The 117,630-nt window shown below is 45.8% G+C and overlaps 1 protein-coding gene across 3 annotated transcripts; it reads left to right on the top strand.

The window, feature by feature from the left end:
- The first annotated feature begins 14,642 nt into the window (after window positions 1-14,642).
- On the top strand, window positions 14,643-114,284 carry NIM1K (NIM1 serine/threonine protein kinase). Of its 3 annotated transcripts, none has more exons than XM_075588986.1 (4): window positions 14,643-14,956; window positions 95,540-96,459; window positions 110,302-110,570; window positions 113,496-114,284. In XM_075588986.1, the coding sequence occupies exons 2-4, from the start codon at window positions 96,159-96,161 to the stop codon at window positions 114,243-114,245; spliced, it is 1,320 nt and encodes a 439-aa protein (XP_075445101.1). In that variant the 5' UTR covers window positions 14,643-14,956; window positions 95,540-96,158; the 3' UTR covers window positions 114,246-114,284. The 3 variants fall into 3 exon arrangements, with proteins under 3 accessions (XP_075445101.1, XP_075445112.1, XP_075445107.1); XM_075588997.1 differs by lacking the exon at window positions 14,643-14,956 and adding an exon at window positions 48,607-48,740; XM_075588992.1 differs by lacking the exon at window positions 14,643-14,956 and adding an exon at window positions 66,750-66,842.
- The last annotated feature ends 3,346 nt before the right edge of the window (window positions 114,285-117,630 follow it).

Raw genomic sequence — 117,630 nt, 5'->3', positions numbered from 1 at the left:
CTTATTTACACGTTTTTGTTTAAAATTCCTGTGCATAAAATGTACATAAGAACAATCATGCTCCTGTGTTGTGGAGAAAGTGTTATTTTTTTACGTCCCTTTATGTAACTTTCTTGTGTTACAGAGACTTCAAGCCATAAAATATAGCAGGGCTAAAGAGTGAGTTTAAAAGTACAAATGTAAATATTTGAATCCATAAAACTGGATAATAAAATGATCACCCTGCATCATTTTATCTGTAATTATTTATCCACAGAGCCAAGTATCAAACAAGTTTACTGGAAGAATAAACAAATACAATATTGGCAGTGTTTTTGTATAATAAAAATGGCCTATTTAATCATTTACAATGTTGTAAATTAGAACAGTAGTATATTCAGCATACTAGGGTGGTGCAATAAAAGGGGTGTCCGCATGCATGAGACAGAAGGCATACACTACAAATGTAGAAATATTTCTTCATAGAAAATAGTGTATACACAAAATTTAAATCATCCTTTATTTTAGTTTTGCTGTTCAGCTTTAGCATTCATCAATGCTGCCTCCCCCCCACCCCCATGGATGCTTTTTCAAAAGAAAGGTTAAATATATTTGTTCTGTTTGATATCGCAGAGTAAATGAGTACTTCGATATTAGGAGATACCTTTTTTATTTGGACTAACAGTAGATATTCGAAGACAAGCTTTCGAGAGTTCTTGAGAGAAGAACTCTCGAAAGCTGAAGTACTCCTTTACTCTGCACTATTGCAACTGAGCTAGCACAGCTATTTCTACTTAATTCTATTTGATACAAATGTTTCTGTCAGGGTGGTGTACATCAACATAGCCTGTGAGATTTTTACTGCATGAAAAAGGGAAATGAAAAGTAAGGATTCATACAGTGGCAAATTATGCTATCTTCACTCCCATCCATCCATACCCTGTTTTATACAAAATAATATCCTACTAGCTTTTGCAGCTACTGCCTGACATTGAGCACTGTTGCAATCCCTGCTGTGTAATAAGCACTCCTCAATCCTTCTGCGTCAAGGATTTAGCTCATTTTGTCCCCTTTATTTTGTATGTAGCCTGCTTATTCATTCTTCTCGCATGCATAACCTTGCATGTATCGGTATTGTACCTCATCTGCCATTTACCTGCCCAGGTTTCCAGTTTATCCAAGTCTTTTTGTAGAAAAATTAAATCCTGCTCCGATTTGACTACGTTACATAATTTCATGCCATTACCAAGATAGAGACTTTTCTCTGTGTGCTAATCTCAAGATAATAAACAAGTAAAAAAAGTGTGTGTGTGCCGAGCACGCACATTTTAAGTGAAACTTCGTTGTCTTTTGTCACTGTTTTGCCATAGAAATTGTTTTTGTAATGGTGATGTTTTTAATTAAAAATCAAAACAATTTCAGTGCCAAAACGCAATGAAGATTGACTTAGAACGTGTGTTTTAGCTATTTACACTTCTATATTTGTCAGTCAGTCAGTGTTATTCTCTGTGTCCTGCTGCTGGTACATTCTGCGCAGGCGTGCCAAGACACCCCCCCCCCTCCCCTCTCTCTCTTTTCCCCTGGTGGAGCTGCGAACACGGAAGGGGTCTGTCGGAGTCCACGGCCCAGAGCAGCCCCCACTTTACCCCCCCCCGGCAGAGGTACAGAGACACGGGGGGGGGTCTAAGTCCCCCGGCCTGGAGCAGCCCCCACTCTACCCTTTCCTCCCCCTGACAGGTGTGTATGTCTGTGTGGGTCCAGCGCTGCCTTCCTCTTCTCCGTGATGACTCCTGGTGAAAGCTGGCAACACTGACGGCCTCTTCTGCCAGCAGTGATGTCACTTCCGTCTCCATCAACTCCATTCACTGCCAGGGAATTTTACTGATGTGGTAGGTGCCACTAAAGAAGCTTCACTTCAAAAAGCAGTGGCACTAGTCCTGAACCATGAGGTACTACACATCTGTAGCCCAAGCTGAAAAGGTTCAATTTATGACAACTCTGCTGTCTATCTCTCAACCAGTTTTCAATCTATGTCCAAATATTTTTCCATGTTCATTTTCATTTATGTTATGCACTCACCTCAATAAAGTTTCAAGTAGCATCCCAATGTCAGGCTTACAGGTCTATACGTCTCTGGTTGTGATCTAGCTCCCTTTTTAAATATAGGGGCTACATATGCATTATGCCAATATTGTTCTGAGCCTGTATTAATGGAGTACTTGAATGTTGGCTATTACTTAACCTAGCTCCTTAAGAACACAGGTGCATGCAATTGGGGACAAGTGCTTTATTTGCCTTCATTTTATCAAGCCACTTATGCACTTCTTCCTGTGTTAACAAAATATTAATGTTGAGGTTGTGGCTTCTTCCTGCATTTTTTTGGCAATTGACTCCTACTTGGTATAATAATTTGTTTTATACTTCCTCCTTCATTGCCCCAATAATTTATCTGCCCCTCCTCACATTGAAAGGGTCCTATATTCTATTTCCTAATCTTGTTATTAATGTACTTTGTAGAGATTTATTTTTTACGGATGATCTTACTTTCCATTGCAATCTATTTATACCAACTCAGACAATACCAAAAATACTGTAGACCATTATCTGCATAGAATGTTTTACGTACAATGTATATTCTTATACATTGTATTGATATTGTACAGAAAGATCTTCAGCTCCAGTATAACAGGAGATGGAACATAGTGGTATAAAAAAAAAAAACTTATAAGAAGCAGATCGAATTATTATCTTGTAAATTAGCTAAAGCGTGTCCTCAGAGTTTAATATCTAAAGCAGTGGTGCTCAAGACCCCCCCCCCCCCCCAATAGGTCCTGTTTTAAGGATATCCCAACTTCAGTACAGGTGTCTCAGTCTCTGACCTGTGCTAAAGCAGGGATATCCTTAAAACCTGATCTTTGGGGGAGTCTTGAGCACTGGAGTTGAGCACCCATGCTCTATAAGTATATATTTAAAAAATAATAATTTGGTACATTTAATGTGATATACTTACTTGACTTTTGGTATGGCTCCCATCAACTTGAGAAAATGTATTCTTGAGCAAATTAAAAAATAAACAATGTCCTTTTAGGGATGACTTTGCTGTTCCCTAAAGGAGTCTTGCAACATATTCACCATTTAGATGCCAGAATAATAATACTAGCATGTTCTTGTATAGCGCTGCTAATTTTACGCAGCGCTTTACAGAGACATTTTGCAGGCACAGGTCCCTGCCCCGTGGAGCTTACAATCTATGTTTTTGGTGCCTGAGGCGCAGGGAGATAAAGTGACTTGCCCAAGGTCACAAGGAGCCGACACCGGGAATTGAGCCAGGCTCCCCTGCAGCAATCTCAGTGTCAGTCGGTGTCCTTACTCACTGAGCCGCTCCTCCCCTAACACAGAAAGTGAGAAAACATCAACATATTTTACTACTTCCAAATACAACTTGTATTTTTTTTTTTTTTTTTTTACTTTCACAAAACAAAGATTCTATTATCTGAATCCTTACAAAACACACAATGCAAAATGTCAGGATCTGGCATAGGACCATCTTGTTCCTGAAAGCACGTATGCAAATACAAGAGGCTGCTTTCGGAAACTCCAAAAATTACGTTTTTTTTTTTTACTTGCCTTCTGTAAATTGTAAAATGTCTAATGATCTGTACAAGATTCCATGTTAGGAAAATTACAAATATATTTTAATTTCCTAAAAAATAAATAAAAATGACTGCCTTCATGCTCCGTCTCCATTCTCACTACCGGGTGCTCACCAGATCTAAGATAGCACTTGCAGCCAAATGGACAATTGTAAATGCAGCAAATGGGAGCTGTGTGGTGCACCTGCACGCATACAAAGGATTGCATCTGAAATCATAGTCTTCTATTCACAAGATCAAACATAATGTAAGCAGCAAAGTCTTTTATTAAGCGTACTAGAGAAATACATACTTGATTGATTTTATATTCATGAAAACATCATACAGCACATTTCATTGTTTCACACCTGGAGGGAATGCAAATGTGAGTAAACAGTTCATCTCTCTTTGGGACCAATTCATTATGGTCTTGTAAAGCAGCTTAGTTATTGCAAACATAATATACTGCTTTCCTCAAAAAAGTCTATTGACGATGTCAGGGATATATTGATAGCAAGACTTACCAGACATTATAGAGAACGTTTTTATTTATTACCTTCTTAGTAACCACAGTGGTGATAAATGTTCATAATGACAACCAAGTGGTTACTAGCCCTAACTACCTAACACTACATTAACTAGACACCTACTGCACGCCAAAAAGTAACTGCTATGGTGTATAAGGGGTTAATACCCTCCAAATATACATGAATAAAGCAATGTCAATTAAGGTTATTATTAATTCCCTCCGTGCCAGTAAGGGCTGCCCATGTCTCATTGGCACAGATGCTATTATTGACAAAGAGGAAACGTGCACCATTCACAGAGGATTTCCTGGGGCTTCAGGGTCTGGGACTCATTGAATTACCTCATCAGCTGATGCCAAAACCATAGTAATGCCTTACTCACCTCTTTGGCATGTAATGGGTGGGTAGTTAGTTTAGTGTAAGGTGATCAGGAGTGTCACGGTAGGGGGAATTATGGCTGCTGTTTATTAAGATTAAGTCTGCCATTACCCCTACCTGTCAGTAATACATTGGTATTGTATTGTATGTTATGGTATTAGTCCTGGTCTCCCAGGCTATTTTCTGGTGGGATCGCCAGGCTCAGCACCGATATTCTTCAGGGAATATCTGTCCTGAGTATGGTCTCCATTTTGAAGACCACAGAACTCAGAGTTACAACTGTACAATACTCAGACACACACACTTACCAGTCCCTGTAGTTTAGTCAACGTACAGACAAGAGTACAAGGATGCCAGCCAAGTATCGGTCCTGGACGAAGGACCGGATCGTTCTCCGGTGTGAGGAGTGCGGAATACCTACCAGAAACCACAACAAGATGTAGCTGATTGCCGACTTGCTAGCGTATGAGGCGCAGCGCTCGGGTTAGAGCCGAAGCACCGGCCAGCCCTGAGGCAGTTCTGGGCCCCTCTGGACTTCAGGAATCACCAGTCAACTCCGGTGAGGAGTCAGAGGAGGATTCGACGGAGCCGCCTGCAGTGGAGGTGGGCATGCCAGTATACATCTGGCGTGCGGCACCTAGGCCACCACTGCTGAGCGAGTCGCCCTGCTCTAGCTCCTGACGGCTCACGCACCCACCCGCTCATCATTGGGAAGTAGGAGGTCCCGTGCCAGTCGGGCACCCCGAATCAAGTATAGCAGCTTTGCCATGTTTTGCGAGGACACGGATGACATTGATGGATATCTGCGGTCCTTTGAGAATTATTGTGACATGCACGACCTACCTGAGGAGGACTGGGTCAAATACCTGGCCCCTCAGCTGTGTGGCAAAGCAGCTGTGGCACACCTTTGATGGATCGGGAAGATGCAAAGGACTACCCACTTGTGAAGGAGGTGCTACTGGCGCTGTATGCTATTACCCCAGAGACCTACCGGATCCAGTTCAGAGCCCTGAACAAGGGGTCCCAAGACACGCACCTCGAGTTCATGTCCCGGCTAGAGCACAATTCTAAAAGATGGATTGCCGGGTGTGAGGTAACAACCTTTAAGGCACTCCAGGGCCTGATGGTCAAAGAACAGTTCATGCTAAAATGCTTGCCTGAGATACGAGAGTGGGTCACCGACCGCAAACCGGCCAGCGGCGGCCCTAGCCGATGACTTTGTAGCCGCACGTCCTTATCTCCGGAGGCGGCCCACGGTACCCCTTAAACCGACAGTACCATTACAGCCTCAACAGCCTGATGCCGCCTGAACCAGAATGAGCTCTTAGCGGCCAGCCACAGTGCCTAACAGCACCTGGCCGGCTCCTACCGATTTCGTCCATGAACGGCGATGCTTCAGATGCAACCAGACGGGGCACATGAAACGCGACGGTCCCAAGCTTCTCCAGCCCCAGGGTGCAGGGGCTGGGCAACGTACCCAAGCGGCCCGGGCTGTCGCCTGAATAGGCAACCCAGATGATCCAGCACCCTCCCCTATGTTCCCGATGCCAGTCGCAGCGACCCAAGCGACCAACCTCTTTGTTCCAGTCGAACCAGCTTCCCAGGTTGCCACGGTCGGTCTTGGTCCAACGGATGTCCGGATCAAGCACCTTCGACCGGTGACCATTGGGGACCGGATGACCGCCGGTATGCTGGATTCAGGTGCTGCTGTTACTCTGGTTCAGCCAGATATGGTCGGGCCAGAGCATCTTTTACTTGGGGAGGGGATGAGGGGGACTCTGGCGGATAGGGGCAGCAAATCTCTCCAAGTGGCCCATGTGTTCTTGGACTGGGGCGCGGGCAAAGGCATCCGCGATGTCGGCATTCTGCCCGGCTTAGATGCTCCTATACTGTTGGGCAATGACTTAGGTCGACTCCGATGCAGCTACGAGGAGGATGATGCCGTAGCTGTAGCTGAGGTGACTCGGAGCCAGAGTCGCCGTGGTCCCATCCCAGACTCAGCTGCGGTTCAGGGTCCCAATTCTGAAACTAACTTCCGAGGCCTTGGAACCCCCAGTCGTGGACGTTCCGGAGAAGATATCCCAGACAGTGTGACTAGATCCAGTGAGCTGGAGCAGAGCCAGACATTCCGGGATGCTGTACGGACGGACCTGAGCTTGGAGGACATGAGGCAGCGTGCTGCTGAACCGCCCTCTGAGTCCGGATCAGAGCGGATCCTGTGGCGTCAGGGACTCTTATACCGGGAAAAAGCCCCAACAGCTACGGACAGACCATGGACAGCCAAAAGTCAGTTGGTGATACCTACTAAGTACCGCGCACAGTTGTTGCACTTAGCGCATGCGATACCGCTGGCCGGGCATCAGGGGGTTACCCGTACGAGGGCCAGGCTGACCAAGAGTTTCAGAGGGTGGAGAGGAGCGCACGATTTGACGAGAGCAAGGAGAGGACCCAAATCAAAAACCTTGGCGGTTCGCGCATGCGTGGGTTGGCGCGCACGGGGATCATGACGTCGTTACGCTGTTCTTTTGGAGCGAACGGGTCGCAGGTCAGAGGGGTATATATTTGTATGGTTTTTACTGTGTATGTTATCCTTGATAAAGAACGCACAAGCATTCGAAACGCGTTGGATTTTAGGTCTTATGACACATTAAAGTTTATATTTTTGATTTGGGGTCTCCTTGCTCCCGTCGGATCGTGTGCTCCTCTCCACCCTCTGCACCCTCTATTACTGGAAGCTGCACATCCTGCCAGCCACACAGAGGAACTGTGAGTACATTATTGCTACAGGGGTACTTCCAATGAGACCGATCATGGGGGGTCATTCCTACCCATTACCTGTCTTCAGGAGGTTCGTTAACCCATTATTGCTAGCTACTACTTCAACTCATCATTATTGTTTCTGGATTATCCTTGGATACTGGCATTGGCTATTATTGGTTATTATACCTTGCATTTGAGCGCTTCTTCATCTCTTTCTACCTGACCCAGAGTTTCTACTGGCCGGGGGTATCACGGGAGGCATCGGCGTTCTGCCGCACCTGTGATACCTGCCAGCGAGTGGGGAGGCAAGGCGGTCGTGCGAAGGCCCCCCTGAGGCCGCGACCGGTGATAGTGGAATCCATTGTGGGGTGGCCAGTTCCCAGAACTAAGAAGCAGGTGCTAGCCTTTTTGGGGACCGCTGGGTATTACCGCAAATTTGTACCCAATTACAGTGCTGTGGCCAAACCCTTGACTGACCTGACTAAAAAGAGGCTCCCTCGCACAGTAACCTGGTCACCGGAGTGTGAGGGTGTTTCTCGGCTCTGAAGGCTGCCCTGGCAAGCTCTCCAATCCTAGCAGCTTCCGACTATGATAAGCGGTTCCAGATTCAAACTGATGCCTCTAATTTTGGCATTGGTGCAGTGTTGAGTCAGGTGGGTGCTGATGGGGTTGAACACCCAATCGTGTACCTGAGCCGCAAGTTATTAGATCGGGAGGCTGCTTATGCTGCGGTTGAGAAAGAGTGCCTGGCTATAGTATGGGCCCTCCGGAAGCTTCAACCATATGTGTATGGCCGCCCGTTTACGGTCATTACTGACCACAACCCCCTGAGCTGGTTGCAGCGGGTGTCAGGGGATAACGCCAAGCTGCTGCGGTGGAGTCTGACCCTCCAAGAATATGACTTTACCGTTCAGCACAAAAAAGGGAGTGAGCACGGCAATGCCGATGGACTTTCCCGGCAGGATGATTCCGGGCCGGCTTAGCTCTGACCTTCAGGCGTCACGCTTGGGGATGAACCCGTTGGGGTCGCTACCCCAGAGCTTTCCGCTTAAGGGGGGAGGTGTGACGGTAGGGGGAATTATGGCTGCTGTTTATAAAGGTTAAGTCTGCCATTACCCCTACCTGTCAGTAATACATTGGTATTGTATTGTATGTTATGTGTATATATATATATGTATGTCTTTGCTTGGTTCCAGCACCTCAGGAATCAGGGGTTAATAGGTTTGCATAGAATTGTTGCAAATGTTATGCTGCAGTCCTGCCCACCAATCAGGGCCGGGCATGTAGGCAGCTCCTGGCCCTGAGTGTTGCAATGTTAGGGTTTACATATATAAAAAGGTGGGTGGGAGACCCCTAGCAGACAGAGCCTGCAGAGAGTTACAGAGGTGTTGCTGTGACAGGAAGAAACTGCAGTGTCCAATCCAGTGCTGGTCTCAGGCCTGAAAACCAGTCCTGTAGGCACTGGACAAAGAGAGAACGGGAAATCTCTGCAAATAGGTCCCTGCGACTAGTTAGGCAGGGTATCCCCCAGTTGGGTATGTGTGATGTTTGTGTGTTTTGTATAGTTGTGGATATGTTTTCCCAATAAATTAATTTGATAAACTCTTGTGTTCTGCCTGGCGATATTGATCCCTGGTATTAGTCCTGGTCTCCCGTGACAAGGACCATTAACCTCTTGGTTGCTATTGTGGTTTTGAAGTACCACTGTAGTTAATATTAGTTAATGCAGCGGTGCGCAAACTGCGGGGCGCGACCCCCAGGGGGGGCGCGAGACTGCCGGCGGGGGGGCGCGGGGTTTACAGAGGCCCCGCGCGCTTCCCGCAGGCACTTAAATTAAGTGCCGGGGGAGCTGCAGGGCCTCTGTAAACCTTTACTTACCTAGGCTCCGGCGGCTTCCTTCCTGCGTCGCCATGGCAACGCGGCGGCAAAATGACGCCGCGAGGTCATGTGACGTCACGTTGCTATGGCAACGTGACGTCATGATGCCGGAGCGCAGGTAAGTGGGGGTTAAGGGGGGCGCGGGAGTGAGGGACCGCCGGCAGGGGGGCGCAGGGAAAAAAGTTTGCGCCCCCCTGAGTTAATGCATTGTTAAATGTATGTTGTGTACTTCCAACCCCCCACCCTACTGCATGCTGGCATTGTGGCCAGTCCAGCATGTGAATAGTGGCCTTCATATAGATAACCAGGTCAGCCAGTACCGCAGCTCTCCAGAGTGTGTGCTTATTTATATGTCTGCCGAATAAATATTTGCAGATGATCTCCTCTGCTGCCTCAGCTGCCTCTTCACCCATTAATGCGTCGTTGGGTAGACACGGAAGCAGGGTTATTTTTTAATTTCCGGTGCAAAGGAAGACAGCTTCATGCCAATAAAATGTAAATAGAAAGGGTTGCAGATTCCAATTCTGTAAAAGCATATACAGCCGCGGCCCCTTTTATTCTCCAACATCTCCAAATTTTTTCGGGGATTTTTTCCCAATGCCACGCACTTCACCGCACTTCACCGCGTTCATGCCGCATTCATACCGCATTCACGTTCATGCATTCAATATTACGAGCGCTACAATACCGGAACATATTCCGGAAAAAAAATACTGCATCTGCCCGCGATTATCAGAGTTGCGCCGACACGGCCGCATTAGGATAAAGGCGGCCGCAGCTGTATCAACGTGTTATGTTAAAACTATGACAGAACACTCTGTACACTGAACATCCCTGATGGGTGATTTTAAAACAAAACACTGGCTTTGTCATTCTTCAATGTCTCTGCCAGGTTGTTCCTTTTATTCTGTGTAACCTGGAAAGTTCAGGAGTTGAAGCGATTGAAATACCCCAGCGCATGGTCCCGAATGCAGTACGCTGTTATTGTGCTATCTCTGCTCATGCAATGAGGAATTATACCGACACCTCTTATGTGTCAGTAAAGACTGTTTTTAACCACTAAAGTGGGTAAACTGCACACCACATAATTCAGGTTGTGAAGTTTTCTACACTAGAACAGAAACAGCATGCACCCCAACAGGGCCTTTATCATGGGCCAGAGCATTTAAATCAGCAATACTACATTCAACACCCGCCCCCCCCCCCCCCCCACCACCACCACACACCCTTTTTTTCTTTATTTTTTCCTTATTTGTATATGTCAAGCATGTGACAATGTATAATGCAACATCTTTACCTAAGCTGCGAAACGTTTGGTGCTCCTGTAAAAATCCTGATTCTGTGCCTAACAAAATGGCTGCCTTTCAGTTCCAATCAATCTTTCAGTCAGTGTAATTCAGCAGCTACAATGTATCCTTACATTACTAAGGTAACATTATCTATTGTTACAGTTTTCAGCTGCTGGGAATATTCGCAACAAATTATCACAAACAGGAAAGTGTTACAAAGATCTTGCACTGCTGGAGAGGTGGGCTAAAACCTGCTATAGAAATCAAAGGGTGCTTTAAGACTCATTAAACATGGCATTAAGAGTGGAATAAAAGAACAACAACAAAAACACAGTCACAATTATCTAATACTACAGAACCGATTTACAAAACAAAACCCATCAGATTTCATGTTTTGCTGCTTTAATACGTGTTTTCTGCATTTTGTAGAGTGCCTGCTATTAACATTCTGATGATGTACTAAATACTACTTATTATGGAGTGAGTTACAGAGCGCCTCATCTTACACACTCATTGGTTTGGTCTTTGCGGCTTTTTTTTTATTTCTAACAGTTTGTTTTTTTTACTTGGCTATGGTTTGAAAGCTTTCTGTGACATGGTGTTCACGATATAAGAGCAAAAACATACATTCATAAATGGAAAGTTATTCTTTTTAATACAAGCCCTAGCAGAAATAATTTACCTTCAATACTAAAAAGCCGACGTGACCATTCCATATTACTATGTATTTTCCCCTTTAATAGGTGTGAGTGTGTATTATTGCACAGCTGGCCAACACCAACAGCACAGGCTTTAATGATATCCCTGCTTCAGCACAGGTGGCTCAGTGAACAAACTGACTGAGCCACCTGAGCAGGGATATCCTTAAAACCTGACCTGTTGGTAGCCCATGAGGACTGAGTTTGCCCCTCTGCCCCCCTGTACCATTGCATGGGACATATGTCTGCGCTTTTCCATGTAGATACAGTACACTATACCCCAGATGCCTTCATGGTTTATTGTTTCTTTATTCTTATGTAGAATTAATAGTGGACTCATGGCTTCACAATGCTAAATCCAAACATTTGTTATATATGGATAGACATTATGAATAGTGAGGGTTAAGCGCTTCAGACATTAACACACACTGCATGAATCCCTGCTCAGAATCTTAGCAGCATTGTGGGAGACAAATAGGATTACATGTAAGTGCATTAGGTGTTAGTGCAAGTGCCTGTGAGGCAGCAGAGATGGGAACAGCAGTAAGAGTAGCAACAGTTGTTATTCAGTGAGAGTAAAGGGAGCAGTATAAATGAAACCGTGTGTGGAAGAGTTCAGGGGGAAGAAAGATGCCAAAAACTCAATACTGTGCATTCCTCCGTGGGGACACGGCTCTTCCATTAGAGGCTTGAGCACCGTGAGAATGGGCACCTATGGGAATAGAAGTGGGATAGGGTTAGTGGTAATGTCACTGCCTTCGAAGCGGGTTAAATACGTTTGAATTCCAGTGTCGGCTCTCCTTGTGACCTTGGGCAGGTTAAGCTCTTCCGAACAGGGACTTGTGCCGGCAAAATTCTGTGTAAGGGGCAATGTACATAATCAGTGCTATGTACAAAAAATATATTATTATAAAGGTAGCACCCTTGGGGTATGCTAGAATTTTCTTAGTAAATCCTGGTCCCTACAGGGAGGTAAGGGGTTACATCCTCTTACAGTCTCTAGTTAGGTAAACAATTCTATGTAGCTTATTCCGTGTTACTTATTTCATGGTGCAAATGATCTAGATGTTGATTGGCTAGTTCATGCTTTCCAGAAGGTACAGGAAAGGTCAACCCTTTAGGGCAGGGGTGGGGAACCTTTTTTCTGCCAAGGGCCATTTTGTGCTTCATGCGTCATGACGTCCGACGCGTTTCGGCACGTGAGTGACTTCTTCAAGATCCCTTGAAGAAGTCACTCACGTGTCGGAAACAGAGTGAGAGGAGAGAGGCAGTTTTAACTGCATTGCTGGGGTGGCGCTCCAACATTGTGTTGTGTGGACATTCTTTCTGTGACGCTGAGGGTTCCATCCAAGCGCCACGAGTGCAAGTCCCTTGGATTCAGCTATACCCCCACTGAAGTGGAGAACATCATCCCTCCCCTCTTACAGTGCTGGGGGGGGGGGTTATCACCTGTAGGTATTGTTCCAAAACAAATTGTTTGAGAATCGCCTCCTTAGTGCGCTGCTCGGGCTGTGTCCACCGTGTACACAAGTCCAGTAAGCGCTGAGCTATGACCCGGGGTCTCACCTTAGAACTAAATTTCAAGTTCTGGAACTGCTGCCGGTAGACCTCTGGGGTCAGGCCTAAGCGATCCAGTATGGTTGCTTTTACTTGCTTATAGTCCATAGCATGATCCAGGTAGACCCTGATATGAGGCCTGGGTTTCCCCTATGAGAAACGGGGCCAAAGCGGTTGCCCAGCGATCTGAGTACCAGCCCTGGGCCTCAGCAACCCTTTTCAAAGTTTAACAGGAAAGCTTCTGAGTCCTCAGCCGGATTTATTTTCCTCATGTGAACCGGGGTTTTTTTTTTAGAAGTTCTGGTCCGGCAGCAGAAGGGGACCGAACCAGTAGTTTGACCATTTCACGGTTTTGCTTGGCCTGGTTTTCCTCCAGGGCTGCCTGCAGCTGGGCAAGGAGCTGGGCTTGCTGCTGCAGCAGTAATCTGGTTTGCCTGGCCTTCTTTCCCTCCTGTGCTGCCTGCTGCTGGGATAAGAGCTGGGCTTGCTGCTGCATTAGGCCTAGGACATAGTAAAATCAGCGTCGCTGAGGCGGGCTGAGCCGCGCTGAACAGATGCACAAAGCCCCTGCATCTGTAATCAGCGCGGCTATAGTTTCTCCCTCCGCATGCGTGCTGATGCGTGCGGAGGCTGAGAAAATCAGAAGAGACAGGCAAGTTTGAAATTTTACCGTTTGGGGGAGCGGAGGAGCGGTCACGTGACCGCTCCCATTCAATGGGGCTGCAGCCGGCATTTTACCTACTGTGTCGGTGTTCTGAGATAGCAGAGCCACCAGACCAGACAGAGTAGAGGCAGCACAGAGGTGTGTGTGTGTGTGTGTGTGTGTGTGTGTGTGTGTGTGTTGTATGTGTGTGAATATATTTATCAAAGTTGCACAATGTTAATAAATAATTTATCCTCACTTAGTCTTTTTTTTTAATTTTTAAAATATATAATATACACACACACATATATACACACACAGGTTCCCCAGTGACACACAAACACACAGACCACTTCAAAGTGACACACACACACACACACACTGACAGCTACCAAGTGACACACACATACAGTGATACCCGCCTCCCAAGCGCGCTTGCTGTCTCCTCTGCCAGGACAGCAAAAAGCTCCTGGTAGAGCGAGCGGCAGCAAGCAACAGCACAAAAGTGTTTACTATGTCCCAGGCCTTAGTAATTGGTTCTGCTTGGCCTGCTCCTGCATTAATAGTCCATTTTGTTTGGCCTGTTTTTCATCTCGCTCTGCCTGCTGCTGCAGTAGTAGTTGGTTTTGCCTGGCCTATTCGCACAGAAACGCCTTTAAAAATGGTTTCATTTTTTTGTGTGTGGCCCTTCAGCTGCTGCAGGGACAATGCAACGACACGTGAGTTTACTGAGTATAGGCTTTTTATTTTGTCCAAAAAGGTGACACAAAACAGCGCTTATCTGCAGCATATAAAGGGTTAACAAAAACATAAGTCCTTGATGAGGGCTTCGCCCTTTTCCCAACAGGGATTTCTCAAGTCCATGATTACAGAAGAGCTAGAGTTCCAATATAAACAGCCCTTATTGCAGGCTTTCTGCATTCAGAGCTTCAGCGTGCGTTTCTCTGCTTCAGTCAGGAAGAACACTTTACAAGTCAAGAGTCGGTATTTTTCAAGCCCCTTAACGAGGCAGCTGGGACCTGGTTGATTAACCCAGCCTTTTCAAAGCTGTGATTGACCAGGTCACGGCTGGACTGCAGACCTATACATAGGTCTCCCAGGCATACTGAATTCACCCTGCCACACGTGTTGTACCATCAAAAGGCTCAACTGGCAGTAAAGGGGATTACAATTAGAGGAAGGATGATACTTCTCTAGAACCTTAAATCCACATGACTTTCTACCTGAAATAGCCACTGTGGCATTACATCGTCTAATTCCTTCTTCTTGCTGCTATAGAAACCAAGCCACATTCCCAGCTCCCCCAGTTACCTCCCACTACAAGCCCATTTGCTTCCCCAGCCTCAGGGGGAAGAGGTCTGTTGTCAGCCACCACCCTCTTTCTTGCTGTCACACCATTCCCATTCAGATAGATGGTCCCTTATTTTTTCTAGAATGAATGGCTTTGCAAATGGGAAAGCAGCTGCCCTAGTACAAATCATTGGGAGCAGCATCAGCAACACATGACACCAGTGCACACAGCTGCGTGATCGCCTGTGAAAAAGCACTGACTGATCTCAGAGACCTGAGCATCACCGGAGACCACCAGAGCATCTCTCGCATGTACAAGCACCAGGTAAGGATCATGTGGATGCTTTTCATCCATATTGCTGTAGATACAGTATGTTACTGTTAACCTCCTACACGGCTACATTCACTAAGCTCTAAAAGCCTGTTTAAGGTGATACTTGTGTTAATGTCTGTTAATCATAAAACAGTGTTTACTAAAGCAAGTACTGTGACGTTAACCAGGATTTACTCTTGCAAAAAAAAGCATGGCGTTCTCTGTAACAGACCTTATTGTAAATTACATGTAAATTAGCTTGTCATAGTCTTAATTGTTTTTTCATAGAATATTCACCAAGCTCTGTAAATGGCGACGCCAATAAATACCGCTACATTATTGAAGTTGTACCTAACTCTGGCGTTGCTCAAATCCACACCCTGAAATACCTGGGAAAACATGGTATCTCAGGTATGCTTACAAGTACCTCCGATCAGTCTCCTTCTATATTGGTCCCTGTCTCTCTCAAGCCCTGGGTGGGAGAAACACCAGAGTTAGGTATGTCTGAAATAACACAGCATTATTTCCATTATTATATTATCCCTCTGTTGAAACATATTGATTATCTACTGGTAATTTTGCATCCTCATTAAGACCTCTTGATCATCACTTTGCTCTGTGGAAATATAGGAGTTAAAATGTGAGCCCTTTGGCAAGTTGTGGATTATGCCTGCAGTGACTGGGATGCCTCCAAGCCTCATTGATTATCCCCTGGAGGCTATTGACCAGCCATTGGGAGGAGTTTGGTTATTGGTGCTTGAGGGCTACACAAATGGGCGTCCCTCTGCCACGTTTTAAAGCCACTCCATATTTAACTTGTAAAAAGGTGATACATATTTGTGTTGAGTCAGAATACTGTAACAGAAAAAAAAGAAGACATTTTTGGAAATGTATTTGTAATTTGTAGTATATTATGGGGAATATGAATCTAGTATTACAAACATCTGCCATTAAATGAATGCTGAGCCAATATAATGCTGCATCTGTTCGTATATAAAGGTGTTTTTTAGCAACTTTCGAGAAGGGGCTTTAAGAGGCAGTAGACACGTGGAACCCTGGTGCAGTATTTAAATGAGAGCAGCACAGTGCATGAAAAGTAAAATCCTTCCAGAGTGTTATTGTTGTAATTAGCTTCATTGTGTAAAGTGCTATGGTGACCATGGCTACATTTCTGAGTGAAATCAGAGTTCCCATACCATTTTCTTTTTTAGAGATCAAAAAAAAACTCCATGTTGTAATAATTACATAATTTGGAAAAGAGTTGGAATACTAACTGTTATGGGATACGTATTTTTTCTACTATGTTTCTTTATTGAAAACAGAATGATTTCTTGTAGTACAGTTTAGCTATAAATACATTGGTCTTTGCTTAGTGTTTCAGCACCGTTTTCCTTCAAAAAACATAATTGACCACGAAATTGTAAAAAAAAATAGAAAGAAAATAGGTAAACAGAGTGAGGCCCAGCTTGTGTGAGATTCCCCAGCAGATAGAAACATAGTTACTACCAAGCTCCTGTTCTTGAAGCTAAAGGGCCATGTTTACAAAACAGTAGTAGTCCATTAGACACCTTTAAGTTAATATGGCCCTTTATGGCTCATTCCCATGGGACTGTAAGCTGTCCTCCAGCATGGTCGGCATCTTATGGTCTAGCACCTATACCTATTGGTACATTTGGTACATTTGCCTCAAAGTTTCTTGTTATTTGGAAGGGAAGAAGAAAGGGTAACAATAAATATGGGGTGCAAAATTCTACCCACTCCTTCCTACAGTAGGTGGGCGTCAGAACTTTATACTGCTTTGCCTCTCCCAATTTCCCTTTCTACCGTCCATCCTTTCACTCCCAATCATCTTATTTTCTAGTGAAGTCCCATAGATAATAAACATATCTCCCATCTCCCGCTAGCACCAGGGTAATGAGACAATGATAAGAAGGTTCTGCAGTGTTCTAAAGAGAAACACACCTTGTAGAGATACTGTAGGGCATATTTCACCAAAGTGAGGCTATGTGGTCGGACAAACTAAGTGACGGAACCCGTTTTTAAAAGCTATGCCGAACAATACCTGTTTTGGGACCTGTTTATTCTTTCAGTTTCTCTGTCCTCTGAATATATGGTGTCACTGGTTTCACTAGATTCCACTGTTGAACATATCTACATTCGAGTGATAATGTATTAAAGTATCCTATATTGCCCTAACCTTATCAGAAAAAAGGTGGGTGTAGATGGCATTTCTTTTCTTCGAGAACTCTGATGCTGCGTTTGTAATCGTGTTACGCTGGGAAAACTTCAACTCTTTGAGGGTCAAGGCAAATTTGGAGTAAAATTGACATATTCTCTCCATTTGTGTCAAGGTCTTTGCTCCATGTTCTGCGTAAGTTTGCTATTTATAGTGTGCCAATAGGAAGAGCAACTTGGGAGAAGTTACATGACAAATGATAATGAAATGTGTCAATTTATTAATCATGTTATTACTTGTAATTACATTTAAACATTTCACACAAATGCAATCAGAACATGGAGCAATGCATCAAAACAAACTTCTGTTTGCACCATCTTTGCATTGATACATCATCCACTCTAGGAGAGTAACGTAATGAATATCAGCAGTGTGACAAAATTACATTGTTACGTACTGTAGATGGGGTTGAAAAAAGACGTACGCCCATCAAGTTCAACCTATGCTAAATTTAGACCGCAGATACTTTATCCTTTATTTGTACTGACAGCCTATTGATCCAAAGGAAGGCAAACAAACAACCCCAGTCAAATATCATCTAATGATATCGCATAAGGGGAAAAATAAAGTTGGCAATCAGATTACTCACTGGAGCAACATTCTTCCCATGTTTACTTATTTGGTATATCCCTGGATACCTTTCCTTTCTAAAAAGATGGCCAACCTTTTTCTGAAGGTATCTATTGTATCTGCCATCACACTCTTCATACATCCACATTTTCACTGTAAAGAACCCTTTCCTTTGTTGCTGGTGAAATCTCCTTTCGTCAAATCTTAAGGGATGCCCCCGAGTCCTTTGTACTGCCCGTGGGATGTATAGTTATTTTGAAAGCTCCTCATATTGTCCCTCAATATAGTTGTATATAGTTATCATATCCCCTCTTAGACGCCTCTTTTCTAATGTAAACAAATCTAATTTAGCTAGCCTCTCCTCATAAATCAGATTATCCATCCCCTTTATTAATGTGGTGGCTTATCTCTGCATGTTCTCTAGTTTCATAATGTCTTTTCTAAGGAGTGGTCCCCAAAATTGTACTCCATATTCAAGGTGTGGTCTTACTAATGCTTTATAAAGGGACATAATTATGTTTACTTCCCTTCCATCCATTGCCTGTTTAATGCAAGATAAAATCTTGTTTGCCTTTGCAGCTACTGCATGCCATCCTGCTCTGATTATCTACACAATTTAGGGGCCTATGCACTAAGCTCTGATAAGTCACTTATCACCGCCTTATCGCCAAAAAAAACTACTGCTATTCAGTAATCTCTGATAAGTCGGCAATAAGAGACCTTTTCGGCAATTTTTTTTGGAGAGAAAAAAAATAAATCACCAAACATGCAGCGATAAATCACTTATCACTAGTGCTCGACAAACCCGGTCGCCCACTCGCCAGGCGCGAACGGAAATTGGCCGGTGGCCAGCTACTTTTTTCCCCTGCTCTGCGCAAATTTTTAAAAAATAAAAAATTAATAAATAAAAAAAAAATATCCTCCTGGCTGGTGGGCCAATTGGTCGTGACGCAGAATGGAGCCCTTCTCTGCAGGGGTAAGTAATGGCTGCTCCTAGCGGGCGCGGTCCCTGTCTCCTGCCTGAGCTTCCCCCCCTCATCCCCTCCAGTCTACGCTCCTGTCCCCGTGGCTGCTCGCGCGGGGCAGGAGATGACAGCGGGGGATGTTCCCCCCGGACCTGCTTCCCCTCTGGTCTCTGCTCCTGTCCCCGTGGCTGCTCGCGCGGGGCAGGATATGTCCCGCTTGTCCTACGGTCCCCGCTTTCACCCGGTGCCCGTGGCTGCTCGCGCGTGGCGGGAGATGCCAGCAGGTGTGTTCCCCTCGGTCCCCGTGGCTGTCTCCACTTCCCCCCCTCTCTGCTCCCCCCCCAACAGAGTGTGTGTGTGTGTAAGAGAGAGACAGAGAGAACGTGTAGGACACCAGAGGTACCCCCCACCCAGTCAGTCATACCCCCCCCCCCTCCACCCAGTCAGTCATACCCCCCCACCCAGTCAGTCATGCCCCCCCACCCAGTCAGTCATGCCCCCCCACCCAGTCAGTCATACCCCCCCACCCAGTCAGTCATAACCCCCCACCCAGTCAGTCATAACCCCCCACCCAGTCAGTCAAAAGTCAGTCATACCAACCCCCGCCCCCTGTCCAGTCGCCCAGTCACCCCACCCAGTCAGACACCCCGTCACCCCCCCCCAATCACCCAGTCATTCACCCTACCCCCCCAATCACCCAGTCAGTCACCCCACCCCCCAATCACCCCACCCCCCAGTCACCCCATCCCCCCACAGTCACCCTCTCTCCGTCTCTCACCCTCTCTCCGTCTTTCACCCTCTCTCCGTCTTTCACCCTCTCTCCGTCTTTCACCCTCTCTCCGTCTCTCACCCTCTCTCCGTCTCTCACCCTCTCACCGTCTCTCACCCTCTCTCCGTCTCTCACCCTCTCTCCGTCTCTCACCCTCTCTCCGTCTCTCACCCTCTCTCGGTCTCTCACCCTCTCTCCGTCTCTCACCCTCTCTCCGTCTCTCACCCTCTCTCCGTCTCTCACCCTCTCTCAGTCTCTCATCCTCTCTCGGTCTCTCACCCTCTCTCGGTCTCTCACCCTCTCTCCGTCTCTCACCCTCTCTCCGTCTCACAATCTGGATCTGGATATTTTATTTACCCTGTATATCTTAACTGCCCTATACTACACCGAAATAACCTATACTGCTTTCTTCCATATCTAACTCTCGAGCTTCACACGGAAGACATCGGAACCCCCCCCCCTAACCCAGAAGACAGGTAGGGAACACATCCCCTCCAATGTATAACATTGCGGGAATGAGGTACCTGGACATTGAGGGTCTGCGGATCAGGTAAGATCCCAGGCGGGATTGCTGCTTTAGATATTGTGAAGCGGGGACGTCCAGACACTGGTTAAGGGGTTCAGGAAACTAGTCATTCACATCCTGGCTTTTTTTTCTAGATTCGACATTTATACACACACATACACACACACACACACACACACACACAACAAGGACTAATTGTAGTATAATGTAATACAATAAATAAACTTATGTCAAAAACGAATGTTCTTATTAGGAATTTATTCCATTTATTTCATTTATGGGTTTTTTTAAATGCGGGGCTGGGGGCGGGATTAGATGCAGGTTGGGGGCGGGACTAGGTGGCGGGTAGATTTTTTGGTTCGGCGAGTAGATTTTTGGGTGATTTGTCAAGCACTGCTTATCACCACTTATCGCCAGGTTTTCAAACTCATGCTATTCTAGTAGCCCTGATTAGCTTATCAAGGCTAATCACGGCTCTAAAATTGAGATTTCCTCTCAAAATCGCCAGGAAAAGTTGGCAAGAGGGTGGTGAGAAGCTGCCGATGAGTGGCGATACGGGACTTAGGAAAAAAATGCATTGCGGGGGCAACGTGCGGGCGGTGAGGAGAAGATGCGGTAGCAGGTGAGGGTTTGCAGAATGCCGGGGGGGTTGGACTTTTGGAGAATGCTGGCTGGGCCGCAGGGCATTGGTTGAAGGTTGCCGTTGGCGGGTCTTTGTAGGATGCCGGGCCGCAGGGGATTGGTTGGAGGTCGGAGGATGCGGGGGCGGGGCTTTGCAGGATGCCGGGCCACAGGGGACTGGTTGGAGGACAGAGCACACTGAGCTGCTTCCTTCTCAGAGCAGGTAGAGGGGGGTGTGTGTGGCTCTGTGTGTGAGTGTGTGTGTGGCTCTTTGACTGTGTGGCTCTGTGAGTGTGTGTGGGTCAGTGGCTCTGTGTGTGGGTCAGTGGCTCTGTGTGTGGCTCTTTGTGTGTGGGTCAGTGGCTCTGTGTGTGTGGGTCAGTGGCTGTGTGTGTGGGGGTCAGTGGCTCTGTGTGTGTGGGGGTCAGTGGCTCTGTGTGTGTGTGTGGGGGGGGTCAGTGGCTCTGTGTGTGTAGGGGGGTCAGTGGCTCTGTGTGTGTGGGGGTCAGTGGCTCTGTGTGTGTGGGGGGGGGTCAGTGGCTCTGTGTGTGGGGGGGTCAGTGGCTCTGTGTGGGGGTCAGTGGCTCTGTGTGTGTGTGGGGGGGGGGGTCAGTGGTTCTGTGTGGGGGTCAGTGGCTCTGTGTGTGTGTGTGTGGGGGGTGTCAGTGGCTGTGTGTGTGTGTGTGTGTGTGTGTGTGTGTGTGTGTGTGTGTGTGTGTGTGTGTGTGTGTGTGTGTGTGTGTGTGTGTGTGTGTGTGTGTGTGGTTCTGTGTGTGTGTGTGTGTGTGTGTGTGTGTGGTTCACTGAAAATCTGGTCACCCTATGCATAGGCCCCTTAGTAGCATCAGCAAAGATGGAGACTTTGCTCTCTATGCTAACCTTAAGGTCATTAATAAAAGAGTTAAAAAGAAGGGGTTCTAGTACCGATCCCTGAGGTACTCCACTCACAACTTTAGCCCAACCTGTAAAAGTTCCATTTATGACAACCCTTTGTTCTCTATCCGTCACTGTTGTCTGTCCTTCAACCAGTTTTCAATCGAATCCAATTTGCTTTATTTTGTACACTAACCTCTAGTGCGGAACTATATCAAAAGCCTTTGCAAAATCTACGTAGACCACATCAACTGCATTACCCTGGTCTAAATTCCTACTTACCTCCTCAAAGAAACTAATAAGGTTAGTTTGGCAAGATCTATCCTTCATAAATCCATGCTGACTATTACTAATAATTTCGTTTTCCATTAGGTATTCCTGAATATTATCCCGTATTAAGCCTTCAAGTAGTTTCCCCACTATTGAAGTCAGGCTTACAGGTCTGTAAATCCCCGGTTGTGATCTAGCTCCCTTTTTAAATATAGGCACCACATCTGCTTTACACCAATCTTGTGGTACTGAGCCTGTGGAAATGGAGTCCTTGAATATTAAATGTAATGGTTTGGCTATTACTGAACTTAATTCCTTAAGAACGCTTGGATGTATGCGATCGGGGCCAGGTGCCTTATTTACTTTAATTTTATCAAGCCACCTATAGACTTCTTCCTCAGTTAACCAATTGTTCGTTAATATAGAGGTTGTGGCTTCCTCCTGCGGCACAACTATTGCAATTGATTCTTCCCTGGTAAACACAGAGGCAAAGCATTTGTTTAATACCTCTGCTTTTCCCTTATCTCCAATAATCTGCCTGCCCATCTCCCACTTAAAGGGCCTATATTTTCTTTTCTTATTTTTTGTTATTAAGGTACTTAAAGAACCTTTTAGGGTTGTTCTTACTTTCTATTGCAATCCTATTTTCATTATCCATTTTTGCTAATTTGATTGCCCTTTTGCAACTTTTGTTACATTCCTTATCATTCTGATACGATGTCTCTGTCCCTTCTGACTTAAAGAATCTAAACGCCTTCCTCTTCTTGTCCATTTCCTCCCTACCTGTTTATTTAGCCACATTGGTTTAGACTTGTTTCTTTTATATTTATTACCCAACATTCTAACAATGTTTTAAAGACTGCCCATTTATCTTCCACATTTTTCCCTGCAAAAACATCATCCTAATGTATTACATGTAGATTAGTCCTCAGTTTATTAAAAATCTGCCTGATTGATTCAGTATTCTATTCTAGGACAAGTATATTGCCCAATATCTGCCAGTATGATCCCGCTACATACATTTGCTACTGCTTACATAACGGGTGCAGCATACAGTAAATGTGCCTGTGCTAAGGATAGCTCGCGCTTACTGCTGCAGAGAGACAGATCTTTTCAGAGGATTAGCAGGTTACATTGCTGATTTGTTGTCCTGACGACTGTGACTTTGTGCATCTGTAGAGCAGCATGTTAATCTGTGCAATATAATCATGTTTAAAGGCAATTAGTTCATCAACACCAGTAAGGTGAATTATGCTTCAGTTTAATGTTTTTATAAGACACAAGAATGTTACCCCCTTCTGTTCTGGAGGATCTTGTTTGTATTTCATATTTTGGATGAAATATATAATCCCCTGTTTTTTTTTCTTTATTTTTTAATTGGATCGAATTTTGAAGGTGAAACAAATCAAAGTTAATGAATCCGACCTTTTGGATCAAAACACATTTATTTCGGCAAACCAAATAAAGTGAAATTCGCATGTGAAAATTTGCACATCTCTGAGACTCCAGTTGATGTTTCACTGCTGACAAACAAGCTTCGCAAAATCTATCCAAAAAACATGATGTTCATTTGTCCGTTGCTGGGAGAGATTTGTTGCAAGGAAAGTTACCTACAAGTGCTGTGTTTGTTACACTGTATGCCAGTCACACCAACATCCAGTGCAACAACACCAATATCGGTTAGATCTAGTCACTACGGAGCATCTAGGGCAGTGGGAGGCAGCATGATATACCGCAAGGGATGCATGTGCGCAAGGGATGCATGTGCTTCCCTTTAGCGCTCAAAAGGGTCACCCATTACACACACGTACGTATATATATATATATATGAGAAAGAGAAGAGAGAGCGCATGCCCCATAGCGTAAAAAAGTACATTTATTTGTGGAAAAGGAAGGGAGTGGGAGGAAAATCACTCACAAGGGTAGATTTAACATAGGCAATTTGTGAATAATATCACCGCCAATCTGGTCACTCTGCGTCTGGAATCCACAATTCGATTCTCCCTCAGTGCTGCAGAAGGGTGGTGGCTGATGCAGAGATCCAGAGGCACCATCAAACAATCAAAAACAGTCCATTTGGAGTCCCCTATAGTAGCTGGCCGCAGTTGTATTCCGCGCTCGATGCGGCCTCGTCGTGCGCATGTGTGATGACATATATATACATACATGTATATATACATATATGTATGTAATCAAGAGTGGTCTAGAAGTGCTGATTTTTCTACAAATATCTTATATATAAACAGGGCCACCTATAGGGGGGGAGAGCTAGGGCAAGTGTCCCAGGCCTTGCCGGTGCTGGAAGTTCAGTCCAGCTAAAGGTTGGGGCCAACTTCCGAGTTTGGCTTCAAGGGCCTCAGCTCTCCTCAGCTGCTAGGGCCCTCTGAGCAAATCTCACCCACCCGGTGCACCAAATCGGAGCCCACATTCCATATCCGCCTGCGGGCCTCAACTGCCTTCAACCAAAGACCTCCACGAGGGGGAGGGGATTACATGAAAAAGAGAGGGGATTAAGTGAATGAAGACAAGGGGGGGGGATTAAGTAAAATAAGAGGTAGCAATCTTTTTTTAAAAGAGTGCTGCAGACAATTTTATTATATATATATATATAGTATGTATGTGTGTGTGTGTGTGTGTGTGTGTGTTCCAGTTGTCTAAGGAACTATAACGATCTAGCCGGCACCCATCAAAAGATAAGTGAAATATTTCCTTGATCTACACATATACTGTACTCTAGGAGTGCTTGCTACTGTTTATTTATTTGCATATGTAGCACTGCTTCCACCCCCCTCTGGGAAATTTACTCTGGCTACCGGTGTCATTGTGCTGGTTAAGCTTCTGCGATAAGGGGAAACGGGACTGGATTTTGGTGATCCTCAGAGTCTCCGTTTGGTGTCATCAGTGCCTCCAGTCGCAGTAGGCATCCAGGGTTCCTGGAGACAGTCCCCACCACGACAGATATCTCTCATACTCCTACCCAATAGACTGTTACTTAGGCAGGAGTATATAAAAAGGGATCTTTATTCAGGCAGCCACTGCAGGATGTCATTACAGCGTATACCTTGTAGTTAGGTATGGATCTCAGATTTCTGGAGGGTACTGGCCTTCTGATAATGGTGAGGCCTGGAGCTTTATTCAGATCTTGGGCTGCAAATAGCCCCAAGAGGGACTGCAGGCGTGGTCTCTACCCCAGGAGGGGCAGAGCTGAACTCCTCTCTCTTTCCTGGCTGGGAAGGACTCTCTCTATAATTTGGAGTGCTTCCTCCCTAATGCAGAAAGGGGAGGGCACAAGGTCTGCACCATGATTGGCTGCACACAGACCCAGTGTCACCTCCACTCCTGCCACGCAGGGAGGCTGCAAGAGGGGGTAAACCCCACAGGGTTGTCTGTCACTGTCTGTAGCTATCTGAACTTACGTGTCAGGAAGGCAGAAAGTTAGTCTGTACCAGCGATGGATATATATATATATATATTGCACAGACAGAAGGGACATTTCAGCCATTGATGGCATCTTTTCCCCGCCTCTTACAGCTACATAATGCTGGTGAATATGGTCTTGCTCCTCTTCTTACACTGCGAAGGAACTAGTGATTAGCATAGGGGAGGAGCCGGACAGTATTTATTGGTCATTAGGCTGCAGTCCCAGTGCGTTATACAGCGCACGGCTCGGCGTGCGCTGTACGAATAAGTGACGCCCCCCAATGGGGCTGGGCCCACTAGGTACCACGCTCTATGACGGGGTTTTCCAAATACAACAAAATTGTATTTGCAATTTGCGATGGAGGCGTTTCAGCCAATGAGGGCGAACCAGCCACGTGAGGTCATGGCCACACCCCTGCAAAAACCCCACCACGCCCCCCCGTCGCAATCTCTGCCTCTCTCCACAGATTGCGGTGAAGCGCTGTGCACGTGCCGCCGACCCCACGCGCCACGTGGTGCTACAGTGCACACTGGGACCACAGCCTGAGGCAGTTGAGGGAGGGGGAAGAAGTGACTATCTTCAGACCAACATCTCTGCTCCTTCTGCACTGGTGGAGAAAGGAGGAGTGTGCGGCTGGGGCAGCCAGCAGGTGGAGGCCGCAGGTGAAACCCCCGAGGGCCACATGCAGTCAATGGTCTAGGCGGGGTCTGTATTCTGTATGCCAAAGGCAAAAAATAAATGTATTTGTTAAATATGACTGAGGTATTTTATATTTTGATTAGCATCAATGTACTTGCACCTATTTTGCCCCAAAAATGTCATATTGTGATATAGAGACTGGTTAAAGTAGAGTTACACAAAGAACATAATATTCTAGTGTATTCTAGTAACCTTATTGGCTTGGGAGAAGTGGGTGTTTATTGTAACGTGGCATGATACATTGTAATTGATAAACATAAGTTCTTTAGAAACGTACAGTAGTTGCACAAAAGCTTTTAAGTCTCTTCTTTGGTATTTATCCTTGGTACACGTGTCCTGATATATTCTGACCCTTATCTGCTCCTGTCATGATTTATTGAATCTCGTGTTAATAAAATTGAGAACGTTTTCTATCACAGAGTCAATCCTCTGTTTCAGTAATACAGTGCTCTGTAAGAAAGGGGTGCGTGGGAAAGGGATGTACATTTTTTTGCAACGAAAATCTCATGTAACAACTTTTTTTCTTTACTCCAAAAACTCGAGCTGCACGGGTTGCAGCTTTAATTTAAATGTATTTTTTTTTTTAATACCGCTTGCTTTTCTACAAAGTATGCTATTACTTGCATAGGGTGCACAGTGCTCTCCTGTAGCTTGTAAAGAATCTCAATCATAAACAAATTGTTAGGCCGATCTGTTCATTGTGGAATCCTAGTGCTGTTGCCAACATAAACAGAACTAAGCCACGCAGTTTTGATAACCAACACATAAGGGTGAGTAGAAACAATAACAAGCAACACAATGCCACTGTATAAACAATATGCAGAACACGACCCAACAATTCTACAAGGTCAGTCACCTCAGGTAACTATAAGCTGAGCTAGTTCTGTAGCTGGCCTTTCAGAATTAAAGAGCCCCACAAATTAGTCATTGATCTTTTATCTGATCTAGTATTGATTAGTGCTGTACGAAGGGTGCCCCATATACTTTGACCTCTGTCAACTGTTTCCTTTTTGAGTCATTCTAACGTTTATCTTCAGGTGCTACTAATCCTCATTCTTGCTGACCTTACGTCATCACATATGCTGTTGTTTCTTGTTGCTGAATACTGTTGGTACGTCATTTCTGCCACTTTAAAGGGATGGATGAGGTTGAAGGGCAGGCTGCATATTTCTCTTTTACAAAAACCTTAAATATTCCAGTTCCCAGGAACGAAAAAATGACAGCATACCAAAGTTTTAATAAAAGACATTAACCATGTATGATTTTGTGTTGATGCTAAACAATGCGAAGTACAAGTCTTGCATACACAAGCTGCAGCTACTGGGGAAAGACCACTACATCCATGTTGAGATCCTCCAAGGTCTTCTGGGGAAAAGACCTCCTGAAACAATTCCAATGTTGTAGTCCATTAAAAAAAAAATCAATCAATGTATAAAAATAATCCTTTCTTCTCCAGTTGACGATCCAAAGGATAAATAATGGGGGGAAAAACTCTGCATTCCTAAAAAAAACTACAATCTGCAATGCCTCAAATAAAGCCTAATCCAGGGCCAATGGCCTGCAGAAATCCAAAGGCACCTGTCTTCGACAACCTACCCCTAAATTGATTAAAGCACATGATCCTTTGTTGATTGAGGTGTAATCTGTCAAAATGGGGTAAATCTTAAAAAAAATTCTTAATCTTCTTTCTACTTATCGAGTGCCAGCCTCGTGTGTCTTCTCTCGTTATATAGGGCCTATTGCTGTCACCAAACGTGTAAAATCAACCAATCATATGGATTGATTTACCACATGCTAACAGCTCTTACTAATGACGTCAGATATTGGTGGGCTTTTTTTCCACCTGTGACGTCATCGGTAACAGGTTAATATGTGGTAAATGCTAAACTTAGGTCAAACTTTATCTTTAAACTTCTTTGTACTATATAAAACGTTATGGGGATCAGGGGACAATGGTTTCCATAATCCTGTTCTTATAGCATGTTCTTGGAAAATCTGATACCAACTTGTCCTTCCCTTACACATTCCTCATTTGAAGCATACACTATCCATATATCCTTTCTTGCCTCTCTTTGTTGTGGTATCTACAACCCTAGTTCCCAGTTTATGGACCATTGTTCTGCCTGGTTTCAACGTTTCATCTCCTCTCATCTTTTTCACGGGTACTTTAATATTTCTATTGATAAACCTAATGCTCCTGCTGCCTCTCTCCAAACTTCAACCTTCTCCAGGGCCGCCAACAGAAATCTTGGGGCCCAGGACAAATGCCAGGGGCCGCCCCGCCCCCCCCCCCCCCCCCATAGCACACCTACCATGAACATTTTTTTTAGGGTGCAACTTTTACTTAAAATGCAGTGTTGTGAGCTCTATTTCACATCTCGCGAGCCCCCTCTATTTCCCTCCATTTTCCCATGTATTTCTCTCCCCTCCGTCTCAGCTCTCACTCTCCCCCCTCTATTAATTACCCCACTCGCCCTCAATCCCTGCCCCGCCTCATGTGTATTTTTCTCCACTAGTCCCTCTTTTCCTCGCTCCCTCTCCCCCCCTCCTTCCGTCAGTTACACCACTCTCACTCAATTCCCTCCCCCCTCACATAATCCCCCCTCACAAAATATATACCAAAAAAACACCCCAATGCAAAAAAACTTCCAACCCCCAAATATATACAACCCCCCCAAATACATACAAAAAAAAACCCCACCTCCCCAATACATATAAAAAAGACCGCCAATACACATATACAAAAAAACAATACATATAAATACATATATAAAAAAAACAATGCATATAAAACAACCCTAATGCATATAAAAAAAAACAATTCATATATATAAAAAAAAAACCAATGCATATAAAACCCCCTCGAACGCATATGCCTTGGAAAATCTGGGACTATCACCAACAAGACCCAGGTACATGCTGGGTACATGCTGCAACATTTCAGTGACATTTCTGCAGAAAGACTAATGGTCCATCGGATTAACACAGCAGGGGTGGGACTGCCGGGGACCCCCGCTGTTAATCCGATGGGCCATTAGTCTTTCTGCAGAAATGTCAGTGAAATGTTGCAGCATGTACCCAGCATGTACTTGGGTCTTGTTGGTGATAGCCCCAGATTTTCCAAGGCAAGTTTTAGAATACTCGTCAGCGCACCTGTATGTATGTATGTATGTATGTATATGAACAGTATGGATGTATAATTGTATTTGTATAGCACCAACAGTGTATGCAGTGCTCTACAAAATTACAAAACTGTACAAGGTAAATAAAGTGCAAACAAGGGGGATACGCGCAACATGTAAAATATCTTGTAATCTAAGTATTTATACATATTCTTACAGCCACTTCCACTAATTACAGTAAGTGCAGGAGAAGTAAAGATTTAAACTTAGTATGTCAACCTATTAGTTACTATAAAGATGGCTAATGGATATTGAATGTAATGTGATGGGGGGGGAAAGGGGAGCGCATAGTAATTTTCCCATCACATTTGATCACAGGAACATAGAGGTTGTTCACATATTGGGTTAGAGCTGCACTATTTTGCTATTTTTATTTAAGTCACTTTATTCACTAGCGCTGGGTTATTTTTTTCCCCCATCACTTGGATATGAAATCTAACATGGTAGTGACCAATATACAATATCTCCATCAGCCTCACCACTTCATTATTATTTACTGGCCTCTGCTAGAGCCTAAAGGATTTGATCGAACCCGTAGCTTCTGTAAGGGTTGCCTCACCCTTTTATAAACAGTGGACTAAATTCCACCAATAACTACTATCCATTGTACTGCAGGGAGCAGCTTAAATCTAGGCCGAGGAATACATACAGAACCACCAGAGATGACACGCAGGGAAATTGTCACGTTTGCAGTGTAATCTTATTTCAAAGTTCTCACCCCTGCATTTACACCACTTAATCCTTTGCACTGGGAGTGTGTATATTTTTTTTTTTCAAGAAATTCATTCTATTAATTATTTTCAATTTTAATCACCAGTTATCTGTAGGGAATGATGTTGCATTCCCTCTTGAACAGCACAGTGCTGATTCATTAGCTTGGGTTGCCAGTGTTGTCACTAATGTGCACATAATCATGCATTAGGGACTGCGATTTGCCATCTGGACATGTTAAAACAACGGAATGTACGGTTAAGGGAAATCTAAGTATTTTTTAATGAGGATGTTCTTGAACTGGGCTATATATCATTATCCTGACTCATTAACCTTAACATTCTAAAAATTATACCTTTTTTAGAGTAGTACCTGAGATACTGGGAAATTCTAGTTTATCTGGATTCTCTTATTTATACATTACTTATATACTTATACATTACTTATGTATTACTTATCTAACGGTGTTTCCCCCACCGGTCGCTGACAGGTGCCATTACAGGGTGTGTGGTGCATATACCTGCTGGCAACAGGAGGGCTGAGTCGTCCGCCGGTGGTAGTGGGGACACAGGATCAGGCTTCTGGGGTTCATAACCCACATATCTCCTTAGCAGTGCAGCGCCTCCATCTGCCGTAGGCTCCAGGAACTGAAGGTGATCTCCCACGGTAGAACTTATTACCTCTCCTCCCAGTAAGGTCACGCACCAGGCAGGAGGTATATTGCAAAACAGTTACGGGTTTATTACTACACTCTTTTTGTGTTACATAGTTGCATAGTAGATGTGGTTGAGAAAAAATGTATGTCCATCAAATTCAACCCATGCTAAATGTATCCTATATTGTATTTACAATATCCCGATCCAGAGGAAGGCAAACAAAAAACCCCAGTGAAATATCATCCAATGATGTCTGATAAAGGGGTAGCCAGGTTAATCCCCCCCCCCCCCCTCTGAGATTGTGCTCCCTTATTGTGTTACCTCCACGCGATTGGGAGAGTTGCAGTTGGTTGTCGGGGCGTGCGGGTGCGCGTGCACGCGTGTCAGGAGCTCCGCGAGAGTGGGTGTGCAGTGAGAGGATGCCGGTGTGCACCGGGACGGCTCGCGTCGCCAGGGGCTCTTGTTGTTGCGGAGGGAACCGCCATCTTGTGGAAGCTTGCGCATGCGCAGTTGAGCGGCGGCTATTCTATATCACGCATGCGCAGTGGAAAAGCGAGCAAACGCTAGACAATCAGGGAAGGCTCTTGGAAGGGACTACAAGTCCCATGAGCCTTAGAAGTGTCCCACCTGACACCAGGGAGCCAACAGGAGCTGGGGAAGTTGTGCAAACAGGATAAGGAAGTGTGACACAGAGAGCATGCAGGCAGTGTGTGACAGGCAGAGGTAGGGGACAGAGGGTCTGTGCAGAGAGGCAAGTAGCCTCTGCACTAGGCCAGCAAATACCCCCTAGGCCCAAGATAGGCCCTGAGTCCAACTTGATTGTGGATGCTACAGGGATAGGCCCTAGCATAGGGAATGGATCCCTGTAGTATATGAATATAGTTAGGGACACAGCGGACGCGGAATTCCCTGAGCAGATGTCTGGGACCAGGCTTTGCCCAAGCTACTACAGAGACACTACTCGGGTGGGATCACCCTGACGACGTCGTGGAGAAAAGGGGATCGGCGTATCCTTTGTGAAGTCTCATCAGACCGGGTGCTGGCGCGCCCGGCAGGTAAAATCTACAAGTGCACCAACATACCGGTATTAACCCAGGCACTAATCACGCCTATAAGGGTTTTTTTTGGGGGGGACACTGTGAGGCTAGTGACCAAGGGACTAAACATTACTGTGGGACTCTTTGGGACTCTGTGTGAGGTACACAGTATTGTGGACACGGTGTGGGACATGGTGGTGGCTAACATTTCTGGGAAGTAAACCCTGCGAGGTGTGGGGCAGTTGTGCCCATATAGCTTAACCATAAGGGAGATTCATCCTTTGGCATATGCCATTTGTTAATACAGCAAAGGTTTTGTTATTTTATACTGTGTGTGTGTTTATTATTGTGTACTGTGAGGGGCTGCTTCCGCTCTGCTGGCATCCCTCACAGTTGGAGGCGCTGCACCAGAGTAAGTACACACCCCAGGCTCTCCGTGGCAGAGGCTCAGGCTCCTGGAGCCAACAGGTATAAGTGCAGTACTGGTAGCTTCCTGTGTTCTGGGGAAACAGGGCTACAAAGGGGAAAAATAAATAACTTCCTGGCTTCAAATATTGGCAATCAGATTACTCACTGGATCAACATCCATCCCATGTTTACTTATTTGGTATATCCCTGTATACCTTTCCTTTCTAAAAAGATGTCCAACCTTTTTTAAAGCTATCTATTATATCTTCCATCACAATCTCCATGGGTAATGAATTCCACAGTTTAACTGCCCTTACTGTAAAGAACCCTTTCCTTTGTTGCTGTTGAAATCTCCTTTCTCCCAACAGTAAGGGATGACCCTGTGTCCTTTGTACTGCCCGTGGGATGAATAGTTCTTTTTTAAAGCGCCTTGTAGTGTCCCCGAATATATTTGTATATAGTTATCATATCCCCTCTTACACACCTCTTTTCTAATGTGAACAAACCTAAATTAGCTAGCCTCTCCTCATAAGTTAGAGTTTGGCATTACAACGCCCTGTTTGTTTTCAGACTGTTTAATAAACTTGTATTCATTTTTATAATAGTCCCTGGTGCCTATTTTTAAACCCCTTCACTGACAGCCCTACCCTGCATAGGGTTGACAGGTGTCCAGTATTGAACCTGGGCTATCCTGCATTTGGAAACTCTGTGCAGTAAAAAATGAGAGGTAATACTAGACGTGTGTCCAGTATTGCCTCTCTGGGACATAGCGACCTGACCGGCTTGGGGGGGCAGTGCCGTATTCCTTTTTATTAACTATTCCGGGTACTGTCCCTACCTACAACATAATATATGGGGGGCCTGGTGTATGCTATTACTTTATAAACATACTTATCTACTCTCCTCGAGGTTCCTATCCTCTTGACCTCTTGGAATCTAACTTTCTAGAATAGTCCCTGTCACGATGACATCAACTTTTATCAACACATTTATATTTCTCGGTACTTGATTGAACAGAACAAGTTGCAAAATAAATTGTGATTTATTTCCTTAATAGACAAACACACGACATCTGTAGAATACACTTAAAACAACACTCACTGGGATAAGGAAATGAAAGAAATTGTCCTCTGCTTGCAAGCGTCAGAAATGCAGCCTTGGTTTTAAAAGTCCTGTGGTTATGTGATTATTAACCCCTTCACTCCTGGACTGGTTGCTGCTGTACTGGAACAAAGTCTTGCATCTTTACATCATGGATTAAAATTCAAGAATCACCCTGAGAATAACTGGGAAGCCACATTTATAGACTGCCCAAAGCTATCTTTAACATGTGGATCCAATCCCCTCGTGGGAACAAAAAAACCCACGAATAGCCAAGTGACCCATAGTTCATAAGACCGGTCAAAAGGACTGTCCGGTGGGCAGGGTGCATGGGTCAGGTTGACGCCCATGCCACTTAGCATACCTGGGCTACACCCATAACTTGGGGCCACTAAGTCTGATTTTTGACCCGGAGGGGTCACTAGCCTGACATCTGCTGTGCATCAGTATGTCAGTTTTGTATACATTATGGGTCTACTGGGTCTTTTCATAACTGACACTCTTTTAGACAGGAAGATGCTAATCAGATCGATCTCTTTGAGGCTCCATCATAAAAATACCGAAGCTCATTCACCCATATTACAGCTGGATGTCCAAGTAATTCCTGCTTGGACTTACAAAAAAATACCTCCTGCCTTACATTTAAGATCTGCTATCATGTGTTGGTTAGAGGGTATGGCAAGCAATGCATCTTGTCTTTTACCCTCGCAGACAGGGAATGGCCTGCAAATGGGGAATAAAAATGGCGGGGACAGGGCAACAACAGTAATGCATGGCAAATCAGGTATTAACCCTTTCCTCCCCGTCACAGTCCCTCCTCCTTAAATACCCCTGCATGATGTCTAGGTCCCCATAGCAACCCAGTGTGGGGCCCAGCATATGACAACCATAATTGTAACCCTTTGGGGGGGAGGGGGGTACACTTATAGTCTGTTTAGTTCTCTGTTTCTGCTTTTGGGATATCTGTTCTGTTAGTAAAACAAATACATTAGATGGTTGGAAGAATTGAACTGAAGACGGCTTTGGGTGATTGTCACACCATCACAGTACATCATATAATTAAACCTTTTTTAAGAAATGAAAAACATTTTGGAATGACTGTAAAAAGATTCGGGGCGTAATGCAGTTTACAAGAGATTTATTTCAATAAAACACAACGGACCCTCTTCATTTGCTCTTTTGAACAGGTTTAATTTATTACACATTACTTTGCCACCACTGTCTTGTTAGGGAGAAGGAGTGGCTCAGTGAGTAAAGACACTGACTGGCACTGGCTTTCGAGCAGGGGAGCCTGGTTCAATTCCCAGTGTCGGCTCCTTGTGACCTTGGGCAAGTCACTTTATCTCCCTGTGCCTCAGGCAGCAAAAACATAGATTGTAAGCTCCATGGGGCAGGGACCAGTGCCTGCAAAATTTCTCTGTAAAGCTATGTAAAACCAGGGCCGTCTTGACAGCATTATATGCCCCCGGGCAAAGCAGTGCACTGGGCCCTGTCAACTCTATGCTACAAGTCATAATTTTTCTACTTCTACCACGTTAGCGGGAGATTTGAATGTTGAGGCGGGTGATCAGAAAATTAGTGTTAAATTCTGGTCTGTGCATAGATTAGCATGGGGCCCCCGGCGTGTGCCCATGCGTTAAGATGGCACTGCGTAAAACTAGCAGCGCTATACAAGAACATGCTATTATTATTTTTGTGGTAAATACACAGTCTCATGTCTCTACAATGCGGAACCCCTTAAGTATACTGTCTGTATTTGGTCTTTGCTCTTTGTTGTGTATCCCGTACGTATCATGTTTTATTGTACTGCTCATACTTCCATTCTACGTGCCACAATCAATAAAAGCTATACATGAAATAAAAAAACACACTGCTTACACCAGGAGTGGCCAGTCCTCAAGGGCCACCACCAGACCAGGTATGTGAGCCACGTGTGCTGAAGCAGGGATAGCTCTATCAGTGGCTCAGTATGGATGACTCAACCACCTGTGCTGAAGCAGGGATATCCTGAAAACCTGACCAATTGGTGGCCCTTGAGGACTGGAGTTGGCCACCCCTGGCTTACACTATCTTATGCCGGGGACTGCACTTGTTATTTTACTGCTCCTTTCTCCTGGAAAATGAATCCTGTTTGTTTTATAATTTGCAGCTTCCTTATGAAATAGCCGTCAACAGGAGATCTAATCGCGTGTGTTTGTTTTTTTGAAGCAGCTTTTGCAGCAGCTGTTTGGTGGGAACATTTGTCAGAGGACTGTGTGTATGTTGTTTAAAACATGGCTTGTTGCTACATGACGAGCTCCTGGGCTTGTTGGTTAATTTGGATACTGCGCCCATAGTCTTTTTCGGCAGTCTTCCGACTCTCTTGCTTTGACAAACAGCTGTGTTTGTGTGTTGGCAGATCACTAAGAGGAGGAATCGTGCAGAGGAAATCCTGGATAGTATTAGATTATCAGTCAGGGAGAAATAGCTCTCGCTATTTTATAGCGAAGCCGACTATACCAAGCAGCAAAATGACCCTTTTATTTTATATTACGCCTCAGTTTGTATTTGGCTTGATTACACTATTCTGTGTGTTTTCAAAGGTTTATCTACAATAGGGTCACTATAGTTAAACGAGGACTCTACACAAGGCGGGAGGATATTTGCACTAGTAACTCGCGTTGTATAAATGTGTTATTTATGCTGTGCACTGCATGTCGCCTATATTGAGCATCTATAAGAAATAGTGATATGGCCTCAAAAGCGAAGTTTGATTATTTTAATTTTACTGAACCTCTTTATATGTAGCGAGTCCTTTCCTTTCAGCAGTTCTTCAGTTATCTTTCTCCTCGTGTGCCCACGCATGCTACTGTGTAGATCGCACCTATGGTAACCCTAGAGAGAGCAAATATTGCTGAGGCAGCCGGTTCATTCTGCATTTAACCATTGCACTGCAGGGACTGACGGCAGGTTGGAGTGTCGGCTCACTGGGTCGGATATGCTATCCCTGTCATTTACTTGCAGCCAGGGTCCCTCCGGCCCCCCTGTCTGCCGGTTTCTTTCCCCCTTGCTTGTGTGCTGCTGCGGGGGCGAGCGCGTTCCCGGGGGCTCCCGGTGGCAGCTGCGGCAGGACGCCGCCATGTTTAATGTGTTCGCGCATGTGCGGAGGCTTGCGGGTAAGCAGAGCAGTCGCGGTGGCCATGTTGAGGTTGGTGCGGGAGTTCGCGTCTGTGCAGTGCAATGCACAGAGGTTGGCAAGCATAGAGGTGGCCATTACATGTGTGCAAGAGCTCTTGGAAGTTGCACATGCTCAGTTAAGAGTAGCGGCGGCCATTACAGGTTCAGACATGCACAGTAAAGATGGTGCATGCGGTCCCCATAGGAAAGAGCTGTACCAAGGACTACAATTCCCAGCAGCCTCTGGGGACTGCACTTTCACCCTGCTCAGAGGCAGCCAGACAGCCAATAGAGCTGGAAGCTTCTCCTGTTGGAAAAGATACAATGTTGTGTGCAGACAGGGATTGTCAGTTAGGAGCTGGGACTACAGAGAGGGGAGGGTGTGTTTGTGCAGGGAGGAAAGTAGCCTCCTGCACTAGGCCAGAAACCTCCCCTTAGGCTCAGCTAGACCCCACTCCCCTTCAGCTTGTGAGTGCTTTAGGGAAGGCCCCTTAGGTAGGGACTTTGCCCTGTTAGCAGTCAGTTCAGTCAGTGACACAGCTGCAGTGCTGTGTGCTCTGACAAGAAGGGTCGTGTATAAAGAATTATCTCTGCGGCTGCAGAGATAAGAGACTTTCCAAAGGTGGATCACTCCATGCGGGAGTCACCCATCGCCAGGCAGACTTGCAGGACGTCACAGAGGAGATCGCAGAGCGGTGGATCCTTTGTGAAGAATCTGCAGCCTCAGGTGCTGGAGCACTGGGCAGGTACAGTCAGTCATCAAGTGCACCAACTTTACCAACAGTCACACACTTGGGGTATTGTGGGACATTTGGGACTATTGATATAACGTGTGGGTAGTTGTGCCTATTAGTGTTATAGAGGGACACTGTCAATGTCATATTGTTGAAGTATGTTGTGTTGTGTTATTTGCCATATAGTAAACCCTTTTAGCCATAACCTTTGGTGTGGGCTGGTTACTTTATGGATGTTCCTATGTGAGGACCACTCTACACTCCTAGAATCTCACATAGGTGGAGGCGCTGACAAGAAACGTTCCAGAGAAGCACCCCAGGTTCCCATCAGCGGAGGCTCGGGCCTCCTGTGAACCTGCAGGTATACGACCACACCTGGTAACATATAGGTTCCCCCTCACATACACTCTATATGCGATTGGGTGGGGGAATACCCGTTACATACTCATGTTATTTTATTTAACAGCACACATGGTCTCCCCCCACGTCTGATCCCTGTAGATCCCCACCTCTGATCCCTTAGATCCCCACCTCTGATCCCTGTAGATGCCCCCCACTCTTCCCCCCTTGTAGATGCCTCCACACCTTACTCTCCTCCTGGGGATGCCCCAACTCCATACTCTCCCCCTGGAGATACCCCCACTCCCCCTGTGGATAACTCCCCCTCCTATTGTCCACCTGTGGCTACCGCCCCACACTCTCCTCTCCCGCCCCCCCCCCCCCGGTACCTTGTTGAACAGAGCCGAGTGTGACACAATCACCCGCAGGTGGAAGTGCACGGGGAGGTGACCCCGCTCTTCTCTTCAGCACAAAGTTGCCGAACTTCCGGGCCTGGACACGGTGCAGGAGCATGGCCATATCCCGCAGGGGCACAACGATGAGACACGTGCGACAGGCAGCGCAGGGAGATGATGTCAGACAGGAGGCGGGGCCCGGCAGTGATACAATGTGTCCCCTGGCACACGCTGTGCAGAGTCTCATACAATGAACTCATGTCTGTGACAGGAGGGTCTGACGCCCAGAATCCCGCACATTTTTAGATATTTAAACATTAATCCCGGACGGCGAGTTAAGTTTATACTGAGATGTCATGTCTGACACCAATATACACACCAACGTGCAAGGGAAAGAAAATAGCAATATTATTATCAGATTACTGCTTAGTAAATGGAGATAGAGGGAATTCAGTGATTTGCCTAAGAAAATATACAATTTCACAGGCTGAGGCCAAGATTATACCCATTGCAAATAAGTATTAGCACCATTGCATAGAGTAACATTTTCTATTGGAAGACCAAACATTGGGGTTTGATGATCCTCTGGCACTGGAGGAGTACAAAGTATTTTTTGCGCATTCCTTTTCACTTGCTAAATTATTTCAGTTTTGGTTTCATGGCCCATTCCCACATGTCATCTATTTAACCCTTTTGCTACCAGAGGGACGTGAAATAAAGAGGCCCCTGACCCTGAGTTAGGTCTTGGACCCAGTAACATTGTATGATCACATTATACTGTCTGTAATAAAATCATTGTTTGTGTTGTTCCCTTTCTGGGCATGCCATCAAGTAGGGATTGCTAGGGTATGAGCTTAAAGGGGGGTTTTGTGGAGGAACCGTTGACAGAAAGTACCTAGGAGGTTGGGGTCTGGAGTTGCCGGTTCCCCCATAAATGTACCCGGAAATCATGCCCGATTCTCATATACATGGAGGCACATTTCCCTGGCAATATCTCCCCGTGAAAACGCAAGCGCAACTCACCACTAGGGTTCCCTGCCTCAGCACAGCCAAGAAAGGAGAGTAAGGCACAGGGATAAACATGTATTCCTGTAGCTGAGGGAATCCCTAGGTTATGGGGGGTGCCCCAGCTAGTGCCAAGGTGACCCACAACCAGTATAGGGTTTGTGGGTGCCCCAACCGTATATAAGGTTGGAGGGGGGGGGACTCAGAGTCCAAACTGAGTCACAGGGTAAGTGTGTGAGGAAATAAGGCAGGCAGAAATAACAAGACAACATTTTATCAATTTCTGTTCCCTGTACCCCAAGACTCAGAGTGTATGACAATATATACTTTAATGTAGTGTTTTATGTTTCTACATTCGGAACCGATGTCCAAACAGGCAGCCCGTGCAAACCCATAGGCGCCGGTAAGTCTGCTGGACATTGGAGTTCAAAGCAGCAAGAGGATGCTCAGAAGTGTGAACAGCATTTGGTCAGCGGGGAAAGATGGAGTACTAAATCCGGAGATTAATGCAGTCCTCCGGGAGGTCACTTGTTCTGCCAGACCTAGTGGTGCCTGCCCAGCGGGTGGCATTGGGGTGGCTGGGGAGGGGAGGGGGGGTATGTGGTAGGCTTGCGCATGCCCCTTAGCTGTTTCGAATTTCCCGCTGACCCGGCTTTTCTAGCCGTCTCGGCTCCGATTGATTGTTTTGGGAAAGTTCCCACGCGCTGATTGGCTGTCCGCTCTGCTTCTATTTTATGAATGAAGCAGAGAATACTATAAAAAGCCCTGAGCCAATCAGACGGTGTGCTCCCCTGGAGTCTAAGCTGAGAGAGCGCAGGCGGTCTTTTCAAGGATGCTTTGTTTGTAACAGCAAAGCAACCAGCTTCGATTTCAAGCCTGAAAAGCCTGCCCGCCAGAGACTAAGTCACGACTTTTGCACCCAAGTTCTCAGAAACTAACGTAGCAGACGCGGCTGGGATTTTATGCCGATTTGAGTACCAGGAGATTTGGGCTGACTTGCGGTCAGGAGGGACCAAGTTCTCAGAAGAGAACTTAGCGGTGGCGTTTGGAATTTTATGCTGATTTGGGTTCCAGAAGATTCCGGGCTAAGTCCCGGTCAGGGTAAAACTCTCCCAAAGAGTTCCATGCACCTAGGAAAGTCCAGTTTTCAACCCAAGCCCCAAAGTAAGTGTGTCTTTTCATATGTATTTTGTGTTTCATTGTGTGTAAGCGAATTTATGCCAAATAAATTACAATTTATTTCACTACCTTGTTTTGCTCAATGAATGATCCTGGTAAAAAGGTGTGAATAACCTGGTCTCCCATGACACTCATACCTGCCCCTTCCCTGCTCTACCTGGAGGGTTTTCCCTACCTCCCTTTGCTGGTGGTTTGGCACATTGGGAATTGTTGTAATATTTCGTCTGTATGCTTATAAAATAAGACAATTTAAAAAAATGTTGGTAGGTACTGTTTTAATTTTGTTATAGTTGCGTTCTCAGTGGGGAGTTGGGGGGGGGGGGGTGGGGGGTTGCCAGGCAGGCCTGTAAAGCCTAATTATACTCAGGGGTTCCCAGCTGAGGGGTTGACGATCTGGGGAAGGACTCTGGGTTTGGCTGGGGCGACTGGCCTGAAGGGTTCCTCACCCTATTGCGGTTTGTCACTAGTGGTGGGTTTGATGTTGCCCCTGGCTGGGTCGGCAGATGACGATCAGGTGGGGGCCACCATATTCGTGGGGCTCGGTTTAAGTCTGACTTTGCCTGGTAACCCCCTCCCCATTTTTGTTGGTATTGTTAAAAATGGTTATTAATACAGTTGTGCTATGGCCTGTTTCCCCTACAATTCAGGCGTGTGTTATTGGGCAGGGAAATTGGGTCAGATTGGGGGGGGGGGGGTTATTTCAGTTCCCATAGCCCTTAGGAGGTTCAGAGTCATGCCTTGCAGCAACGCGGTTAAAGAACGGAGCTCGGGATGCGCATGCGCGACGGCGGACTGAATGGCTGCTTGAACCTTCAGCTCCGCTCCCAGCCGGCACTAAAAAATCAATAAATGCGCTAAAACCTCACCAAAACTAAAGAAAGTTACCCACATAGCCCGCTGATACCCCCAAGATGTCAAAGGGAACAAGATCAAAGCGCCCCTCCACAGTGATGACAGACTACTATAGCAAGGGAGATCAGCCACGCGCCCGCAGCCAAGAGGGCCTCCCGCTAAGCGGCTCCGACTCGGAGGGAGAGGGGGAGAATGATAACGGCAACAGAATTATGCGGAGACGCGACATGCAGGAATTCTGCACGGACATTAAGAGATGCTTGCAAGCCGAGGTGGCGTCCCTAAGAGCAGACATAAGCAACATAGGGTCCAGAACTGACTCCTTGGAAAGGAAACTGGACACTACGGTGAAAGCACTCCATAGAACAGATAAACAATTGGCCCAAGTAAAGGACACTATCCAGGACATTCTAGATAAGCAGGAGGACGCCGAAAATCGGGAGAGAAGAAATAATATGAGGATACGGGGGGTCCCAGAAGAGGAGTCCGACCCAGAAGATTTCATGGCCCGGTGGCTGACCCAGCTGATGCCGGACAAAACGTCCCAGGAGCTGCATTTGGATCGCTGCCACAGGGCCCTGAGATCCAGGCCACAACCGGGAGACCCCCCGCGGGATATCATCGCCCGCTTCCACTTCTTCAGAATAAAAGAACAGTTTGCCCAGCTGACCCGTAATAACCCGTCCTTTGAGTCACACAAGATCCAAGTTTTCCAGGACATTTCCCCCACCACGTTGCTGAAAAGAAAGCAACTTACCCCAATCACCAGGATCCTCAGGGACGAAGGGGTTAAATACCGCTGGATCTTCCCTTTCGGGCTCCTGGTGTCCAAAAATGGGGCATCCACCACAATAAAGAAGGCTGAGGATGGAGGAGCCTTTCTTACAAAACTGGGCTTGCAAGATAAAATCACGGAGGAAGTGGCGGGAAACAGAGCAGCCCCAGATCCAACATGGCGGGAGGTAGGAAGCACCAACAAACACAACAAAAACAACCAAGCCCGCAGCCCACGGTAAAGGGCCAAATAAAGAATTAATGTTTCTCCACAGTTACAGTTGACCCTACCTCTTAGTTGGCCAAAGACGCCCACGAAAACCCCACCAGGAGCCCTCTCATGGCTGCACCCCCCCCCCCCCCCCCACGGCACTCGCATCGCAACCCGACAGAGACAAGGTCCTGATCTCCCACAGCATCACTGCACCACTTACCTGTACCCCCGACGGCAGCAGAAGAGGAATAGCGGCCATCTTGGACCAGCTCCGGAGCCCAACTGAGAAGGGGAGGCAGCAGATGACGTCAACGGGGAGGAGGCAGCGCCTCACGCGAGAGGTACGCGATCGAGGCGCCACATCCAAGATGGCGGCGGTCGTACCAAACCGGAAGAGGCGGGAGCAAGAACAAGATCCCGGAAGCGGCCCAGCAATCCAATATCACAAGGCACCGAAGGGAGGCTGTGGACAACAGTAGCACAACATACACCAGCAGCGCGGCGCAGGGGGATTAGGACACAGATACATTCCCCACAAGGGAAAGCAGGGAGATAGAGCGGAGGGCAGCAGAAAGTGGAAGGAGCCTGCTGAGGGGAGGAGAAGGAGGGAGGAGGGAGCAGGAAGGGAGAGAGGTAAAAGCTGGAGGGCATACAGAAGCAACAAATAACAAAGGCATACCTGTAAGCTAGGAAGGGGAGATGCCAAGGTAGAAGCCTGCAAAGAGAGCGACGCCATGGGCACGGGAGGGGAGATGGGGAGGTGCAGAGATAGGTCCAGACGGACAGATACCTCTGGGGGGCAATTAAGCTAAGAGCAGCTAATACGAACTAAATTAAAGCTTTGAACTAAAAGGGAAGAGATTATACCTACAGGATGCAGCAGATAGCTTAAACTCAGCAGGCAATAGAAGGGGCGTCACAAATATAGAGGAAAAGGGGCCAAGTTGTGGAAAGTTATGATTACATGGTCAGTTTTGGGTTTGTGCTCACAGTAGAGGTTTTACGCAGACTATCTCATATGCGAGCTTTAACGAGATCCAAGTTAAGACTAATAAAGTTGATATTTAGACGGCTGGGACGGCGGTCCTATTGTCGCCGTGTGTGTCTACCCTCGGGCTGGGGCAGCTGCCCTAGAACCTGAGGAAGCCCTGGGGAAGAGGTGGGGTGACACGGCCCTCTGGAGAAAGACGGAGTCGGAGGGCGTGCTCCAGAGACCCACCGACCCACAGGCAAGGGAGAGAAAGTGGTACTATGCCGCTGACCACTCTCCCAAGTTGATATGTGTTTTATATGTGTTCTTTTTCTTCCCTCATGTACCCCGCGTACCTAATGTGCCTACCCTCCCCCACACTGTCTCCTACACAAGTGGTCCACCGCCGAAGCCCCGCACAGAGCTGAGTACTGCAGAGGTACAGAAGCAGCACCGTAGCGGCTCGATACACCCAAAAGCAACACTAAGAATACAAGGTCAGTACCCCGCACCAACATGCCTCTAACATTTATATCCCACAACACCAAGGGACTAAACTCCCCATGCAAACGAAGGATAGCTCTTACTGATTACAAAAAAAAGGGAGCAGACTTCATCCTTCTACAGGAAACACACTTCAGTACCACTAGTGCTCCCAAATACTTCGATAAACAATATACCCAAGTATTCCTATCCTCCGCCCTAGAAAAGAAGCGGGGTGTAGCAATCCTAGTGCATAATAAAGTAGGCCTAATAGTAAATAAAGTAAAGAAGGACCGAGAGGGCAGGTTTCTGATGCTCGTAGGAGCCATAAATGCAGTACCCATAACAATAGCCACGCTGTATGCCCCTAATACCCATGAGGCAGAATTCTTTAAGAAGACATTCGGCGTCATAAAAAAATTCAGTGAAGGAGCCTTAATCCTAGGGGGGGACTTCAACGTGGCTATGAATATAACTCTGGATCGCTCCGGGCCTCACAACCACAAAGCCAATCCCAGATCTGCCGCGTTAGAGCAAGAATTAAAAGACCTCCAGCTAGTGGACGCATGGCGAGAAACCCACCCGCTAGAAAAACTTTACACCTTCTACTCACACCCACACGACTCATTTAGCAGAATCGATTACTTCTTTGTGTCTAGTAGACTGGTCTCCGCGGTCACCCATACGGAGATCCATGATATTTCATGGTCAGACCACGCACCGATCGAGCTAAGGTGCACACAGATAGGGCTGGAAAGGCCAAGAGCAAACTGGAAACTAAATGACTCCCTACTAAAGATCCCGGACCTCGAGAGAAAGATCAAGGAGGAGATTAAAAACTTCTTCAGGGAGAATAAAGATAGCGTTGACTCACATATAACCCTCTGGGAGGCACATAAAGCAACACTGAGGGGGGTTTTGATTAGCATGGGAGCCCGCAAGAAAAAAGAGCGCAACGCAAAAATTATTAAGGTGCAAGCAGAGTTAAAGCAGCACTGGGAACAACATAGAAGGTTACCCAATGCAGCGACCCTGCAACAAATAAAAGACACCCAGATTAAACTAAACCTTCTGCTCACTTCCCAGGCTGAGAAAGCGTTAAGTTGGTCAAAGAGAAGATTCTTCGAGAAAGCAAACAAACCAGATACCTTACTAGCCAATATGATTAATTCCAAAACACGCAATTATAATATCCAAACGTTACGGCGAGAATCAGGGGAACTTATTGTAAGGGAATTCAAAGACTTCTACGCAAAACTATACGACGGAGACAAAGTAGCTAGATCTCCAGCGAACAAGGAGGCCCTAGTGAATTTTCTGGATAGCTCAAATATACCCTGCTTGAGCGGGGTGGACAGAGAGGTGATGGGTAGAGATTTTACAATGGAGGAAATATCGGAGGTTATGAAAAACCTGAAACCCTCTAAAGCCCCGGGCCCCGACGGGTACTCGAACCTTTACTACAAAAAATTTAGAAAACAACTAGCCCCTTATCTACTTCATATGTTTAACCAAGTGCTGAACGGCTCCCAGTTCCCTAGCTAAATGCTCCAAGCGTCCATTTCAGTAATACACAAGACAGGGAAAGACCCACAGGACTGTAAAAGTTATAGACCTATATCCCTAATTAATTCGGACATCAAAATTTACTCTAAATTGTTGGCCAATAGATTGAGTCTTATCCTACCCAGACTGGTGCACCCAGATCAAGTCGGGTTTATCCAGGGTCGGCAAGCTTCAGATAATACCCGACGGATTATTGATCTGATAGAAATAGCCAATCATAAAGACATACCAGTTATGGCGCTCAGTCTGGATGCGGAAAAAGCGTTTGATAGGATAGACTGGCCATACTTGGAAGCCACGCTTGGAGCGTTCGGAATGGGTGACAAATTAACAAAAGCTATATTTGCGCTATATTCGACCCCGTCGGCTAGGGTTACCCACCAGGGATTCGCTTCAGAACCCTTCCAAATTAAGAGTGGCACGCGACAGGGATGCCCGCTCTCCCCCCTCCTCTTTGCATTGTGTATGGAACCGCTGGCGGCTCAGATACGGGATAGCAAAGACATCTCAGGTATTGCCATCGGAAACCAGACGCATAAGGTGGCACTCTATGCGGATGATGTATTCCTGACAGTATCCAGGCCCCTCACCTCCTTGCCAAACCTGCTAGATCTGCTGGGACGGTTCAATAGGGTCTCCGGCTTCAAAATCAATCAGAGCAAATCGGAGGCTATTAACATAAACCTCCCTAAACACGTAGAAAAACTAATTGCCCTTAACTTCAATTTCCGCTGGCAAAAACAGCAAATTAAATATTTGGGGGTCAATATCACGCGGACATATAACACAATTGGCCAAGCTAACTACCCGCGGCTGATACGGACCCTGAGAGAGGATCTCCATAGGTGGGCCAAAAATAAAATCTCATGGATTGGCAAAATCCACTGCGTAAAAATGAACTTGCTCCCTCGCCTCTTGTATCTCTTTCAAACACTCCCAGTGCCGTTAAGTTTGAAGGAAACTCTCTCCCTCCAAACTGAGATAGATAAGTTTATCTGGGGAGGCAAAAAGGCGAGAGTGAGCAAACAGATAATGCGCACACAAACGGGGGCGGGAGGGCTAGCAGTACCTTGTTTGTTGTCATACTATCGAGCGGCCCAATTATGTCAAATTGTGCAATGGCACACCAACCCCGACTCTAAAAGGTGGGTCGCGTTGGAACGAGAGGCATGCTCCCCATTGGAACTAGAGCATCTGATTTGGTACCCCAAGAAGGTGCGCAATAGCACCAAATTGCCGCTATCCTCAATGACCAACTCGCTATCAATCTGGGAAAGCACAAGGCTCAAATATGGCCTGACCAGCAGGGCATCGGGCATGACACCAATTTGGAATAACCCCCTCTTTGCTCCGGGCCAGTCCAGCACAGATTTCTCTATCTGGAAACAAAATAACATAAAGCGATTGATTGATCTGGAGGGAAGACAAGGAATAAAAATCTTCGAAATAGTCAAATCAGACTTCCATATCCCCAATGCCGAGCTCTTTAGGTACCTCCAGATCAGGGCGTTCTATCAAAAAGTTCAGCCAAAATCCCCTATGACAAATTTCGAAAAGCTCTGTCGATCAGGGACATCCACAGTGAGACTCACATCGCAGATGTACAAAGAAGTGACCGGTTCTAGCACGACAGTAAAGGACAAAACCAGATATATGACCCAATGGGAAACAGACCTAGGAGAGGAGTTGGAGGTAGAGGACTGGACAAAGATAGTGACGGCGACCTCCAAAAGTTCAATGTGCACGACCTTAAGGGAGAACGCATATAAAGTAATGATGCGCTGGTATCACACTCCCACAAAATTAGCTACATTTCTGCCCAGTTACTCCCCATTGTGTCCACGACAATGTGGACAGCAGGCAGACTTGTTGCACATGCTGTGGTCTTGCCCCAAAATCGTCCCAGTCTGGGACTCAATTAAAGACTGGTTAAACATTATCACAGGTAAACCCGTCCCATTGGATCCATGGCTGTTCCTCCTGAACAGACCAGCAGTCGGGTTCACCAAAGGAGAAAATAAGTTGATAGCTCACTTTGCTATGGCGATGAGGGGGGAGACTGCAGCACGCTGGAAACAGAACATAATTCCCTCAATCCCAAATATTAGACATAGAATTTGGACGGTATGCCAGATGGAAATGCTGACAAGCTTGGTCAACGACACTAGCGAAAATTTTGAAAAGGTCTGGGCACCATGGTTAGCCCAGAGAGAAATCCAGGGAGTGGAGAGGACCTCAATTTGGCCTTGATAGGGACAAATGCGTTCTCCCGTGAGGAAGGGCTCAACGGTGGAACCCGTACCACACTTAGACGCACGCAGCGACCCCCCCCCCGCCCCCCCCCTCCCCCCACACTTCAAAACCCCACCGGCCCCAAGAGGGACCTAAAGGAAAATGAGAGAGACAAACTAGTCAAAAGTTAGAGGTCCTACGGGGTATGCACAAAGTCCTCAGACGCAGAGAACCAGCATGAGAGAGGCAGAGGCGGAATCATGGAAGGAGACCCCCCGAACCCCCCCCCCCTCCTCCCCTCTCTTTCTTCTCCCCCTCTTCTTGTCTGTCTCTCCCCTCCGACTGCAGGCCGGAGTCCCCCCCCCCTGTCTGTCTGTCCGTCTACCCCGTATGTCCAAAACCCTCTACCCAATTACAAAGCTGAATGTCACATGCAGTAAGCTGATACTGTTTGTTCTTATGAGCCTTTTTACTGTATGCATATTATGAACAAAACAATAAAAAAATATAAGTTGAAAAAAAAAAAAAGAACGGAGCTCTTCTAGAATACGCCCCCTATACCCTTTTATGGATTTTGTGAATAGCTATTAATGAGAGGAGAAGAGTAACAGGGTTGACGGAAGGCAAAAAAGATGGTGGCTCTGGAAGGAAGACCATAGAGAAATACTCTTATTTCATTCAACGGAAACTTGGGAGTCATTTTTAACATCATGTTAACCCTTTCAGTGCTATGACAGCATACGTCATGAAGGGTGGTGCCCTGGGTTTGCTCTTTTCTATGGGGTGTTCAGTCCTCTGCTGGACCACCGACCATTGCCCTTCCACTCGTGTAAACTAAAGTAGGAAGCGATCTCACAAGCTCTCACGGGAACGATCACGTGATCGCTAGTGGTTTGTGCGTTTACATTTTAGGTATGAAGCGGTTTTGTAGAAAATGTAATGTCACAGCAAAGAGCAGCTCACAGGCTTCGGATTGGCACTTGTTCTGACCATATGTCTCGTGCTTACAGTGAATGGCTTAGGCTGTGGCCAGGCAGGGAGCGGGCGCACTGGCGCTTTTGCGCGGTGACGTCACGCTCCCTGCTCGGCCGGGAGATTTTTGGCCGGCTAGGTGCGCACACGTGGGGGGTCATTCGGGGGGCGCGGCCATGATGTCACGGAGCAGGTTCACCCTCATTGGGCGAACCACTCACGTGATGCGCAAGCGAGAGACAAATTAAATTTTGCTGCTTCGGCAAGCAGGTAAAGGGCCGCGCATGCTCAGACGCTTGCTCACGCTGGCCACACACATTGCCGCAATATGTTTCATCGCGGCCAGCATGAGCGTGCCCGCTTGCTCAGCGCCACCCTGGCCGAGGCCTACATTTATATAACTGTATAGCAAAAGTTACCCAAGGTCCACTATCTTTATGTTTTAATTGGGAAATAACAGTTAACATATACAGAAAGTCAAGACAAAAAAAATGAAACATCTTGCATTTATTTTGCATTTTGTGATGTCTTCCGCCTTTTCATCACTTTAGCTGCATTCTGCTCTGCAGTGGCCTCTGGTATGTTTGTCCCCCTAATGTGCCTTTTCAGTGCTGTTCTCAGAGAATTTCTGTACTCTGAACAGAGCGCTTCAATTATCTAGCACAGTAGTGCATTGCGTAAATCTAACAGGAAGAGCACAGGGAGATCCAGAGCCAGATAGGCACAGCTCCCTTAGTGGGAGCATTTAAATCCCAGGAAACTGAACATACAGGCAAACACTCTCTCTACATCAGAAGCCTCATAGTACTGCAGACAAAAGGATGCAGAATACCAGCGTTCTGTGTGATGGATCTTTGCTTACAGAATGGAAGATGCACAGGTAGGTTTTTTTATATGACTATCATTGGTACAATATAAGATGTATCCATGTATCTGAACAGATTAATCCACTTTTACCACCTGTATTTTCTACAGTCTAAGATAAGAAAACATATTTTATTGCTTAAAAAAAGTAATTTTATTTACAAGTTATCTTAACGGGGCTGTGAGTAACCTTGCCACACTTGCCTTTAAAGTGGGAGATCTTCATTTGAGACTGTGAGCACGTTGGGTCAACAACAGAAGGTGAAATAGAAAACATTTTATCTGTATTATATTGTTCGTGCATATTAAGTGAAATGCTACAGTAATATAGCTAAATAAATTATTCTCAACCTCATCAGCACCAGAAACCAGACTGGCATTGCCCGGTAAGTCTCTTCTGGCACAGAAGGAGACAGGCAGCATCATTACCCACCTGGTTTGCTCCAAGGTTTCTCCTTGAATTAAAGGAACTTTTACATTTGGGCTGGATTCTTTATGTTTTGACTAACAAGGAACTGGATGACTTATATACGCCTTACCCTGTTATTCCCATATTCCACCATCTCCCAAAGATCCACCAGACAGTGATAGACTCACTTTGCAGGCTGATCGGGTTTAGCATGGGATCTTTGGGAGATGGTTTATCCAGATACCTTGATGTGTTTCTTCAACCTCTGGTACGGGGTTTACCTTCGTTTCCCTGTGACACCATGGATCTACTCACAGCTTTACAGGACATTCAATGGCCTAATACCTGTCTGTGGGTGACTATGGATGTCATGTCGTTGCATACGATTATTAAACACAATTTGGGATATGCCGCTGTCAAGTTTTTTCTTCATTCTGATTTTCCCTCGGCACCGTGCACATTTATTCTTCATTCGATTCTCTTATTACTCATGCACAATTATTTTTTGTTTGATTCGCAATTCTTTTTACAAACACGGGGTGCCGCTATGGCCACATCTTTTGCACCCTCCTACACTGATCATTTATGGGTTTCTGGGAAACGCTACACATTTTCAGTGATTCCAATATTTTTCGTCATCACATCATATTCTACAGATGCTATGTAGATGACCTTATTTTCATTTGGAAGGGCGATGTATCTACTATACAATTTTGTTATTTATGAATTCACTCAGTAGTAACACTTATCATCTTTCTTTCACTTACACTTATAGTTATAGTCATTCACATATTCAATATCTGGATCTTTCTCTTTACATTGATATGTCACAGAAAGTCCAGACAGATATTCACCAGAAGACTAACTCACAGAATCATTGGCATAGACTTTCCTGGAACCAGGGTCACGAATGATGTATGATTAGTTCCAGTAAGCTCAACTCATGTCCTCCCTCTTCCAAAGCATGACAAGTCCTTAATGTCTTTCTTAATTTTATTGCTGGATTAGAAAACACAGGAACTTGTGGGTGTAGTGTAGGCAGAGAGTGCTTCTCTATGTGGGATGCTTCTATGAGGTTGGACTATGGTAAGAGAGAAAGGCCTTACCAGGGGTGGATGCAGACAGGTCTGTACTCACTGTAATCTAGGGTGGAAAAGAAAGTGAGGGGCAGGGGTCACACTAAAGGTTGAGTGGGACTGCACTAACTGTCAGCAAAAGACAGGGGAGAACATGGGAAAGTCCATTAACTGGGAGGACTGGAGAAGCTGCAGTAGCAGTTCACTGATTATGTGCTCAGAGGCAAAAAATGCAACATTGTTGCATGTTACACAGGCACAGTGTGTGTATGTGGAGCCAATGCCTGCAGCTGAACTTAAGGAGCTGACAAGCAGAAGGGGGATCGGGCAGGAATGTGATTCTTGTTCCATGACACTCCCCGTCTGGTATCTGGAGATACCACTATATAACTGGAATATGTGGAACATATGTGCAATGCATAACAAAGATAACATCACATTCTCAAACAATGCAAGAGTCCATGTCCACATAGCGATGTGACACCGGCCGGTATCACTGGTATCAAGGTCCCTTGGCCAAGGTTCTTTGGCAAAGGATGCAGGGTGGATGCACAGCTCCAGGTTTGCTGCTTGCACCACAATGTCTTTGTATAAAAGTCTCTGGCACTGTTTCCTTTTAGTCTTGTGAGAGAACAGTCCTTTTGTCTCTGTAGTTTCACCCACAGAGTGTATCCCCTTGTAGGTATACCAGCCGTGGCAGCCTGTTGCTCTATCACCTGGCGTTTGGCAGAAGGAGAGGGCTTTTGGCTCCTTGTGGGAGCGGATTACTGTCCCTGGAAAACTGGTTGTCGAATGTAATCCAATAAAGGGGGCGTCGTTCAGGGAGACTCCCTGAAGCTGAGCGCTGGGGTTGAACATTACCCGGATTTGATCGGATTCCTGAGGGTGGTAGGCCCCAGGTGATTGGAGGTACCGACATTCATTGCCTTCCTCCATTAGAGGTGCTGGCTTTGCGTGGCCGGTAAAGAATATCTTCTGGATGAAGACCACAAAGTTGTTTTTGGTCTCTGGTTCCCTTTGTGGGCCGCAGAGGTGCGAGGTGAACCTAGAGATGGCATGTTCTCCATTGTTTGGGAAGCGCCTCCTTGGTGGACGGAATGGTAGCGGAGTCACCCGACTGCTTAGTCCGTCTTTAGAGAGCTCCTTGACAGTTAACCTCGGGAATCCTCTATCTTCCCTCGAGGGTGTTTGTTTGTCATCTTTCCTTGTTGTCTGGAACGCTGTGCACCGTAGTTCATCGGTACATTTCTCTTGCACGAGAACATCTCCGCGTAGTTTGGTGAAACGCTTTTGTGTTTCTTTGTTGACTGCCATCGGGAGGTTGTTTTCTCCCTGGACATGACGAAGAACAGTCTCTTTTGTCCTTGTAAATCCTTTTGGGAAATGTCTCTGCAACTGTCCCCTTTTACGTGTTTGAACGAACAGTCCTTTTGACACTGTGGCTTCGCCTGTGGGGCGCAATCTTTTGCGGCTATGCCAGCCGTGGCAATTGGTTGCTCTGTTGCTTGATACTCTGTGGAGAGGAACAACTGTACGTCTTAATTGTGCCCTTGCTCGCGGGAGTATTGTCTGATTGTTTGTTGTTTTTAGGACGATCCCTTTATCGGTCACCTTTGGGAGGTTACTCTCTTCCTTCGGTGTAGTCGACTCATCATCCTTGGCTGTCTGGACTGCTGAGCATCCTAAGCCATTGTCGCATCCCATCGGCATGAGGATGTCTTTGTTGGTCTCAGGGGTATGACCTTGTCTTTCCTCTTCACTTGGCCCTTCGGTCACTTGGAGATGGCCAAGACATGGTTCAGAGAGAGATGTGTGTCCACATTCTGTCACCTCCGTTCTGCGGGCATCAACGTAGTCTTGCCCGTGCTCTCTGTTAGTGCACGAGTTGCCCACTATCACCCATCCTAGGTCGAGTCTTTGGGCGTATGGCGCGTTGTGGGGTCCGTTGTGCCGTTTACGGACTTTATGTACCCTCATGATGTCCCTACCGAGCAGCAGCAGGATCTTGGCGTCTTGTTCCACCGGCCGGATGTGGTTGGCTATTCCTTTGAGGTGGGGGTAATGGAGTGCCACGTCTGGTGTGGGTATCTCGTCCCTGTTTGTGGTCATGTGGTTGCACTCGATGAGTGTGGGAAGGGGCATGTTCACTTTGCCGTCTATTGAGCATATGGTGTAGCCGTTCACTCTTCTCCCTGTGGTCTCCATTTGCCCTGCGCACGTTCTGAGAGTGTAAGGAAAGGCACCATCTTGTATGTTAAACATGTCGAAGAACTCTGACCTGACCAGTGATCGGTTGCTCTGGTCGTCGAGGATTGCGTACATCCGAATAGCCTTCTCAGGTTGTCCCTGGGGGTGCACTGCGACAAGGCATATTTTGGAGCAGGACATTTTGTCACCTTCTTTTCCGCAAACCTCAGTGCGCTGAGATGTGACGGGTGTTGACTCTCCTTCTTCTTTCTCCCCGCCATGCTCCGCTATGGAGGATGGGTTCTTGAGTTGGTGGAGTGTCATCGCCTCTGGGTGTAACGCTGTCACGTGCTTGTCACTCTCGCACACTGTGCATTTGATCTCTTCCTTACAGTCCCTGGCTAGATGGGTCGTGGAACCGCAGCACTTGAAGCAAACTCCGAATTCTCCAAGTAACCTCTTGCGTTCCTCTAGGGACTTCATCCTGAACCCAAAGCACTTGTTGAGTGGGTGTGGCTTCTTGTGTATGGGACATTCCCTGTTTGGGTCCCTTGGTTCCTTGTCTCCGGCGACCGACTGATCGGGAGTAGTTTGGGCCGTGGGAGGCACGTACGTCCTGCGGGCCGAGATGGGTGTTTGGGGATTACCATATCTCGTCGCTGGTCTCTCGTTCTTCGGGCTGCTTGCACTGTATGTGGTTTGCGCACCTAAGATGAAACTGGGATCGTTTCTTGTCTTTGCCGCTTCGCAGATGAAGCTCACGAAGAATGAGAATGGGGGGAAGACAACCTGCTTCTCCCTTTTGTATTTGGAACCTTGTGAAAGCCACCTTTCTTGGAGGTTGAAGGGTAGCTTCTCCAGGATGGGTCTCACTCCACGAGCTGAATCTAGGGCGTTGAGACCTATTAAGGAATGGTCTTTCCTTGCGGACTCCAGTTCTTGCAGCAGGTCTCCAAGATCTCGTAACTTCGAGTAGTCTTTACTCGTGATCTTGGGGAAGCTCTCGATTCTTTTGAAGAGTGAATCCTCGACTGCTTCAGGGCTGCCATAGGTCTCTTCTAGCCTTTCCCACACTAGGTCCAGACCTACTTGGGGTTGATGTGCGTTTGCCGTCCGAAGTCTCTGCGCTTGCTCCCTGGATACGTTCCCCAAGAACTTAACTAACAGGTTGATCTCTTCCCTTGCTGAGAAGTCCAAGCTGTCGATTGCGTCTTTGAACGTGAACTTCCACGTCCGGTAGTTCTCAGGGCGGTCGTCGAAGCTGATGAGTCCTGCGTGCACCAAGTCGCGCCGGATCATGTACTTGGCTATGTCTGTCAGACCTGAGACGTCGGCGCGTTTGCCCCGTTCTGAGGTAGTTGCTGGGACGGTCTGTGCGGTCGCCTCTTCCTTGGCGTGGACGCGTGATGGCTGCTGGCCAGTGTGAGGGGCTGTTTTCTCCCGCGTGGGTGTACCTGGATTACGAGCCTGTGGTGGTGCATCCGTGTGCGCCCTGGCGTGTGGATCACTGTTGCGGCTGTGGCTATCCCAGGCAGCGTGTGCCATTGACGGAGCAGCGTCTTCTCCTCGTGGTCCTAGCGAGTCTTCGTTGTCTGTGGTGTCGCTCCCTCCGTGTTGAGATGGTGCGCTGGTGTTTACACTGAAGAGGCTCCTTACGTAGTCTTCAGTGCGTTGGGCTGGATCCTCTGAAGCTATCCGTCTGTACGGTAGCTCCCCGCCGTCCTGTCTCGCAGCTGCTTCTAGGACTTCGGCTTGGGCTATGGCGGCAGCGGCGTCCTCTTCTTTGCTTAGAGCCTCTAGATCCGCGTCTAATTCGGCCTTTCTACGCGCATTGGCAGCGGCGGTGGTAGCCGCGGCGGCATTGGCAGCAGCGGTGGTAGCAGCGGCGGCGGCATTGGCAGCGGCGGTGGTAGCAGCGGCGGCGGCATTGGCAGCGGCGGCAGTAGCAGCGGCGGCGGCATTGGCAGCGGAGGCGGCCTGCTCCTCCTCTTCTATGCGCGCCTTTTCTGCCCTTACGGCTGCCTCTCTCCGACCATATTCGGCCCTGGCACGTGCGGCCTCTGCTGTGGCTCGCGCCTTGGTAGCGCTCGCGCTTGCGCTAGACGCGTGAGATTGCACTGATCTTGCTGACCTTGATGAGTGCCTGGATATGCTTGAGCGCTGCGATGCAGTCTCCAGGAGGAGCTCTTTTCTCACGCTTTGAGCGTCTGTGACGGCGGCCCGCACGCGGCTGTCACGTGCAAGATCAATGTTATTTTGTAAGTCTCTTTCTTGCAGGCTTTCGCCGGTGTTGGTTCTGGTCAAGTAGGTGATGTATGTTTCTGACAGCCCTTGGTAGCACGAGTGATCAGACTTTATTTGAATAATTGCCTGCGCGAGCTGTTGTGCATTATCGCCAATACTAACGACATTGCGTAACTCCAATGCGGTTGTTTCCCAGGCCAACTCTAATTTAGCGCGGTGCGCTTCAATGTCGCTCTCATATTTTTCGCGGCCCTTTTGTGTCAGTGTGACTGTCCGTTTGGGCCTTGCGCCTGCCTGCGCCTGTTGCAGATGCGCAGCGGTCTCTGTATCTGAGAGATCGCTTTCCTGCGTGATGTCTGGTGAGGCTCTGAGTTCTACCATGCTGTAGGTGTGTGTAGGCCTTTTGCCAGTGCGTGTGGCGTGCGGTCTTTTACCTTGTCAGCGTAGGGCGTCTGTCTCAGATGGTGCCGAGCGGTGTCCTGCAGCGTGCAGCGTTGGGGTAGCTGTGCTTACAGGTGTCCGTAGGCTCCTCACTGTGGGGCTGAGCAGCGGGTGGACTCAGACAGAGAAAAAGGCAATTAGGTTTGTGTGTACAGTCTGTTTGCAAAGCTGCTGCCTTGTGTGCAGGGTTGCTCGTGCAGTGTAAGCTGCTTGCTTCTCTGTAAGGTTGCAGGCTGTGTGCAGTTTGCTGTATAAAGCTTGCTGCCCTGTCTGGCAGAGTGAAGCTGCTGCTTGTCCTGGGGTGCAGAGACTATTCTGTTTAGCATAAAGTCTTTGAGTAGTAGCTCCTGTGTGATTCCCTAACACAGGTCTTTGTTTTACTGTTCTGTTTAAACTGCTGCTTGTTTTTGCAGAAAGCTGTAGCAGTTTGCTGTATAGCTGTGTAGAGCTGCACTTTTGTAGCATGAAGGCTGTGAGTGATAGCTTCTGCGTAGACCTCTAATACACGGTCTCTCTCTTACTTTCCTGGAACCAGGGTCACGAATGATGTATGATTAGTTCCAGTAAGCTCAACTCATGTCCTCCCTCTTCCAAAGCATGACAAGTCCTTAATGTCTTTCTTAATTTTATTGCTGGATTAGAAAACACAGGAACTTGTGGGTGTAGTGTAGGCAGAGAGTGCTTCTCTATGTGGGATGCTTCTATGAGGTTGGACTATGGTAAGAGAGAAAGGCCTTACCAGGGGTGGATGCAGACAGGTCTGTACTCACTGTAATCTAGGGTGGAAAAGAAAGTGAGGGGCAGGGGTCACACTAAAGGTTGAGTGGGACTGCACTAACTGTCAGCAAAAGACAGGGGAGAACATGGGAAAGTCCATTAACTGGGAGGACTGGAGAAGCTGCAGTAGCAGTTCACTGATTATGTGCTCAGAGGCAAAAAATGCAACATTGTTGCATGTTACACAGGCACAGTGTGTGTATGTGGAGCCAATGCCTGCAGCTGAACTTAAGGAGCTGACAAGCAGAAGGGGGGTCGGGCAGGAATGTGATTCTTGTTCCATGACATAGACATTCGCTGGCACCCGGGCAAAAAAAATTTCAAGGCCACATTATTATTAATACCGACTGCAATTTTTTCTCCCTCACCCCATCCTCTCCCTGATCCTCTATCTCATCATCTCTCCCCATCCCTTTTTCATCATCCATCATCATCATCTCTCCCCCTCCTCATCATCATCTCTCCCCCTTCACCTCATCTCTCCCCCTCATCTCTCTCCCCCTCCTCATTACCATCATTAGCTCTCTTCCCATCATCATCATCATCATCATCATCATCATCATCATCATCATCATCATCATCATCATCATCAGCTATCTCCCCATCATCATCAGCTCTCTCCCCCTCGTCATCATCACCGCCATCATCATCAGATCTCCCCCTCATCATCAGATTTCCCCCTCCTTAAGGTGACCAGAATTTCAAATGTAAAAAAAATATTTTCGATTGCAGTGCACGGCTTCTTCCAATTTATTGTCATTATCCACCTGCACTGTTGTTAGAGATGTTATTTAATACAGCACTTTTCCTTTCAATCTGATCAATGAAGGCGGTCCCCGGCTATCAATGCGTTCTTGACAAAAGTGTCGGATAGAGAATGGTCGTAAAGCGAAACTCATTTTCCCATAGGACCATGTTATAAATTGAGGTTGCTTTCCTGACCAGGGCCAGAAAGGCCTTTTTAACAGATTGTGACCCAGAAAATTGTACTCGGGCAATACTATATGTAGTATATACAGTAATGATGTATAAACATGTATTTATTAAATATAATTATATATAAGCTTGCAATACTGTACTGTGCAGTACTTACAGTACACCTTGGCGATTGTTTGAACTTGTGCGCCAGCGTGGCGCCATGTCGGATAAGCTGTTTTGGCGTCAGAAAACTGCTCACTGGTATGTATTATAAAGCGCCCGATATGCCGTTCGTCGTAAAGTGAAACATCGCAAAGCAAAGGACCGTCTTGAATACTTAAAAAATAAAAATAAATCATAGCATTAGGAAGATTTTCTTATACTGACCTCATGATTAAAATATGTTTATATCTATGTTATTCCTATTACAATGCATAAACATGAATGTAAGACCTAGAATACATCAGATTCAGACCATTTGGTACAACTCATGCTTTTCATCTATACTAACGCTGTGCTAATTAATCATGTCAATTTAAAAAAGTTCAAAGTCATTCTCTGATACCTAAATGAGATGATCAAAATGGTAACGCATAACAAAAGTTGTACAAAAGAATAAAAATCATGAATACTGTCGGTCTATCTATATATTCATAAAAAAAGAGTTTGCAATAGGAAACTCCCTATTGAGTCTCTTTGAAGTATTTTTCTTCTTTGATGCGTCCTGTTCTTGCAAGCTCCTATGTATTCTATTGGATCAGCATATAAATGGTTCACACGAGGCTGTTAATGACCTTTTGAGACTACAGTACATACAGTATATCTCTGTGTTAGATTGACAGGGCAGCATTTTTGAAATATGATGGTTGCCTCTTTTTATTTATTTATTCCAATCACAGAGATGAGCATAAAAGTCATATTTTCACAATACTGCAATATTCACAGCTTTTTCAGTACAATTTGCCTTTTTTTCACCGCATCTCGAGTTATAAGATAATCTAAAAAAGATAGACGTCTCAGCTGTCTTCCTGTCTGAGATCTTTTTCCTTTTTTTAACAAAAACTCTTGTCCTCTTTTGAGAGAGAGGAATTAGTCCAGATGAATGATATTTTTGTTGGGTAAGAGGCCTTAAATGAAACCAAACACATTAAACCATATCTATGAACTAACATGCAGACGTGTCTCTCTGTGTTTCACCTTTATTTGAGGTCCCCTCTACATAGGGTGACCAGATTTCCAAAAGTAAAAACTGGGACACAATAAAAATGTATTTCGAAAACAAATTACATCGCTTAAAAATAAATATTATGTAGCCCTGTGTAATTTTGGAGTTACATGCCACTCTCCTTTTGTGCAGTAATTCCTGTTAAGAGGGCAGGTTTACCAGAAGTCATCATGAGGATTGGCCTCACCCCCTTGTGATGTGTGGTGTGTAGCAAAGGAAGTGACAGCATGCTCTGTGTCCACTGATAGTGACACAGTGGTGGGTCTTTCTGGAGCTATATAATGCGCATCACTTCCTAAAGTTAGTCTGTTATGTCTGAGTCAAGTGTCTGGTGCAAGAGCTGTGAGTCTGTGCAGCTCAAGTGTCAGTAGTTGCAGAGTGACAAGCTGACCCCACACTGTGTCAGGGCTCTGGCACAGATGGTGACCCTCCCTTAGTGGAGAGGTGGCAGTGATATCCCTGTCTCTACTACAGAGTCAGCAGGGAACTTCCGTGAGGTGTGCAACTATGCTGATGTGCGGCTAAGTACCGGCCGCTATGATGGGCAGTCTGCCATGTATGATGACAATAAAGATGCCTTTGATTCAAAGACCCTTCTTGCCTGAGACTGGAGTTAATCAGGAAGAAGATGCACCCAGGAGTTCTCTTCCAGAGACTCCTCCCTGCTCTTGTGGGGGTCTGGAAGGGATGGAGGCGCTGTACCAACTGTGAGTAGAACTCAGCACTACCTCACACGCCTGTCATGGTGAAATCCCCACTACCATCGAGCGGGAGACTCAGGAGTCCTGTGAGCCAGCAGGTGCACCACACGACACTGACATGTAACTGGGGGCAGATTCTGCACATAGGGGCCCATATGAGATTGGGTAGGGGTCTAACCGTTACATTTTTGGAGGCGCTGCTGAGATGCTGAGATGCATCATCAGGACAGGCTTTTGCTAGGCTGACTAGGAAACAGGGAATGTATGCTACCAGTAATGTGCTGCAGGATGGAAGGAAGCCTAGGGGTAGTCAGGAGTATAGGAGTACCAAGTTCACTCGCAAAGCACACCCTAGGGCCTGATATGGAGTAAGGTAGATCTGGAGACAGGGCTATAGCTGTTCTAGTCACCTTGAGGCAGCTAGTCGTAGGATGCCTTAGGGGGTAGCCTGGTTAACTCGGGTCAGGAATTTCTGGGAGGGTCTGCGCTAGGAGTAGCCAACAGTAGGTGACGCCCTAAGTACTGCATGGAGAAGCCAGAGTACTCTAGCCAGTAACCAGACTACTTACCACAGAGCACATACTGGAGGATATAGTGTACAGCATACAGAGAGAGAGTTAGCCTAGCCTGAGGTAGTGCATACATGAGTAAGACACACATCAGATACATGTAGAGGTGCACTGGCATACTTTATTGCACCGAAATGGCAGCTGCCCAGCAGAGAGGAGCACCATGTGCGATTACAGCAGAAGTGAAAAGATGGCGATCGCAAGTAATGATGTCCCGCGCGGTGTGGAGAGTCCAAGATGGCGGCTCGCACCTGATGGAGAGAGCGCACATGGTGTGTGTACCACGGAGGTACCAGGGACAGAAATTACTTTCGCTAGTTTGCTATGGAGCGGAGTGAAAGCTGTGGCCACGCCGTTCTTGTCCTGCATTAATTCCCAGGGGGCTACCCTGGAAGATAGCTGTGTGGACATTGTAATTACTTGTGGAAATGATGGAGTATCTGATTGCCAGACGGTGATCACTACACAAGTCACCTCTGCTGCTAATGTGGATTGCAGCATAATCCAAAATGGCGGCTCCCGCTTCCCTGGGGCTGTGTGCAAACAGTGATATTGCAAGAAGTTGGCCGGGAGAGGCGCGAAAGAAAGAACCCCATCCTGCTGGGGGAAGTGGCGCGAAAGCTGTGCCCGCGCCCTCCTGGACTGTGACAGGCTCAGAGCCAATTCTGGGTCATGATGTGCAGCTGTGGGACCCTCCTCTAATATCCACCAGAGGGAGGGGTCCTTGCATCTGCCAATGGAGAACTGAGCTGACTGAGGGCGGAGCTGGATGTGCGCTACCTGTCCCGCAGTTGCGAGGCGCTGGTGAACAAGAGAGACTGCTGTGCCGTGTGTCTCCCTTGCCAAACACCACTACCAACTGTGTCATGGAAACTATCAAGATACACCCCTACCAACTGCCAGGAGGCTTCCTGGTGGTGAAGACGGATGGAAGAGAGGTACTGCGGTGCCTGTGTATGCAGTGCCGGCTGCCGGGCGGAGAAGCCAGCACCACTGCGAGATGCCCCCAATGTGGCATCTATTACTTATGGGCCATAGAGCCGTTTGTCCCTGGGCACGCCGAGGAGGAGATACAGCGGGAGGAGATACAGCCTTGCTGACGGTTGGAGCCTCGCCCAAAGTGAAGAGAGAGAAGGTCGATCCCGGAGAATGGGGATCGCTGCTAATGATGGTACCTGGAAAGAATGGAGCTGGGGCCTGCAACCGCAGTGAGAACCAAGAACCCCGCTGTCGGTCCCCTGCGGAGGTACCCTTACCGGCATTGGAGTCTGCCTCGTCGGACGACGAGCAAGGAAGTCCTACATCGGTGGTGATGCGCCTACCGGTGGGCCACTACAGCGGCGCTGAAAGCAAAGACAAGCGACTTACTGGTGATCCTGAGGAGCTGAGCCTCGACAGTCCCCGACAACCTGCGCTGGTGCGGCCGGAGCAGCGGACGAGTCCCACGGCCGTGGCGACTCCCAGCGTGTCGGGAGAAGTGGACCTCATCGCAAGCCAGTAGAGTGGTGAGATACCTGTCACGGTAGCTTATGACAAGATAAAATGAACACTAAATACCTGGGTTGAACTGAACGAGGCTTAGATCTAATAAAATATATTTATTCCTTAAAAAAGGTGAACACAGCAATATAGTACAATTAACAGACAAGAAGGTAACACTTACTTAGGGTTGGGGGATGGAGAAGTATCAGCTAGCAATTCTCCAGCAATCCGGTGACATTCAAGATGGTATCAGAAGAAGAACTAAAAACTGTAGGGTTGACACAGTTTATATACCTGTGTAACCCTATTCTTAACATTGAATACAGACTATTGGTGAACAATTATCTGTATCCAATCCCTAACGTGGAGACACAGATTAACCCATGCCCCCCAGCAAATTAGCCCATGTGTACTGGGACTTTGAGGGTCTTCTTTCTGTAGCCCCATAATTAAATCAGGGGCGACGACCCGTCTACCAAATGAAGTATCTGGCAGGAGCTTCATTGTTTGTTGGTGTAGACATAACACTTACAAACCACTCCAGTTTGATGTTCCTCCGCCCTCAGGTAACAATTAGAGTCTGTTGATCAATACTTAGTCTCTAGACATTGGGTCGCCCCTCTGACCATCTGCTTCCCTTTGTGCAAAGGAATCTCTGCAGGATTTTATCCCTGCCTTGGGAAACAACATTAAAGGTGAAACAGGGGAACATACATTTTCAAGGTATAACAAGGTGCAAACCACATCCCTGGACTGCAGTCCAGTTAACCCCTTGTCTCCCTGGTGAGGTCAGGGGAGGGCCATATGGGGTGCAACCCCATTAATACCGGCCACCCCCTTTCTCCCTCTACAATACCCTCTTACCTCCCACAGGCTCCGATGGAGGCGGCCGAGGAGAAAGGCCCGATCAAGGCCCAAGCGGAGCTGATGAGCGACCTACTGCATCCGGCGCTGGACGTCGAAATGGAGGAAGAAGTTCCGGTGGGGGACCCCACCCAAGATGGCGCCTTATCCCGCGATAACGATGACGTCACTTCTGGTGGCCACTGCAGAGCCGACCAGAAGCAGCCGTCGCCGCCGTTCAGCACTAGTCTGTCCAAAGAAGATATGGACAGATACCGGGAAGCCATGAAGAGTCGAGGAAGTTGGAAGCCGGGTGAGCCTGATCTGCCCAGCGTCGCCACGGGCCGTGGCATCGCCAAATTGTGGATCATAATCCCGCAACATAAGAACACATCCCCCGTCCCTCTGTTCAAGGCCACTGCCCAAACCCCTGTCCCTGTCACGTCTTCCTCTGGGTCCCAGTCGAGCCAAGGGTGGTCGGGGGAGTCACGGGACACGTCGGAGGAACGGCCTGGATCGGCCATGGACTGGGGTGAATGTTTCACATCTGATGAGGGGTCGGGAGGGAAATGATTCCTGCTATGACACCCCCTAAAATGAACCCCACTACATATAATCCTATTGTAACTGGAAGGCCTAAGCGATATGGGTCAGCTTCAAGGTCAACCCATACATCAGGTGTCTCTTCTGGGAGAGATACTGAGGAGAGTGAGACGGCGCTGTCTGTAAAAGAGCAGTATGTTGAGCATAGCACCAAATGGTGGGCGCCCATGTTTGAGGGATATTCGGAGTGTTAGACCGCACCGATTTGTACTAATGAAGGGAGATGTGGTTGACTACTGGTGGGATGTGGGCGAGTACACAGAGAAGGAACGCCAGGAAGAGTTAGAAAGACGGTGGAATGAGATACATGCGAGAATAGTTATTCCCCGGGGTTACTCTATCCTGTATGATGTAATTGCCCCTGAAGAGCCCCTGACTTGGGTGCTGCCAGGCAGAGCAGGCAATAAGAAACTGATTAGAATCAGCAGGGCTGAGAGAGCCATAGTTGCGCGCTATAAACAGTCGCATGGGCTAGAATACCCCTATGTCCCAGAACCCTTGATGCAGGAAATAGAGAAGAATAGAGAGACCTGGCTGAGGGAAGCCGTGGAGTACTACATCAAGTCCAAATCTTGTTACTCAGAGCATAGAACAGAGTCTAGACTTTGTTATTTGATGAAGATATGGAGTGTTGGGCGCAATATCTATATGCACAAGATGGAACATTGACCAGAAAATGGGCCCCCTAGATCCTACAGCATAACAGTGCTTGATGCTAATGGGAGGGAGGTAAAGAAGCCTGACCCCAGACATTACTATTGAGGTTTAGAGTCTCTGAGGGAGTAATTCATAGAGTATAAGTTCTGGGTGCAGTAATTATGTACAGTATGGGAAGATGTATTCCTGTATTGATATTATTGTTTTTGTGTTTTCTGCAGTTGCCCATTTGAAGCAAGGTTCTGCAAATGTAGGTCCAAGCGGGGATGTTGGATTCCACCAGGGGGAGATTGTAGCCCAGTGTAATTTTGGGTTTACATGTCTCTCTCCTTTTGTGCAGTAATTCCTGTTAAGAGGGCAGGTTTGCCAGAAGTCATCATGAGGATTTGCCTCACCCCCTTGTGATGTGTGGTGTGTAGCAAAGGAAGTGACAGCATGCTCTGTGTCCACTGATAGTGACACAGGGGTGGGTCTTTCTGGAGCTATATAATGAGCATCACTTCCTAAAGTTAGTGTGTTATGTCTGAGTCAAGTGTCTGGTGCAAGAGCTGTGAGTCTGTGCAGCTCAAGTTTCAGTAGTTGCAAAGTGACAAGCTGACCCCACACTGTGTCAGGGCTCTGGCACAGATGGTGACCCTCCCTTAGTGGAGAGGTGGCAGAGAGATCCCTGTCTCTATTACAGAGTAAGGAGGGAACTTCCTTGAGGTGTGCAACCATGCTGATGTGCAGCTAAGTACCGGCCGCTATGATGGGCAGTCTGCCATGTATGATGACAATAAAGATGCCTTTGATTCAAAGACCCTTCTTGCCTGAGACTGGAGTTAATCAGACAGAAGATGCACCCAGGAGTCTTCCAGAGACTCCTCCCTGCTCCAGAGACTTCTCCCTGTTCTTGTGGGGATCTGGTATGGGTGGAGGCGCTGTACCAACTGTGAGTAGAACTCAGCACTACCTCACACACCTGTCATGGTGAAATCCCCACTACCATCGAGCGGGAGACTCAGGAGTCCTGTGAGCCAGCAGGTGCACCACACGACACTGACATGTAACTGGGGGCAGATTCTGCACATAGGGGCCCATATGAGATTGGGTAGGGGTCTAACCGTTACAATTATAATGCTATTTGTCCAATAGCATCGTCATTTATGTTGTTTTATTAATTTCTCTCTCCCCTCCACATCTTTTCCCTGACTCCTCACCTCCACTATTTCTCACACAGACACAGACACTCCCTCCCCCCCAGTCTGTGTGTCTTTCCCACACTGCTAACTTTTGTCTCAGGAAGGGGCTGTGCCCCCAAAACGTTCCTGTAGCTCTTCCCATTACTATGTAGTAAAACTTAGGAAATGTTTGCAGCACAGAACCAATATATCTCTCCCCCCAGGTCTGTGTGTGTCTCTCTCTCTTTCTCCCCAGTCAGTGTGTGTGTGTCTCTCTCTCCCCAGGTCTGTGTGTGTATGTGTTTGTGTATCTCTCTCTTCTCTCCCCAGGCATGTGTGTGTGTGTGTGTGTCTGTGTGTGTGTGTGTGTGTGTGTGCATGTTTGCGTATCTCTCCCCCCAAGGTCTGTGTGTTTGTGTATCTCTCCCCCCAGGTCTGTGTGTGTTTGTGTATCTCTCCCCCCAGGTCTGTGTGTGTTTGTGTATCTCTCACCCCAGGTCTGTGTGTGTGTATCTCTCCCTCCCCAGGTCTGTGTGTGTTTGCGTATGTCTCTCTCCCCCAGGTCTGTGTGTGTGTGTTTGTGTGTGTCTCTCTCCCCAGGTCTGTGTGTGTGTATCTCTCCCTCCCCAGGTCTGTGTGTGTATCTCTCTCCCCCCAGGTCTGTGTGTGTTTGCGTATCTCTCTCTCCCCCAGGTCTGTGTGTGTGTGTTTGTGTGTCTCTCTCTCCCCAGGTCTGTGTGTGTGTGTGTGTATCTCTCTCTCCCCAGGTCTGTGTGTGTGTGTGTGTGTGTGTGTGTATCTCTCCCCAGGTCTGTGTGTGTGTATCTCTCTCTCCCCAGGTGTGTGTGTGTATCTCTCCCCAGGTGTGTGTGTGTGTGTGTGTGTGTGTATCTCTCTTTCCCCAGGTCAGTGTGTGTGTTTGTGTATCTCTCTCCCCAGGTCTGTGTGTGTGTGTGTGTATCTCTCTCTCAGGTCTGTGTGTGTTTGTGTATCTTTCTCTCCCCAGGTCTGTGTGTGTTTGTGTATCTCTCTCCCCCCAGGTCTGTGTGTGTGTGTGTGTTTGTGTATCTCTCTCCCCCCAGGTCTGTGTGTGTTTGTGTATCTCTCTCTCCCCAGGTCTCGATGTTTGTGTATCTCTCTCTCCCCCCAGGTCTCTGTGTGTTTGTGTATCTCTCTCTCCCCCCAGGTCTCTGTGTGTTTGTGTATCTCTCTCTCCCCCCAGGTCTCTGTGTTTGTGTATCTCTCTCTCCCCCCAGGTCTCTGTGTGTTTGTGTATTTCTCTCTCCCCCCAGGTCTCTGTGTGTTTGTGTATCTCTCTCTCCCCCCAGTCTCTGTGTGTGTTTATGCCTCTCCACTCTGTCTCTCCAGACCCTAACTGTCATGGGAGCAGGGGGGAGTCCATCTTTGGCCCTGGTATCAGACAGCAGAAGTATTCACTGCTTCCGGTCTTACTGAAAGGCTCCTCTGCTGCTAACCTCGCCCCCACCCTTCTCTACCAGGCCAATCATTTTCTCTCCTCCACCGCCCGCCCTTCTCTGCTGCTAACCCCGCCCCCACCCTTTATATGTATTTGGGGGGGTTTGAATTTGGTGGGGGGGATTGTCTGTGTCGGGGGAGGGAATGAGTGTGAGGAGGGGGGATTGAGTGAGAGTACTTTGCTCTCTCCCAGCCCTTTCGGCTGGCCTTCGCGGGCCTGCAAAGCCCTTCTGTGCATCAGTCATGCTGCGCAAGCAGGCCCATCCAAGGGCTCTAGGTAAGTGTGTGTGTGCTTACATTGTGTGTGTGTGTGTGTGTGTGTGTGTGTAGGGGGGGCTTATATTGTGTGTGTGTGTGTGTGTGTGTGTGTGTGTGTGTGTGTGTGTGTGTGTGTGTGTGTGTGTGTGTGTGTGTGTGTGTGTGTGTGTGTGTGTGTGTGTGTGTGTGTGTGTGTGTGTGTGTTAGAAAGTGAGGACACTGGGGCGCTACCTGAATGTGCAATGCAATGCAACGAGGCAAAAAATACACAGTGATAAGGTAATGGGTGAACGGCAGTGAGAGGCCAAAAGTATTGGAAAATATACTGGCCCAAACTGTCACTGCTGCTCAGCTGAAGGAGGACCTGTGTGCGTGTGTGCGTGTGTGCGTGTATATGTATGTATGTGTATAGGGAAGGAAAGGGTGACGGGTGTGAGAGTGAGAAGGGGGAGTGTAATAGAAAACAGGGGGGAGCGGGTTCTCACAAGGCTGCCGACACATGGGTGGGGGGCCCTCGTGGAAACTGTAGTCCTGGGCCCCGGGAAAGCTCTCTGCGCTCCTGAACGTGTGGACCCTTTGGGAATTCCGGATTCCTCTGAATCGGGAAAAGTTGGGCTATATCACTACAGTATCTCGAGTTTTAGTGGTTTCTTTACGGCTCTCCATGCCTTTTCTATATGATACACTAGTATGGATTTATTAAGATATCGAGGACCGTTTTGGTCCCTTTGTATTCAATATTGCAATAGGGTTATAGCCCTCCATATAAACGTTTTCCATTTCTGGAATGATAAACATATTTCTGGAGTTTGCCCAGTCTCTTATATATGGAAAAGGCAAGCTTGCCCATAATTCCTTACATCTGGTAGAGATATTCCTCCCTACAACTTATCCATTTATAATTTTCTGCAACTTATTTTCCTTTTCTTTGCGCTACATGTAAACCCTGTGAACATAATATGTACTTTTTAAATATCTTTGTTGTGTAGGGCGATGGGGAGCATCATCGGTGGCTAGAGCTTGTTTGTGGAAGATTACATCTTTCTCAAGTTCCCCGTTCCCCAAAAGGACAGAGGTAGTTTGCTCCATAGTGTAAGTTTTTCTTTCAATATTCCAATTATAGGGGTGAAGTTAAGTTGGTACAGCTGTTTCATATCGTTGAGTATCACTATGCCCAGATATTTAATATACCCGGGGGCCCATCTGAATGTGAAATTAGCTCTGGTGTTAGGTTTTGGTAGCTTGTGGCATACTGAGAGTGCTTCCGACTTGCTGAAATGTATATTGTACCCCGAAAGGAACCCAAAATGTGTTATTGATTGTATAATAGCTGTCATGGATTGTTTTGGGTTAGATATAAATAGCATGTTGTCAATGAATGATGAGATCTTACTTTCGCAGCTTCCCATTTTTATACCTTCAAATTCCTTAATGTCAGATAGATAACGGATACCGGTTCCAATGCTAGTATAAACAGGGGGGACAGCGGGCATCCCTGGCGAGTCCCTCTACCCAAGCAAAAACAATTTGACATTTGGTTATTTACAATAATTGGTGCTGTTGGTTTCTCGTATATGCCCCAAATCATCTTCAGGAAGACTCCCTTGATTCCAAATTTTAACTGGTGAGTGCAATAGATGTTTCCATGCAATTTGCTCAAAAGCCTTTTCGACATCAAGCCTGAGTATTATATTGTTCCCTTTTACTGTGTTGGAGACATGTTTCCTGTTGTACTAATTATAATTGTTAATACTCTCCAAATATTCCATGTGCAACTTCTATTTGGGATGAATTCATGTCTGATCTTGTGTTATTAATGTGTCTACCATGGGTTTAATTCGATTTGCTAAGATTTTTATCAGGAGTTTGAAGTCTTGATTCAGTAATGATCAGTACGAGACTGGATCTTCAACATCTCGTTCCTTTGTGTGGAGCACTTTAATATAGGCCGAATTAAATGGATGTGATAGTGGTTCTCCTCTCATTACCTGTACTTTTTAAAATATGTCTGTCAAATAATGGTGTTACTTCCTGCTTTAAGAGCTTGTAAAATTCTCCTGTTATGCCATCTGGTCCTGGAGCTTTCCCACTTTTTAATGTGGATATTGCCCCTTGTACTTCGTCTAAACACTGGTTTACGGGGGCAAATTAGAATATGTAAATTCTTTTTATTGCGTTTGGGGAGTTGTATTAGGCACCAGAAAGCCTCACGATATTGTCTTTCGGCATATAGTCTTTCGGTTTATAGTATCCTTCAAACACCCCTAATATCTCTCTAGTTTTGGTTGCTCTTTTCCCTGTGTTGGGTTTTATTGGCGTATCTATCGGTGGTGTGAAGGTGTCCCCCGATATTGTTTTGTTGCTAGGAATTGTCCTGCTTTGTTGCCATGTTTGTGGTATCTATGTTTGCTTGGGGATGCTGTAAACTCAAATCTTTTTTGTAGGGTTAGTTCATGCTCCCTCTTTGCGTGTAAGAATTTTTCTTTATTCCCTGGTTAGGGGTATGTTTTAAAAGTCTTAAAGGCCTTTGTGAGTATTGCTGCAGCTGCTAATATTGCTTCATTGGCTTTCTTTTGATTAAAGCTGACATATCTGATAATGTTCTCTCTTTGTACCGCTTTAGCGGTCTCCCAGAATAGATTTTCCTGCTTTCTGTGTTGGATACCAGAAGCCAAGGGTTTCCGCTCTGTCTGCAAAAATGTTTTGAATTGTTTATTTGCTGCTAATGCAGCTGCAAATCTCCATCCTCCCTGGGAGGTGAGTACTTTGTTCCACTCCATCGCGAAGTATACTGGGGCGTGGTCAGAAATTGTTAAGATTCCTAGGCCAGCTTTGTTAGCCTGGTTTACTAGATTGTTGAAGACCAAGAAGTGATGTTGGATTAGAGAGGGGTTGAAGTGTCTCCAGATATCAGTGGCACTCAGCATATTACAAACATTTTGTAGAAATTTGTTTTTATAGGGTTTTTAAAACATTTTTTTATTTCTTTGATTCTATCTAGCTTTTCGTCAAAGACTTACCGTATTATTCAACTTATCATTATTGAAGATGCAGTATTGCACCATTGTTTTTTATTTTTTCCCCCTTTCAGTACCTGCGCTCCCCAAGTTTTCTACACTGGGAAGAATTTGGGAACAAATTCTGAAAAAGGGTTTTGAGCTGCATGTCTTTTTGAATTTGATATTGCTCATTGTGCACTTCTATCACTTTATTCTTAATATTTTATATCACGATTAATTCACATATTATTCACTGGTTATTTGGCACTTATTACTGTATCTAATTTATTATTTAGCACTTAATATTGCGTTTCATTACGAGCGCCTTTTACACTGTTTTGTCTTGCTATCCTGGAGAATGACATATGTGGATTAGAGCAGAAGGTAAATTCCCGCTCTGTGGGGTTGAAGTGTCTCCAGATATCAGTGGTGCTCAGCATATGACTGGCACCCCCTGAAGAAGGTCTCATTGTGCAGACCGAAACATTGGTGTTTCTGTGCCTGCTTTCAAATATATTCTTGAAACGTATTATTGAGAGCTATCTCGCGATTTCCGGTCCCACCATCGGTATCGTATACCCACTGACACTTTGTATAAATGTGTTTTTATGGTGTTTTTCTTTTTTTTCCCCATTTCTTTGACTCTTTCTATCTAGACTTTCGTCAAAGACTAAGTTGAAGTCTCCTCCCAGAATCAAAGGGACTTGTGTTAAGGTCTGACTTAATGCAGTAATTTTTGTTAGTGTTTCTGAGAAGAAGCTGGTGTCTAGGCTGTAAGGGGCATATACATTCACCATAATGACTCACCTGCCAGCCACTGAAACTTCCACTTTAATATATTTACCATTACAATCACTCTCGATATTATTGACAGTATAATGTAGCCATTTTTTGATTATTATAGCTACTCGCCTCTTTTTCCCATGAAAGGAGGACAACCAGCATTCCTATACCCATTGCCTTTTTAATTTATTGTGTTCTACTTTGTCTAAGTGTTTTTTTTGAAGAAATGCCAAATCCGCCCTTACATTTTTTAATTGTTGTAATATTTTGGCTCTCTTAATAGGTGAATGTATGCCTTTCACATAACATGTAAAGTTTGAGCTTAATCATAGAGCCGATATATATTGTTTGATTTGGAGTCCGTGTAGTGAATGCTTTGCAAGTTCTATACGCAAGTGTCTGCTTGTGCCCGGTCAGCCTCCCAGCCTGGCATCTCGCCCACTTTACACCTTCCAATGACACTCAGTTTCTTGGATTTGTCTGAGGTATGTTATAGAGATCTGCAACAGATCAAAATTAATAAACAATAACAGTTAACATACAACTTTATCATTCTATTCATTTTGTGTTAAATACTCATGAATCCTGAGCTAAGTTTCACTTTGAATGGTTCTGATATTGTAGGTCTGAGAGGGCGGGGGGTGAGGGATGGGTGTGGTACGATGGAGGGGTGGATGAAAGGAGGATGTTGGTGTGGGGGAGGAAGGAGATGGGGAGTGAGGGGGGGGGGGATAAATACTCGTCTATAGTCCCAGTTTCAGTCTGTATTGAGCCATCTAGGTGTTGTTGCTTGTTCTAGGATACAGTAGCTCTTGATTTTTATTCTTTCAGTTGCCTTCTGTGTGTTGTCATTATTGAACTTTTGTGTACATTTCTGTGCCTCTTCTGGGCTGTTCATGAATATGCTCCCTTTTCCAGTTTGTATCCAAAGTTTAGCCGGGTACAAAAGTGCAAACTGAATCCCCTCTTGTACAACTTGGAGCATACTTCTGAGATCGAAATTCTGTTGCCATCTACTTTAATTGGCCCTTTTTGTTTTGTATGCTGTAAATAGTTTGTTCCTTTCTGCTCAGTCCAGGTACCGTGCGATCACTGGTCTCAGTCTGCTTCCTGATTCTGTCCTGGGTGGCCCTATTCAGTGAAAGCTTTCCATTTTGAAAGTGTCTCTTCCGTGTTCAATTCTATGTATTCGGGAATGATTTTGATTAGTAGTGTGGCCAGCTGGTGTCCTCCAGTGTTTCTGGAATTCTATTAACCGTAAATTGTTCCTTCTGGACCTATTTTCGTGGACCTGCATTTTATTTTTGAGTATTGTTTGTACCGCTTCTAGTTGCAGGTTGTGTTATTCATGTGATCATATCTTCCGAGTTGCCAATTCTTTGTTCTGCATCCTTGATTTTTTTCTTTCTTTTGTGAGGATAGTTGTCCCTGAATACTTTCTAACCACACAAAACACACCACAAGGAACATAACACTTAACACTAAAGCTGAAAATAAAATAACTATTTATTAAAACAAAGGAGCCTGCTGCAGCGGGTCATCAAGGGGTTAAAACCCAAAACCCTACTTAAGTGGTGTGTTTTGTGTGGTTTGTCTGTTTTTTTTTTTTTTTTTTTTTTTTTAACTCAGATTTTTATTGCAATGTAACAGCAAAAAATACATTATCAAATATTTTTTTTTTTTTTGTCTTGTATGAAAACAATATCTTAACAACTGAGAGAATAGCAGTGAGATCTTTCTAAAAAGGACAAACAGACACTTATAATAAAACTTAAAGGGGGAGACAATACCCACTCACAATAAAAAAAAAAAAAAAAAAAAAAAAAAGGGGGGGAGGGAGTGGGAAGGTTTGGGTGGGGTGGGGAAGGATGTGGGTGAGGTATGTAGAGTGAGGTGGTAAGGGGTGCATCTGAGGCCCGAATCCAAACACGAGTGGACTGGGTCGTTTCTCTAATTGCTAATATTATAATGCTGCTAAATAGGTTCTTATGGATATAGAATACAACCTGTAAGCTCCCCCCAAGGAGAACGCATCTACAACTATCATAGCCAGATTGAGGTCCTCTCTATCCCCGGGATATCTGTCTGTTCTAGCCAGGGCGTCCAGACTTTTAGGAAATTGTCACCAGTGTCGTTAACTAAACTCGTTAACTTTTCCATCTGGCAAACGAACCAAATTCGATTTCGAATCTTTGGGATGGTTGGAATATCAGATTGTTTCCATAATGCTGCGATCTCGCACCGCGTTGCAATTGCAAAATGGGCAATTAATTTGTTGTGTGCTTTGGTAAGGCCCGTTAATGGCCTGTTCAGGAGGAACAGCCACGGGTCTGGGGGTATTGTGAGATCGAACAGTCTCTGAATCCAATGTCTAATCGCCTCCCAGAGCGGAGAGATCCGAGGGCAGGACCACAGCATATGTAACAGGTCGGCTGATCCTCCGCACTGGCGGGGGCACAGGGGGGAGGATCCCGGCACAAACCTTGATAATTTCAGTGGGGTGAGGTACCATCGCATTAGGACTTTATATGCGTTCTCCTTAAGAGTGGTGCATATGGAGCTCTTTGCAGTGGCCATGTAAATAGCGCTCCAATCTTCATCCTCTAAGTTTTCTCCTAAATCTGTTTCCCATTGAGATCGGAATGAGGGTATCTGCTGTGCATGTTCACCAGAACTGATCACCTCTCCGTAGATCTGTGATGTAAGTCCCTTTGTGTCGGTCTCAGCCAGACAGAGCTTTTCGAAAGATGTTAATAGGGGGTATGGGGCAAATTTATTATAAAAAGCCCTGATCTGGAGGTATCGAAAGAATTCTGAGTGGGGCATCTCTTTTTCTTCTCTGATATTGTCGAATGTTTTGATTTTTCTATTATGTCCCTCCAGATCTCTAATCCGATTGTAACCCTTCTGCCTCCAGATTGAGGTATTACCGACCGATAGACCCGGAGCGAATTCAGGATTATTCCAAATGGGTGTCACCATGGAGTGTTTTGTCGTGAGGGAATGCCTGTTTTTTGTAGCCTCCCAGATTGACAGTGAGTTGGTCATTGAGGATAGCGGCATTGTGGCAAATTTTTGCGCTGTTTTAGGTAACCAAATTAAACTGCTGAGCTCCAAAGGTGCGCATGCGGCATTTTCTATTTCTACCCATCTCTTCGATTTCGGGTTAGATTGCCATTGTACAATTTGGCTTAATTGTGCCGCCTTGTAATATGATAGCAGGCAGGGTACTGCTAGGCCGCCAGCCAGCACAGGTCTTGTCATATTTAGTTTACTTACCCTCGGTTTTTTACCTCCCCAGATAAATTTGTAAATGTCAGATTGAAGTGAGTGTATGTCCCTCAATCTGAGTGGCACTGGAAGAGTTTGGAAGAGGTATAATATACGGGGGAGTAGGTTCATTTTGACACTATGGATACGTCCAATCCAGGATATCCTTTTGGATGTCCACTTCTGTAAATCAGATTTTAGGGTCCGAATCAGGTTGGGGTAATTTGCATTGTACACGTCCTTTACAGTTTTGGTGATGTGGACACCCAAGTATTTTATGTGGTTTTGTTGCCAGTTAAATTTGAAATTTAATTTTAGTAATTTCTCTGTGTGTCTAGGGAGGTTGACATTGAGGGCTTCCGACTTGGATTGATTGATTTTGAAGCCGGAGACCTTAGCGAATCGATCTAGTAGGGCGAATAGGTTTGGCAGGGAAGTAAGGGGTTTTGTGATAATCAAGAGGATGTCATCCGCATACAGGGCCGCTTTATGGGTTTGGGAGTATGCGTTTAACCCTGAGATGTCTGGGTTTCCTCTGATTTGCGCCGCCAGTGGTTCGATACAAAGGGCAAATAAAAGTGGGGATAATGGGCAGCCCTGTCTCGTGCCACTCTTTATTTGGAATGGCAGAGAGGGGTAGCCTTGGTGTATGACCCTGGCGGTGGGGTTAGAGTACAGCGACAGAATCGCCTCGCTCACCCGATCTCCAAAGCCAAATGTTGCAAGCGTCTCTTTTAAATATGGCCAGTCTATCCTATCGAAAGCTTTTTCTGCATCCAGACTTAACAACATGCTTTGAGTTGCCTTACTATTTGCCAAATCCAACAGATCAATAAATCGTCGTGTATTATCCGCTGCTTGCCGGCCCTTGATAAATCCGACTTGATCTGGGTGTATAAGTCTGGGTAGGATGAGACTAAGTCTATTGGCCAGTAATTTAGCGTATAATTTGACATCGGTGTTAATTAATGATATAGGCCGGTAGCTTTTGCAATCTAGCGGGTCTTTCCCCGTTTTATGTATTAGTGATATTGACGCCTTTAACATCTCTTTGGGGATGGGGGCTCCCGCTAAAATAGCGTTAAACATGCGGAGCAACCTAGGGGCGAGTAGCTCTATAAATTTCTTATAATAAAGCCCTGAAAATCCATCTGGCCCAGGGGCCTTTGATGGTTTCAACTCTTTAATGGCTTGCGACAGTTCTTCTATAGTGAAGTCAGCGTTCAGGGCTTCTCTGTCTGTGTCCGTCAATCTCCCTAGATTTGAGCTGGTTAAGAAATCTCTTAGTGCACCGCTCGTTTTGATGTTATGTGCCACTTTTCCACCATTATATAGTGTTTCATAAAATGAGCCGAATTCGTCTACTATTTTCTGAGGATTAGACGTGGGGGTACCAGATTTTAAGCGTATAGCTTGGATGTTATACTTAGCTTGCCTATCCTTTAGCATGCGGGCCAACATTGTATCCGGCCTGTTCGCTTTCTCAAAAAATCTCCTCTTTGACCAACTCAGTGAATTGTCCGCCCTGGAGGCTAGGAGCATGTTAAGTTCAATTTTGGCGTCTTTTACCTCCTGCAAAATTTTATGGTCTGAGGTTTTTTTATGTTTAGAGGAGAGAGTCTGCAATTTGGTTTGGAGAGTGATAATTTTGGACTCCCTTTCTCGTTTTCGTCTGGCTGTGATATTTATTAACGTGCCGCGTAATGTTGCTTTATGAGCTTCCCAAAGAACTAACGGTGAGTCGACAGAGCCTGTATTTATATTAAAGAATTGGTCTATTTCGTTGTCAATAATATCACAGATCTCGGGAATTTTTAAGATTGATTCATTTAGTTTCCAGTTCGTCCCAGGTCTATCCGTACGAATATTATTGCACCTTAGCTCTATTGGTGCATGGTCAGACCATGAAATATCATGGATCCCAGCTCGGGTGACCATAGGAACCAGGTGACAAGACACGAAGAAGTAATCAATTCTGCTGTATGAGCCATGAGGGTGAGAGAAGAATGTGTAATCCCTGTCTGCCGGATGTAATTCTCGCCATATATCTGTAAGCTGGGTGGTCTTGAGGCCCCGGCGTATCGAGACGCCCGCTCCCTTGTTATATTGACCTGCAACCCCTGACCTATCTAGGTGCGGTTGCATGACCATGTTAAAGTCACCCGCTAGTACGACGCTCCCTTGAGATACTGAGCTCAAGGTTCTGAAAAGCTTATCAAAAAAGATCGTACTCTTTTCACAGGGGGCATATACGCAAGCTAGTGTAATTTTCTGTCCCCTAATCGCCCCCACTACTATGATGTATCTGCCCTCACTGTCGCGCTTAGTTAACTGCACTTCAAATGGAATGCTATTTCGAATTAATATAGCTACCCCGCGTTTTTTAACCGCTGCGGCAGCTGAGAAAACCTGAGTAAAATCTTTGTCAAGATGTTTGGGGGCGCTAGATCTGCTGAAATGTGTCTCTTGCAAGAAAAGAACCTCAGCGTGTTTCCTTTTGTAGTCTGAAAAAGCCAACTTCCGTTTGGTTGGGTTGTTAAAGCCCTGCACGTTGTGAGAAATAAGTATCAACGCCATTTATTAATGTGTGTATAAATCAGCGTCTGGGTAACTTGAAACTCACCCAAGTCCCCGTCCTTCGGACATATCCGACTCACTGCCCCGAAATACACCCACTCCACCTGTTTTGTGTTTCGCCGGTCTGGCTGATGTACCTCTGGAAGGGGGAGGGAGGGAGAGGCGGGGGAGAGGGGGGGGAGAGGGTGGGGAGGAGGTGTGCGGAAGGGGGGGAGAGGGAGGGGTGGGAGAGGGGACCACACAGAGGTAAAAACAGAGGGGAAAAAATAAAAAAGAGAGTGTATACATAACATTAACATTACAATGACATCAACTAATAAGAAAACAAGAGTCCACCCCGGGAGCCCCCGAGGGTGTCTCTTGCGCCCATGGGGTTGGTCTCTTGGTCCAGTCTTACCAAGGGATTTCCCCTTCTTACTGTGACCCGCCCCCCCTGGGACTTGTTTGCGATCCCTCTGTCTCCGGGACCGTATCTGGAAACGCATGCACGCCGACATGGAGAACCCCGCCGGCGCGTTTTTATTAATCAGCTAGTATATTTAACTCCTTATAACTTCTCAACGTTGGAAACTGAAACAGAAACTGCATATTATAAACACAATAGAAAATTTAACCCGTTTATCTTCTTTCGTCCTCCTTATGCCACTCCTCTAACTTGGAGCTCTACAACCAACCCCTTAACTAATTAACCCCGACTAGCTCCTAGTCCTCTGGTCTGTTGCGGTCGTGGCCCTAGGTTTCCTCTTTTATTTGGAAACACTATTATGCATTAGAGCATTTACATAGGTGATCCGATTTACCCCTCCCCCCTACCTGCAATTTGGAACCCTTCAGGCCGAACGATTGTCCCTTGTCAGTCTGTACTACCTAACCTAACTATCCCCCTTTGGATAGTGATCTGCAAGTCCCCCCGCGGCCGTATGTAGAGACCCCTCTATATGTACTCTTTGGGCGCAACGGCAATGATATGACTCCCAACTTAAGTATTTCATTATCTATAGACCTCCGGCGTCTACGTTGTTGGGTCACATAGCTGACCCTGTGCTATATACCCTGGTAACTCAAGCTGGGAGGATATCCCCACATCTGGTACTGGGTAGATAATGATACGGGTTGTTATCTCTAATGATTGGCCGTGGAGCTCACCTCTCTATTAATGTCGTTCATATTGATCCCTGTGGTGGGGTTAGGATCTAAGTGTGGGGCTTATAGGCGCAATACCTGTAGGAGATGCACATACCTGTTAAACTATCCAGTTTAGGGAGATATCTGTCTTCAGGGGTTATATGTCATCCCCCAGCCCCCCTCTACCCACCCCCTCCCACCCTCACCTCCCCTCCCTCTTCCCCCCTCCCTGTTACACCCCCCCCCTCTTCCCCCCTCCCTGTTACACCCCCCCCCCCCCCCCTTCCCTCAAAACTTTTTTTATTGTGTGTGTGGTTGTTTGTGCAAGATCATCAATCTGGGGGGTAACCCCAGTTTGGGGCCGCCATGTCCGGTCTCCCGCAGAGTGGTCTCGTCGCGATCACGCTCCTTCCAGGTTCGTAGCCCTCTGCGTCCTCGGGGGGAACTCTGTGTCAACGCTCCTCTTTGGCCAGCTTGGGGAGGATGTGAGACGTCTACATGCGCCACCGCTGCTAGTTCCCACTGCGCAGGCGCCCGGTACCAGTTCTCGCGAGAGGACGACGCTGGACGATGACGTCACTAGGAAAGCCCGCGGAGAGCAGTGTAGGTCCCGCGCTTCTCAGGGATGGAGCGAGGCAAGATGGCCGCTGCTCCGAAAACGTAAGTGGATCCTTCTGCCTTGCTGGGTTCTGTATCTCCTTTCAAGAGATTGGTACGGGCTGTGAGAGGGGTCCGGTGCAGTCACAGGGTCAGTAGGGGCTTCATTGGGATTGGTTGGAACAGTATATTCCCGTGGTTGTGTATAAACAGGAGCGGCCTATGGAGGGCTCATTATCTCAGCTGTGGGTCACCATCTCGGTTTATGGGGACGCGGGAGCGCCATCTTGTGCCGCCGCATGGTGAGGGGGACTCAATGCTGATCCCAGGACCCTCCGCAGGAATCCCTCAGTGTCCTCCACTCTTTTTAGGATATGTGTCACTCCGTTCTTAAAAACCATTAAGGCACACGGGAATAGCCAGCGGTACCTTACTTCTTGGTCACGCAGTGTTCTGGTAACGGTGGCTAATGCTCTTCTTTTTGCTAGCGTGGCCGGTGACAGATCCTGGTAAACTTGAAATTTTATTTGCTCAAACTCCACCACCTTCAGTTCCCTTGCTCTCCGGCATGTTTCTTCCTTGGTGCGGTAGTAGTGGAATCTAAGCACCACGTCCCTCGGGGGATCTCCTTGCTGAGGTCTTCCCCGCAGCGCCCGATGGCACCTGTCCAGAACCAGGTCTCTGGCTGCCATGTCTGGGAATAAATGTTCTAGCCACCTCGAGGTGAATTCCTCTGGATCTGTGATAGATTCTGGGACCCCTCTAAGCCGTATGTTACAGCGCCGATCGCGGTTCTCCGCGTCCTCAATTTTATCTTCTAGGGAAGTTATCTGTGCCTTTAGGGTGGATATTTGAGTCTGCGTTTGTACTGTGGTTGTAGCTGTCTCATCTGCCCTGGATTCCAAAGCGGCCGTACGCTCCCCTATTGCGTCTACATCCTTCCGAAGTGCCCAAAGTTCAGACTTAAAGAATTGTTTCATATTGCTGCAGAACTCTTTCATGTCCTTACGTCTCACTACAGCCAAATCGTCTGGTTCTTCAGGTGAGGAGTCCAGTTCTGGGTCTGCTGATGCTGTCTGCACTGAAGATTCAGGTATGTCCGCCCTGGCAGTCTCTTTGTTCTTAAAATAATTAGACACCGGCTGTGATTTTTTCCTTAAAGTTTTGGTTGATGCCATCTCTGTATATTTAGACACGTTCTGCAGGTTCTGAATTATGCAGTTACTGTGTTTTTGCTGGAGTTATGTCGTTTTGAAACGCCGGAGGGGATGGAGCTCACACTCTAAGCTGCCATTCACCTCCTTGGCCACGCCTCCTCTCCGTCTGTTTTTAACTATTACAAGTTACACTATGATTTTCTTTTTTGTCTTTGTCCCTATGCTATGGACCCCTGGATTGGAGACATTCCCTTGATTGGACCACTTGGATCCTTTCCCCGTCTATTTTTTGGTCTTCATTTTGGACTTATTGGACATTTCTTTATGGGCGCTGGTTTGTATCTGTTCTTTGTTGCATCTCTGGTTTTGTTCTACTAGTGTTCCTGGCTGCACTGCAAACATTGTATTTTCTTATTTTGTTATACTTTATTATTATTATTTTTTATTAATTTTTGTTATATCCCCATTTTCAAAGGGATTGTAGCACCAAGGCACTTTCTTATGTGTTTCCTGAATACTTTCTACTATCTTTTGCATGGGCTCCAGCTTGTGTCCTGTATTGGTGTGATGCTCTTAATTGCTTGCCTTGCTTCCACCTCACACTGGTCAACTTCAAGCTCCTGCTCCCACATCTTATCTTGTTTTGATTACTTTGGAGCCATGTTCTGCACTGCTTTGGTGGTAAACTTATCAATGTATTGTCACGTCTTGTAAGGAGTTTATTTTTTATCAAAGTGTAGATGATTTTTTTACGGACACCGGAGCTTCATGCTCCCCCTCTATTCTGTTATGATTTTATTTGTGTAAGGATTCATGTTGTTCTCATATTTGTTGTATATGATGTGGTGTGTGAAGTCATATGGGTCTTCCACTTAGGAGGACTAGTACTGAGGCTCCATATATACAATTGGTAAGTATATTTACCGTGGGGTCTCCTGTATAATCCATACTGAGCATGCCTGGCCTATGGGTATTTTGTGTGTTGCTGCATCTATGCCCAAGGCCTAATTAGACAGTTTCTGCTCCTTGCATGAGTGGTATCTCACCCATCTCACCCAGGGCTTCTTTCTCATTTTGCAGGCTCACTACTCACTTGCTGGTGTCTCTCTCGGGCCCCTTCTCCCTCTGCAGTTTGTCTCTATTATTTTGTCCCTATCACTGAGTCTGTGGCGGCCTGGTTGGGCTTTTCAGTGCGCTTCACCGCCTCCACACTGTTAGCGGACACCATTTTAGGCGTTTATTCTCGGGGATACAACCCACTTTTTACTGTCTTCTTTGAGTCCCCCTCGGTTTCCAGTGAATAGGGATTTGTTTCCTACCTTCTCCGCAGGTCTGTACACCCCTCTGTCTGCATCCGTGTTGCTCCGGTTCACTGTGTTTCTGTCACGCTGTGCTCACCACTAAAAAGGCGGGACCACGGTGCTGATGTGGGAAAGGATATAACGCCACCCACAGCCATGGGGGTGCGTCTGGATTGTAGATTTGGTCGGGGTAGCCGGGTTGGGGTTGGAGAGGTACGGATGGTCGATATACTTGCCGGGGTCAGAGTAGGAGAGGTGCAGAACGTTGCAGGTACTATTAGCCATGTTAGGGTTTGGAGAGGGTAGAGTCGTCGTTGTCCGGTTGCCAAGGTCAGGTTTAGAGAGAGTAGAATGGTTGTTTGTCCGAATGCCGAGGTCAGGTCTGGAGAGTTGCGGATCGTCGTGGAAAGCCGGGTACATAGAATAAGGAACAGCAAGACAAGGCAAGACTGTGGAGTCAGAGAAGAGGTTAGTACAACGCAACTGGTTCTATGCTCAGCCGATTTGCCAGTTGGGCAGCTGAGCATATGTAGGAGAGAGCGTTCAATGAGGTACCTGCAGCGTGAAAGTAAGTGCAAGGTGAGGACTGTGGTACGGCAGGGTGCAGGTGCTGAGGGACCTTCAGTTAGAGCGTGCGCTCTATTGAGCACTATTGAGTGCTTCCAGCAGACCATTTGGTGATTCTCTATAGCAGGGGTGCGCAAACATTTTGCTCCTGCGCCCCCCTGGCTCTTGTCCTCAGGTGCTCGCGCCCCCTCCTTCGCTCAGGGTGGAAAATAATGACACGAAGGGTCATGTGATGTCACGTGACCCGCAGCATCATTTGCCGCCGCGTTGCCATGGAGACGCTTCTAGATGCTGGCTAAAGCAAGGTAAATTGAGGTTCCAGAGGCCTCACTCGATTCCACAGCATTTCATTTTAATGCCTTGGGGATGAGTGCGGGTCCTCTGCAACCGCCCGCACCCCTCCCAGAAAAATCTTGCGCCCCCCAGCCTTGGGGCTGCGACAGCGTTTGGAATCTGTAACCGACTGAAAAAATCGATTTTAAGGAATACCACAATGTGAAATCCTTAAAATTAAAAAACACAATAGGGGAAACATGAATATTAACATACATTTTTAAAATAAAATACATTTTAATAACTTTAACAATTAAAAACATAAAATCAATTCAATTTAAATAATTCAATTAAAATAACATTTTATTTATTTATACAATGTTTTACCAGGAAGTAATACATTGAGAGTTACCTCTCGTTTTCAAGTATGTCCTGGGCATAGAGTTATGATGACAGATACATGGTTACTAATACATAATTACATTAAGTGAACATTATATACAACACATTCCATGCACAGTAAGAGATAACATATGTTATAGGCTTATGTAACAGTTACAGGCCACATTAAAATGTGAGACAGATTTAGTTTTGAAAGAACTTAGACAGGTGGCGGATGTGAGAGTCTCCGGTAGACTGTTCCAGTTGTGGGGTGCACGGTAAGAGAAGGAGGAGCGACCGGATACTTTGCTGAACCTTGGGACCAAGTGTAAGTTATTCCCCATATTTATTTTGTGAGCAAACGTTTTCGGCAATTAACGTGGTAAGTAATAATAAGTACAGATCTGTACTGAGAGACGCACAAGTGGGCCCGCCGTCTGCTTCTGCATTCAACCCTCGAAAACCAATCCTAATATTGAGAAACTGGTAAGTGAAATGCAAGCTCAGAAATCACATTGAGATATTTAACATTCAGATTTCATTCTTTTTTTTTTAAATTAGGATTTCAAGTTTTTTTTCTCTTCTCAATAAAACATTTTTGTACTATTGTAATGTTTTTATTATCCCGGTTTACTTTGAGGGTTATTTCGTTTAGATTTAGCTATTAATTTAAACCTGATATAGGGGGCAGTAGGACAATGGCCCGCCAATATATTTGTGCCCATTTATTGACATGCCTGCTCTATAACCACCTTATAGTGGTATTCAGTTGACATTACATAGTTCAGGATCCAAGTTGGATTATTTCTGACAACAAAATTTATAGTCATGATGAAAATAGTTTGGGAGAAAATTGGGGCACTTGTTTCTCTCTGGCTAGATGTGTGAGAGGATATAACTATACACGGGTTGTGTGTCCTACTGTAACACAGGGGTGCGGAAACTTCTAGAGCTGCGGCCCCCTGCCTGGCAGCCATAGTTACATAGTAGATGAGGTTGAAAAAAGACGTACAGTTGCGCTGACGAGTATTCTAAAACTTGCCTTAAACATGCCTTGGAAAATCTGGGGCTATCACCAAGACCCAGATACATGCTGCAACATTTCAGTGACATTGCTGCAGAGACTAATGACCCATCGGATTAACACAGCAGGGGTCCCTGGCAGTCCCATTCAAACTGAAACTACAGAAATGTCACTGAAATGTTGCAGCATGTACCCAGGATGTACCTGGGTCTTGTTGGTGATTGCCCCAGATTTGTTTTAGAATACTCGTCGGCACTCCAGTACATCCATCAAGTTCAACCTATGCTAAATCTAGACAACAGATACTTTATCCCATATCTATACTTGCTTATTGATCCAGAGGAAGGCAAACAAAAGACCCCAGAGTCATATCATCCAATGATATCTCATAAGGGGAAAAATAAATTCCTTCCTGACTCCAAGAATTGGCAATCGGATTAATCCCTGGATCAACATCCTTCCCATGTATACTTATTTGGTATATCCCTGTATACCTTTCCTTTCTAAAAAGATGTCCAACCTTTTTTTTTGAACAAAGCTATTGTATCTGCCATCACAGTCTCCATGGGTAATGAATGCCACATTTTAACTGCCCTTACTGTAAAGAACCCTTTCCTTTGTTGCTAGTGAAATCTCCTTTCCTTCAACCTTAAGGGATGGCCCTGAGTCCTTTGTACTGTACTGCCCGTGGGATGAATAGTTCTTTTGAACGCTCCTTGTGTTGTCCCCCAATATATTTGTATATAGTTATCATATCCCCTCTTAGACGCCTCTTTTCTAATGTAAATAAATCTAATTTAGCTAGCCTCTCCTCATAAATTAAATTGTTCACCCCCTTTATTAATTTGGTGGCTCTTCTCTGCACTCTCTCTAGTTCCATAATGTCTTTTCTTAGGATTGGTGCCCAAAATTGTACTCCGTATTCAAGGTGTGGTCTTACTAATGCTTTCTAAAGGGGCATAATTATGTTTACTTCCCTTCCATCCATTGCCCGTTTTATGCAAGATAAGATCTTTTTTGCCTTTGCAGCTACTGCATGACTTTGGGCACTATTGCTAAGCCTGCTGTCTACAAGCACTCCTAAATCCTTCTCCATCAAGGATTCCCCCAATATATCTCTATTTAATTTATAAGTCGCCTTTTTATTCTTGCATCCCAAATGCATAACCTTACATTTATCTGTATTAAACCTCATCTGCCATTTACCTGCCCACGTTTCCAGTCTCTCCAAGTCCTTCTGAAGAGAAATTACATCCTGCTCTGATTCTATTACCTTACACAATTTAGTATCATCAGCAAATATGGAGACTTTGCTCTCGATCCCAACCTCAAGGTCATTAATAAACAAGTTAAAAAGCAGGGGTCCCAGTACCGATCCCTGAGATACTCCACTCACGACTTTAGCCCAACCTGAAAAAGTTCCATTTATGACAATCCACTGTTGTCTGTCCTTTAGCCAGTTTTCAATCCAGGTGCATATATTATTACTGAGTCCAATTTTCTTTATTTTGTACACCAACCTCTTGTGTGAAACCGTATCAAAAGCCTTTGCAAAATCTAAGTAGACCACATCAACTGCATTACCCTGGTCTAAATTCCTACTTACCTTCTCAAAGAAACAAATACGGTTGGTTCGGCATGATCTATCCTTCATAAATCCATGCTGACTATTACTAATAATTTTGTTTTCCATTAGGTATTCCTCAATATTATCCCGTATTAAACGCCCCAGCGTTCGTGCCCGCTCTCTCCAAGGACTCGGTGTCAAATGACTTTGCGGGTCATGTGATGTCACGTGACCCCGCCGCATCATTTGGCGAGCGTTGCCATGGCGAAGTATCACATCACATGACCCCGCAGCGTTGCCATGGCTACGCGTCGCCGAAGACCCGGCAGAGGGCAGGGAAGGGAGTTACAGAGGCCTCAAGCTCCCCCAGCATTTAATTTAAATGCTGTGGGGAAGAGCGTGGAGCATCTGTAACTATCGCCCCCCCCCCTAGAAATTCTCGCACCCCCCCAGTTTGTGCACCACTGTCCTAAAACACAATAAAAGAAAAATAAATAGGAATCATAATATTTATCAATAAAATAAATACTGTAATAATTAGATATGAGAATAAATAAATAACACAACATATAAATTACATAAATACATAATCGTCAATAAAATATGTAAAAATGCAATAACTTATTCCTTAAATGTAGGCAATGAATGCCCTAAATTGTAATGTTGCTGAATATATGTATGCTAACTATTAAAGCAGCGGGAAACCCCCCTGTAGTGAACTAGTGAATTCTTATCTTGAACAACACTTCTAGAACATAACAACCCTCTGCATTTAGTGGGGGGTTGGAATCCCTGTCCGTTCTCTCCTCAGGAAGGGCAAGCTTTCTTTTCTTTTCAGGAAGATTGTATTTTATTCTGTTGCTACAGTGATCAGCGTGTATGTACATCATAAAAAGAAGACAGTGGGGCATATTCTTGTAGCTGCGCGTTGTGCATACTCTATCCGTCCGAGAGCCCTTTCCACTCGGATGTGCAGGCTTTGGTATTCTGCAAGTCCTTCTCCCATGTCCAAATCGTGCAGAAAAAGGCTTGTTTTTTTTTAGAAGTTTTCATTCAGAAGGCCGAGCCGAATTACCAAAAAGGCTCAAACTCGCTTTTTTGCCAACTGGCTGGAATTCTGAGAGAGGGAGCTCGTGCGTTCGTCACTTTTTATAGGCGCGTTTTGAATTATATGATTTGTAATACAGAATACGGCAAGCTGACCATGTCAAACAGTGTGGTTTTACCAGGACAAACTTGCATCTAGTGGAATATACCCTATAGAGGCCCATATTTGCCAAGCAATCTTCAGACATAAGGAGCCTTGTGACATTGGAAGACACCTTGGCTTGAATGTGATGTAAGATGGCTCCCAGCAATGGAGGATGCCCTGTGAAGGAAGACTGTTTACAAGAGATGGGCTTAGCCCCTGCATTTTCGCCATAACTTTACTATTTCTTTGTTTGGTTTGTGCAAACATTTTGTTCAAAGAAGTTTTAAGTGAAAACATGCAAGAACATCAGAGTTTGCTTTGAGAAGCCCTAAGTTACTACGTAACCCTGTTCTACACTACCAATTGTGTGGTATCTTGTATTTCTTGCACTGCATAGAGAGAAGAGGAAACAAAACAATAATATAGTCAATAGCATGAGATGCGTGACATGAATGCAGTGCCTAAGGGGTTAACATTTACACCGTATGAGCTGCAGTGCAGTTAAAACTGCTCAGAAACCATGTATCAAGTGGGGAGATTTTCTTTATCTGACAGAGCAACAACTTTAATTTGCATCAATTTGACCCTGCTCAATATGTCTGAGGCTTGTTATTCGAGCTTCTTACATCTGGCGCTGAGCAAGAGAGGTTAATGTCACCTCAGACCTAGCAGACTGAATTCACACTACTCTGCTCCATAATACTGATGCAAACTTTGATGCATCTTATTATATAGTATTTCTCCATGCACTGTCAGGTGGCGTAAACTGACACAAAGCACCTTGATACAATTACACAAAAGTGAGGCTGAGTGAAATGTGTGCAATTTGTGTCCTCTTATCAAGCCACGCAGACAATAGACTAATGTTTTTCAACCAGGGTTCCTTTGACCCCTTGGGTCCTGCGGACATCACTAAAGGTATCCATGCAATTTTCAGGTCATTTAAAAATTGTACCAAATACAGAAGAATTTAGAATACATCTGATCTCAGACGTGCTATTAGAGAAGGTTGGGGCGACCTTACAATGCATCTGATCTCAGACGCGCTATTAGAGAAGGTTGGGGCGACCTTACAATGCATCTGATCTCAGACGCGCTATTAGAGAGGGTTGGGGTTCCTTACAATGCATCTGATCTCAGACGTGCTATTAGAGAGGGTTGGGGTTCCTTGCAATGCATCTGATCTCAGACGCGCTATTAGAGAGGGTTGGAGTTCCTTATAATGCATCTAATCTCCGATGCGCTATTAGAGAGGGTTGGGGTTCCTTATAATGCATCAGATCTCAGATGCGAGAGAAGCGTGGCACGTCCAAGGGGGCGGAGCTAAGCTCCGTGGCACACAAGAAGAGCTGCGCTTGCGCGCACGCTCTGTAAGCAGAGCGGGGGTGCGCGCACGCTCTGGTGCCAGAGCAGAGGTCTGAGATATGACAGGTAAGGAGAGAACATGTCGCAAAGGACTTATTCCCCCATTCCTTACAGTACCCCACTACACCTGCATACCAACGTCAAGGTTTAACCAAATTTGCAGGTCCTAGCACTACACTGTGAACCTTCCCTTTTACCTATGTATGAGGATTTATATGTCAAATTCACATTTAGCAACAATTCCCACTGCAACCAGAGTTTATTGGTGATTAGTATTAATTCTAATACTATAAAGTAATTCCATGGTAATATAAATCCTTTGTACAAGGATTTATAATTTGCACATTATATATAAAGTACAAATTTATAAATCCTTGTACAAAGGATTTATATTACCATGGAATTACTTTATAGTATTAGAATTAATACTAATCACCAATAAATTCTGGTTGCAGTGGGAATTGTTGCTAAATCTGAATTTGACATATGCATAAACAGTGCAATAATTAATTAAAGTAATGTAAACACCCTCTGGGATTACCGTGTGTCTATGTATGTCTAATATATATATTATGTATATATACCTCCATAGACGGTTGCCAGTCAGAAATTGATTAACACACATATTCCCAGATAGCTCAAACTCCTACATCATGAATATATATTTATGCCAAAATGAGTGCTACTGAGCGTGGCAAATGTATACGTACAACAGAAGACACGGGTGCCCAATGCTACATCAAATTGACAAAACATATATGGTAATGAGTATAAAGTTTAAATACTTGAATAATAATAGTAGTTTTTTAGTTAAACCCTTTGGCGAAAGCGTCGTAAGCCTGCATACCAACGTCAAGGTAAACCAAAAATGCAGGTCCTAACACTAAAACTGTGAACCCTTCCTGTTACCTCTGTATGAGGGGAAGGAACTGCAGTGAGTCCTGTCCATTCAGCAAGTTGCCAGAACCTCCCAAGTTAAAAAGGTGGAGAGGGGCTAATATTTGCTTTGAAAATATGTTTAACAACTTTTCATATTTAGACACAAAAGTCATACTCTGGAAAAGCACCACGTTCAATCAAAAGGAGCGTTTTTTTTTTTACTGGGAATGTAGGCTTAATTAAGGAAATAATTATGCAATTCATCTCATAACAGAAATGAAGGCAACATTAAAAAGCAGCTACACAATGGCAATGCAGCATTGTTACTGAGCCCCATTATAAACAGATGATGTCAGTATCAAATGTAATACAGTACTTATGATATGTATAGATACTTATACTGTTGTTTTCTTAAATAGAAATGCTTCAAGTGTCGCTTACTGTACATGTACAATGAGAGAAGCATCTTGAGACAGATGTAGAGATACTGTATTTGGCTTTATAATTAGAAAGAAAGTACATAGATCACTTCCAGGAGAGAAATAGAGCACAAAAGGGGCTTCTTTTACCGGAGATCCTCATACTTTAAGTCTTACATAACTTTCCCTTCTGTAATACCGTAACAGCAGCTGCAGATGGTGTATTTGCAGATCATGTTCCCTATTCAAAGTCTGATAATACCATGCTTGCTGATGGAGCCTGTTTGTGATATTATGTTGCAGCCACCTGCATCAGTTTATCAGCAGCAAGTTGTCTTATCACAACCTGTTTGTGCTATTCGTGTACAGGGCTATGACACATCACTGCTAGTTCCCGGAGGACTTACTGATGGGAAGAGGACACATGACACTCCTGAAAACACCATTTTCTTAAATTATAACAAGCAGGTATATTGCAACTGCAGTATTAACTCGCTGTAACTCACAATGAGTTTCTAATGTAGGATTTGGACAGGGAGGTCATTCAGCTATAAAATGCCTAGTCTCTTTACATATATCAGACACCAAAAACTACAAGTGCTTTCATATATTTCACATACAAGGAACGAAAGGGAGACATTTTCTAGAAAATATATAACGCATTACATTGAAGACGATTGTTGGTAGATTCTTCAGCAGGAAGGGAGTAGATGCACTGAACAGACAACCATCAGAGGAAGAATAGATCAATATAATAAATGAAGTCACAAATGGTGTGTGTTTGCTAAATATGCAATAAGCTGTTTTAGCCACACTATAAATAACATGGGGTATTTAGGATTCATTTACTACTTGTATTGTATGTACAGTATTGTAATGGACACAAAACATGTGCTTAATATTCACAGATTATTCACTAAAACAGTGACCCATGGTTGACACATACAGGAATACATAGTACTTTGGTACTTTCAGGTTTCAGATCCACTTAGCAATATACGGTTAGATTAGTGTTAACGTAAAATCATCTACATATTGTAATATTTTCAGCACGCACATTTTTAAAAATGTTTGTTTGAACTCCTGAACTGTACCCCCGCAAATACACAGGGCTATAATATACACTACCACGCACATACGTGAGATATAATACAAGGGTGCAGAGTGAAATGAATTTCAGATGCATGCCCTGTAGTTTGCAGAATGTAGTAGGATTGAAACTATTAGCTTTGAAGTTATTTAGAAGATTTTCAGATAGACAACATTGGATGGGTATTTGAAGCACAGGGGAGTCATGTCTAATGGGCTGGCAGTTTCCTCCTCTCTCTCCACTTTCTAAAGGGGAGATTCTCTGTGTTCGCATACCTGCTGTCGCACAGTGATCCGGCACTCATTTTTTGCTTCTTGGCCATTTTAACATGGATCCCTATAAGCTTATGCCTGCCGCATTATACAGTTATGTGACCAGGCAGGCACTAGATACAATTGGTGCACTTCTAGAGAGAGGGCAAAAGGGGTGTGCAAGAGCCTGTCTCAGAAGAGGAAGGGGATGTGACTTTGTAAATGGTTGCTATAGAAACAAAAAATGCTTGTTACATTAGAATACATTAAAAATGTCTTTAAAAATTGTTTGTTTTTAAAAAGCAATGCTACAAGTATCTTTTCCTAGTATAGAACTGATTTATTTAAAAAAAAAAAAAAACACATGTAGGATATTGCTCGGTCTGCAGCTTTAAGGTGGGATTTGGAATGTTGCTGCTTATGTCACTATGCTGGTATAAATGTACAGTGTTATTATGTATACCTCACATCCTACGTGGTTACACAGCTCCAAAGGAAAAACAAACGGTATCATTATTTCCCCTCTTTCACATTCTGTGTTCATTCCATCGCTTATTTTTTCCTATCTGTACTACAGACACCCTCTTCTTCCTGTTTTGTTTTTCCATTTGTTTCTCTTTCTTCCATTTTCTATATTATTTTCACTTCTTTCCATATATCTCTATTTGCCTGATCCCTCCTCTCTCCCGTCTCCGCGATGTTTCTCGTTGCATTTATTCTGCACTCCTCGCATTGTTGTTTCTGGACATACCAAGATTAAGCAATTTCTTGAGGACCCACTTCCGAATTTAAACAACTTATTGTTCATTTCATTTGTATAAGCAGAAAATGGTCTACGTGTTTTTGTTTTCATTAATATTAAGGATCGCAATTTGTATTTTAAGCATTTTAGTACTTGAGGGACATGAAATATACTATATTGCAAAGTAATGTATTGCATGCCCATCCAGCACTATATGAATGATAAAATATCTTGCTTAGAGACTCGATGATGTTAAGACTACCACTGTCTTCTTACTACTTCCTTAAATTCTGTTCCATAATTACTTAATCCTACTGCGTATTGTTGAGCATGGCTAGAGGTCCATGGTGGTAAAGTAGTCCCACTGTTCTCCCCATTTGACACAAAGTCCAATACTGTACTGTGATGGGTAGGGAGATCATAAGGTAAATGTCCTGTTGCCCGACTATTTATTCCTACTCTATCCTGTCTCCCAAGTAGGTAGCACTTAGAGTGCCTGTCCTTGTCCTGGATCATTGTGGCTCAGATTTCCAACTCTACTCATCTCCATAATGCGATGGTGTGGTACCTTCGTGTGGTACCAAAGCTGAGCTTTGAAAGAATTCAGTGAGAATGCTGGTCATGCTCCTCTCTGTTACATAAGGACAATGTAGAGTGTCCATCTCCCAACCTTTATATGGCAACATGACATGGAGAAATAGAGAACGGAAGGAGTGTGTGTTGCCAGACCAGACACATACTAATGAGGCACTCACAGCTACTTGTACTCATACTGTCTTTTGCTCATTGCAATTTCACTCTTTTCAGTGCTCTCTCTTTACATAGATAGCATAGTCTTTGCCATGGTAATCAGGCAATTCATTTTCTAGTAACTTTGACATTGATCTGGCAACACATCGGTATGCATATTGGAGGCAGTCTACACAGCGGTTGATTTAACACCTTTCCTTATATCTTTATAACCCGGCCTTTCACAATTTGTGGCTCCCCTATTACACTTTAATTTGTAACCCTCATCTCCCCTCCATGTTACCTCATCGTTCTGTATTCCCAGTGCACTGCATAGCTGAAAAACAAAAACAACAATTATTCATCTGCACAACATTAATACAGAAGTATCATTTTGGCCACTTTGAAATATGTTGTCGACTGGTCAAATATGGACATAGAAGTCACCAAAACATATATATCAGTACATATTGATAACTTAGAGGAAAGTATCCAGTGGAGCACAGCTACAGAGATGCCAGCACCCATGAATGCAACTATCATGCCGATAGGAGATCTTTAGAAAACCTTCTAATAGTAAAAGAGTTGAGAAGAGTTATGGCATCTGCTGGATATTGCCCACCGACAGGTTTCCCTTTTTATTCTAACAGTGACCTTTGTCACGGTAGCTTATGACAAGATATAATGAACACCAAATATCTGGGTTAAACTGAACGAGGCTTAGATATAATAAAATATAATTTATTCCTTAAATAAGGTGAACACAGCAATATAGTACAATTAACAGACAAGAAGATAACACTTACTTAGGGTTGGGGGATGGAGAAGTATCCAATAGCAATTCTCCAACAGTCCAGTGACATTCAAGATGGAATCAGAAGCATAACTCCAGCACAACTCAAAACTGTAGGGTTGACACAGTTTATATACCTGTGCAACCCTATTCTTAACATTGAACACAGCCTATTGGTGAACAATTATCTAACGTGGAGACTAACAGACTAACAGATGCCCTCAGGTAACAGAGTTTGTTGATTGACTAATACTTAATCCCTAGACATTGGATAACAATCAAGGCAGTTACTTTTTGATCACCGTGCTTAGGCCACTCAGCCGTTTGCCCTTCATGACCCATTAGCCTAGCAAATGGCGTCTGCATTTTCAGAACAGATCCCAAAATAAAATACATATACACTTTAATATCTACATATATTAATAAATTCCATTCGGGTGGGCTCAGTGGGTCGACATTAAAATACATGCTTATAATGAACCATGGGAACAGGGGAACATACATTTTCATGGTACAACAAGGTGCAAACCTCATCCCTGGACCGCAGTCCAGTTAACCTCGTCTCTCTGGTGAGGTCAGGGGATGGCCATATAGGGTGCAACCCCTTTAATACCGGGCCACCCCCTTTCTCCCTCTACAACCTTTATAAGGTTAATTTTAGCATAGCTATTTTTCAATTGGATGCACATGTACTATGCAGCTGATTTTAATATCATCTGCAGATTCTGTATACTCTTACTACAGTTGTCCCTTTACATGTGTGATATTATTCGTTTGGCATAATTTAATGCCGTTGGCATATAAGAATCATCCATCACACTTTTCAAACCTCAGCATTAATTTAGTGAAGGATGTCTCTGGTTATCAAGAAGGGTCAACACCTCTATCATAACTGCAAAACATAGAATACCAGTGGCATCAGTTCAAAAGCTATTGTGTAAAACACCTTTTCTGTAAAGATGTCACGTTTTTATGATGATAGAATTTACAGATAAATAAAGATGTTTACCCCCTACTCGCCCAGAAATATAAACCATTACAATTAAACAGAGCTAGCAATTGCATGTGTCCTATATGGAATTAAATTATTTAGCAATTGTAATGAAGTATTGTCAAATAACATGAGCTTCAATGAGTACAATGGGTACTTCATTGTCTCGTCTTGACATGTGGAATAACTATTATGTTCATTTGGTATGTTACATTGCATTAGGAGGGCGCTCGTTAAAGCTGCAGTTCAATCTTTTTTTTTTTTTTTAATTCAATAGTTTTATGTGTGCAATCTCTAATTACCTAAAGAACTGTATAGCTGCCAGTCAATTCGTTCTCCATGTATTGATCGGCGAAATTTGGCGACACCTTTAGATATAGGATATGTTTTTCATCTGCTTCTGTCAGTCCGTGGAAGATCATGAATATTCATGAGCACTCCTGCACTGACATGTGTTGGAGGGAGGGCAGGGCTCACAAAGGGGTGTGCCAGAGCTTGTGACAGGACATGAAGGGGCAGTGCCTTAGTAAATGCTTGTTAAAATAGAATACAAGAAAATTGGTCTTTCAAATTTGTTTTTTTAAAAACAGAAAATGCTAAAAGTATTTTTTCTTACTACAGAACTGATTTATTAAAAAAAAACACACATGCAGGATTTTGACTGAACTGCAGCTTTAAAGGAGCAATCAAAGTGGGCCATTTTTTTTTTCACATTTTTTTTTTTTTACATATGTTTGAACCAGGGGGTCTCTGGAGCTGAAGCCCGTTCACTTCAGCTCCCGGAGATCTTACTCCCGAGATACCTACCTCGGAAGGGGGTGCCGGTATCTCAGCAAAGTTTAACACTCCCACGTCACACGGGCCAATGGGAAGCCGCACCGGATGACGTCACGGCTTCCTATTGGCCTGCTGCACGCGGGTGCTTTGAAAAATCCTCCCTTACATGAGCCCAGCCAGCAAGCCAGAAGGGGGGTACCGGCACCCCCTACGGAGATAAGTATGTCCGGAAGCAGGGGGTCCCCCAGAACTGAAATGAATGGGATTCCGCTGTGGAGATGCCCGGCTTCAATCCTATGTAAAACAGATGACCCGCTTGGGTTGCCGCTTGAAGACAATTTGTCTACTGAAACGTAATGTTTTTATTTTGATTAAATAGAAAATAGTCACATTTGACAGTGTTGTTTAAGTAGCTCGGTTTCCATAGCTTTTGACAAGCTATACTATAAATGCCCACTTCTCTGATGTAATGTGCAGAATTGCTCCATGCAGCACAACAAGCATTTATTAGTATGTTATTTATAACTTATTTGTCTTAACAAACCAATGAATTATAATGACTTACATTATCCACCACACTAGTTACATAGTTACATATTAGATATGGTGACCATACGTCCCGGTTTTGCCAGGACAGTCCTGTTTTTTGCTGGGCTGTCCCGGTTGCCCGTCTGTCCCGGGAATGTCCCGTTTTTTCTCCCTGGTGCGTGGGGGAGTCGGCGACGATGAGCGGGGGGTGCGTGGCGATGCGCGCGCGGGGGGGGGGGTTCGCGAGCGGCAGCGCCGAGGAGGAGGATGCGGCAGCCGGGTAGTATTTTTTCCATGTTAGAATGCCGTGGAGGCTGGTCTTTAGAGAGTAGAAGCAGCGGATTGGTTGGAGGTCAGAGGATATCGGGGGTGTGGCTTTCTACCGGGACCGGATGGAGTGAGCTGCTTCTCAGTGAGCTGCTTCTGAGTGAGCTGCTTGTGTGTGTCTCCTGTCTGTCTGTGTGTGTCCTGTCTGTCTGTCTGTGTGTCTGTCCTGTCTGTCTGTGTGTCCTGTCTGTCTGTCTGTGTGTGTGTGTCATAGGGGGAGAGGTATGAGGAGGGGGAGATATGAGGAGCTGAGGGGAAGGTATGAGGAGGGGGAGATATGAGGAGCTGAGGGGAAGGTATGGGGAGGGGAGATATGAGGAGCTGAGGAGAAGGTAGGGGGAGGGGGAGATATGAGGAGCTGAGGGGAAGGTATGGGGAGGGGGAGATATGAGGAGCTGAGGGGAAGGTATGAGGAGGGGGAGATATGAGGAGCTGAGGGGAAGGTATGTGGAGGGGGAGGTATGATGAGCTATGGGGAAGGATGGGGAGGGGAAGGATGGGGAGAGGAAGGTATGGGGAGGGGAAGGTATGAGGAGGGATGGGGAAGGTATGAGGAGGGATGGGGAAGGTATGAGGAGGGATGGGGGAGATATGAGGAGGGATGGGGGGAGGTATGGGGAGGGGAAGGTATGAGGAGGGATGGGGGAGATATGAAATGAGGAGGCGGAGATATGAGATGAGGAGGGGGAGATATGAGGAGGGGAAGGTATGTGGGGGGGGTATGAGGAGGGATGGGGGAGATGGGCGGGATGAGGGAGATATAAGAGGAGGGCAGGAGGAGATATGAGGAGGGGCGGGGGAGATATGGGGTGAGGAGGGGGAGATATGGGGTGAGGAGGGGGATATATTGGGGGAGGAGGGGGAGATATGTTGAGAGGAGGGGGAGGTATGAGGAGGGGAGGGGGTTGCTATGAGGAGGGGAGGGGGAGATATGAGGAGGGGGAGGTATGAGGAGGGATGGGGGAGATATGAGGTGAGGGATATATAAGAGGAGGGCAGGAGGAGATATGTGGAGGGGCGGGGGAGATATTAGGAGAAATGAGGAGGGGCGGGGAGATATGTGGGATGCTTCTATGAGGTTAGACTACGGTAAGACAGAAAGGCCTTACCAGAGGTGGATGCAGACAGGTCTGTACTCACTGTGATCTTAGGTGGAAAAGGAAGTGAGGGGCAAGGGTCACACTAAAGGTGAAGTGAGACTGCACTAACTGTCAGCAAGGACAGGGGGGAACGGGAAAGCCCATTAACTTGGAGGACTGGAGATGTTGCCAGAGCAACCAGGGGTGTGACAGATTGGAAGGAAAAAGGGCAACATAATGTATCTATTCCATCTGCACTGGGAGTAAACTGCAAGGAAAGTAAATCCACGTACATCTAGCAGGCAGAACTGCCAAGGAAAGGGAAGGGGGGCTGAAACAGAGAAGGCAGACATGGGTATTTCTGTTCCATGACAATTCAATATACATTGTAAATTTGCAATCGCTCAGTGATTTTCCAAATTCTTTGTTTCTTTGCCCTCAAAGGGTAAAACATATATTTTTTTAAAAAAAATCACTTTTCCCTCCTCTATAACATCTAGTATAAATGAAATATTATGGGTGCCATTATAAATGTAGAACTCTTTGGGGGTTAACATGTTGAGTACAAAACGTCAAACGACAAAATATATGGTTTTTGCGTCCTACGTGTACGGCAACTTGTTCTCCCAAATTATTTAAATGGGACATTGGTTTTTCTTCATATATACGATGCAGTTACTGCCGTCTTTAAATAATGTTTATGTTATATATTTACCACTTATTGTCTGTGATTGTGCCCCTTTACTGAGTGCCATATTCGTAGTATAGAATATTATTGTCTACGTCGTATTGTAAAATGCTGCATTTTCAGTTATTAATTTATAAAATAAATATTTAACAGGTAGATTTGTTTACATTATAGACAAACATGTAAGGTGTGTGTGTGTGTGTGTGTGTGTGTGTGGTGTGTGTGTCTATATATCTATATCTCAATGTTGAAATCCTATTAGAATTATTTGTAAAGATGTTTACATAAGCGTTAATGACTCTTCATATCTATCTTTAGGGAAACCAGACGTCTGGCAAACTTTTGAGAAGGCTCAAGTGTGTAAAGCAGTCTCGTGTATGTCAAGGAGGCTAAAGTGACATTGCAGCCACTTAATCCTGCTCTGTCATGCCATGTGACCCGGACAATAACTTCTTTCCCTGGAGCGGCCAGCAATATCCACAGACTAACAGGATCATTCAAACAGACTGGAATGAATGCAGCAGCAGCAGCAGCAAAGGGATCTTTAATACTGGAGGGGAACAGGACAAGTGGGAGGTTATAACAGGCTGAAGGATGAAACTGAAAAAAGACAAATCAGTTCTTGGACTAGCACATACACCAAGAGAAGCTGCTTTAACTCCTACGTGAGAACAACTGTACACAGTATAGTGAGAAACTTCCTGATCACAGCAGTGTCTATATTTTCAAGGCAATTTCTATCTGTCAGGAGAGTTTTGAAGACATTACATAGGAAGTACAGTGTTAAGAGCTGCAGCTTGTAGGACATTGCCAAATTTGAACTTTTTCATGATTTATCTCTGCTGTGAACTGTGATATATTTTGAGAAGGACACTTATGTTCTGATCTCTGGTACTAAGTCATTTATTTTGTCTAACTGTTAATTAAAAGCGTCCAAATGTTGACCATGACAGCGATGTACATGAATGGAGGAGGGGTGGGGAATCAACGTTATGCCCGGTGGAACCGGCAGGACAGCTTGGAGGACTATGTACGGTCCGAATGCTACGAACAGGATGGAGAAGGGAAGCAACGCAAGCTCACGCCCTTCGAAAAGCTCACCCAGGATATGTCAAACGACGAGAAGATTGTGAAGGAGCTGACCCTGGGAAAGAGGATTGGCTTGTATCGAGTGCGCGGGGAAATAGGAAGTGGAAATTTCTCACAAGTGAAGCTTGGAATTCACGTGCTTACTAAAGGTAGGTGCACATGTAATTCTTCTGAGTGCTACTGCAGCAGAAAGAGAAATCTATGTAGGCAAGATGGGAGTATGGGTTACTTTAGCCTGGCCTATCCTGATATTTGAATAAGGGCAGAATCAATTTGATGGTTCATCCTTGAGCAGGCCTGCTGATAGGACTGATGGGGCCCAGGACACTGGGCATTACCTAGGCCCTGTGCGCTTTGTGCTGAAGGAGGGTTTGGAGACTTTTGGTGTAATGGGAAGGAGTCTCGGACCACTGTGAGTGACCCTGGAAGTTACAGTTACATTTGGCCCGGCCCTCGCCACCTCTTGGCCCAAGACACCAGGCCTGGCGTTTCCACCCTGTTGGTGGCCCTGTCCATAGGTTAGATGTTATAGAATGTGTAGGGGAAGGAGGTAGTTAGTTCTCTCCTGGATATGCAAGGAACACTTTAAGGGGAGTGTGATATGTATTTAAGCCTCCCATCTACACTTTAGAGATCACAGTTGATGAAGTGACCTCTCTCCAGTCTCGAAAACCTTGTACGATTGATATGATGGTCTCTTTCCAGCAGGGCCGCCAACAGAAATCATGGGGTCCGGGACAAATAAAAGGAGCAGGGCCCCCCTCTCCCCAAACCCATAGTGCCACCCTCCCCCCCCCCCGAACCCATAGCACACCTACCACGAAAAAATATTTTTTAGAGCGCAACTTTTACTTAACTGTTTTCTTATTGTGATACAGAAAAAAACATTACAATGCAACCTGTTTATTTTTATATTTTCAACAAAAGACAGGTGACTGACTGTATGGGTGGATGAGTGAGTGGGGCGAGAGTGAGTGGGTGCGAGAGTGGGTGGGTGAGAGTGAGTGACTGGTGGGTGAGACAGTGAGTGACTGGGTGGGTGAGACAGTGAGTGACTGGGTGGGTGAGAGAGTGAGTGACTGGGTGGGTGAGAGAGTGAGTGACTGGGTGGGTGAGAGAGTGAGTGACTGGGTGGGTGAGAGAGTGAGTGACTGGGTGGGTGAGAGAGTGAGTGACTGGGTGGGTGAGAGAGTGAGTGACTGGGTGGGTGAGAGAGTGAGTGACTGGGTGGGTGGGTGAGAGACTGAGTGACTGGGTGGGAGACTGAGTGACTGACTGGGTGGGTGACTGGGTGGGTTAGTGACTGGGTAGGAGAGTGCATGGGTGAGAGAGTGCGTGCGTGGGTTGGAGAGTCCGTGTGTTGGTGGGAGAGTGTGTGCGTGGGTGGGAGAGTGGGTGGGAGTGAGTGGGTGGGTGGGAGAGTGAGTGACTGGGTTAGTGACTGGGTGGGTGGGTGTGACAGTGACTGGGTGGTGGGTGACAGTGACTGGGTGGTGGGTGACAGTGACTGGGTTGAGTGACTGGGTCAGGTGGGTTGAGTGAGTGACTTACCCTGACCGGGTGGGTGCTGCTACCTTGCCGCTTCCCCCTTGCCCCCGATGTCCCCTTGGCAGCTGCCCGGGCGGGAGGTGGACGGGGAGGGCCCGGGTGGTGGGCTCGGGGAATGCACAGGAAGGGGGTGCACAGGAGGTGGGCTTGGGGGGTGCACGGGAGGTGGGCAGCTGGGGGGGCGCGAGATGCCGTGCGACTGCAGCATCCTCCGCGGCTGCTGCTGCTGGGTTGGCGCGCGGGAAGTAAGCTCTGGGGGCGGGGCGCAAGGCTGGCAGGCGGCTGTAGCATCCCCCACGGCTGCTGCATGGGGCAGGAGGCGCACGCGAGGGGTGCAGGGTTGGCGCTTCCCCGCCCTCCATCCCACGTTGGGGGGAGGGGGGAATCGAGGAAGCGAAGGGGGGGGGAGCGGTCTGGGCCAGGCCCACAGGCAGGGCCCACAGGACGCAGGCAGGGCCCACAGGCACCAGGCAGGACACCCTGCGGGACCTCGGCTCTGCGCATGCGCAATCGCGACCATTTTTCTTTTAATATAACGGCCAGGGCCGCGCAGGGGGCCTTTTGACTCACGGGGCCCGGGACGCCCGTGCCTTTTGTCCTCCCCTGTTGGCGGCCCTGCTTTCCAGGACTAATACCTCTACTCTTCAGTAAGAATGAGCTCATTTGTTTAAGAAATTAGATTACTTTTTGTGGAATGGAAATGCTTTCACATTTTCAAAGGTTTCATTGTACAATTTGCACAATAAAAATGGAAATGTGCTCTATTTGCAAATTGGAAATTATGATTCACAATTTACATCAAGGATAGATTTAAAATGGCATTTATGAATGCTTAGTTTGATTACCCAATGATGTTTTCATATGCACAGAAAATGATTATTTTTGCCTTATAAATACATTCAAAAACCTACCTCTCAAAATGCTTCTTGCATCGGGCCAATAAACAAAACCAAAATACTAGTGCAAAGCCAAAGCTCTCAGCAGCATCTGAAAAATGCAGACAAAGATATTTAAAAAAAAAAAAAGAGAGCGAATATAAATCTCTCATAAGTAAATTGACATCAGGGAGCTGGGCCTCTCATACCCTTTGTGGTGATGCCTGCACCTTTAAAAGTATAACCTTATTAATCAATACTAGATGCTATTCTCCGTTTGTATATTCTGAAACCCACATCATCATGAGATGTTAATGTCAATAGGCTGTTGGAAACGAATGGCTCTGTTTACTAAAATACAGTACGCTTTTCTGAATTGGTAATGTCCATTACAGTATATGACCCTTATTTACCAGTAATCCCCTAGACCTAGAGAACCAAGAGTGGATTACAATCTCAATGTGACACTGAGGTACATTGCCAATATTAAACAACAATCTACTAAAGCTTAAGAGATCGCAAAAGTACATTCTTCTTATCTGCAGTACAGAGACATCTGCAGTCCGAGAGAAACATATGTCCCCTTGCTAGCAGAGGGACGAGCAACATGTAGAGAAAAATCAAAAAAGCGATGCACAGCAAAAAAGTTCCAAACGCAACTAATAGAAAAAGGCTTATTTAATGAAAACCCGGACAAAAACTTTACATCGCCAACTGCACCCTGACGCGTTTCATCCCATTTGGGACTTTGTCAAAGAGTAAATGGTAAAGCGTCTGTGCAATCCTCTATGTCAGAGGTCCCCAAGTCCAGTCCTCAAGAACCACTAACAGTGCAGGTTTTACGGATACCCCTGCTAGAGCACAGGTGGTTCAGTCACAATGATTGGGCCACCTGTGCTAATGAGAGGCTATCCTTAAATCCTGCACTGTTAGCGGTCCTTGAGGACTGGAGTTGGGGACCTCTGCTCTATGTAGCACTGCCTGCTCCATGATTGGATCGCCAAAATCGTCATTATAGGTGTGGAATCAAATACACACCTGATAGCTAATAGATGAAGAAGGTTACCAATAGGAAAAGGCAGTACCAAGAGGGCTGAACACAGTCACAGCTGATACATAATGACATATAACACGACCAATAAGATCTTGTGTATAACATAAAAATCTAAAGTGTAACCAACTATGCTAATATATAACCAGTATAATGATACACAATAAATAAATAAAACCAAGAAACTTAATATGTAACGAAAGCAATAATAAAGAGAAATATAAATCTACATAATAGAAATAAAGTGAATAAAGTTATTAATAATAATTAATTATAAATAAGTATATCAAAGAATTATATGTAAATAGATCTAATAATAATAAACAGATCAACATAGAGACTCAAGTTTACTTAAATAAACAATATGGAATATGTAACTATAAACCTGAGCATATATCATATAAATAATCAAACCCAAAGATGCCTAGAAGCACCCATAGATATTGCTGTAAATACTCATATCAGAACAATATTTAAATACAGAAAAAGTTATAGTTACATAACACACATGGATATAGAAAGTGTATGACATAAGGCGTGCATATGATAATAAACATATTTGAACAGATTGAGAAATGGTAAATACCCTTAGCTATTGGAAAGATCTTAATTAGAAGATCAAAATAATATCAAGACTCAATATCACATAGGGAGATGCATTGGACCATACTCCAAAGAGCATCAATCAGCCAGGAAATGTTTGAGTTCCCAATCTGTTCAGCACAGTAACAAGGCAGGCTTCTGCCCGATGCAGTAACTCTCAGCTACCACTGAAGGATGGTCCCTGGACCGTCACTACAGGCCAAGGGCACTCGCAGCCATCCTAGCTCTTCCCTGCCTCCCTAGCAGAGTCAGAGGTATTTACCACACTCACTCTACCCCGGAGGGACTGGAGAAGGCCCAATACGCAGCCTCTCCAATGTGTAACCTGCCTTCCTCAAGTGGGGAAAGGCACTCCCGAATTTGGGGTGGTACTGCCCTTAAGTACTGCCAGGAGGAGGGCACCAGGTCTATCTCATGATTGGTCATGCCCAGGCCTGATGTCACCGCCTTCCGCTGTCACTCAAGTGCAGCTCACAGGCAGTGCTGAAAGTGGACAGGTACGGCCTGGTATGCAAAAACAAAACCAGTATGAATTATTGGGGATTTAAAATTAATAATACTAAAGAAAACAAATGTAGCCATGCCATCTGTGGCGACTAGTTTGCTTCCCTCCTGGAAGTAAGCCCTGGTACAGGAAAACCCCATATCAACTACTGGCAGCCCCTGCCTGTACCAGGGCTTACTGCCAGGAGGGAAGCAAACTAGTCGCCACAGATGGCATGGCTACATTTGTTTTCTTTAGTATTATTAATTTTAAATCCCCAATAATTCATGCTGGTTTTGTTTTTGCATACCAGGCCGTACCTGCCCACTTTCAGCACTGCCTGTGACTGGCTGGCCATGTTAATGATATAATCAATCAGTAAAACAGAAGCCTATTAATATCAGAAAGATTCGGCTTCAAGCAGACCATAAAAAAAAATCCATGTGTAAAATAAAATAACACCATGTAACCTGGAGGTCAAATGTGCGCTAACCTTCCTGATGGAATATTCCGGAATCTCCTGTTGAAATAGTGTTATCATACTCGGCACAGATTGATATTGCAGCATGTTCATTTTGAAATGTGAATTCTTCATCGTGCTCCTTCTTTTACAAGTGGCCTGTAAGAAACGCAAATGACTTAATAGTTGTTGCACAAAATGGTACAAATGAGAGTTTCTTTATAACTGCGCATCAATGTATTAATGATCCTCTCTGTCACCTTCCTTACAAAGTGAACTTGACTCACCGTGGTTTCTCCTGGCACACTTTCAAAAAGAGAACCCCTTGACATGCGCCAGGCTCCTCCCTTGACCTTTCCACCCTTCTACCTTAGAGCTGGGGGTTGATGCGTCGTGGGGTGGGGTCTTGAGGGGGTATCTTTTAAGAAGACGGGAAGGGGTATTCCACTCCCCATTGCTGTTGTTCACAGATAGGGTGACCAGATTTCCAAAAGTAAAAACCGGGACACAATAAAAATGTATTTCTAAAATTACATTGCTTAAAAATAAATATAATGCTATTTGTCCAATAGCGTCACCATTTATACTGTCTCCACACCTCCTCCACTATCTCTCACACAGACACACAGACACACAGACACACAGACTCCCTCCCCCCCAGTCTGTGTGTCTCTCCCACACTGGTAGCTTTTGTCTCAGGAAGGGGCTATGCCCCCAAAACGTTCCTATAGCTCTTCCCATTACTATGCAGTAAAACTTGGAACATGTTTGCAGTACAGAACCAATACATCTCTCCCCCCAGGTCTGTGTGTGTGTCTCTCTCTCTCTCTCTCTCTCTCTCTCTCTCTCTCTCTCTCTCTCTCTCTCTCTCCCTCTCTCTCTCTCCCCCTCTCTCTCTCTCTCCCTCTCTCTCTCTCTCCCTCTCTCTCTCTCTCCCTCTCTCTCCCCCTCTCTCTCTTTCCCCCTCTCTCTCTTTCCCCCTCTCTCTCTCTTTCCCCCTCTCTCTCTTTCCCCCTCTCCCTCTCTCTCTCTTTCCCCCTCTCCCTCTCTGTCTCTTTCCCCCTCTCTCTCTCTCTCTTTCCCCCTCTCCCTCCCTCTCTCTCTCTCTCTCTTTCCCCCTCTCCCTCTCTCTCTCTCTTTCCCCCTCTCCCTCTCTCTCTCTCTTTCCCCCTCTCCCTCTCTCTCTCTCTTTCCCCCTCTCCCTCTCTCTCTCTCTTTCCCCCTCTCCCTCTCTTTCTCTCTTTCCCCCTCTCCCTCTCTCTCTCTCTTTCTCCCTAGGTCTGTGTGTGTTTGTGTATATCTCTCTCCCCAGGTCCGTGTGTGTCTCTCTCTCCCCCCAGGTCTGTGTGTGTTTGTGTGTCTCTCCACTGTCTCTCCAGACCCTACCATTCACGGGAGCAGGAGGGTGTCCATTTTTGGCCCTGGTAGCAGACAGCAGAAGTACTCACTGACTTACTGAAAGGCTCCTCTGCTGCTAACCCCACCCCCATCCTCCTCTACCAGGCCAATCATCTGCTCTCCTCCCGACCCCGCCCTTCTCTGCTGCTAACCCCACCCCCATCATCTACCAGGCCAAACATCTACTCTGCTCTCCTCCCCACCCTTCTCTGCTGCTATCCCCAGCCCTATCATATATCAGGCCAATCACCTGCTCTGCTCTCCTCCCCGGCATCTGCTGCTGCTGTGCCAATCATCTGCTCTTCTCCCCAACGGCATCCCCTGCTCTGGGACACTCAGCATAACCGGGACACTCAGCAAAAACCGGGACATTTCAGGGTATGTCGGCGCACAGGGACACATCATAAAAAAACGGAACTGTCCCAGCTACACCGGGATGTCTGGTCACCCTATTCACAGATCACATCAGAGTGAGGAGTGAAAGTGCATTCAGCTAGGTCCCCAGTAAATGCTGCAGCGCGCTATAGCCTGCGCTGCACGAACAAGAACTGCCCCTCAATGGGGCTGGGCCCACTATGTACCTTGGCGCGCATTTGGCAGCCGCGCTCTACGACGAGTTTTTGCAAAGACAACAAAATTGTCTTTACAACTTGTAATGGAGGGCTGGCCACGCCCCCCCCCCCCAACGGTTCAGCCAATGAGGACGAACCAGCCGAGTGAGGTCATGGCCATGCCCCTGCAACACCCCCACCACGCCCCTGTCGCAATCTCCTGCAGCTCACTGCAGATCACGGTTTCCACACGTGCACATGCCGCCACCCCGCGGGGCGCGCGTGCTACAGTAAAGACTGGGGCCGAAGCGGGCCCAACAGAGTTCCAGATTGCCGGTCCCCAGAGTTCCAGGTCGCAGCAGCTGAGTTCCAGGTCGCAGCAGCAGCAGCTGAGATCCAGGTTTCAGGTGTCTGAGGCTTCGGCCCCTAGTCTTCACTGTAGCACGCGTACCCAGTGTGGTGGCAGCGCGTGCACGTGTGGAAACTGCGATCTGCGATCTGTGGTGAGCTGCAGGAGATTGTGATGGGGGAGGGGGGGGCATGGCGGGGGTGTTGCAGGGGCATGGCCATGATCTCACGCGGCTGGTTCGCCCTCATTCGCTGAACCACCGGGGGGCGTGACCAGCCCTCCGTCACAAGTTGTAAAGACAATTTTATTGTCTTTGCAAAAACTCGTCGTAGAGTGCGGCTGCCAAATGCGCGCCAGGGTACATAGTGGGCCCAGCCCCATTGAGGGGCAGTTCTGTTCGTGCAGCGAATGCTGCAGCATTTACTGGGGACCTAGCCTGAGTGCGGTGAAGTGGTGATGATGGCGGGCGTTCAGGTGTTAATGAGGCAGCTGCAGGAGGAGGCGAGGGAGCACGAGGTGGCTGCCGCATGAACTGCAGACTCTGCTGAGCGGAGCGGCTGTGGCTTTGTCCAGTGGTGAGATGTATAGAAGCAGAGGTTGGGCTCCAGCGGAGACCTCCAGCGGGACACGTGGACTGAGCCGGGGAGAGCCAGTACGACCTCCCAACAGGCTAAGCACGGAAGGACAGCATGTGGCATCGGCATGCAGCAGGGAGTGAAGCGAGAGCTACAAGGACAGCTGTGGGTAAGAGGAGAGCCCTGGGTCCTAGGCCTACAGCATTAAATGTGGTAGTAACCCCTTATATCCCAGTGATGCCTCAGGTGGAGTCTGGTTGATTGTAAGGCCTTGGTTGTCCCCTTGGGAGTGAGGAACAGGTGATCTGGATCTAGCCAAAGCGGGGTCAGGCTGTACTACCATTTGTGGGTGGGGTGGGTTATTTGGCAAGCTTGCCACATCAGGCTGTGGCAGTAGTGAGTGATGTAGTGGTAAGAGAACCAGGGGCCGGGTGCCCTCCTGGCTGTCGGGCCTCTATCCGCAGAGCGATGAACCTAGTGGCCCTGTTAAGAGGTGTGCTGGTAGCCATGAAAAAACAGGCAAGGGGGCCTACAGGCGGCCCGGGTAAAGGGCTGGTAGCAGCTTGAGCAGCGGCGGATGGTGCGAACTTGGGAGTGGCCGCAGCATTAGTGGACCCCTTGCCTGTGCTAGCGGGGGCCAGTGCTAGCCCATCAGGGCCAATAGTAGGTGTGGAGACTGTGCCTGTCATGGAGGCAAAGCTACGGACATTCCCCCAGCTCCTATGTTGGGGTAGTTGAGGCAGGAAAAGTCTCTGATGTTTGCTTCATGGATGCGTATGTGTGACGGGGAGGAAAGGGTTAATACCTGATTTGCCATGCATTACTCTTGTTGCCCTGTCCTCGCCATTTTTATTCCCCATTTGCAGGCCATTCCCTGTCTGCGAGGGTAAAAGACAAGATGCGTTGCTTGCCATACCCTCTAACCGACACATGATGGCAGATCTTAAATGTAAGGCAGGAGATATTTTTTTGTAAGTCCAAGCAGGAATTACTTGGACATCCAGCTGTGATATGGGTGAATGAGCTGGGGCTATTTTTATGACCAAGCCTCAAAGGGCTGTAGTTATTTTTATGACGGAGCCTCAAAAGGCTCTCGCAGATTTAGAGTCCCCCTGTCTAAAAGAGTGTCAATTATGAAAAGACCCAGAGACCCATAATGTATACAATACTGGCATACTGATGCACAGCAGATGTCAGGCTAGTGACATTTATTGGTCAAAAAGTAGACTTAGTGGTGCCAAGTTATGGGTGTAGCCCAGGTATGCTAAGTGGCATGGGCGTCAACCTGGCCCATGCGCCCTGCCCACCGGACAGCCCTGTTGACCGGTCTTATGAACTGTGGGTAACTTGGCTATTCGTGGGTTTTTTTGTTCCCACGAGGGGATTGGATCCACATGTTAAAGATAGCTTTGGGCAGTCTATAACTGTGGCCCCCCAGGTATCCCCAGTGTGATTACTGAATTTTAATCCATGATGTAAAGATGCTAGACTTTGTTCCAGCACAGCAGCAACCAGTCCAGGAGTGAAGGGGTTAACAACCACATAACCACAGGACTTTTAAAACCAAGGCTGCATTTCTTGCGCTTGCAAGCAGAGGACAATTTCTTTTGTTTCAAAGGACAATTTCTTTCATTCCCTTATTCCAGTAAGTGTTGTTTTCAAGTGTATTCTGCAGATGTCGTGTGTTTGTCTATTAAGGAAATAAATCACAATTTATTTTGCAACTTGTTCTGTTCAATCAAGTACCCAGAAATATAAATGTGTTGATAAAAGTTGGTGTCATCGTGACAGTATGCGTGCATAACTAGCCCGTTGGGGTTGCACTTGCTAGCGGAGGTCAAGAAAAGATCTGCGGAAGGGAGTACATGGAGATATTTTCATTGCAGCCAGGCTATAGGGAGGCGGTAGCCAGGTCCAGCATAAAAGACGACGGCAAAAATGATATCGAGAGGAGGTTGTTCCCTCAGACGTCTTCAAACTGGCTTCAGGCGTTCTCTATCTTAGCGAACATAATAGGGGGAAAATCTCCTCACCTATGTTCAGCCCTTTTTTAAATACCAAGATATGACTGGGTTCGCGCAGAGACATAATGGTGGGATCGCGTGGTGGCTCTATGATGAGCAATTTCCCCAAAAGCTGGCTGTTCGCAAGCACTTATCCTGGGATTTGAAGGATATGGACTTGTTGATAAGGTTAATGACAACACAGAAGTCGGTCTCCATTCAGGGGGCAGTCAGTAGGAGGTTGCCCACTGGGCAGTCGGCATGCAGCAAGAAGAGGCACTGCTGGGCTGTTAATGAGGGCCAGTGCAGGCTCAGTAGTTGCAGATTCCGGCAAGAATGCTTGGCCTGTGGCGGGGCTCGCAGCGGCGAGGGTGGGCTGGCAGTGAGCAAGCCTTTTCCACAGTCTTCTGCAAGAGGCAGTTATGCCTGTGAACAGGGAAAAGACGGGCCATTAACTGGATTATTACATCAATAATGAGACGGTCAGGTTGTTATGGGGAGGATGTTAGTTGGGTTTCTGGATTCCTTTTGCAAAGATTCAGGTTATTTGGAAGCTAGGACCTCGTGGCGGTCCAGTGAAGAACTTAGTTCATGCTTCGGTTGCAGGGAGCAAGACCGATCAGCGGGGTAGGGGTTCATGAATCAAGTTGGGCGGGTTGTCTGGCAGCTTAGTCTGCTGAGTGAGGCGGCTAAGGTAGTTCCTTCAGGTCAGGCCTACTTTCCCCGGCCCCTTGCTGGTGCAGCTGCAGGTGAGGCCTTATAAGGTTTCGATAACGGCATATTGCCAGATGTGGATAGCTAGTTTGGATTTTGTGAGCAGGCTGTTGAGTACCCACTCCTTCCAAATAAGGTCTGAGGCGACAGCGGAGCGATCTGGTCTAGGTGTTGACGTGATTTGTTCAATCGGGAGATGGGAGCCGAACCGTTACCGTAGTTACGTTCGTTAGTGTAATAATTTTGCTTAGTGCTTTCCTGATTTAGTTTTGGTGTTACGGCACCCAACGTGGATTATCGGGAACGAATATGTCCATTGGGTGGTGAGACGGCGTAAGTTTGCCCTTTTGGGAAGAATTTGGGTTTGCACATGGAGCCTGCGGCGGTATTTTGGTGGAGTAAAAAGGGCCTAGGTTAAATTAGTTGCTGCCAGATATTAGTCCTCGCTCAGAAGAGGCGAGCTCCTCGAGTTTTGATCCTCCATGTCGGGGGCAATGACCATATTTCAGTTAAATCAATTAAATGAATCCAGGCAATAAAGCAGGATTTAGCACAAATTCAGGCCCGGTCTGGTGCTTTGCAAGTGTGGTGGCAAAACATTGGGTATGGGAAGGTTTGGTCGTGCGCCGGGCGGGGGCTTTTGAAAGTTGGGATGCAGTCAGGGGCTAGGGTTGTTGGCCACCCTGACTTTGACAAAATTAAAGAGGCTGTCAAGGACTCTTAGGGTGGCAGATGCAAGATGGACCTCATTGGCCTGAACAGCAGGAAGAAGTGACAATGTAACGGGGTTACAGGCAGGAGTCCAGGGCAGGCGGCAAGGTAGCGTTGTCAGGTCTCGGGCAGAAGTCAAAGGCAGGCAGCGAATACGTGTCATCGGGGTCACAGGCAGAGGTCAGCTGCGAGGAGGCAAAAACAGGACTGGGGCACAAGGCAGGGACAGGAACAAAGGAAAAGGGCTTGGGATGCAGGAAGAGGGCTTGGGACGTAGGAAGAGGGCTTGGGACGCAGGAACAGGACTGGGATAAAGAATAGAACTGGACAAGCCGAATAAAGGCAAGGACCTTTAATGCTAAACTAGGACCCAAGCAAGATACAGGCACAGAGAACAGGTGAGCAGAACAGGGAACGGGTCATGGCAGAAAAGAGTCACTAGAAACAAAACAAGGGCAAAGACTAAACCAGGAACAGGAAACTATAAAAGCAGGGAAAAGACAGAAGACAGGAACTTCTATAACCAAGAGGAAACTACAGAGGGAAATACCAGAGAAGACAGGAGCAGCAGCACACCCGGTGGACAACCAAGGAAACTGTGAATAAAGTGAGAGCGAAGTAGATATATCAGGAATGTCCCTGACAGAGGATTTGTTTCAACGGGACGGGTGCATTTATCTGATCTTGGCTTGGATTTATTTAATGTTACCATCCTGGATGGGTTAGAGCGGTACTGGCGTGTAGGCAGGTCCGGGGCTAATTTAAGGGGGTTAAATAGTCCCTTTGGTGGCGGGAGGTGTAAGTGCTGAGTAACCATGCCAGAAGGGGCTCTATGGGACGCTAATGCCTAGTGGTTGCACTTAATGGTGAGTGGGCAGGGCCCATTGTGCTGTGGGTACCTGGGGTCCATTCTTCTGGTGGGTCATCTGAGCATAGAAAACAAAGAACAAGGGAAGCGCAGCCGGGGCTGTGTGGTCCTTGGCTTGGGGGTGAGGACCATGGTTTGGATACCATTGGCCTTTATAGGTTGGGGAGCATTCTGGCAGCATTAGCACTTCCTGTTGTCTATAATAACATTTAATAAAAACCGTAGCCAATTAATTTCAAGATCATTGTCTGTCTTTAATCATGGGTATGCTAAATGTTTATGGTGGGAGTGACTCGCAGGCTCTGAGGTAAAATAATACTGAACTGATACATTTGTATTATATTGAAAGACTGATGACTGATGGGGCTACAATGAACTAACAGTGAAGAGGCTCTTAACTTGGATAAGTGAGCAGTAATGGGCCTCTCAAGAAAACGTGTCCTCTTATTATCACCTTAATATCCTTTTTGAGAAGTAATGACAATGGGTGCATGTAAGTCATAGTATAAAAAGAAAATGTGTAGTCCTTGATCTAATACCATGTCTTGTTTTTTAAGACTTTCCTTTACACAATTGGTTGTGCCTAATAATAACAGACCTGCATGGACATTGTTCTCATTCTACAACAGGGGGCGCTCAACTCCAGTCCTCAACTCCCCCCAACAGGTCAGGTTATAAGTGTAACCCAGGTCCCCCTTGTCCCCCTGGTCCTCCCATAGCCCCCTACATCCTGGAACGGGTGCACTAGGCAGCAGAGGCAGGGGGCAGGTTCCGGCGCCGATGGGAAGGTTGCGCAGTTGAGCGCACCACCGGAGGCTCCTGGCGGCTCCCTTTGCAGGGCGCCGCCATACTGTTCAGACGCGCGCATGCACAGTGCAGTTGCGCATGCGCAGAAGAATCCCCAAGTCCGGCGGGCATGTTGGGGTTGTTGCAGAGCGTCGGAAGGCACCGGCGGCCATTATTATGATTAATGATTATTATGATTATTATGCATATAGTAAATTGTTCTAATTATATCATTGTGTATTGTTTATTGTATGTGGGTCCTGTAACGGGGTTATTCTACACTATAGAATCCCGTACAGGTGGAGGCGCTACCGAGTATCGTTCCAGGATACAACCCAGGTTCCCAGCAGCGGAGGCTCAGGCCTCCTGTGAGCCACCCGGTATTGCACCCTACACACCATAGCTACACATCTCCCAGGTGATGGGGGAAAGTGCGCTACATAAGGACACGAGATATCCTTCAGGCATAGGAGCCACCTGTGCTGAAGCAGGGTTTGATAGAGCCACCTCTGCTGAAGTAGGGGCATCCTCAAAACCTAACCTTTTGGGGGGGCTTGGGGACTAGAGTTGAGAACCCCTGTTCTACAAGATGTTTTGCACATTGTGAAAGTAATGGTTACATTATATGCATTACATGGTTATTAGGCATTTTCAGAACGTTGCCTTGTGCATTGCAACAGTTGTTCTGCATATTCTGCAATTAACATGGCACCTCTATCGAATCTCCCCCAAACCACCCACAGCTGCAAAATACATACAAAACCTCTTCCCAAAAGTATCCTTCATCAAATAGGTTAAACAAATATAGTAAAGTGTGATCAACAACCTTTGAGCTTCTGAGAAGGTGGTGGTTACGAATGGCATGATGAAAAATGTATATAGTCCTTTGCAAGAAAGAAAACTTGTGTTATTGCTGCCGGTTAGACTCCTGTATTTCCAATGACATGTTCTGTTTTCTGCATAAGTCTATATGAAACTGCTCCACTAACCTATTTATTGCATTCGGTATTTTCAGAAAAGGTTGCAATAAAAATCTTGGATAAAACCAAGTTGGATCAGAAGACCCAGCGCCTGTTGTCTCGTGAGATTTCCAGCATGGAGAAGCTGCATCACCCAAACGTCATCAGACTTTATGAAGTGGTAGAGACGCTGTCAAAGCTGCACCTTGTGATGGAGTATGCCGGAGGAGGGGAGCTTTTTGCCAAAATTAGCACTGAAGGAAAGTTATCAGAATCAGAAAGTAAAATAATCTTCTCTCAGATACTGTCTGCTGTGAAACACATGGTAAGTAGTCTTCCTTATAGCCTGTTTCCAGATTGTTACCTTGTCATTGATGTTAATGTGCACGGATAAGAGGGGATGGGTCACAGCATTGGCAATTTGACTCCGTCCCTTCCTGAGATATCACTCCAGTTTGTGTTTAACTTGTGTAGCCCATATTCCCCCCTCTTCCCCCCCGTCTGGGAGAAGTTGCTGCTACATGGAGTGTGGTGGTGCATACCTGCTGGCTCACAGTAGATCTGAGTCTCCCGCATGGTGGTAGGGGAGGTCAGAACAGGCTTCTGGCGTATATATTAATTCGTACTCACGGTGACAGCGCCTCCATCTCGTGCAGGCCCCAGGAATGAGGGGAGCAATCTCTGCAGGAGAGTTCTTTTCCCTTCCGCTGATAGATTGAGGTCTCAGGCGGAAGGTATAGTGAAACAGGAACATTTTATTGCACACTGTAGATTTCACAGCATACACAACAACAATCAGATATTCGGGCCTTCACCCTCAGGATGTTTCCCTGGACACTCACTGCAGGTACAGAGCCCCCACAGCTGTCCTTGCTCTTCTCTTACTCCCTGGTGGAGTAAGAGGAATAGTCCCCCCACTCCACTCCCCTAAGGGAGGGAGTCCAAACTGTACAGAGCCCTGCCCAGTTATTCGGGTAGACCAGCCTCTCTCAAGGGTAGAGGCAAACTGATAAAAATCTGGAAGTGCAGCTCATTAAGTACAGGAAAAGCAGGAACCAGTCCTGAGTCCCTGATTGGACAAAAGGCCTGGTTGCACTGCCTCCCCTTATACTCACTGAAGCTGCATAGGAGTGGGGAAAACCCATGATTACTCCTGGCAAGCCTGCTATACTAGGACTTACTGCCAGGAGGAGGGCAGACTGGTAGCCAGTGAAACCAGGCCTGGCTACACCTGTCACAGCACATTTTCCACTTTTATGGGGTTTGGAGACTTGTCTAATCACAACTGGACTAGATTACCATGATCAGGTTAGCAACACTGAGGAAAACCTTGCCTGTTTTTATCTATACATGTCTATATAATCCAAGAGTGGCCAACTCCAGTCTTCAAGGGCCACCAACAAGTCAGGTTTTAAGGATATCCCTGAAAAAACACAATATACTGGCGCCTAAATAAACTGTGAACCTTAAAGTCCTGTCTGACCAGAAGATGATACAGTTCTTAATGTCCAAAACAATATCCAATGAGATCTTGATTGTAGTCTCATGACATGTGGAAATAGATAAGAAAAAAGAAAATCATAGTGCAACACTGACACAGATAGATTGTGAGAACACTAAACAAAATACTACATAAAACAACATAAAACAAAGAATAGCTAAAAAAATTAGTGCAATTTAATAAACACAATAAGACAACAATGCCTAAAATCGAGGAACACAAAACTGAGGGATCCTATCCAGATGGAGTAAAACTGGAATCCTACTCACGACAAAGTTGAAGATATATAGCCTTTATCAGCAGTTTAACCACTCCCTTGGTGCAGTCACTTCGTCAGGGGCTACCGTCACGAAACGCGTAGGGTGGATAGCAATCTATAGAGGACATTTATAGTGTGTCAGCAGTAAGGATAGTCTGGACTTTGTCAAGATTTCCTCCAATATTCACACTCTGAGAAGCTCTAGAGGCTTGCGGCCGGTGTCTGTATCTGCGGTACAGTTCCAGAACTTCCGGTGAATCCCGGTGACTGCGCATGCCCAACTACGTCATTAGACTGCGACGAGACCAGCGGGTCTGAAATCGAGGCAGCAGTGAATGTGGCGGCGGCGTCTTAGCCAGGAAAGCACTTTGTGGAGTGCTCTTCATAGGAACCCTGCACCAGGTAGTTCACTTTTAGCGCCCTAAAAGGTTCTCTTATGGCTTTCGGGAGCTGCTCAGTAGAAGAAATCTTCTATTTGGACTAGGTGGTAAAATGATGTGGCATTGACTATGCTTTTCACTTGCCATTGTTTAGCAAACTTGAGATTGGGCTGCCCACCTTCTCTGCTCATGTGATGGAGGCTGATATTGGAAGGTGCCTGAAAGAAAGAATAACTCTGAGTGCATACGGGTTTTTTCTGACCTGGTCACGTGTCTTATTCCACTATTATAATTTTTCTGCTCTTTTTGGTTTTATATGAGATAAACCATCTGCACCCCAAAAACTCCAGCATTGTAACGATCTATAGATTTGGGTTACCTGTGAGAATCCCAGGACCTGGGGGCTGCATTTGGACTGAATTCCTTGAGTCTATATACCAATTCAGTCAATTATTTACTATTTTACTCTTTTAATTGTCACTTTTTTCACTGGTTTTGTTGGTGGTGAGTGGTACAGCTATAGCGCTAAGCACATCTTTTCACATTCATCGTTTAGCAAAATGTCATTTATTCAATAGCAAGCTGATCTCAATTTAAAATTACTAATAATTTGTTAGCACTGGGATAAAAGATTGTTCCTTTGATAAAAAAAAGATGTAATTTTTAGCCTTGCAATATACATTTATTGATATAGCACATGAATTCCAGGAAAACTAGTCACTAAATCATTTCGTTACACTAGCTACCCGTGTTGTTACTTTATTACCATGAAAATATCTTACTACTATATTTATTTTACTTGTAGTTCATATAGTTTTTAACATTTTGAAAATTCATCATCGTGCTCCATGTCTTTTTAAGAGAGAATATCCCACTGTGATTACAATCTAATTGTGATAACTTAATTATTTATCCTTGATACAAATCTTCATTACATCTTTTCCCCTAAACCTGTCATAAGGAATATTATGTGTTTCACCTTTGTTCTTTCATCAGCGTGGGAGGAACCTGAAGCCCAGGGCTCTGCAATATGATATAGGCAACTCATGCTCTTAAAAGATTTAAAGGATACAGTCCATCAATTCTTATTGTACTTTCCTTTTTCCTCAGCACGATAACCAAATAATTCACAGGGACCTGAAAGCTGAAAACGTGTTCTATACAAGCAACACTTGTGTAAAGGTCGGAGACTTTGGATTTAGCACAATAAGTAAAAAAGATGAAACTCTGAACACCTTTTGTGGCTCTCCTCCATACGCCGCCCCCGAGCTTTTCCGGGACGAACACTACATTGGCATTTTGGTGGATATTTGGGCACTGGGTATACTTTTATACTTCATGGTGACAGGCAGTATGCCATTCCGAGCTGACACAGTGGCCAAACTAAAGAAGTGCATTCTGGATGGAACATACATTATCCCTGCATTTGTTTCCGAAGCTTGCCAGAGACTGATCAAGGGGATGCTCCAACCCATACCGTCTGAACGGTGCAGCGTAGATTACATCATGAATAGTGAATGGATGTGTGGAATCCAATACCCAAAGCCCTTGGAACCATTCAAACTGGATCCAAAGCATTTATTAGAGACAAGTATCCTCAAGGCTGAAGAATCGGAAGTGAAGAATACCCTAGAACATTTAGGGATTACCGGGGAGCACATTGTAAATAATCGTGGGAAAGACTCCCGGAGTTCAATAACTGGAATTTACAGAATTGTTCTTCACAGGATCCAGAAGAAGAGGGCAGTGGAGAGTATCCCGATCATAACAACCCCGGACTCAAAAGAAAAGAATACAAAGAAGCCTCATAGAACACGTCGAGAAATAAGGCACACATCTAAGTTTTGTTCAATTTTATAAATGGTATTTTCAATTGTTCACTGTAAATTGAACTTTTAACTGGTGGTCTTATTGCGTAGGCACCGTTTTTGTATTTTTAAAATAAATATTACATAATGCCCTTCAAAACAAATTTGTAATTGTGACAGCAGATTCTACAAACATGTTAGTCTCAAACAACATCTTCTTTGCAAAAAAAAAATGTAGGCTTCCACGCAGCCAGGTGCTTAATAGTGCCAGTGAGTTCATTTTTTTAATCAGTAGCACAGGTTAGCAACATGCAACGACAAACAATGAAAGCAGCAATCCCCTGTCCCCCTGAACTGCACTTTTTCAGCATTGGGGCCTTTTCGTTTCAGAGAAATTTGCCTTTGCTGCTTATTCCCCCCACCCCACCCCCCTCCCCTTTGGGAAATCAATATGGCCGCTGTGTCATCTCGCTCTGGTGAGCCAATAGGAAGCTACGATATTATTGGGGTATCGCGGACTCTTGTCAGATTACACCAGCAGCCATCTTGAAAAAAAAAAAATTCAGTTCACCTGCAAATACAAAAGTTAATTTATTGGGAATCGGGATTCTCAGAGTTGAGAACAGATTGGTCCAGATTCAGGGGATCTCCCCATTCAGATTATAAAAAGAAATGATGAGAATGTGTGGGGACTGCTGCGATAAATGAACCAGTGCGCAGGATTTAATGTTCAGGGTGAACTGGATTATGAGGCTGGAATGGAATCAGTAAAAGAAAATTATATTCTGTAAAGCATCCCAGGCACTAACATATGAAGTATGATAATAGAAGTTCATGTGTGCAGCCCTCAATAGAGGTTATAGCTTTTTCTGCACATTCTTAAAGTTCTTTGCATTTAAGGTCATTTTTCCCTGCAAATCTCCTGTCCCAGTTTCTCTGAGATGTGGTCAATAACAACATAAGATCAAAGATTTCCCTGAAGCAGCAATCTAACGTTTCTCTCTCCCCCCTCCCGCCCTCTTAATTTGAATTTCCTTTGTGACTCATGCGACAAGTGTCATGGCCACATGTCTCCTGGCGCTGTAGGACCACCCTACAGCTGTGTTATGCGGTGCCTTGCAACAGAAGGATGCTTTGTAAATACGGCCAATAATATTTAGATAAACAGCGGTGTTCCTTGACGTGCTGCACTGTGTAGAAGATGATTCAGGAAATTCAATTAGTAAGACATGTTGCAATAACACGTTACACGAGACAGTTTAGGGTTCCAGGTGTCCAGTATTGAACCGGACTGTCCTGTGTTTGGACAATCTGTCCAGTAAATAATTAGCGGTAACACTGTACATATGTGTCCGGTATTACCTCTCTGGGTGTTTATGTGTATACCTGTATTACCTCTCTGGGCGTGTATGTGTATACATATGTGTCTCTTCAAGTCCTTCTGGAGAGAAATTACATCCTGCTCTGATTCTATTACCTTACACAATTTAGTATCATCAGCATGGAGACTTTGCTCTCGATCCCAACCTCAAGGTCATTAATAAACAAGTTAAAAAGCAGCGGTCCCAGTACCGATCCCTGAGGTACTTCACTCACGACCTTAGTCCAACCTGAAAATGTTCCATTTATGACAACCCTCTGTTGTTTATCCTTCAACCAGTTTTCAATCCATGTGCATATTTTTTTTTGCCCATTTTACTTTATTTTGTACACCAACCTCTTGTGTGGACCATATCAACTGCATTACCCTGGTCTAAATTGCTACTTACCTCCTCAAAGAAACAAATAAGGTTAGTTTGGCATGACCTATCCTTCATAAATCCATGCTGACTATTACTAATGATTTTGTTTTCCATTAGGTATTCCTGAATATTATCCCGTATTAAACCTTCAAGTAGTTTCCCCGCTATTGAAGTCAGGCTTACAAGTCTGTATTTCCCCGGTTGTGATCTAGCTCCCTTTTTAAATATAGGGACCACATCTGCTTTACGCCAATCTTGTGGTAATGAGCCTGTGGAAATGGAGTCCTTAAATATAAAATGTAATGGTTTGGCTATTACTGAGCTTAACTCATTGAGAACTCTTGGATGTATACCATGGGGTATGTGCCTTATTTACTGTAATTTTTTTCTTGTTTTGTTTCTTTTTGTGCACAGACTCCACGTATAATGAAAGGTGTGTTTGGGGAGATCTATAAACAACTTGGGAATTAGTAAAATATGTCTGCCCCCCCCCCCCCACCCACATACCTCCTGCTATCTCCTCCTCTAATCCCTCCCATAACCTCTCTAACTCATCCACTAACTCCCCCCCCCTCTCTCTACCTTTAGGTAAGACAGGCATTACACAAGTCATGTTATTTGAAGCTAACTCAAGGCACTACTAATTTAACCTGATGCTAAGCCTATGCTAATGCATTAAACAAAGGGCATTTTAGTGTTTATGACCTTTGTGGAGGAGGGTCTTGGTATTTCTGGGTTTTTTTCTTTCTATATTAATCTTACCCCACACTTGTGGATATGGGTAGCTGGGAAGGTTACTACAGTAGGTTTATCTACCAACTTTAAATAGTAAATACCAATAACATTGATCTGAAAACATCTGTGTCTACCTGACGACAATAAGGAGATTAGTGCGACCTTATTTTTTTAACATAATTATTTATCAATGAGCTGAATTTTGCTAAATCCTGTTGGAAAATAACCGTCACAGTATAAAGAGTTTTTCCAACTAGAATATAAGCTTGTGTTTGCAAAACATTTCAAATATGTTTTATTCTATTTCTACAGCACCTGATGGTTATTGACCCTTATAATGTGCACTGCACAGACCAGTGGAGTAAATTCAAAGTATTGCCATTTCTTACTATGGGATCTGTTAACCTATTTGGTGCTGAAGGGGCTTGCTATGCCTTTTTATTTTAATGAAAAAACTGAACTGTGCTTTATTTAAATATACAATTTTATGCATTAACCAGGGTTAATTACTATAGTCTCCAGACTGCATTTGCATATATTCAGTGGTATTCCAGGTTTCTTTTATTTCATACACACGGTGCTGTGTTTTGCAGCTGGGAGAGATTACTAAATAATCCCCTCACGTGTGCATTTTATCTTAAAGGCAAGAGATGGCGTCACCTTCTGCCATTTATACAATTCTCACAATGATACAGCAGACTATTTCAGTGCAGCCTGTAGTGGGCGGCTTGCAGAGTCAGGCTGCGCTTATAGTGCCTGCGACAGCGATGGCGCGTCAAAACAAATGCATTGCCGCCGTCACATGTGCTTATTGTATGCGCGATGGCTTGATCGTGATCGCTGGAAGTCATCTTAATTTAAATTTTCCAGCGACCACTGCAGCCTGACGTCGCCGTTGCGTCGCCGGCACTATAAGCGTAGCATTAGGCTGCGCTTACAGTGCCGGCGACGCAACGTCGC

The sequence above is a fragment of the Ascaphus truei genome, chromosome 1, assembly GCF_040206685.1.
Source record: "Ascaphus truei isolate aAscTru1 chromosome 1, aAscTru1.hap1, whole genome shotgun sequence".
Lineage (NCBI taxonomy): Eukaryota > Metazoa > Chordata > Amphibia > Anura > Ascaphidae > Ascaphus > Ascaphus truei.
Note: the sequence above shows the minus strand (reverse complement) of the source record. Positions and strands in the feature narration are given on the sequence as shown.

What these genes read in the sequence shown, in the direction of transcription:
- NIM1K (XM_075588986.1), top strand. Translation starts at nt 96,159, where the DNA reads ATGTTGACCATGACAGCGATGTACATGAATGGAGGAGGGGTGGGGAAT. An exon ending in AATTCACGTGCTTACTAAAG is followed by an intron (nt 96,460 to 110,301) that starts GTAGGTGCACAT and finishes CGGTATTTTCAG; the next exon opens with AAAAGGTTGCAATAAAAATC. An exon ending in TGTCTGCTGTGAAACACATG is followed by an intron (nt 110,571 to 113,495) that starts GTAAGTAGTCTT and finishes CTTTTTCCTCAG; the next exon opens with CACGATAACCAAATAATTCA.